This window comes from Xenopus tropicalis, chromosome 5, assembly GCF_000004195.4.
Source record: "Xenopus tropicalis strain Nigerian chromosome 5, UCB_Xtro_10.0, whole genome shotgun sequence".
NCBI lineage: Eukaryota > Metazoa > Chordata > Amphibia > Anura > Pipidae > Xenopus > Xenopus tropicalis.
Window position 1 is genome coordinate 119169275 of NC_030681.2, and position 144179 is coordinate 119313453.

Here is a 144179-nt window from a genome sequence, read left to right on the forward strand (position 1 = left end):
TGTGTCCTTTTGTTAATGTTACAAAACCAAGTAAATTTCCTAATTCTGAAGCCCCAGTAACATAGCAGCCAATCAGCAGTTTACTGGTACAGGTATGAGACCTGTTATCCAGAATACTCGGGACCTGGGGTTTTCTGGATAAGGGATCTTTCCGTAATTCGGATCTCCCTAACTTAAGTCTGCTAAAAATCATTTAAATATTGAATAAAACCCAATAGGATTGTTTTGCCCCCAATAAGGATTAATTATATTTTAGTTCGGATCAAGTACAAGGTTCTGGTTCTCTGTTAACCCTTATTACAGAGAATAAGGAAATCATTTTAAAAAATTAGAATTATTTGCTTATAATGGAATCTATGGGATGGCCTTTCCGTAATTTGGAACTTTCTGGATAATGGGTTTCCAGATAAGGGATCCCATACCTATACTGTCACAAAACAGAGAGAAAACATCAAATTAGTTACTTTGACTATGACTATTGGGCCTTTTGGGCAGAAAATAAGTAGGGCCATGGAGGATGCTACTTTTTAATTCAGCTTTAATGTAGAGGATTTTTACTTTAATTTTAGTGGCCTTGTACTTTTCCTGGAGCCCCATCCCCCTTTGTTTCTATTGCTAATAGTTAGTTCCAGCCAGGAGAATAAGAGCAATACCTGTTCTCACCAGGGGACACACACGGAGATTCCACAGAGGACTTTGTAATCCCTGGACTCAAACCTTGGTAGACAGGGACACCACATGTGACATCACGTTTTTCAAAAACATACGTTTATTTGGGGCACACTCCTCCCAACATAAACATAACCAGGAAAATTTTGTTTTGGATTTAGGTTTTCTTTAATGTCAGTAAATAAAGGTAATAGCATTCAATAAGAAATCATATCACATCTGTTTGTCATATCACAGCACATCTCACATGTTTCAGGAATTCAGTTCTGCAAAGTGCATCTGTAGTTTACCGTTTTTTTTGTTGCATTTTACATTGCAAGCCTACTTCCTGTGAATCAGCCTGAATTATTGAGACATTTTTATATGTAATTCTGTAACAGCAAAGTGTGGCTTATTTCAAAGATATCATCTTTCAGGGATATTAAGTCCTTTAATGACCAAAACATAGGAGAGCATAATAAAAATCTCATTGTGTTGCTTCGGTGTCTTGATGCCAAAAGTTGATGTCTGGTCTTTCAGTCTAGTTGGAAAGCTCCTTAACTACTAATGTCACTCTGACCTAAAAAGGGATCAAATCGACTTTGGAACATTTAGAGTTGAACTTAATTCCCAGCAATCCCCAAGCGCTGCACATTTATCAGCACACTGTACGGTATTTGAACTGTCTCTGCACACTACAAGTTCTTGCCTTATTTAGGACTATTGGTGTATTACATAATCCAACATGTTGCTCGGTGATGTACAATAGGCTGGGTGACCCAATTACAAACAGAGAAACAAACCAAGACCTTTTGCCAAAAACCTGGACAAAATGCAAAGTTCAAAGCAGCCTGTCCAGTTGGTGGGTTGCACCATGAGGGGCAACTATTTGTGCTCCATTTGTAGCAGTGCCGATATGCAGCAACACAGCATACAGGCGAGGTAGGAAGTGGCCCCTGGGATGCAGCATTGAATTGGAATCTGCTAATCGCAGTCAACTACAGGTGTCCCTTGTGCCTGTGTGAGCTGCACTTTGTTGTCAGTTCTTGGGGCTTTTCATATATATACCCTTCACAATAATGAAACTTTTAGGGACTCACAGGTCCTTGCCTGGTACAGTTACAATACTATATGGTACATTCACAATGCCCAACGCAGTGTGCAAAGCATACAGAAGAGCTACAATAGGTCATTTTTTGGGGGGGCATTGTGCTAATAACCGCAAACCTTTTGGAACTTTGTTTTAAGGAGCACAGGGACCTGGGGACTGCCTTAGGCCATGTTAGATTTAAAAGGGTTGGGCAAAGGGAGCCACATAGGAAGGAAGGCCGGTATGTTTTCTTCCAGAAAAGTTGGCAAACCTAATATCAGTATCAGAGGGGCATTTAGTTTGTATTACTAAAATATAAGATCTAAACAGTGCACAAACACTGCTGGAATTAGACATTGCATTGTTTGTTTTTTCTGGCAAGGCAAAGAGTTTGTCAGAGATGTATTTGGATTGAGAGCCTGCTTGTGATTCTGTCAAATACCTCCTTGATATAAATTCATAAGGATAGTCTCTTGTGCTGAAAATAAATTAGAATTACTGACAACACACAGCTATTTTGTTTTATGGAAGGGAAGCCCAGTCTATTGTTTCTCCTTTGAGTAGGACTGAAGCCAAAATGAAATCTGTTTGGCTCTTAATAGTCCCGTCAGCAGTTGTACTGCAGGAGCTTGAATATTAACTACTGTAATTGGAGTTTTCCAGTACTGATTGGTCTTAAGTTACAACTACTGTGTAACTACAGGGCTAGAACTAGGGGTAGGCAGAAGAAACATGTGTCTAGGGCATTTGGTTAGGGAGGAGGGGGTCTAGGCACGTACCTTTTCTGTTACCTACCCCTAGTCCAGGCACCTTGTCCGTCCACCACCTTTCCCCATTGAACGCACTTGCATGCGCTGGCTGATGTGAACTGAAAACAAAGGTGAACAACGGATGAGTAAAAGGCAGACTGAATAGGCCAGGGCCAGGGCCAGGGCAGGCAGCAGGCTGAAATGAACAGAAGAGGATGGGACTGGAATGTTGTTTTCCTTTGGGCCACAAGTTCAGTGGGCTGAGATGGAAGACCAGTCTGTTTAAACATAGGTGAGAAAAGGCATAACCCATCAAGGTGTAGGCATGCCCTATGGATGAGTAGGGGGTCTTCCTCACTAATAGAGGAATGTTACATGTTTCCCCTAAGCAATATATAAGTAAGGGGTGTAGTTATGTTAACTTTTTTGAAAAAGGATGGATAGTGCCAAGAGTGGAGAAATGTTATGTGAGCTTATGGGTAAGATTGAATTGAGACCCTATAAATAAGGAACAGGTAGAGGTAGGCTATGCATGTAGTTGCTCTAGGAGTAATTGATCATCAAGGCTATATAGAAGAGTAGCCTAAATCTTTACCTAGGAGTGAATAGGTTATAACTTCTGGTTTATGTCACTAGTGTGTGGGCTCTACAGTGTAGACTTAGGGTAATAGAGAATTCATTGCAGTTCAGATTGGAGGCCCATGGGATTCCAAGGTGAGCAATAATCCAGCCTGTAACTAAGTAGCTCTGTACTGCACATCTTTAGGAAAATTAATTGTGTGACAATGTGGTCCAGGGTCTTTGTAAAAAAATAGCATTAAGGTGGTCAAAATGGCATTGCATTTATTATAGTAGTCACATTTCTCTAAAAACAGCAGATTTTCAGAGTCATTTCCTGGACTTTCTGGCATTATCAATTAAGTGGTTTTTTTTATGGTGTACTTTTTATTTCTAAATGACACTGTTTACAAAGCAATTCACTCTGCCATTTAAAATTGTATTCTTCATCCAACAAATGTATTTCTTTAGCTGTAATATTGATGTGATCTTGCCATCTCTGTGCATTGTGCCTGAGTCTGAGCTTTCAGAAGGAGCCAGCGCTACACATTAGAACTGCTTTCAGGTAACCTATTGTTTCTCTTACTCCCATGTAACTGGAGGAGTCCCAAGCCAGACTTGGATTTCTTACTATTAAGGGCTATACTGATACCTACTGGGAGCTGCTATCTTGTTACCTTCCTATTGTTCTGCTGATCGGCTGCTGGGAGGGGGGTGATATCACTCCAACTTGCAGCGCAGCAGTAAATTGTGACTGAAGTTTATTAGAGCACAGGTTACATGACTGTGGCACTCTGGGAAATGAAGAATCTGGAAGTGTTTACCCTTTGAAGGATAACTCAACCTAACTGTTCTAAATTTGGGTGTTCAGTAAACATCCTGTCTATGTTTAAAAACTGCTGGCTCCCAATTGAGTTTATTCTATGATAGAATCATAGTTTAACTACAAAAACCCTACCCACCATTCTAGCGAGGGCCTATCAAAAGTCAGATGTAATGACCTGCTCTGCTGGGATTTGCCCCTCGATCATCTAGGTTGAAGGCAGGTAAAGATAAAAATATAGTGTTCTCAATACAAAGTGGGGCAGGGCCCAGCACCCCATTTACTAACAGCTTAACATATATATCTGTATCTGGCCCTCTTTAGTTATGCATCTCTCAGGGGACTTTTTTAAAATAGCGTCTTGAGCCAGAGATTTCAGTGAGTTTCCCATTCGCTTAACTACACCAGGTCTAATGGCAGCTTTCACTTCCACTTCAACATGCATTTGTCTTGCAGAGCTGCACGTGGTGTGTTTGTGTGTATTTGCAGGCCAGTGGGTACGGCAGTCTGTCACTACACATCTATCCTGCATCACACAGCCAATTAGAGAAAAGGCTATTCTACAGGGACATATATTCCTTATACATTACCCAGCCTTCAGGCTGAAACTCCTGTACCAAGCTGTCAAAATGGCTCATCTGATGCAGGATACCATAGGCATGATATAAGCTTGGACAGCAAAATCTAACATTCTACACTTAAATGTGGAATTCTTACAATCTGAACTTTTCTCCCTTTAACTGAGGATGTACATTTTATTAAAACAGCAGTTTCAGCCATGTCCAGTACTTATCCAGTTGGTACCACAACTCTTTCCAATTCCTGACCAAATGCTTCAAGTTTAACCCCTCCAAACAAACCTCAGTGCACATATATACACATACAGGCATACTTATACACTTATATGTATATACAGTATAAACCATATATACCAATATCAATACTAATTGTAGATTTTAATATCACAATAGCCTTGGATACTATGCTTGTTCAAGAAATTATCCAGCCCCTCCTGAAGCATTAATTGAATCTGCCATCACAACAATTTCCCTATTTACCTTTATTCCCTTTTTCCCACTTACACAGCGTTGTCTTTTATTCCACTTATTACCTTCTTCTCCTCTACATCCATCTGGCTTGTGTTTGCAAGTCTTCTCCAGGCCTTTCATTCCTTGCATAATGCATTTTTGTATAAAAATAAATACTGCCATGCATTCCAAGTGAAGGACTGCACAATCATTCCTTTAAAGAATATTGAAATAAATCTCTCTGTACAGGCATTTAGGATATATCTACTTGTAGAGTTTCCATATCATCAATAAAATATACATGTATAGGATCCATTACCAGGCATTGTAAAACAAACATGTAAAGCTACTATTGTATCACTTTAAGTTTTATCACACAGGTTTTCCCTGGGCTTTTGTGATACAATGATTGTAAGGTCATACTTAGAGTGTAAGCTCTACAGGGCAGGGACTCCTTCCTACTGTGTCTCATACCACATGGCACTTATTCCCTGTGCATTTATATATATTTATTGTATTTATTTACTATAACACTTGTCCTCCCTGTGTGTAATTTTGTATACTGTAAGACTGTACAGCACTGCGTACCCTTGTGGCACTTTATAAATAAAGTTATACATACATACATACATACAATGGCCCCAACATTTCATAAGACAATTGCCCTAGCAATATCTGACACAGGAGCTGCAGCATTTCATGACAGCAATGTTTTCTGCCTGTGGCTCTGGGAAACTGCTTTAACACTATACAAGTATGGGGTTCGTTAAAGAGAAATCCATTATCCAGAAGCCCATCACTTATGGACTCCATTTTAATAATATAATTCTTATTTATATAAATGATTTCCTATTACTCTGTAGTAATAAAACAGTACCTTGTACTTGATTGCAGCCAATATATTATTAATCCTTATTGGAGGCAAAACAATCCCATTGGGTTTAATTCCTTTTTAAATTATTTTTTAGTCATAAGGTACAGAGATCCAAATTACAGAAAGACCCCTTATCTGGAAAACCCCAGGTCCCAAGCATTCTATATAACAGGTCCCATACCTGTACAAATTAAAATCATGGTTTTGGCCTGTAGAACCCTTTAAAATAGCTAAGATTCTTATCAGTGCTTACTGAGAGAAGACACGCTATATTTAACAGCCTTACATATCTTGTAAAGCATAATAGCAGTAAAAGTGCACATCCGTATTTGTGTTATTAATATAAGCTTATTACATTTAGGGAAAAGTTGTGGTTTTTAAACAGGTTTTCATGGCCTGTCCCCGGATAACCTTCTTGGCTATATTTAAGTAAATGCATATCCAAGCTCAAGGTAAATGAAACTCTTGAATTCTCACTGCACTTAGCTGCACATTTCTTAGTTGATCTTTTAATCTTAAATGGCAAGTTAAACTCTTTGTTCTTTTATAACCTGTCTTTTATCTTCTCCTGGAAACTGTTAAATCTCACGAGTATTGCCTATTCTTTGTTAGGATTCCAACAACACTAAAGCTTTCAAGTCTAAGTATACTGTAAACTCATGTTTCCTATAAAAAAAAAAGAATTTTAATGTACATTTCTATATAAAATAGGAACTTGTTTGTTTATGCCATGGCTTTGCCCCAAAACATGTAACAGCATGGAGTCTGTCTGCTCTCCCATAACATGACATATATTAAGGCTTGTGTGCTATACTTCCTGAGATCTTCAATGTGTGGCATTAGATGAACTGCAAATTCCAGCATCTTGGCACAGATAAACGTTGATGGAGGCTTGACTGGTGGAATAACATTAAAAAGTTTACCAGTAGTCACAAGAGATGCAGTTAATTGAGGTTTTACACTTTATTTATTCTGCAATCTAGGCAGATGCCAGACAGTACCTGCGCAGATAAACTTACAGGTAGTGGTGTAACTATAGAGGAAGCAGACCCTGCAATCACAGGGGGCCCAAGGGAAGGGGGGGCCTGACCGCTGGGTCTGCTTCCTCTATAGGCCTCCCCAAGAGCGAGTGGCTGGGGAGCAGGGGACAAGGTAGGAGGAGGGGGGCCAGGTGACTAAGCACAAGCACGCATGATTTGGGTTTAAGCATCACTGCATCAAATTTAATGCATCAGCTGCAAGTACATCATGCACAATGCTCCCTGGTAACTACAATGATGCTGGGATTATGGGAATAAAATGCTGCATTGTTGGTAAAAAAAATTGCACTTTGCAGAGGTGCAGTACATAAATGACCCCTAATATGTTTAACATTAAATAGATTTCTAATTTATGTGACTAGGATTTTGATATTTTAAAACAATAGAGGGGAAGGCAGTGTGCAAAGTGCAATATATTCCTTTCTTTGTTGCTAAAGTTCATTTCAGAGCACAGAGACCTGTGGCTATCCCCATAAATACATTGATGCCTGTAGTCGGCAGTGCTGTATGCTTGAGTGGCAGGCAGGGGAGGCATGTAGGTCCTGTCCCTACCATACACTCTATGTAGGTGCAGCACTTGTTCCTGTATATTTTAACATGTGATTTTTACATGTGATGTAATTCAACTTTCTAAACTGAAAACCATTCCATTTTAGGAGTCTCATAATGCTGCCACTGGGTGGCACTGTTGTATAATGTTAACCTTTGCATTCAGTCCTGATTTTATATTTCTTCAGCCTGATATATTAGTTAAAATTGTGATTTCTAAAAGATTTTTGGTGGATAGCAAGGGTTACCCTGACAGTCACTTCTGTTTGGCATTGAAAGGGTTGCCTTTTGCGTTGGGCCTAAAAATTACAATGCAGCCAAATAGAGGGCAGCTATATATTAAAGAAGTGAGGCTGTATCTTAGGTTTTACTTCAAACTGAGCAATATTATGTTAACAGCCTGGCTTGGCCAAAAGGTAGATATTGGTAGATATTGTTACAGATCTGTAGAATCCACGTAGGCTACAATTTGTAGTTACTGAAATTGTTTATTTACTAGTATAAATAATACTGCCCATTATGCATATAACATGCACACACCATGAAGAGATCCTTATTCCATGCATCTCCATGTCTCTTGAAATTAGCCTCAAATGTTGCTGTTCAGTATATTTACTATATAGGTCAAAGAGAGCATCAAGGCCTAAGGCTACAAAAATGTATGTACTGTATATATATAGCTGTTTCTGTAACTGAAGGACTATGAATTAATGAGAGCAGGGGGCTGCACTGTGAGTAGGGTCTTAGGGAAGGACCTATTAGGGGACTGGTAAAGGAAAGAGAAATTGAGCAATAGGTATGGAGACTGGGAAAGGGTAATTTGGTGCTATGAAACAAAGATTAGAGGGCTCATTTATTAAGTGCAACTGTGATAGCAAAGCGCCATTCATCACCAGTATTTGCATCTAAATCCACTTATTGATTTGGTGTAAAGCTACTTAAAGGTAGCGGTAGCTAGGGTAGCCACCCTGATGTTATTTCACCGGCCCAGCCAGTAAATCACCAGCTAGGGTCAGAATGACAAATTTGTAATGCTCTATGTATCCCTCCCTTCCCTGACCCTTCCTCTGCTGGATTCCCCCTAATAGAGACCACCCCTCCCATTTCCCCTCCCACTTCCCTGCCCCCATGTGACATCACTTCTTATTCTCTTACCCTCAGGCAGGTATTTAATTACCAAAAACGTGGCAACTGTAGTAGTAGCTCCAGGGTTCCCACAGCAGCATTTGTCTATTCACTCTGCATACCATAAGGAATATGGTACATATATATGTATAACTTTATTTATAAAGCGCCACAAGGATATGCAGTGCTGTACAATCTTACAGAATACAAAATTACATACAGGGAGGACAAGTGTTATAATAAATACTATAAATAAGTATAAATACACAGGGAGTAAGTGCCATGTGGTATGAGACACAGTAGGAAGGAGGCCCCTGCCCCGTAGAGCTTACAATCTAAGTTGGGTAACATACAGGCACAAATTGGAAGGTAAGAGTGCACCAGGTATGGGCATCTGCCCTTAAGCGCAGGACTAGGAAAAATAATGTATTAGTGCTGCAGAAGGTAACATCTGAGTTTTATCTTAAAGAGAGTGGGTGAGTGTTCCCTATGAAGGGATTCAGGGATAGAGTTCCAGAGGTAAGGAGCCTATGTCATTTTGCTGATGGAAAAGGGAAAATGGCATCATACTTACCGTGAGTTTCCTTTCTTGGCCATCTTCCATGTCAGTGCCTCCCCCTTGACCCCAGGCAGAAGACGTTCCCCCCTAATAATAGCCACCATGATAATATACCTTTAGTATACAGAAATTGTATGAACTAACACCTTCAAAAGAGATATGCAGATAAAAGCTCTCAGAATCAAACACTCCAGGCTTGTTGTGAATTACTCAAGCCAAGTTTAGGAAAACACCTGATATCTCAGCAAATACCTACAGGTATCAGATAGTATAACAGAATCTGTGCAAATTACTGGAAGTGGGTGGTTAATTAGCGTGATTCCTTTAAATTGTCTGCTGACATTATGGGCTACATGCACACAGGACCACATTTGGCCTCAAGCACCATCTTTTAAAGGCTAAAAAATAGCAATAGACATGAATTTAATTTGCCTGACACTGGTGATTGGAACGCTAGTTGGGTTATTTATATTCACGTGTATGGAGCCTGATTGGGTGCTTTGGTACATCATTTTTAAGGTACTAAAACCATGGTGCCTAAAATGTCTGAAAGTGATCATGCATACTTGACCCTCCTTTATCTCGTGTTTTTATAATAGAACTCTATTTGCTGCCTCCATTACCAGCCATTGTAGGCACTCGCTGAACCCTGCACTATAACACTGCGAGGGAGTCAGATGCCTTCAAGTCACATATTTTAGAAAGAGATGGCACTAAGGACAGTCATCTGCACCCAAACTTCAAATTGGAGTCAAATTCTTCCTGTTGTGTGATAATTCCATTCAGATACTGTATCTATGCACCAAATGCTGTCCCTGCTACAAAAAGGGGGATAGGGAATCCTCTTGAAATAGGCAGTATTGATAGTTTCCCTGAAATAAAGACTTTGTAAAGGCAATATGAATATTATCTGAGTATCTGAGACCTTTAGTAGTACTGACTGCAGTGGGAAAAAATAGGGTTGATGCGTTTGAGTATTTTTCATCTTAAATGACTATTTCACTCTAGTGTTATGGATTCTGAAATTGACTTGGTGTGTTGGTAAGCATCAGAAATACACCGGCTGAGATGAGTATAAACTAAAAGAAGGAAATGCAATATATCCACAAGAGTAGTTGTTCTATTTAAGTAAAAAAACAGGGGCATTTTCAGGTACAAACATTTCTTACAGTGTGTCAACAACAGTATATCTCAGTCAACAAAATGTACAATCAGTTATCTCAGGAAACAAATGTGATTTCATTGTGATGACCATGAGTGAAGCTACACCTCATCCAATTGTTTCCTAAGATTCCTAGGTTGGATCTTTGAGAATTGTAGTTGGCTCGTGTGGTTAAAATGGGAACTGGTAAAAGATGAGAGATACGTATCCATATAGAGTGCCTATTCCAAACTGTATGACTCTAATGGTGAAGACACACAAAGCTACTAGTAGCAGCTACTTTTTCATGGCTTCTAAATACCAGAAAATACCCTGCCATAGACAATACTGGGAATTGCCTCTGCTGCTAAAACACACATAGAGACAATTATCAGTAAATGATCATTATTGTCTGTTTTAGTAACCACAAGAAGTAGCTGCAACTAGGAGCTCTGTGTCTTCAGCCTAATAGGCCCATTTATCAATATTCTCATTTTCATGGTTTTAGTGTTTTTTAAAAACCAAGATTAACCTCACATTCTTTAAACCCATGAATGCCAAGTGATTTATTAACACAGCCTTTAAATAAAGGAATGAACAAAAAAGAAAACAAAAACTGCAACTTTTTCGTTTTGTCAAAAAAAAAAATGAAAACATCTAAAACCATTTACTTTTGGATTTGTCGCAGTTCTGATGCATAATAAATGGTGAAAAAAATGTTTCTTATCACAAAAAATCTTACTTTTGCACAAAAAAATACATATTGTGGAGAAAAAAAGAAAACCTTTAGCAAATGTGCCCCATGAGGCAGAATTATTAACTCTCAATGTTAGGATTGTGCCGCCATGCAATTGTGCCCAAAAATCATGATTTCTTCTTCGTCCCTTCCATGTCAGTACGCATGGGCAGTATTGCCCCCACAGCTAGGAGGTAGGACCTATATACCAAAGCCAATCAAAATTAGCCCTTACCTATAAGACCATGTGACTTCCTCCTCACCACTGTTCTTGGTCCCTGTTAGCCAGTTTCTTGCTATGTCTCTGGCTTGCATGACTGATGTTCCTTGTTTTGGGCTTTGCCTTGTGTGCCTGTTGACCCTGGCCGTGATTATTGTTTTTGGTTTGCTTGGCCGTTGGTTCTGTCTATGGCCTTTGCCTCACTTGGCTGCAGTTCCTGCTTATGGCCTCCGGCTCATCTGTCTACTGCCTCTGACCCCTGGCATCAGACTTTCTGCTATAGCCTTGGCTTGCTTGGCTGCTGGTCCTTTCATGGACTTTGCCTTGTGTGTCTGTTGGCCCTGATTATGGTCTTTGGCTTGCTTGGCTGCAGTTTCTGCTTATGACCTCGAGCTCATCTGTCTACTGCCTCTGACCCCTGGCATCAGACTTTCTGCTATAGCCTTGGCTTGCTTGGCTGCCGGTCCTTGTCATGGACTTTGCCTTGTGTGCCTGTTGGCCCAGATTACGGTCTTTGGCTTGCTTGGCTGTTGGGTCTGTTTATGGCTTTTGTTGCCCTTGGCTGTGGTTCCGGGTTATGGCCTTTGGCTTGCTTTGCTACTGCCTCTCACCCCTGGCAGCAGAATTTTTGCTATAGGCTTGCCTGCTGGTCCTTGTTTTGGACTCTGGCTTGCTTGCCTGCTGGTCCTTGTTGGCTTGAGTGGCCACTGGTCCTTGGTTTGGCAGTTTTCTTTGCTTGGTCGCTGGCCCTGGTTCTGGCCTTGACTCACTTGGCTGCTTCTTCCATTCTGGCTTTTAGCTCACTTGGCCGCTGGTTCTGTCTTCTGGTTTGCTTGGCCGTTTTTCCCAGTTCTGTCCTTTGGCTTGCTCGGCAGTGGGATCTGATTTTGGCCTTTTGCTTGCTTGCCCATTGGTTCCAGTTTTGACCTTTGGCTCGCTTGGACATTAGTTTAGTCTTTGACTTGCTTGTCCATTGGTTCAGACCTTTGGCTCTGGTTTCAGCCTTTTGGCTCTGTTTTGGGCCTTAGTTTGCTTGGCCATTGACTCTGGTTTTGGCCATTGGCTCCAGTTTTGACCTTTTGGCTCACTTACCCATTGGTTTTGGCCTTTGGCTGGTGTGACCGTTGGCCCGGTTCTGGTCTTTGGCTTGCTTGGCCATTGGCTCTGATTCTGGCCTTTGGCTTGCTTGGCTCTGGTTCTGGCCTTTGGCTTGCTTGGCCACTTGGCTCTGGTTCTGGCCTTTGGCTTGCTTGGCCGCTTGGCTCTGGTTCTGGCCTTTGGCTTGCTTGGCCACTTGGCTCTGGTTCTGGCCTTTGGCTTGCTTGGCCGCTTGGCTCTGGTTCTGGCCTTTGGCTTGCTTGGCTCTGGCCTTTGGCTTGCTTGGCCTTTGGCTCTGGTTCTGGCCTTTTGGCTCAGGTTTTGACCTTTGGCTTGATTGGCCTTTTGGCTCTGTTTTTGGCCTTCAGCTTGCTTGACCATTGGCTCAGGTTTTGGCCATTGGCTCCAGTTTTGACTTTTTGGCTTGCTTGCCCATTGGTTTTGGCCTTTGGCTTGCTTGGCTGCTGGCTCTGTTTCTGACCTTTGGCTTGCTTGGCCGTTGGCTCTAGTTTCTGGCCTTTGGCTTGACCAGTTTTGGCCTTTGGTCCTGGTTTGTGGCTCATTTGACCCCGGTTTTAGCCTTGGTTTGCTTGCCAACTTGCCCTGTTTTCTGTCCTTTGGCTCCCAGGGAGACTGGCCCTGGTTAGGAGCTTAGGCTCATAGGATGCTGGCAATTGTTTATGAGGCTGCCAGTTTTGGTGTGCTCCTTGGCGCAGGTGGCTGCTGGCCTTGGCTTAGTCCTTGGCGTATATGGTTGCCAGTCATGCTGTGGTCCTTGGTGCAGGCATGTGGTTGGCTGCCTTTGATATGGTCTTTGGTTCATGTCATGGTGTGCCTTGGCGCTTGTGGCTGTCTACCTTAGCTGCTTTCTTGGCATTTGTGGGTGCTTGTTTTTCACCTTGTATTCCACTCCTTACTAGCAGTGGCTAGTTTGGGGAGCGGTTTATTTGCAGTTACAGTATCTGAACGGTCCATCAGTGGTTGCAGAATCATGTATTGCAAGCACAGCGCTAGTTTTTTGCTATTGCTTGTGTGTTAGCTGTCTTTCACTCTGGGCTCTTGCATGCAGGGATGGCAGCTGGCGTGTTCTCCAGTGCTTTGCTTGACATGTCCACCGCTGCTTTCTGGCAGGGTGTTGGTTTGTCCGCTGGTTGTTTAGCATGCATAGTATATGGCGCTTCTGACTTTCATGCAGGGTGGCTAGATGGTACATTGAGTATGGGCTGGCTGTGCACCAGTCGTTCCATGCATGTTTTCCAGTTGATTCCAGTCATGTTTTACTGGTTAGCTGATCTTCCATCTGCAGGTCGTGTACAGTTCCTAAACCTGGCTCTAATATTGCTGGTTAGGTAGCCTCTCAAGGTTGGTAGCTACAGTGAGTGGTAGGAAGTTGGGTTTCAGCCTGTCATGCTCTGTTACAGGCTGGAGTCCCTAGCTTGTTTGTGCCATAGGGGGGCTTGATGCCTAGTGTGCCCTTTCACTGTTCGTTGCTTCAGATCTGTGCTTGGATTATCTTTGGCTGATCTCTGGAGGTTGTTGAGTTTGACGGCTGTCAATACCAATTTAAGCTGATACCGGTGTGCTTTGGAGCTAGAGGCTTGTGTGTCACAATTATTTTTCTAGGGCCCCAGGTTAGTGCTTAAGGATTGGGGGCATAGAGACAGCTCTAGTGGATAATGCATCAGAGTTGTGGTTAACTGGTCTGTTGCTGCGGGGCTGGTAACACCAGTGAACTGCCCAGTGTCAGAGTTATGATTGTGACCATTTTCTTCTTGTTGGCAGAGGATCCTCCCGAGCCGGGCTTGGATGTTTATGGCAACTGTAGTGTGGAAATCCCTCTGGTCCCTGAGAGGATTCTTGTAGCCGGGAATGGTCCGTTTTTTCTTGTGATGCTTGATTTGTTTTTAGCATCTGTTGATATTATTGTTCCCACCCCTTATATTTTAGGGGCATGGCTTGGTAGATCCCATGTGTACTGACATGGAAGGGACGAAGAAGAAAATGAGAATTTCACTTACCTCTTATCGTAAATTCCATTTCTTCTAGTCTCGACATGTCAGTACGGGGTTTCCCATCCCAATTATTTGCTTCTTGTATTGCTTGGCAAATGTATAACAGTGGTGAGGAGGAAGTCACATGGTCTTATAGGTAAGGGCTAATTTTGATTGGCTTTGGTATATAGGTCCTACCTCCTAGCTGTGGGGGCAATACTGCCCATGCGTACTGACATGTCGGGACTAGAAGAAATGGAATTTACGATAAGAGGTAAGTGAAATTCTCATTTTCTTCTATGATGACATTTTTCCCAATGGTTTTTGAAAAAATGAAAATCTCATCAGGTTTTTGGGGTAAAAAAAAACTTCAGTACAGGTATGGGACCCATTATCCAGAATGCTGGGGACCTGGGGTTTTCCAGATAAGGGATCTTCCTGTAATTTAGATTTCCATAACTTAAGTCTACTAAAAATCATTTAAATATTGAATAAACCCAATAGGCTTGCTTTGCCTCCAATAAGGATTAACTATATTTTAGTTGGGATCAAGTACAGGTACAGGATCCCTTATACGGAAACCCGTTATCCAGAAAGTTCCAAATTACGGAAAGGCCATCTCCCATAGATTCTATTATAAGCAAATAATTCTAATTTTTAAAAATGATTTCCTTTTTCTCTGTAATAATAAAACAGTACCTGTACTTGATCCCAACTAAAATATAATTAATTCTTATTGTAGGAAAAACAACCTATTGGGTTTAAATGATGTTTAAAATTTTTTTAGTAGACTTAAGGTATGGAAATCCAAATTACGGAAAGATCCCTTATCCAGAAATCCCCAGGCCCCGTGCATTCTGGATAACAGATCCATATACATGTACAAGATACTGTTTTATTATTACAGAGAAAAAGGAAATCATTTTTAAAAAAATTGGTTATTTGCTTATAATGGAGTCTATTGGAGATGGCCTTTCTGTAATTCAGAACCTTCTAGATAACAGGGTTCTGGATAAGGGATCCCATACCTGTACCAGAAAAAAATAGCACAATTGCAAATGTTGACAACCCAGCCCCCTAATAATCACCTGAAGATCAATGTGAATTGAAACAAGACTTTGCTCCAAAAAACTACTTTAAACTATTGCTTTTATTTTTCACCGAAACACAAATAAATAAGCACATTATTTATTATAAAATCTTTGAAATGCACAAAAGAAACCAAATTAGATTTTAAAACAACTTTGTAATGTTACTACCATAGTATCAAAGTACATTAAATACATGGTACTTAAAAAATTCAAGTACGCAGAGTTTTTTTTATGTTTGTGTATTTCTGCAAAAACTGATATAATTTTTTTTTTGAATACACAATTCTTTAATTTGCACATGGAATTGTGAAACTCAGGAGAACCAGAAAGCTGATGGGAATGTGGAAAGAAGAAAAATAAAATCAATGACATTCATTTTTATTGTAAGTAAACAAGTTACATTGAACAGAAATTTCTTTCTTTAAAACCCTGTTATTGAAAACCGCTGTGTAATATCACACTAGAAACATATTCATCTTGTAGTAAACATACATTGCTAGTATACACATGTATAAATATAGCTACTGGCATGTATAGACATATCTATACAAAAAGACATTGTAGTGCAGGGGCATCCAACCTGTGGCCCAGCAACTGTTGAGTGAAGTCTCCCAACATCCCGTGGCAGATGGAGAGCTGCAGGTTGTCCATCCCTGTTTTAGTGCAAGAATAACTAGACCAAGGCGGTGACTTTGCTGTGCTTTCTAAACATCACAGTGCACTTCACACCAATTCCTATTCTACCAACCTGACAAACATTTTAGTCATTAATTACATTGATTGCGCCAATAAACTCCTTGGATCCAGATGTTTAAAGAGTAGCTACCATCCATTTTTAAACAACATTTTATCTATAAATATATATTTATATTTGGTCATAAGTATGCCTGAAGTCATGTAATGTATATTTCAGTTTTAAAGGGAAACTAAACTCATACAAATTATTATACTTCTTGTTCTTATTTAGAAGACTGGGAGCTCCCCCCCTATAATCAACCCATGATCCTGGGCCAGTGCCAAATCTCTTGTCACCAATCACCACCATCCAACCTGGGAATGGAAGCGACATGTCCAATCATGGCAGATGCCAACAATGATAAGCAGCTTATTATTTTGGGAGTTGGTACTGGGGAATAGTTACTTGGGGGGATATGTGGAATAGGAAGTGCGGGTCAGTGGGGGAGGGAGAACAGTACCTCTCAACATTACAGGTTTCATTTTATGGCCTAGACCATACCCATAGACAGTTAGAAGGGGAGATGTACCACTCTATTATGTATTCCACACAGAATTCTGTAGATAAGAAATGAAAATTCCAAGAAACTGCATGACCACATTGTTACCAAGTGAAAAACAAGCTTAAAAAACATATGATTCAAAATGAGCCCCCACCAAAAGCAAACTGAAAAGAAATGTTTGCCGATAATAATAAATTTGAGTTACTCCAATATTCTTTAACATTTGTTACTTTAAGATAAAATATAAAAGGTCTAGGCACAAAATGACAAGCATTATAGTTTCCCTTTCAGATAAAGATGCCATTTACTTATCGATGTAAACAGAAAAGGAAATGTGGAAACTTTGCTAGAGAATTTATTTACCATGTTCATTATGTTAGCTGAAATCATTTTTGCTAAGGGTTCACCAACATTTCATGTTATAGGCTAATTAAATTTTATTGGGTGTACATCACATGACCACCTAACTTAAAGGAGAACATACCTATATGTGTGTAGAATCTCACATGAACTAGTTTTTTTTTCAATTCAGAAAATTCCATGTAAATATTAATCTTAATAAGTACAGGTATGGGGCCAGTTATCCAGAATGCTTGGTGTCGGAAGTGTTATGCTACTGCTTACAGATTTACTGGGGTTTTCCAGATAAGGGGTTCATAATTTGGATCTCCATACTTTAGGTCTACTAATTTAATCTTTAATAAACCCAATAGGATTGTTTTGTCTCAATAAGAATAAATTACAACTTAGTTGGGATTGAGTGCAAGCTACTGTTTAATTATTATAGAGAAAAAGGAAATCATTTTTAAAAATTTGAATCACTTGATTACAGGAGACGGCCTTTCTGTATAAAGGGAATAAAGGGCATCCAGATAATAGATTCCATACCTGTATATTCAGTTAACTTTTTTTTTTACTTTTTTTTGCTGTCAGCCCTAAATCATGTATTTACTTTTCTGTTTTCTCATATTCATGTACCATGTGCCTTGTCAGCTGCTTGCAGGTGCAGTGGAACAAGGGGGCTGGCTATAACTAATGACGTCCCAGAAAGGCTTTATATAATTGGTTGCTCCTTGAGCAGCTGGTCACTTTGTGTAATAAAGTTGTACTGGCTAAATCTTTTATTTAAAATATGACAATCTATACAAAGGTATACAAAGGAGTAAGTGTTATTGTTGACACTTACTGGAAAGCAGTTATATTGGTCTTAGACCCAAACTACTGCACAGAAACTGAAAGGTTGTCCCATTTTATAACTAGACTCACTGCAACATTCCAATGTTTATGTGCAAATCACATATTATAATATATTGCTCACATCTCATGGAACCTTTTTTAAAGGGCTTAAAACCAATTTACAAGAGTTCATTAATGAATGGGCACAATATGGAAAAATGGAAAAGTAAAAAGTGCCATTGATTTGCCTGAAATGCATTCTGTCCTCACTCAAGTTTGACTTGATCCTAAATGTGAATAGCATGCTTGCAAGCTCAATAGCTACTCACTGTGTGAGGCTCAGCATGTGGATGTATCAAGGGTATCGACTTGTAGACACCATACTCATTGGGAGCCCTGTACTTAATGTCTACACTTTCTACTTCTTATACATATTCTTCTTGTGCATGAATGCCCATCTAAATGCTGGAGTTGAATTCAGGCTGTACCTTACCTCTAACCAGTCCTTCCTGTAGCACCATATCACTTAACTGATATTACCAGGATAATACCTTTTTTAGACCCATAAAGAGTCAAATCAAGGGAACTAGGTATTGCCCTCCTTATTTACAGTATATATGCCTTGTGGGAGAGCACAGAATTTCACCAACATGATGTATCTTATGGAGGATTCCCTACAGTAAGTAGATTTCCAAACACGTCAGTGTGTCTGATTAAACAGACAAGAAAGTGAGCAGGCGTAATGGCATCATTGTTCACACATCTGCAATGAGAAGGAAAGTCATGATGACTTTGAATAGGAAAGATTTTGACATGTGAAATCAATTATTTACAACTCTGCCAGGGCAATTTCACTCTCCTGTAGTCACTATCCTTGTACACGTCAGTAATGTAAATTGATTTTCATATTTTTTCTGGTTAAGGCCCTTTCTTCAGTCCAATGGATTATTTACAATTTACTGCATTATGTATTCAAGGTTGCATTTAAATACTTTACTACAGTGTTCAGTTTAGCAGAGAACCATGAGACAATTTATTTCCAATCTCTAGGAACCCACAGAAGGCAACAGAAAAATAATTATTAGTGTAGCCTGCAAAGAAACATCTGCTTTATGGTATTATTGGTAACAATTTCTGTGTAAACCCTAAACAATTAGTGAAGTGGGGCTTTGGGTAACCTTCCTTGTATTGTATGCTTTGTCTTAAATGTCTGGTTAATTAATGTTCTCTGGGCAGCTGGATAGAAAACCTAATTTCTGATGAAGAATGATTCAAGTAAACAAATCAAACAGCACCCATATTCTTGCATAGTCTGAATTCAGGCACCATCAGAATGTAGATTGTTCCTTTTTAAAATTCCCCTTGACATACGATAATACTGTACTTTTTTCCTGGCTAAACACACGGACCAATGTGTCCTTATCGATTTTATTAACCAAAAATGGTGTTAGTGTGGGTAAAACTTGTTGTTTTTGGTGTTATTTTAGGTGACTGCATGCTGAATGTAGTTAGTACTGCAAAAAACGTCTCCCCCATTTTCTAAATATCCCTTTCTATGTACTAGTGCAAAGCTTTATGTTGGTGGGCCCCTAAATGTGTGTGATTTTTTTTGTACCTGACCATTCTTCCTAATTAGGGTTAGGATAGATGGGTAAGTATACAAAGTTTGTCCAAGGTATGGAGTAGGACAGTTGGGTGGCAAAACAGCTTACCAGAGGGGACCATTGTTAACATCATGCTCGGTGAATTAATAGACCACTGCTTGGCCACGATACAACATGGTAAGCCAGTAGCTTCTCAAAATCGATTTACATGCATTTTCTGTCACTCAGACATCAGACTGCTGAGGATGCTGGGAGTTGTCTGAAAAGGTGCTGGAGAGTTGAGGGACCAACTAACAGAATGGGATGTTCATTATTTCTTACAACCGTATTTACAATTTGAAAATTTTAGGCCACGATTTGGGCATAGTAGCTACAGCATTTTGACATATTTTGTCCATAGTGTCTTGAGACAGCCTAAAACATTTCAAACACCTTTTCAGGTCTGAAGGCAGCAGAAATCATAGAGGGTGTGTTAGCTTTAAATGTAATAGATGTGCCACACCTTTGAATCAAATGATATGTAACATCAAATAAAACATTTAAACCTACATGTTTATAATAAGATATTTCACTGAACTGTTTTGTACTGTTAATTGTCCCTGGTGATGTAAATTGGACCCTTCATCATCATCATCACCATCATGAACAAATACCTTGCCTCTGCGGATTCCTGCTGACTATAAAGCAAAACAAATCATGGGACTCTATGGAGGGACATTTGGCATGAGAAATTTTAACAAACAAAATGCTTTATTATATACAGGGGTAGATTCATTGTGGATCGAACTGGGCCCCTAGATTCATGCGCCATAAATAATCTGCAAAATAAGTCCTTACAAGTGGTTTTAGTGATGCCTTCAGTTATAATTAATGTTTAGTGAGGTTACTGGTGCCACATGACTCAGGTTAATTTTAATATTACCATAAATAATATACCCCTGGTTATAAAAAGTCACATTTAAGGTACATTTTACCAGGAGAATCAGCACCTATATTGCACTTGCCATGTCTATGTGTCAGTCAATATGTATTTAAAAAGCCCCAAATTCTGCCATTTTGGAAAAAAAATCATTATGTTGGAAAGAATCTGCATTTAAAACATGGTTCATACCTTACACTTAGCTCTAAACCCAATTTATGTACAGAAAAATAGATACAATGTAAAAAAATGCCAATTTCTCTAGTATAATAAGAAAATTCACTGTAAAACTTATGGTCACTAACTATAAAAATGCATACAAAAGATAAAAGTTTTCCTTATGAACTCTACTTAATGGTTTACATTTCTTTAATATGTACATACCTATTATCCATATAATTGTTGCCTCTGTCTTTCAACGCTGGCTTCTTTCTAACTTTTTTATGCAGTGAATGGAATGCTAGCTTTGTCTTTAGTACTAGAAGCTTCAACAAAGCCATAGTACATATATAAGATAAATGATAAGTTATTATTTTATGTTATTAAGTGGAATGGGGATTTTTTGGGTAATATTTTCAGATTTTGGCATTTAAAGGTTGCATTTTAAAAATATACCATGGTTTGCCTGGGCCCCCTGCTTATCAGTAAGCCTGTTATGTAGGATCAGGCCAATTCCAATGTCCTTTCTCCTTGTCCTTGGCTTATATTAATACTGTAACATTTTTGATTCAAACTTAAAATACTTACATAGGAACCTATCTGGGCAATAAAATAAAAACTGCAATGTTTTCATTAGGTCTAGTAACCTATAGAAACAATCTCATGTTTGCTTTCAAACAGCACTGCAAACTTTGGGACTTTTATAACCCCATAACAAGAGTATATGATAATTAAGCATGTAAGACATATATATGCCATAAAGTGTGGTAAATATGCAGATTAAATGTCTTGATGGTCCTTTAATTTTCCCTTTTAAACATACACAGTGTCAACCACTCTATTATGAAGGAAATGTAATGAATAACAACCTCTTGGTCAACTATGACAAGTATTGCTTCCTTATAGAACTGCATCAAGGTCAACATCATGTGACCATCAATTTGTAGACATTAAGGAACAGGTGATAGTTTCCAAATGTAAATAAAAGACCCAAGCTACTGTATAAATATGTCAAACCATTGACTTTACAGAATCCACCAAGAATCCCATTATAACAGAGCAATGACTATACCCTATTTTTATTGTACTTTCTATTTGCATTGTCTCTTTTAAAAGTTCACAATAATTTTTGGTGCAACTGTACGTTCATCTACCTGTGTCCAGAGTATCTTTAAAATTGGGCCTCTGAAAGGCTGTCCTTACTCATCTTTTGGTCATAATAAATATTTTACAGGGTATAATTTTCCCCAAACAATGAACCCAGATAACTTCAAGCAATAGTAGATCTTCAGCTAAGCATAAATATTAAATGTGTACTATCCAATACTGTTCATAAAAGAAAGGGACTATTTTATCTTTGCATAAGATTCCTTCCAACAGCAGAATAATAATCTTTATACTACATGCCACCAGTCAGTCGCTGGAGGGTTGCTTGTATCTGTTGCTCTGGAAAAGGTGGGGAGACACATATTACTGAATTGGATTGTTGTGGTCTTGCTTGTTTTATCCAATCAGGTTCCCTGCTTGCCAAATGCCTTGGACAATAACATCTTGATCAAATTTTAGAGAAATTATAAAAGCAGATATTAGGGAACTCCATAGACCGGGATATAAGTCTATTTGTGCCTAAATAAAGGAGAACTAAAGGGGATATAAGTCTATTTGTGCTTAAATAAATGTGAAATAAAGCTAAATATGATGACTGGGAATTCAATGTAAAGAAATAGTAACACCAAAAAAATAAAAGTATTTTAAAGTAATTATTTTTTTTGCCCTGAACTGGTAAAAGTAGTGTGCTTGGTATAGAAAGACTGCTATAGTTTATATAAATAAGCTGCTGTGTAGCTATGGCAGCAGCCATTCAAGGTGGGAAAAAGGAGGAAAGGTACTGGTTATATAGCAGATCTCTGTAGAATACAATAGTGTTTTACAGAGCTTGTGTTATCTGCTATGTAGCCTGTGCTATTTAGCCATATTTCAATTTGAATAGTTACCTCCATGGCTATACAGCAGCTTTGTTTATATGAGCTATAAGAGTCTCAGACACACAACTTTTACCAGTGTAGGGCACCAGTACATTATATATTAATGACTTACATTTTATTTTGTTGATGTTACTGTACATTAAGCTTTCTCCCCTGTGCTATGCAACTTAAAAACAAGGATAAAATTCATGCTGGGACTACTAACCTCATTTAAAATAGATCTGAATGCAGCCTGGGAATTAAACTAAATATGCAATGGGCTAAATGTACTAAAATTATACATAGTGCAGGGGGAAATACATGTGAGTGATCTCATGAAAATATACATGGCACACATGTTGATGTTAAGTATGTGATGTTTGTTTCTTAAGGTACTGGAAATGCTCAGGCATGGCAATTAAAACAGGGCTATGGTGGAAATGCTACTGTTGCATATGGGACTTGTCACATGTTCAACAACAAAGTCTAGTTATTTATAGCTATTTTATCCAGTTTTATACTTGCTTTGCTTTGCCTTGATCTCATGTTGATGAAATGCAGGAAGGTTGAAAAAGAACCTAAGCAACAAGTGGTACCCAGGCAAAATTGGGAAGAAAAGCTTTTCCTATTAATACATTTGCTATCAACTTTAAGGGGGTTATGTAATAAAAGGCACTACACTTGCCCATGTGCAGGAACCCATAGCTGGTAGCATTAACTGGTTACCTGTTTAAAAGCAAATATCTTATTAGTGGCTATGGGTTATGTCTACTGGGCAAATGTAGTGCCTTTAATTACAGGACCCCTAACATTTGTCATAGTTTCTGTGGCACAACAGATACGGTTAATTCCTATTATAATGGAGGTGTGAGACTAAACATGCTGCAGATCATTACTTCTAATTCTGCAATATAAAGGCTGGGTGTTGAATTGTGGGTATGGTAGAGTTTTTGTGCTTTTTTTAATGCACTGACCAGAATGTGCAATTTATGTTATTAATTTGCTCTCGGTATGCAGAGAAAAGGCTTATAAAAAGAGGTCAATACAGAAGTCCTAAGGCATGTATGCCTGTCCTAATATAGCCAAATTCAAAATTACAGAAGTCCTTATATTAAAATTAAAAACACTTTTAATCCTGCCCTGTTGCAATTTCGGCAAAGCTTAGGCATGGATTCCCCAGGCAGGTGACCCAAAAATAGGTTTTACCATCCAGCCCCCAGCTGTGAATTAGTTTTCCATTTAGCATTACTGCCATCCAATGAAGCAACTTCTTCTGCATCTTTTCATATGAACCTAATGTGCCTTGCCACCCTTGTGCACTCATTAGATAACGTTATTTCCGCATGTCAGTGTGTACAATGTTAATTTTCATCACAGTGAACTATGGTCTCCTGATAGCATAAATAATAACGGGTTCATTGTCTGCTTTATACTTCTAACCCACGGTATACAAGCAAATAACAGACACGAGGAGCTATTTTAAAGATACATAGATGACACCAGGTAGGTAGCATACTCTTTTGTACTGTTTCCCAAAAATGAAAATCTAGAACACAATACAGTAAAAGACGTTCCAGTTTCTTTTGTCGTACATAAATATTTCCTCTCATTTTTGCTGTTTCAGTAGCTAATACGTTGTATAAATATAAGGAGAACTCATGCTTCAGTAGAAAAATTTCCAAAGCATTGTCCAAGGAAACAATAAAGAATGACTTGGGTATTAAAGCATAATTACATTACACAAAATATCAAAATTGTTATTTATAGCATTTATAACAATGTGTTTACTTTTTAAAGTCATAAATTAATTATTTACATTAAATATTCTCTTTTATATATGTACTCAAAAAAAATGATAAATATTTGTGACTTGAAGCAGGTAGATCTTCTTTGATTAGCAGGAGGCAAGCAACATCTCAGAGCACAAGGAAATCTAGTACCCTAAACAGTCACCAATTACTAGATCAGCATTGCTACCTGTGCAATTCAAACCTTGGTACCGCGGGTAGTTCTCTAGGCTTGCATCATATGGCAGTGTCCCAAAACACAGTTTGCTGTTGGGAATAAGGAGGAGGGCTGTATTTCTTGGCTCCATTGCTCTTTTTCCAGCTTGGTAGGATAGGCATGCTTTCTTGTTTACACAGACCCTTCTCAGTTTTTTGTCTCGATTTAATCTCTTTGCACAGAGTACGTTTTTTCTCAATCATTTCCATCATGGTGTTGTCACCACAAAGCCACTGCATAGGTGCCATCTGTCAAACAGAGTTACACGGAAACATCATTTCATTATCTGTCATCTTGTAGACACTTCTGTTTTCATAATACAGAGGTTCCTTATTGTGCTCTATAGGTGAATGACAAATGTGAGGTTTATAGAACAGATGCACTGGCATTAACCCATGTTGCTGAAACCTTCTTGTGTTTTTGTATGGATAAATGAATATATTTTGAAAACTACAAAAATTCTAATAATTGGTATGCTTTGTTTATTGTGCCTTAAACAATTAGATTACAGCTTCAAATCAATCAAATCAGGAGGCTTGGAACAAATCACCTATAATGCAGTGTCCCAGCAGACTTCATTTTATTATACACTATGGACTGAAATGGACCACAGTGAGGAGTATTTAAGTTTTTATTTAGGTATTACATATGTATACTTAATACTCTATATGTATATTTATCTAATAACATACTAGCTTCCTGCCCAGATAGCATTCTGATCTTTTTTTTCCCTCTTAACAAGCTAGAATAATGGTGACATTACTTTGCCCTGGTGAAATTCAGTAACATATGCAATGATTTAGAATTTGCGGAGCAAATTAATTCTTCAGTATTCATTATAATTCTATTAAAATAATGGATTTTCAGTGACATGATTCATCCATAATTTGATGGGGTCCAGTGCAAAATAAAATTCCAAGCCACCTCCGCTCTTCCCCCCTCATGTATACACTGGGAGGTGGAAAGGCAAGCAGGAGGGAAACATGGGTCTTCCCTGAGCCCCTGTCTTTCATAGTGCCCCAAAATAGCTCTGCTGCACCTATAGTTATGCCACTGCTACCATTACTTAGATTTACTTCTCCTCCGCTAACTCACTTGGCCTTCTTCATCAGGAATTTAGTTTGGCTGTTGGCTACTGGGCATGCCCAGTTCTTCTCAACTCAGGTTACTAAACATGCCCTTCAATCTGTCAGGCAATAAAGAGATGGCATTGTTGGTTCCCATAGAAACTCTGCTTTAGCTGTCTACTCCTATTTTTTTACTCCCAACCTCCTCTCCTGAGTTCATCTTAACCATTATAGTGCTCAATCAAAGGAGAATTTTTTTATTAACATAAGTTCTGCCTGTGTAAGCCTGCATTATTGATTGCATGAACTTTACAGTGCACATGTGTTGTTTGCTGATATTAATGTCATTGATAATGTGTCAGAGGGAAAATGGCCACCAGGTGAAAGCTGCTATTTGTTTTAGGAAAATGTGATGGTGCTGGCAATGGATGGTATATATGCAATACAAATAATGCCTTTGTGTGGGGGAGACATGCCCTACTTATATACAATGTAGGAAATGTAGGCTTTACAGGTTCTGTAACAGTTACTTTGACATCTCGCAAACTGCTTCTGAAACTCGGAGGTTTAATAAGTAGAAAATACAAACACTGACAGAGGTGTGTGTTCAAGTAGTAAATGTTACCACTTCTCTGCTTTATAAATAGAGTCATTTGTGCATTTCTCAGATTTTCAATTCTCTTGCTGCAGTAACTGACAACATTTCAATGGAAATCATTGTGTTTGTGATAAGTGTGACAGGCTGAGAGAAATCTTATTTTGACTATCAGTGTTAATAGCTGTTTGAAATTCAGTTTATTTAGGACACTCTTCTGATAAATTTGTTTCTCAGAACAATTATTTTGTATTGTATAGTTTGCCTACATATTCCGCTGACATGTCAAACACATACGCCACTTAGTTTACAGAAGGAGGCAATAGCAGCCACCCTGTACTCTGCATTTAAGCCATTTACAGTTGCTTCAGTTTATGGCATTCCATCCAGGTAAGTGTAATAATAAATAAAGTTGTGTATATTGAGAATTTTTGGTATTTGAATGTGTAGGTAGTGTCACATCAAAATGTCTTCTTTTTATACAGTAATAACAGGCTTAAAGGGGCAGGATACCCCCTTCCTCAGCCTTAGTTCAATGAGTAGGGCTTACTTTTTACCTAATCTTCTAACCACAAACAATTGTTTTTTGTTATTTTAGGGCAAACATGAAAACTGAAGCTACTGCTATGTGGTTCTTGTGAGGCAGATAATAAGATTGACAAAGTTTAAATAATCCCAACCTGCATAATGTACTTCTGTTTATGTGTGCATGGGTGCATTGGTAATCTAATTATCTAGCTCACAGGGACCAAACATGTAGTAGCTCCAGTTTGCCCGTTTAGCTCAAGAAGTAAGAAAAACCATAGATTTTTTTGTAATTAAAACAATAGGCAAAAAGCATGTTTAGGACAAGTCCTATTCATTGTACTCATGCTACAAAAAGAGGTATGTTGCCTTTTTATTTGGAGCATCTGCCCCACACAGACACACCCTTTTCCACAAGAACAGTTAAATATATGGCCCACCGGTACCTGTAATATTGGCTCCCCCTGTGATTATGTGAATATAAACCCCTAAGTAAAAATATAACTGGAAACTAGCGATGAGCGAATTTTTTCACCAGGCATGGATTCGCAGCGAATTTCCGCATTTTGCCATTGGCGAATTGTTTCGTGAAACTTTTGGGCGATCGCGGCAAATTGGACACGGCCGTGGCAAAAAGCCTGTGGTCACGTCAGATTGGGCGCGGGTGAGTCAAAAAGGGTGCGGTCGCATCAAATTGGGTGCGGTCTCGTAAAAAAGAACACGGTTGCGTCAAAAAAGGAACTGTCACGTAAAAAACAGCGCGGTCATGTCAAACATTTCTGACTCTCGCATCAGAAAAGTGCGGGCGAAAAAAAAATCACGCGCCAAATGCATTTCGCTAATTTTCGCCGTTTCGCTAATTTTATGGTGAAGCAAAACAGGACAGATTCGCTCATCACTACTGGGAACTATAAGCATCCAATGAGGGCATGTTAAGAAAATCAGTCTATAGGAGAACTTTTTCCCACTCCATCCCTTAGGCACACAGTGCAGGGCAAACCCTGCTTCAAGTTCCAGAATCCATCACTTCACAATGGAACAAGGTGAGAGAGGGGTTGCATTACATTGTGTGCCCTAGGGTGGTTGGGAAATGCTTCTAATGAGTAACATGGATCATTTCAAGCTGAGGAATCAGGCATGTCTGTCTTAAAAAATACATTTCTATTTTTTTTTTTTATTTTAGAAGCAGTGAGTGAATTTTTTCGCCAAGCCTGGATTTGCAGGAAAATTCAGCGTTTGCGATTTTTTTGTGAAACTGTAGAAAAAAATTGGCAAAAATACGCAGAGTGAAGAAAAAAATCACGGTTGCGTCAAAAAAGTGGCAGTTGAATGAGAAACATTCACGCACGTCAAAAAAATCATGCAGTAGTCGAATTTAGTACATTTTTCACTGTTTCACAAATTTTTCAGCAGTTTTGCAATTTTTTTGGCGAAGGGAAATGGGACAGAATCGCTCATCAGTCTTTGAAAGTTCAGACTTTATTTTATGCACCCCAACTAAATACGATTATGTCCAAAGGAGGGTGGTTTCTCTTTCCTTTAACTAAGTTTTGGATTTGGAGCGCTGTGGTTGGTAAAAAAGTCAAATGTCTCAAAAGTTGTTTAAAGCCTTTTTAAGCCCTGAAACCTATTTCTCCTTCCTCTCCGTGGGGGGGGGGGGTATAAAGTAGATCCTAGATTTCCTAAATCTGAGGTTTTCATTTATATGACATATTTCCTTTGTCATCCCATAATAACAGGGATTTGAACTCCACTCAATGTGCTATTCCCATACCTGAAATCTTCAGTCTGATAAATGGCTGTGTCACTCAGCCTAAAGTCTAACACTGTATCATTTGTTCTCTTGGATTTATACTCCACCAGGCAATAAAGAAGCTGTCACAGAGTAGACAGAATATTTTGAGAAGACATTTACTTTTTGACATTAACTTTCAGATGAATAGAAGATTCTTATTCTTTAAGTAAACCTTCGCTTCCAAATTCAAAGTCACATTTAGACTTTGAAAAAATATATTTATGTATATTAACAGGCATATAGATATTCTTAAAAAATGTGAATTCATGGAGAGATGTGTTAAGGTTCTGTTCTAATGGTAATTATGGATGAACCCAATCCATAGTTTTTGGATTTGAAATACCAAGGAATCAATATCCTCCACTCCACGACAGACTTGGCCATATACATTAATAATTACAAACCTAAATTTGCAAACTCAGATTTGAGATAAATCTAACATTGCATGACTTAAAATCTATAAAGTCCTCAAATAAGTACATAAAACATACATTTTTATTGCGTAAAATCTTACTAGAGACAAAATAAATTTCCAAGGGCTGCTATTTAGCAAGGAGTTTGTATGTTACCCCAGGTCTGGACTGGATATCTCTGGGTTCTCTGGTTTGTTCCCACACTCCAAAAACATAGACAGGTTAATTGGATTCAAGTAAAACTGAGACTTGAATGTGAATGGGATATGAACTTTAGACTGCAAGCTCCACTGGGGCAGGGATCATGTGATTCATAAACAATCTCTGCAAAGTGCTCAGTAAATATGGTGCTAAATATGGTGTAAATATGGTGCTATATACAGTTAGTAACAGGTAATCATATAGATATAGCTCACTGGAATAAAAAAACATTCTGGGAAAAATTTGGCTATTGTCTCAAGATTAATTGGACATTATCATCAGTTTATTTCAAGGGGAATGTCAGAAAATTGCTTTGGTCTTTCCAATCATCTCAGGGAAACATTATTATTTTGATTATGTTAAAGAAAGCTCACTGCCTTTGATACACAGAAGAACGTATTTTGCAAACACAGATGGCTCTTTAAAGATACTAGGGCTCATTTACGTCAGCAGGTTGTAGCGAACACAAACTGCATTTTTTCATACAGTTGCGCCTCATGCAATTGCAGCCGATGGATCAAAATTTTTGCAATTTGTTTCAAAATCAAATGCAATTTCAAAGTCAGGTTGCCGGTTGTTTGGTGTGTGAGCTAAGGGCACTGAGTGAACCCTGGAGCTACTGCCTGGTCTGGGACATCAACAGGCACAAAAGTGATAAAATTGGAACATTAAGCAGCGGCTGCGAGTGCAAATTTATGGAAGCACAAGGAGCACATTTTGACACAAGTGCCTTCAATGAAAGGTATTTTACACACAACTACATGTGCAACTGAACACAACTGTTCTAGTAGTTGTAAATGAACCCTACTCTTTTCTGTGTGTCATAGGCAGCCCACTAACAAAATATGGTACTTTAACTGGAACAATTTGCATTGTCTGTTATGGTGTTGCCTTAGTTTTAATGGTAAACTAAAGCTTAACAATGAAGTAGGGTAGGAATGCTGCACATTAGGGTTTGGGCTTCTGTACCAGCCCAAGGCAACTACAGCCCGTGAACATATGTGTCTCCAGAAATACCCCCAGTAGTTCCGCATCTTCTTTTCTGTGGATTTACTGCACATGTTCTGTGCTAGTTAGCTTAGGGACCCACTCACAATATACTGTATATATCGCATGTAAACATGACAATGCAAGGTTGATTAGTAATTAGTTTAGATTATCATTACATGGCAGCTCCGAAACCAATGTAAATAGAATCTGAATTTAATCTCGGTTTCTTCTTGATAATTGGTGACAACCCCTAAGCTTTGATTCAGATGCCCAGAGTCCATTGAGCATTGAGTGGCATTATCACTTTTAACAAAATCCAAGATGGGGAGCTCCTGTGACAACTACAAAGGCCTGGATCATTACTGTTATGAGATGTTAAACCTTTAGGGCTCATACACATGGTATTTTGCCCTGCCTTCCCCTGCCTTTAGAGTTCTCCATTCTTTTTCACAGGCCCATACTGGCACAGATGCATGCAAGCACCAAATGCAGGTGAATGCATTATGTTCAACAAACCTCTTTCAATTGCAATTACAGTTGCACACTTTAAAATCACTGAAAATGTACAATGTACAATTGTGCTCAACATATATTTTGCCTATTGCTTTAATCATGAAAAATCTATGGTTTTTGTTATTTCTTGAGCTAAACAGGGCAAATTGGGAAACTGAAGCTACTCCATGTTTGGTCCTTGTAAATTCCCTGCATAATAGGCTTCTGCTTACAAAACAAAGTCACATCAAAGGGTGAAGCGATTGGGTTGTATACTGGTAATCTTATTGTCTAACTCACAAATGCCATACATGGAGAAGCTTCAATTGTCCTGTTAAGCTAAAAAAAAAAAAACAACATAATTTTTAATGATTAAAACAATAGGTAAAAGAGAATCATGGTACCATTGTGATTGTATCATACCTTCTTACACCTGTCAGTTTCAGCTAACACCTAACTGAACAAGTTCAATGGAACCATTGTGATTGGATGTCTGTGACTGTACTACCATCAAGAGTTTAAATACCGGGGAATTCCCTACCAGTCATTTGAACTGAAGAAGCCACTCAGATGAGTGGTGAAATGTTTTCAAGAAAAACTCAAAAAAGTCCAGTTGTTTTAGACTTAATTCTACTAGATACTGTATATCATGACCTGGATGAATGAGAATCTTCATAGACATAGATAAAAGAATGTTCATCATATGCCTTGTTCATTGAACCAATTTTGAACTCAGGGATATACTACCCCTTTAATGTATATTGCCAAAACATCCCCAATTATAAAATGGATTTTGCCTTTAGCAATTATCCATTACAGTATGCAAGAGTAATTTTGTAGCTGTAAATTGGCATATATATAAGAAGAGCAGAACTGCACTCATAGGGTTTTCACAACAACAAAGGCAAAAATGAAAAGAACTTCTCAGATGCAAATGGTGAGATTTATTGATTCCAATGTTTCAGTCCTGTACTGGGACTTTGGTCAGGGAATACAAGACAGCGTACATACCAGCGTTTTAAATACACTTTTTGGCTCCAAAACACGCCATTAAAACGCTGTTATGTACGCTGTCTTGTATTCACTGACCAAAGTCCCAGTACAGGACTGAAACATTGGAATCAATAAATCTCACCATTTGCATCTGAGAAGTTCTTTTCATTTCTGCCTTTGTAGTGCAAACCCTATGAGTGGCATCATTTTCTGCTCTTGTTAATATTTTACCACAAGCTCTGGCACCTAGGTATTGCTATATGTTTATCGTGTGCTCCCCAATCTGGACTTTATATATATACCGGTATATATAATCTTCCAAATGTCGGCACTCACCACTCATATAGATAATGGCCGGGTGCTGACCCAAAAACATACATCGAATCCAAAGAGAGCACAAACGGCACAGGAATCAGTGGAAAAAAGTCCTTTATTCGGACATCATCTCTACGTGTTTCGATCCCCAAGGGATCGTCATCAGGATATATATATATTAAAAGGCTGAGGCACACACTTATAGGGATTACAACCTGGGTGCAAATCAGAAAAACAATTTAAATATGTAAAAAATGCTGATGCACACCAGGAAAATTTAATCAAAAACAAATACTTATTTTATTTAGATCAACGTTTTGGTCCTCACCCGGGACCTTTATATATATATATGTGTGTTCTATGACACAAAAATGTTGTGTGACTGTGTATGGCTATCCTTGAGGAAGTAATATTGAGAGATTTAAACAAATTTAAATTTGAATCTCTACTTTGGTTTGAAACGAATTGCTGACTCTCAAGATATGAGTCCAGACATTATCTTTGCTTATAGATATTAATGTCAAATTGTAAACTATTGGTTTCTTTGCTTGGGAGGGCACACAATCTCACTAGCCTAGAAAGGATATAATATTCCTTTTGATAGAAACACCTCATTGTATTTAGAACTGTATCTATATTGCATCATTATGCAAATATTAAATCCCTGCATATCATTCATAAGACCTAATGATTAAAAATACAATCTGACCAGTGGGGAACCCATGGGCTGCTGTGTAGCTTAATTTCACTGATTTAATGTCTAAGCTTATCTGGCATTTTAGAAAGTCAGTGTGATGCTTTAATATGAATGGACTGGCGTTAATTGGTGCTGCCAACCCAGTCTGAGTAAAACAAATGGGGGGGGGGGGTGAACTCTTCTTAAGTGCAAGGTTGGAAGTTCAAATACATTAAAACTGTGGTATTGTGGTATTGTCAAGAGAAGCTGCTGTTGATTCAATATTTACTGTATATCTACTAAAGTGATAAAATGTTTTATCGGGTGAAAAAGAAACAAAGATCGACACAGTCTTCATATGACACAAAATGGAAAGAGGGAGAAGATTTTACAGAAGGTTTACTAGGAGTTTGGGATGGAAGACAGACATTTCTCACAGATGATGGGTAGGTTCTGAAGGAATACCCAGGATGTCCAGGTCCAGACTTGTATTCAAAATAGGCCTTGGTATTACAAATATACAGTGTCCCAAATGGCCTACATCAGTCCAATAAATAGTGTCTCTGGCATCTTACAGCAGCCCCTCTGGCATTTGCCAGAAGCCACAGATGCCAGTCTGGACCATCCTAAAACCCCCAAAGATGTCTCCTGAAAGACAACCCAAGGCAGGTGAGATTGGGGGCATATTAAATAATATAGAAATGTCACATAAAAAAGTACAGAACTGTAACATCAACTATTCTGTGTAAAAACATAAGGTATACAGAGCAAAAGATGACCCTGCAGTTCAAGTTACTATGCCATGATGTTAATGCTGTCCCCACAGAACATCTTTGGCTAGCTTTAACCAATTGGATTCTTTTGGTGGGTTACTTTTTAACCTATACGATTCTTACTAGGAACTCAGAATCAGAATATCCAAGGCTATTGTGATACTAATATCTACAGTTAGTACTAGTGGTTGTATTTATAGTTTATGTATGTGAGTGTATAGATTGGTTAGTGTGGGTTAGGTGTGCTGGGTTTACTTGGATGGGTTGAACTTGATGGACACTGGTCTTTTTTCAACCCTATGTAACTATGTAACTATGTAACTTTTTGCACCTCATGCCTTTTGCAAAGGTTACCTAAGTTGTAAAGAAGTGACCTATAAAAAGTTGTGACTTGCAAAGCAACATTTGAAGCCATTATTCTCTCTGGCTTACCACTTTCAACAACTCTATTTTTTTTACCTAACATAAAGCCGCCGTTTCTGCTTACCACCTTTTCTTGTTATATAAGGTTCTGGTAGGTAAAACTACCAACAGACTGGGATTTGATGTAGGCCCTGGCATTTCAAGTACCCTGGGCCAAACAGTCCCCCACCAGCCAATTAAACAGTGACTGTCTATGGTATCTCACAACAACCCTTCTGGCATTTGACACAAGCTATAGATGGGCCCAAAGACAGAATAATAACTAGTCACTGAGATTTTCTGTGGCCTTCTTATTGATGCTGTGTGTGAGGTTGGGGGGCCAGTGAAATCCAAAGGACCCCACCTTTACATAATCAGGCCTTATGTGTTTTGGATTAATATTATTTTCTTTAATCATGTCCACCATGATGTGCATTCAGGTACTAAAATCCCATATGAAAATGTAGATTAGTACCGTACACAGTCAATTTTTTTGCAGTTTGCTCTTACAGTATAGTACTTCCTTGGATTATCAGCCTTGTCATCCTATGGTATCAATATTACTGTCCCTGCTCCCTGTTTAAAATAAATAAATAATAAGCAGAAGATCAGAAGCTGAGCCAGGCTGGGAACATGATTTATTCCTGCTGTCTACAACCTGCACCTTTTCTAAATCTGGAAGAGCGTCTCCTGTGACATTGAGTAGTGATGAGCGAATCTGTCCTGTTTCGCTTCACTGGAAAAGCTACATTTCTTGTTGAATGCCTATTTTTCTCCAGCCAGTCACTATAAATGTTTTCTTGACTAGTAGTCATGAGCAAATTTTGTCTTCAGACATGGATTTACTGCAAAATTCCACATTTCACCATTGCCTAAAAATTCATTGTGACAAAAATTTGCCAAATGTAGAAAAAGTTGCAGTCACAGCAAATAAGTTGCATTCGCGTAAAAAAAAAGTCACAAAAAAAAGTTGCTGTCACGTCAAAAAAGTTGTGGTTGTGTAAACCAACAAAAAAGTCAAGTGGTAGCCACGTTTCGCAAATTTTTCAGCAGTTTCACAAATTTTTGGTTGAAGTGAAACAGTACACATTGGCTCATCACAATTCTGTCATATTTAGGAACAGTATTTATACCTCTGTATATGCATTATAAACTATAGATTTAAAGGTAATGTATATTTAGGAAGCTGTCTACAAATGTGTACAATGTGAATTATGTAGCCTTGTGTGTTATCTGAATGGTTGCTTGGTTTATATTTGCCATTTCACACAGGAAAATAAACTAGCGTTGGATCAAAAGATTTTATGGCTGTTATGAAATGAAACGAATGAAATGAAATGAAACGATTTGGTGCTATTGTATTGCTAGAACAGCTTAGCGAACTTTCAGTTGCTTTATACCTGTCAAAACACTTACATGGTGAGAGCAACTGTGTTATTATTTTATTCCTAAAGTTTATGTTTTGTGAACAGCTCAAAAGATCTTTGTAAATGAAAACAATAATAAGGCTGTGAACACAGTGTGCACTGAAGAATCTTTTTCTGATTGGTTGAATTTCTTTACAGGCTGTATGAGACAGATTCCTTATTGTTTGTCCCAGGAGACTTCTGGCTAAAAAGTCTTCACATACAACGTCAGTGGACCTCCACCATATAGCTACATTGTATGAACACAGTATAAGCATAACTTCAGAGAAAAGAATGCATTGTACGTATTGGAAAGTATGCTCTGATATTTGTATGTTTGTTTTAAGATTAAATTAAAGAAAGATATGTTTCTTACAGTATATGATTATGTCTTATGTAAGACATCTAAGGCTAAGAATCATTAAACAAAAAAGAAATTAAAGTGGTGCTCAGGTGTGTGTGCAAATAGGATAATTATAGTATTAATTCAATAGTTCAGTTCCATAATATAGTCCGCAGTTAAGTCCGCAGTTAACAAGGATAATGGCCTATTCTTATCAACTTTTCAATTGGTCTTCATTTTTTATAGTTTTTGAATTATTTGCCTTCCTCTTTTGACTCTTTGCAGCTTTCAGTTGGGGGTCACTGACCCCAGCAGCCAAAAATACTATTTCTCTGTGAGGCTACAATTGTATAGTTTTTGTTGCTTTTTATTACCTATCTATCCATTCAGGCCTTTTCCTATATATATTTATGTGTCTCTTTCAACCCACTGCCTGGTTGCTAGGTTAAATTGGACCCTAGCAACTAGATAGCTGCTGAAATTCTAAACTGATGAGCTGCTGAACAAAAAAGTAAATCATTCAAAAACAGCAAATAATAAAAAATGAAGACCAATTGCGGAGTGACTTGTACGGGTACAGGTACAGGCATGGAACCTGTTATCCAGAATGCTCAAGACCTGGGGTTTTTTGGATAAGGGATCTTTCCGTAATTTGGATCTCCTACCTTAAGTCTGCTAAAAAAAATATTTAAACAGTAATTAAACCTGATAGGATTGTTTTGTCTCAAATGAGGATTAATTATATCTTAGTTGGGATCAAGTACAAGGTACTGTTTTATTATTACAGAGAAAGAGGAAATCATTTTCAAAAATTGTAATTATTTGATTAAAATGGAGTCTATGGGAGATGGCCTTTCCGTAATTTGGAACTTTCTGGATAATGAGTTTCCGGATAAGGGGTCCGATACCTGTACTGAAAACTGTCAACTTCTAACTTTAAGCATCTATGCTACAACATAATGTAGATCAACAATGTTGTTGACTACTTATATGCTAAACAATAAAGAACTGGGAGAAGTAACATATCTGCAATTGTGTTACAAATGTATAAAAGTGGAACTTTTTTGCAGAATTTTTAAAAACCCCATAGAGAGTGAAGAACAACAAAGACACTTAATGATCATGTATTAACATCTTCTAGATTTTCAAATTAGCTTGGAAAATGAACTTGAGAGCCACACACACTTATGCACTGAAAGGAACCAGATATCAGCACAACACAACTGGGATCCAGTATTTTGATGATGTCTTTATTTTAATGTTTGTCTCAGAATGATAATATCGATATGGATTTCCATGCACAAACATGTCATTTAAGAAATTTGGCATTAATATGAGGTCTGTCTAACCCCTTCCCTGCTAGTGGGATGTTCAAGTGAAACAAATGTCCAGTAGGTGTGTCTGGCAATGTGAAGGTATGTGTATTCCTAGTATATAACATACTCCAGAAATAATTGTGTTTATTTGCTATGCCCATGGGCAGGAAAGTGTTTAGCTGCCATAATAAGATGGAAATGATGGCTGTGCAAATATTTTGTACAGACAGTGATAATTCACAGTGTATTACAATCATGCACCAAGACAGAAACAAATGCAAACTATCTTATTACAGTACAGTTGGGAGAGTCGTAAAAGGTATGTACAAATCATTAACAATACTTCAAGTGCTGTAGACAAGACATGAGATCCTAAACAGAAGGTCACAAAATTTATCAAATATTGATAAATTTGTAAGGCGGTAAAAAAGTGCACAAAATGTGAAAAAATTAAAAAAGTACAATCATAAAATGTTACAAATACAATTACAGAATGAGTCAACTTTGAGTCAACACATGACTTCTAGAAAACAAATCTCCACTAATAAACAAGTGGATGACTTTGTTTGCTAATGACAGACACAGAAACGGAATCGAAACGCAGACAGACACACGGATCTGAAACATATATGGTAGACAGAGACGTGGAACGTATTTGGCATGTTGCATCACATGACGTCATTCACTACTGGGAAACGGCGGTACCTGGCTCTGTTGTGGCTCGCTCGCTTGCCTGAGGGGGGTGACTGATGGAGGAGGCACGCCTGAAGTGGAAGCAGATCGACCTAATTTGCAGCTGATTCTCATTTCTGTACAACAAAGGGAAAGCACAGATGTTAATATGATAGTATACATGCATTGGTCAGCCATAAGAGGGGATTATAGGCAGTTGGGGGATGTTCTTTTTTCCCATAAAAACAATCAACGCACCAGAGGTCACCCCTTTAGATTAGAGGAACGGAGCTTCCATTTGAAGCAGCGTAGGTGGTTTTTCACGGTGAGGGCAGTGAGGTTATGGAATGCCCTTCCTAGGGATGTGGTAATGGCAGATTCTGTTAATGCCTTTAAGAGGGGCCTGGATGAGTTCTTGATCAATCAGAATATCCAAGGCTATTGTGATACTAATATCTACAGTTAGTACTAGTGGTTGTATTTATAGTTTATGTATGTGAGTGTATAGATTGGTAGGTGTGGGTTAGGTGTGCTGGGTTTACTTGGATGGGTTGAACTTGATGGACACTGGTCTTTTTTCAACCCTATGTAACTATGTAACTAAGTAACTATATTTTCCAACAAAGTGTTCAACCTTTACTATTCCATTATTACTACAAAATTCAGTCATGAAGTCATTCATTCTCTACCAAAGTGATCCTCAACCAGTGGCTCAGGGGCAACATGTTGCTCACCATCCCCTTTGATGTCGTTCCCAGTGGCCTCAAAGTAGGTGCCCATTTTTTAAATCTATTGCTTGGCAAGTTTTGGAAGCAGAGAGACACAGTTTTACTCCAAGCAGAGCCTCCTGCAGGGAAGCAGTCCACACAGGGCTACCAAATAGCCAATCACAGCCCTTATTTAGACTGTAATGCTTGTGTGGCTCACCAACACTTACATCTGGGTGTTGCTCACAAGTAAAAAAAGGTTGGGGATCCCTGCTCTACCAGTGATTGTATAAAACAGTGCATTAGTTTATTGGATATGCTATTTTTTGGGGAAAAATTATTACAAATATTTTTTTTAAATATATTGAAATGTCATTTACCATTTTACAGCTGAGAAAATGGCCTTGCCACCTTGAGACAGACATCATAGCTATTGTTGAGTCATGTAGCATGTAGCCTTGTAGCAGAATCCTGAGAAAGCACTTCCCAGTAGGGTTCTGTGCTGTTTGAGGGTGCTGCTTGTAATGATTGGCATCAAGAGTTTTATTGGTCTTTTTGAGTTTTTGTGAAAGTTACAGAATGCGATTTTGGGTTAGACCATGAATCCCCTTGCTGCTCTTGTATGTATTAAATAGATGATATATGATTTACCAATATCTTCTGTTCTCTGGTATTTGCTTAAAGGAAATTTCTGTGCATATTCTACAGCTCCTAAGGAATGACAAACAACACCACTATATATTCCTAAACAGCACAGGCAACAGAAGGGTTAATACAGAAGGCATCATGGGCTTTCCTATCAAGCTCCCCCTCTTTTTGTTGCTTTTTGTTCTACTATTTACCAGGGCTGCAGACAGGCTTCTTTGCTGGTTCTATAGACACCAAGCAGCCACCAGGCAAGGCATGCTGCCACACTCTCTCTGGGGATTGTAAGCTAACTGTAGCACATCTACATCATTACATGTTCCAACCCCATTGAAATCCACTGCCCTTAGTTGTTTAGCAATGGGGATTTGGAATGCCCTGCAAAATGTACTTCTGTGCTGTTAACGGCCACCATACCATGAAACGAAATATGTGTTTGTGCTAATTTCCCCAATGCTACCCCTTTTCTATAAGGAGTTTTTCTCTATTTTTGGCCTTTTGTAATTACTCTGTGTATCACATTCTGCATTTATATTTGACACCATAATCTGGGGTTCTTTAGATCAGTTGGCCATACTGTTAGGGGAATTCCTGCAGAAGACATGACATGTGAAACATCACCTCCCCAAATGTCACTAATGGCTTCTTCCATCCCATGGAAATTGCCTGCCACACTAGCCCATCCATGCTGTGCATGCCCTTGCCATGGCCTACATTCCTATCAAGCAGTCTCCTGCAAACAGAGCACCTCCTTGAGACAACCTGATATATCTGCAGTCTGCAGGCATTTTTTCTCCTCATTGTAGTGAAGAGACCAAGGAACTGTCAGGACTGTCAGGAACTGTCCTTATTCTCCTCTCTCAGTAAACTGCTAGTATACATATTTAGCTAATGCTAGCCAGCATGGCATCTCACCTGGTGCAGCTACTGCCACCCTCTGTTGACAAGGTCACTGAGACCAACCCATCCTATATCAAGTATCCTGTAAACTGGCAAAGAATCTGCTTGTGATTTCATCCCCCCCCCCCCCAAATGAATCAAAGGCAAAAAAAAAGGCTTTCACAGCAAGACAGCAAAGCCCTACATCTACAGATATTACTGACTTGTTCCAACATTTCCCTTCCACCATTCTAGGAATTTCTGCTTCAACTGAAAAGTTAGCATCAATACAATTAGCACAGCAGGACACGGCCTTTGCTAAACTTGCTGCCAATGCAGATCCTCCAAACACCACGCCATTAGAATAATTAGAGGCATAGCCTAATCTATAACCTCAAAAATGTGCCACAATCTAACACCATAACTTTATAAATTGCATACAGCGTATGTGTAGAATTTCTCATTTTTGCCTGACTACTAGATATCTCTGTTGTGGGTAGAACAGAATGTAGTTGGGAAGAATATACAAAATAATTATGTGTAATGTTGTGCACCCAAGCAGTGGATTATTGTGCTTATGGGATCCTTTGGCACACTGGGGACTGTTAGAAATTTCTGCATTTGCTAAGAAATTAGTCATGTAGAAAATGTACTGATAGGTTAAATGAGTAAACAGTCTGTTATAGTGTTTTTTTAATTCCACACTGACACACAAAATATGTAATAAAACCAGCTCCATTCAAATCACCCTTTTGTTTAATGAAGTTTTTATCATTAATCAAGACGCCACTTTTATTAGGTATTCTTCCACCTTAAAACATTATTAGCCTATAGCTATACTTAATAGACAATACATAGGGCACTACATTTCATGGCAAATCCACTCCATGGTTTAAAGGTTAAAATCATAAATTTACTTTATCTTTTGTCCAGGAATCAAGGCTTTAAGCCTTCATAGCAGACATTAGGCACATGTACAGTATGTGTGCAAGTGCAATTTCAAACCCAATCACCATGTTTGTCCTACAATGCAGCATTCTATTCCCCAAAATTCCAGTGTAACTGCAGCCACAAGAGCACAATACTCTTGGGGGCACATTTACTAACCCACGAACGGGCCGAATGCGTCCGATTAAGTTTTTTTCGTAATGATCAGTAATTTTGCAATTTTTTCGGCGTCTTTACGATTTTTGCGTAAAAACGCGAGTTTTTCGGCGTCTTTACCAAAGTTGCGCAAAGTCACGATTTTTTCGTAGCGTTAAAACTTGCGCGAAACGTCGCGCCTTTTAAGTTTTAACGCTACGAAAAAGGCGCGACTTTGCGCGCAAGTGTTAACACTACGAAAAAATCGCGACTTTGCGCAACTTTCGTAAAGACGCCAAAAAACTTGCGGTTTTTCGCAAAAATCGTAAAGACGCTGAAAAACTCGCGTTTTTACGCAAAACTCGTAAAGACACCGAAAAAAATCGCAAAAAATACCCCGTTCGTGGGTTAGTAAATGTTCGTTTCCAATCGGAATTTTTCCAATTCGGATTCGAAATCGTGTCTTAGTAAATCAGCCCCTTGGTGCAACTGGGCAGATTCGGACACAATTGTGTGGAACTGATGTCATTTCCGGTATTCAGAGTGCAATGACATCTATGTCCAATTCTTCAGGTGCAAGTGTGCTGCGCCTATTGACAATAGCATGAACGGAACCCTGGAACTAGCGCCTGGTCAGAATGTGGCAGAAGCTCCAGGGTTGCCCTGCATCAATAAACACAGCAGCGCTTAATTTGAAACAGAAGGCAGGAAGGACTGAGCGGCACTGAACACAACTATACAGAAGTGCAAGGTACGCATTCTGACACAAGTACCTTTAGTGAAAGTGGTTTTGTGTGCAATCACTGTGGGAAAATTGCAGGGGCCATAGAGTAAACCATAGAGTAGATGGTTTGGAAATCTTGCACCAAACATATCATAAAAGAGCACAATGCTGTTACCTGAGCTGTTATTTCCTGCTAGCATTGTTGGGCTAACAGATGATCTCCCAAGCCTACTTGAGACATGTGTTGAACATGGAGTTCCATCCCATTCCTGAGATTTTACAGAATCTCTTGACGGAGGTGATGAATGATGAACAACTCGCTCTTTATTTTCCAACTTTGGTAAGGGTTCCGTGCTGTGGCTTCTGACTTTTATTTCATCTGGTGGTTCTAACAATGTAATGGACAAATAAATCAACACCATTCAATATTTCTGAAAGAGCACAAAGCAAACATTTTGATCCATTCCATTGTTAAACAAAAAAGTTATTAATTTGTAGGCCTCATATAGATAAATATATATATACACATACAGGTACAGGTATTGAATCTATTATCTGGAATGTTTGTGACCTGGGGGTTTCCGGATAAGAGATCTTTTTGTCATTTTAATCACCACACACAAAGTCTGCTTAAAAACCCAATAGGATAGTTTTGCCAAAATGGATTCATGCAGCTTAGTTGGGATCAAGTGCAAGGTATTGTTTTATTACAGAAAAAAAGACAATCATTTTAAACATGTGCATTATTTGGTTAAAATGCACTGTATGGGAGATGGATTTCCCAGAATTCAGAGCTTTATGGATCATCACTTTCTTTATAAGGGATCCATACCTGTACGAACATGAGCAATTTAATATGTGTGATTGCGAACCAACCACAGAAGGAGAAGTTAAGGCATGCAAAGGAATTTGGTATTGGAGTCTCCCTATTTAAAGAGACAATAAAATAAAGCTTTTATTGTGCGCATGTCCTTACTCAAGTGCAGTAAGCAAAGTGTAACACTTTAGGTAAAGGGCAGATATTACATATTAGAATATGATAAATAAAATGCATATTTCCTTTGAAATGTGTAATAATTGGGGAATTTAAAAAATGAAATTGTTTGACAAAATTAGAAAAACTGAAGACAATATAACATATAGATTCAAATGAATAAGACACAGAACTGCTATATAATGTTATTGCCATTATGAAATGGAATAGTATCTGTTGCCTACTGGTAACACATTAAAGTCTAAAAACAATCCATAAACAAAAAATACAAATGTTATTTCATTTGAGGAAAACTTGGGGAAATGTATATTTAAAGTTCAGGATCTTCTTGGGACATTAGACATGAATAAGCACATTTTATGTTATTACATTGCTTAAGCACAGCACAAAAATTAGCAATTTTGATTTTGTTGTTTCTTTAATTGAACTCTTAGCTTCCCTTCACTAACTGCACTGCTTTGCAGCTTATAATAATGCAATGCAATGCTTTGTTTTAATTGAACTCTGAGGGTGATTGTGGAACAATTAGTGACAAGTGTATGCTCTGGTTCTCATAGCTACTCTTCGAACAGTTACCATTTCCAAACACATCCAGTACTAACAATTCAGATACCAGGAAAAGTGCTGGTTTTCTTACTTTCACCAGTAGGAGAGCTTAGCCACAGGGAGCATGGAATGACCATTACTTGTTCCTTACATTGTTTGCAACAACACAAGATATATAACCTTATTAGGGTAAATGAGATGAGTTCTCGTGTGATTCAATTAAACTTACGCCCACCCACACCAGGCGTTCCCTCTTAGGTGGCTTAATGATGCAGGGTGGGGATTTTTTAAAGAAAAAATATTGTTTCCCCTTCCAGAGTGTGGGTTTTAATAGCCTGCACCTCCTGGGGGAAGCAATTTTTTTTAATAGTAGTTAGACTTATATCTTACTGTTTATACTGGCCAAGCCACTGTTAGCTACTATCAGTCTTAACAGTAGTGTTGCAAAGGAGGTAATAATTCCTTAGGACTTTTTATCCAGTTTCCAGTGTGAAAGTAGCATAAGGCAATGTAACAGTAACATGGAGCAGGTACCGTTTCTGCCACTTAGAAAGTTAGAGTATAGTCCTGTGTTTTTTGTCTGCCACCAAGAGAAAGATACAAGTAGAATTGTACATATTAGTAAGCCTCCTTGGGCTAGTATTTTTTTCAGTACTACTTTAGTAGCATTGTTCCCCTTTTATAGCTGCCTGCGTGGCCATCACCCTATTCTGCAGAAAACAGAAACATTTAAAGGCATAAATAAAGTGTGGTGCAAGGCATGAGGTATGTGTACCAATCATACAAAGATTACAAACAAACAGATTATACAAATTGGCACACATGCAGCAACACTGTGCAGAATTATAGCAGGAGCCATTCTTTGGGCTTAAAGGAACAGTAACACTAAAAATGAAAGTGTATCAAAGTAATTAATATATAATGTATGTTGCCCTGCACTTGTAAAAGTTGTGTGTTTGCTTCAGAAACCCTATAACTATAGTTTATTACAAAGTTGTTGTGTAGCTACAGGGGCCGCCATTCAAACTGGAAAAATTGAGAAAAGGCACAGGTTACATAGCCAATAAACTGTAATTCCCATTGTAATCTACACATTTTATCTGTATTCTGCTATGTAACCTGTGCCTTTTATCCTTTTTTCCAGCTTGAATGGCTGCCCCCATGGCTACACAGTAGCTTATTTATATAAACTATAGTAGTATTTCTGTAGCAAACACACAGCTTTTACCAGTGCAGGGCAACAGTACATTATATTTTAATTACTTTAAAACACTTTCATTTTTTTTGTGTTACTGTTCCTTTAACTCCCTTTAACTTATTTATTCAGCTAATTTTGCTTTTTTAATTATCTAAATTACATGTTTATATATTTTTATGTTATTGATTGTTTAACTATTTGATCTCACAGACAGACAGACATTTTTATGTTGTTCTTATGCAATTATTTTTAAAGCACTTGGGAATTAGTAGTGATTTGTAAATAACTGTCATATTTTTTAAATTCAATGTACACCTAAAAATGTTGTATATTTCTAACAGATAATGCTATAATATTAACATCAGAATAAATATGTGTTATCTAGTAGGGCGCTTTTTGTATTATATGGGATATTACTGATTTATCCCCCAATATGGTTATACTCCTTTGACTGTAATATTTAATTCTGTTTTGAGATAAAATTGGGGCTCATATATTGCAGTGTTCAAAAAGTAAGAATTAAATAGTAGTAATTTTAAAATTATGCAAAATTCCTTATATGGTATAAAAACAAAATATAAACCACAAAAATGTGAACTTCTTAGTAATAGTCCAGGACCTTCTCTTGTCATCAGATTTTCATTATATTCAACAGTTTCACAGATGTATTTCATTTTATGCTCTGCGCCCTATCATCAGAAAACCAATAAGAGCAAAAATGAACAGCTGATTGGATCAGACAGTAATATCCTGCACTACAATGCTCATTCCAGATTATGGTTAGGAGATGATATTGATCATCAAAGGCTAAGGATGAAGGAAGAACAAATGTACTGTACATTTGTGAATTGTCTAAAATGTTTAAAGTTTTTAGTTAACCCTAAAATCTTAATAAAGAATGAAACATGTTGAAGTACATGCTAAATGTTTCGGTCCCTATGGTTTGGTCACTCCCCTAATTAATATTTCCCTCTATTTCTAAGTTTCTGTATCTGTAGCCATGGTTGCCTGGGAGAGTACCTATGACCATTTCCTGTTTAGCATTGCTATGACCATATCCTGTTACACATAAATATAGTGATTGGTAAGCCCTGACTTTTCCTCTTTGACCTCCATCTTCTAACCCAAGTGGTTGTCTTCTGCGAAGCCTAGTGTCAACAGGACCCTGTAAAGAATATGTACTCTAAAGTAACGAGCACTTGAGAGAAGACGGGAACAGGGGTCCCATTAACAAGGATTAAACATATATAGGATTACTTTTGTTACATCACATGTTTGTCCCTGGCCTAAAGTTAAGGGACAGAAAGGGATTCAAGATTTGTATTTGCTCCCTAAATTTTAATGGATGGAATCCAGACCACTAGCTGGTATGGATTCTATCTACATTACTGTTTCTGCCAAACTAAGCTAGAAATACATTCTGGGCCAAGATAGGGCTACATATACATGCATCTCTTTTAGAAAGGTCCCCAGGGGGACTGAAATGTCAGAATATATACTGTATGTTGTTAATAAATAAAGATACACATAATATCGAAACATATGCAATAAGTATGTGCAAAGACTTTCAAAATTTAAAACTAATTCCTAATTGTTTAAAATAGAATAAATTAGGCAACAACTCAAAATTACCTAGAAATGTGAACATAACACAATAGCAATATATTATTGATATAATTTAACCAAATTATAAGGTTTGTTTTTTTTCTTAAACCACATGTGTGGGAAGAGTCTGTGCTATGCCATGGAGGAGAACCTATTTTTCTGCTTAAAGGACATGTAAACCCCACACACAAAAATTTAATCAGTGAAAAGCCTCTTTGAAATCTTTCAGAACCCGCCACACTGGTTGTCCAGAGGTTAATAGTAAGGCTGCAACATCCCCTTAATCACTTAGATTTGCTTCTCCTCCTGTAACCCACTCGCCCCCCTCCCTCAGGAATTGGCTTTGGCTGTTGGCTTGTGGGCATGCTCAGTTGCACTAAGCTCAGATTACTAAACACACCCCCCCAGTCTAGCAGCCAGTAAAGAGATGGCATGGTTCCCATAGAAACTCAGCTCTAGCTGTCTTCTTCAATTTTTTTCTCCTAACTTTCTCTCTTTCTTTTATCAGACAGTTCTGCCTTTGTGAGCCTGTATTCTTTATGAAATGTATGCTGAATAAGGATCTGTGTGTGTATGCTGTTTGCAGATTTAAATATATCTGATTATGTATCAGAGGAAAAATGGCCACCAGGTGAAAGCTGCTATTTGCTTTAGGAAAATGTGAGGGTGCTGGCAAGCGGAGGGGATATATGCAGTACAAATGATGCCACTTGGGTGGGGGAGATGTGCCAAAATTATATACATTGTAGGCAAATGTAGGCTTTACATGTCCTTTAAAGTAAAGCCATTTCTGCTAAAGGGGTTTCTTATTTAAAAAATGAATTCAGGTAGCAGCCCACCAGGTCAGCTACCGAATGTAATAACAGATTAATAAAGATTTACTATTATCACAATATCTTGACAAAGGAGGGATGAAATGTATTAAATCTGCTTTATTTTAGCAGTCCCCTGTAATATGCCCCTATGCAAAAACAAATGCACCTTAATTAATACAAATGCAACTGGAAATCATTAGGACCTAAGGAGAGTGTGTAATTTCATCATTATATTTTAGAATGAAATTCACAATGGCAAATATCAGATTGTGTGACTTTTACGGTTATAATAATTACAAAATCAAAATGGTGTGCTGCAATTAGGTAAAACAGAGTAGGCATAAATGAAAACTATATATATTTTACGAAAATGCTGTGTGCAATTATTATTTCAGTATAAATTATGACTGTAGGAAAACAGAAACTCCTACAGGAATGAAGTATGTTTGAAACAAAATTGTACATTTCTCTTCCACTTTTCCCACAAAATGTTATGTGCAAGAAATATTGCAGAACTTTTCTCAATTTTTTAGTTTTCAGGTTATATATCATTTGTTGTTTTCCATCAACTTTGATAGTAAAGCAACCTAAAAACTTTTCAACAACTCAAGTTAACTTTGATTAACTGACCATTGAATGTACAATCCATGTTGTACTTTTATGAAAAGAGTAATACATTTTGCAAATTAAACTGGAAGAATCATTTATGTCGGTGTACATTATTGGACTCTTTTTTAAATTTTGAAAAAAAAGATGGCGGTAATATATTTCCATTTTTTCCATACCCTGTGGGGTATGAACATAAGGAGCCCTCATTTATATTGTGCCTTATGTAAATTACTACATACATCACATTGTAATACAGTAAAAAAAACTGAATACATAGTTTATTATCAGAAGTAGTTAATAATTCAAACTGTTAACAAATATAATGGTTAGATGTATAAAAACTTACTTTCTGAAGGTTCTTTAGAACGTCTTCCACTGGAGGGTCTCCTCAGCAAGCTTCTTCCTGAGGTAAAGAGGTTGGATAATTCTTCAAGGGGACTTGTAGGTGTCCTGGAACGTAAGCTGCTTTGAGATGAATTGTAAGTACTGGTAGATGAATTAACTGACTTCCCTTCTTGAGGGCTGTTTCTGACCGTAGAATGAGGCACTGATGGAGAACTTCTTGAGAGACTTCCTGTATGCACAGATTCATAAGGTGGTGGTCTTTTGAGGCTTAAAGGAGTTAATGACCTACCCATGCTCACAGGAGAAGGTGAAGCAGAATGACATTTAGGATATCCATGTGGAGACTGAGTTCTGTACATTGTAGAAGGATGTGGAGGAGAAGATTGAGAGTGCCCAGATGAGCTAGTTCCATGTGATACAGTAGCAGGATCCTTCTCTACTTTTTGATGTCCTGGAATGTGTGATGGGATTGATGAAGGTGAAGCACTACCTTGTTGTTTGATGTAAGACACATTTTCTAATACAGGTAGTTTTGCAACCTCAAGTGGAGTTAAAGGTGACTCATCAGAATTTGGGGAACACTGAGCTGGTGCTGGTGGAAACACCAATAATGGTGGCCTTTGAGAAAGTAAGTTAGGGAAGGGAGGTGGAATATCACAAACCTGGCCCTTTGGGGTCGATGGCACTGAGGACTTGGTGAATTCTAAGTCAGGCACTGTGGGAGTAGCACATTGAGAAGAGCAACTAATATGATCTACTTCATAAAGACATCTAGAATCTTGAACTATATCATCAAAGATGGGGTATTTCATTTCTTCATATACAGCTTCACTTTGGTCTTCATCGTCTCTTTTAAAGTCTCTTAATATGTTTCCAACCATTTCAATATAAACAGGTTCTTCATCTTCTCTATCAAGTGCAGTAGTGCTAATATGAGATGAAGAAGCTTCTCTGAATAATTTACTCTTCATTGAGCCATGTTTTCTTATGTATGTTTCATCAAATGATGTACTAAGGTGAGTGTTTGGGTTTCTCTTCGGCTTGGGTGGTGGAATCTTCTTAGTATATTCATCACTATGTGGTCTTTGTTTTGCTGAAACTAACAGAAAAGCAAAGAATACTGTAACTGCATCAAACTGAGTTCTCAAAAAATATCTTCTGTAAAACATATCTATAATGGTTTTCTTTAGTTCTATGAGTTTTTTGTGCATTTACAAGTTATTATCACACCTATTATTTGTTTTATAAGTTCTCAACAAGTTTATAAGTTCTCAGAATATCTGAAAATGATGTTTTAAATAGAGATGTAGCGAACTGTTCGCCGGAGAACTAATTCGCACGAAAATCGGGTGTTCGCAAGTTCGCAAGTTCGCGAACTTTTAGCGAAGTTCGCAATTTTGGGTTCGCCTTAGGTGGAGCCAAATTTTGACCTCTCACCCCAGAGCCAGCAGATACATGGCAGCCAATCAGGCACCACCCCCGGACCACTCCCTTCCATATATAAACCGAAGCCCAGCAGCCATTTTACATTCTGCCTGTGTGTGCTTGATGAGTTAGCATAGGGAGAGAGCTGTGCAGGGATTTGAGGGACAGTTTAGGTAGCTTTGCTGACTAGTAATCTACTTTCTACTGCTCTGTATGTAGCTGCTGTGGGCAGCTGTCCTGCTGATCTCATCTGCTGTAACCCAATAGTCCTTGTAAGGACTGCTTTTATTTTCTGATTACTGTTACTCTTCTTTTCATTGTGTACTGCAGCTCTGTCTGTGTGTGTTGGAGACAGGTGTGCTGCTCATAGTAATACACTAAGCACCAACCACACATTCACATCATTTTTTTTATTTGTGTTTTTTTACTTTGCTACTGTAATTTATAGAGCCAAGTGCTATTAGTGTAGCTGTGTTGGGGACTGGTGTGCTGCTCCTAGTAGTTCACCCCCAGCACCAACCAGAGATCACTTTTTTTTATTATTAATTTTAAAATTTTTAATTTAAGTTACTGTTCTTTAACGTGTCCAGTGCTGTTTGCTGTTATTCATAGTAGTGCACCAAACACGTTACACATAGTAGTGACATTGCATTGCAATAAAATCACCTGAGCGACGTTTTTCCACCAGCAATAATATATTCCGAATGCACTACTGCGGCGTTTTGTCTTTGCGTGTGAACCGGCTGTAACCTTTACACGACTTGATTGGCATGTAGACGCCGGACGTTTTAAAGCAGTTTATTACACAAGTTTAGAAATGTAGTGTGATTTCTGCCCTTTACAGCACAAAATGCAACGCTGTGTCAACAACGTATTTTTCAGAGAAATTTTTGCCCTTGATCCCCCTCCTGCATGCCCCTGTCCAGGTCGTGGCACCCTTTAAACAACTTTAAAATCAGTTTTCTGGCCAGAAATGGCTTTTCTAGGTTTTAAAGTTCGCCTTCCCATTGAAGTCTATGGGGTTCGCAAAGTTCGCAAAAGTTCGCACTTTTTGGCGGAAGTTCGCAAACGGGTTCGCGAACTTTTTTTTTGAGGTTCGCTACATCTCTAGTTTTAAAACATTATTTTTATTTTCTCCCTGAGCTATTTAAGTAACATATACAGGTATGGGATGTATGATCAGGAATGCCCAGGGCCTGGGGTTTTCCATATAAGGTGCCTTTTATTTCCACTAAAAACTTTTATTCACTAAATAAAAAAACAATATGATTGTTTTGCCACCAACATGAATTTATGATGTTTAGTTGCCATCAAGTATAAAAACAATAAAACAATTGGCATGTACGTTAAGAAATGCTCAAATGCAAGCAAAATTGTGCAGGGGGGCCAAGGTTTTTTTTTTTCACTGTGGGACCTGAGTCCCCGAATTATGCCCCTAATGAAGACTACAAATACAGTTAAGTACATGGCTGCAGGAAGTATTTTTTCCTAAGAATGTTAACCATATAGAATCTACTGACAAGTCTTGCACAATGTTACTGTCTATAAACAGTCTCTACCCAATTTATTCTTGCATTGTTTTCTTTAACTAGTGGCTTTAAAGTTTTTCAAGTACAGGTATGGGACCCATTATCCAGAATCTTTGAGACCTTGGGTTTTTCCGGATAATGGGTCTTTCCGTAATTCAGATCTCCTACCTAAAGTCTGCTAAAAATATTATTTAAACAGTAATTAAGCCCAATAGGATTGTTTTGCCCCCAATAAGGACTACTAATATCTTAATTGGAATTGAGTACAAGGTTCTGTTTTATTATTACAGAGAAAAAGGAAAATCATTTTTAAAAATCTGAATTATTTGATTAAAATGGAGTCTATGGGAGATGGCCTTTCCGTAATTCTGAAATTTCTGGATAATGGGTTTCCGGATAAGGGGTCCGATACCTGTACAGTTTTTGCTGGAGTATTTCAGCCCTGCTTTTACACATATAAATATGGCAAACACTGTAGATGGAAGCTAAACCTTAACTGCAAAACAAAATGCACTCTTGGCATATTTATAAAACTGTGTAAAAAAGGACAAAAAAATAAATTTTCCTGTGTCTATTATTTTATATATTTATATATATCACACCTTGTGTCTCAACCCTTTCTCCCTGCAGATTGTAAGCTCTTTTGGGCAGGGCCCTCTTCACCTCTTGTATCGGTTATTGGTTGCCTTATATGTTACTCTGTATGCCCAATGTATGAAACCCACTTATTGTACAGCGCTGCAGAATATGTTGGCGCTTTATAAATAAATGTTAATAACAATATATATTATATTATTATATATTATTTTTTATGTATTATGTAATTATACGCTTTTGAAAAGCTTGCAATTTTACTATGTACTAGCTTTTTTATACAAGTTTACTACACTTGTGCAGCTTTTATGGAAATATTTACTCTATGGCCTTTTACTGTCAATACAAATGGTCACTCTAATAGGACGTCTTTGCCAGCAGGCGCAGAAACTTCAGAATTTTTTTTTGTCACTGGGTTACTTAACTGGTTCCTGAGCTTACATCTGATTGAAGTGCTGCTCCTTGATTTCATGAAATGCTTAAACTCCTCAAAATCATCTGTGAAGTGTTTTTGTTATTGTTTGTTTCAGTTGCCTGCTGGCATAACAGTTTGTTCTGCATAATTATAAAGGTCTTGAGAGTTTAATATACAAAAAAACTAATCTGCAAAACAATGTTAAATAGCATGTGGTAGACTCGCTGGCACAGTACTGTATTTTCCCCGGGTAAGCACGGCATTTACTCACTAATTACTACTGAAAATCTGCTGCCTTAAATTCATTTCAAAAGTAGCTCATATATAGAGTAGTTCTCACATAATTTAACCCATGGGCCAAGTTTTAAACTGACTGAAGACTCTATCAAGCTGAAAGATAATATAAGCATGATTTAGTTGGCTTGTCAACTATTTCAAGATATTGACTCTGGTGTCATCTTTGAAGGCCGACTAACTGTTTTTGAAGTAATCTTTGTTCGGTATTTCCTATATCCTTTCTTTGACTGTGGATATTAGTGATACTTGTATGAATTATGCATATTCTCACACCACTGCACCTGTTTCACAAGTTGAATGCTTTCTTTTCACAAGTTTTTTCCTCTGTTGTTTAATTTTTAATTTTTTTCTAAATTGTTTAATTTATTTGGTACAGGTATGGTACCCGTTATCCAGAATGCTCGGTACCTGGGGTTTTCCGGATAAGGGGTCTTTCTGTAATTTGGATCTCCTACCATAAGTCTGCTAAATAGGTTATTTAAACATTAAATAAACCCAATAAGATTGTTTTGCCCCCAATAAGGATTAATTATATCTTAGTTGGGATAAAGTACAAGGTACTGTTTTATTATTACAGAGAAAAAGGAAACCATTTTTAAAAATGTGAATTATTTGATTAAAATGGAATCTATGGGAGACGACCTTTACGTAATTTGGAACTTTCTGTATAATAGTTTTCTGGATAAGGGGTTCCAATACCTGTATATAGATAAGTCTATAGTTAAAAGCTTTAACTGACACTAAAAACAATATGTACAGAATAATAAACTAATCCAGATTAAGTATAAAACAACTATTAATGTAACAAATGCAATTGTTTCAGAATGTGTTAATTTACTATGGAGTTTAGTAATATAAATGGAATGACTGCTAAACACATGCAATATAGAGAATTGAATACAAGAAGAAGAAAAAAGTGCAATTTATGGCCTTATACAGGTATCGGGTATGATTCCTGGAAACCAGACAGCTCCGAATTATGCAAAGGGAATCTCCTTGGAATCTCACTTGATCCCAACTAAGATATAATTACTCCTTATTGGTGGCAAAAATTTTTTATTGGGTTTATTTAATGTTTAAATTATTTTTTAGTAGGCTTAGGGGCAGATTTACTAATCCACGAACGGACCGAAAGCGTCCGAACGCGTTTTTTCATAATGATCAGTATTTTTGCGACTTTTTCGTCGCCGTTGCGACTTTTTCGTATGTCCCGCGATTTTTTAGTCGCCGTCGTGACTTTTTCATATATTTTCCTCAACATTTTCGCCACCGTTGCGAAAAAATTGGATTGGTTTTTATCGCTCTATACGAAAAAATCGCGACGGTGACGAAAAAGTCGCGCAAAATACGATAAAGTCATGACGGTGACGAAAAAGTCGCGACATATACGAAAAATCACTACAGCGACGAAAAGTTTGCAAAATTTTCGTTTACAATATGATTTTTTCCCTTTCGGGATTTGGATTCGTGTATTAGTAAATCTGCCCCTTAGTATGGAGTATGGAGATCTAAATCACCTTAAGACTCCTTATCCAGAAAACCCCAGGTCCCAGACTTTCTGTATGACAGGTTCCATACCTGAATAATGTATTTAAATGTTAAAATGTATTTAATGTAGTACTTTATGCAATATATTACAAATTTCAATATTTTCTAATGAAATTGTATTTAATTTCTGCATGTTTATTGTTGACAGTGTGATGGTGTGATAACCTTTTGGGTTTTTTTCAGTTGATAACAGACAGGGTGAAAATAAATGTATATATATATATATATATATAGCTTTAAGTGTTTTCCAGATTGTCAGATTGCTGGTCAATGACTATGACTTATAAATGTTACAAAGGGTAGCACAGTATTGAAAACATTTTCCTATGTACTCTTGGGTCTGAATATTAAATTGATATCTTGTTTTTGCCAAGGCAAGGGAATGTGCGTAGTAGAGAAGTAGTAGAGAATAAAGCAGTTTGGAATTTGTGAAATCTATTGTGGTTACCAAATCAGAACTGACTGGAAAATATAATTTGTTAACTGTGTTTCAAGTTATTTGTTATTAAAGAAAACAATATCGTGTTTGTTGCCAATACATGTTGAACCTTTTTGTCATCACAATATTCATTCACTTCTCATTAATCAAGCACACTGAGATTCCACCCTTTAATTTGTGTCTTCACTTATGAATATCAACATGGACATAGCCTCAACACACTGTACTTACAATTCAAATCAATCAGTTTTCTATATGACCATATGGACTACTTACAATCTGTTCTGTCTGTGAATTTTGGGCTCTTGCCTAGTGTTCCAAAGTTTACAGTTTCAGATGAAATGCTCAGCTTTGTGTTTGGATCTCGTTTTGGCTTTGGTGGTGGTTGTTTACGAGAACAACCACTGCTGTCATCGTCTGTTCCACCCACAGAATGAAGTGACTGAGAACGCACCGAGAATCCACTGGAACATGGGTGTGGTAACCTGTCCTGAGGAGCAGGCATTGTCATAAATCCCATACGAAAGTGTTTATTCACATAGCTCCCTTCGGTTCCTCTTACGACGTCTCCACCAATGCTGTAGGGTTTTAAAGCAAAGAAATTCATAAGCAAAGGGAAGTGGCATGCCACATAATACCCAACAAAATAAAGTTAAGGTGATTCATGTTGCTAGACAGAACATAAATCATTTGTGTGTAAAAAATGTTTTTCTGGCTGACAAGTTTATAGGGAATTCGAAAATGTTCTGTTTACTTTGCTCATAAGATAGTGTTTTCCTTTTGCAGATATGAGATCTATTATTCAGAGAGCTCAGGACCAGGGGTTTTCTGGATAAGGGATCTTTCTGTAATTTAGATCTCCGTACCTTAAGGGGCTGATTTACTAAGACACGAATTCCGACCGAATTGGAAAAATTCTTTTTCGTATTTTTTGCGATTTTTTCGGCGCCTTTACGGAAATTATCGCGACTTTTTCGTTACCAATACGATTTGCGCGAAAAAATGCGAGTTTTTCGTAGCCATTCCGAAAGTTGCGATTTTTTTGTAGCGTTAAAACTTGCGCGAAAAGTTGCGCTTTTTTTGTAGCGTTAAAACTTAAAAGGCGCGACGTTTTGCGCAAGTTTTAACACTACGAAAAAAATCGCAACTTTTTGCACAAGTTTTAACGCTACGAAAAAATCGCAACTTTCGGAATGGCTACGAAAAACTCGCGTTTTTCCGCAAAAATCGTATTGGTAACGAAAAAGTCGCGATCATTTTCCGAAAAAATCGCAAAATACCGATCATTACGAAAAAGACGCAATCGGACGCATTCGGCCCGTTCGTGAGTAAGTAAATGGGCCCCTAAGTCTACAAAAAAATAATTTAAACATTAATTAAGGATTAATTATATCATGGTTGGGATTAAGTACATATTACTGTTTTATTAATACAGAGAAAAAGACTTTTAAAAATTTGATTTTTTTTGCTTATAATGTAGTCTATGGGAGATGGTCTCTGGAACTTTCTGGATAACAGGTTTCCGGATAAAGGATCCCATACATATATTGCCATTTTTTAAAAAAGGTCTAGCTAAAATCCCATTTTGATAGAGCTAAGCAGAATAGCAAATAGCACATAGGAAAATCTCTTGCTGGTAGATAAACACCTGAATTTGCAGTAAGAGCTGAAAGACTCAGATATGACATTTTACAATTTCCAATTCATCTTTTCCAAGGCAAAAATTGTCCGGCCCTATTTATAAAGCATCTAAGCAGTAACATTTACAGTTTCTGTTGATGATGAAATTGCCTGTATATATATTTATAATGCTCAGTAGTTTATATCAAAGACATATGTCAAAACTGTTGTTAAGAATGTAATTTGTAATTAGTTAAGAATGTAATTTGTTATTAGTTAAGAATGTAATTTGTTATTGAAATACCATTTCTCAACAGAATTTCAATAACTTTAATAACATTCATTTTCAGGTAGTAAAAGATAGATGACTTTTTTCTCATTTCCCAAAGACATTATTCATCCTGACACAGGTAAAAATAGAAAGTCACCAGGTCTGGGCTGTCAAACAAATGCAACAATATTTTGGTGAAATGTAACTACAAAATGATATATAATGTTAATAGTGTGAAGTGATGCCTTATTTATTATATTGCTTGTTTTTATTATATTATGCTTGCTTTTTTAAAGTGTAAATTTACATATGACCAATGCACAACTAAAACTGAATTTCTGGCTTCTCTGTGCCTGTACTAACGGTTGCCTTGCAATGTTCTATGTTAAAAGTTTAATAATACAATATAAATATTATACTTTTTTAAATTGGGGTGGTTCTTTTGACTAGAATTTTAGCAGATATCATTGGGCTTAAATCAGTGTTATATAAGCTACCTCAGTTTCAATTTCATTGCCATAATGGGCAATTTCTTTTTTTTATGATAATGTTGTCATAGTTGCATAGTTACATAGTTACATAGTTAAGTTGGCCTGAAAAAGACCAAAGTCCATCAAGTACAACACTTCCAAGCAAAGCCCAGTGCAACCCATATCAATCTGTACAATCACATACATAAACTATATTCTATATTCAAGTTTGTTTTTATAATCCAAAAAACTCACATTTAAAAAAAACTTGAATGCGTGCTTATTTATTAACGTGGTAAACTTGTTCAGTAAAAAAAACTTGTATTCCTCGAACTTTTGAGTTTGACTCCTATATAAACAGGCAAGCTTTTAGATGGCAAAGTTTTACATTCGGGTTTTTTACACTTAATAAATACCCGATATATACCAGGCTTGAATCGTAAACAAAAATCCAACTCAGACACCCTGAAAAACCAGAGGGGAGGCCTCTGGTGCGCTGGTCGTTTTTATGGGGAAAAAGAACACCCGTATCTGCCTATAATCCCCTCTAATGTAGTTGTACAGAGTAATCATGTCCCCTCGCAAGCACCTTTTTTCCAGAGAAAACAACCCCAATCTAGAGGACAGTGTAACCTCATAGTTTAATCTTCCATCCCCTTTACCAGTTTAGTTGCACGTCTCTGCACTCTCTCCAGCTCATTAATATCCTTCTTAAGGACTGGAGCCCAAAACTGCACTGCATACTCAAGGTGAGGCCTTACCAGGGACCTATAAAGAGGCACAATTATGTTTTCATCCCTTGAGTCAATGCTCTTTTTTTTTTATATAAGACAGCACTTTATTTGCTTTAGTAGCCACAGAATGACACTGCCTGGAATTAGACAACGTGTTATCTACAAAAATCCCTAAATCCTTGTCAATAAGGATTCCCGCAACACACTACCATTTAGTGTGTAACTAACATTTATATTATTTCTACCAAAGTGAATAACTGCACTTTTCAACATTCAACCTCATTTTCAATTTTGCTGCTTTTTCCTCCATCCCGTAAAAGCTTTTTCTGGTGTATAATTTATATATTTCATTTATTTATATAAATATACACACACCAGAGGTGGTCAGAATGGGGCAGAGAGATATGGGATAGAAAGCTTTTCCTCACAGCATAAAACTCACTTGCCTGAAGGGTTTAATGTCAGATGACTTATCCATCTTAAATCATAATGCCGACTAGAAGGGGCATGTATCCAATGAGTATAAGGCCCTTTTGAGCAACCATTTGGAATTATTATAAGGTTATTTAGGACAGTGCTATCAGTGTATGCACAAGGACAAAGTAATTTAGGTTGAAAAGAGATGTCCATTGAGTCCAACCTTGTTGTTTAAAGGACACCTGTCTAACTGCTAAAATATCCAGAGAGAGAGAGGTAAAAATTTCGCTCAATCTGATTAGTATTTAGCAAATCTGTCCCGGTTCGCTTTAAAAAAATAATTTGCCAAAAGACAAGGAAATTCGCCAAACGGCAGAAAATCTGCCTGTGCAGTACTCTGCTTGTTGCGCAACTTTTTTGGTAGCCATGTCTTTTTTTGTAGGCCGTGTCTTTTCTTGCCGCGACTGCGCCCAATTTGATGCGACCGCAACTTTTTTTGGCACGCAAAGAATTTTTCCACAATTTTTTGCAGTTTTGTGAAACAATTTGCCAATGGCGATATGCGGAAATTCGCTGAGAATTCATGCCTGCCGAAAAATATTGCTCATCATTATATTTGATACCTCTTTCTGACTGTTAAAGGGAAATCAGACCAGTTCTTGGAGCAAATTTGTACTAAGGGGCTGATTTACTTACCCACGAACGGGTCGAATGGAGTCCGATTGCGTTTTTTTCGTAATGATCGGTATTTTGCGATTTTTTTCGTATGTTTTGCGATTTTTTCGGATTCTTTACGAATTTTTCATTACCAATACGATTTTTGCGTAAAAACGCGAGTTTTCGTATCCATTACCAAAGTTGCGTAAAAAGTTGCGCATTCTTCGTAGCGTTAAAACTTACGCGAAAAAATGCGCAACTTTTCGCGTAAGTTTTAACACTACGAAAAATGCGCAACTTTTTACGCAACTTTCGTAATGGATACGAAAAACTCGCGTTTTTACGCAAAAATCGTATTGGTAACGAAAAATTCGTAGAGAATCCGAAAAAATCGCAAAACATACGAAAAAGTCGCAAAATGTTCGTTTTCAAGTCGGAACTTTTCCAATTCGGGTCGGATTCGTGGGTTAGTAAATCAGCCCCTAAGAGTTACAGTAATTTCAGTAACCCTGCATACCCCCCTTGCAACTCCTTTTTTTGAAGCTAATATATCTGCTACTACTGCTGCCCAGCAAATTCTAGCCCCCCCGACCTCCAGACTTGGAGGAAATATGCAATATCACTAAAAAAAAAAAATCACTGACAGCCACAATCCAAGCTTGAAACAAAACCTTTTTGACAACAGTCATAGGGGCACATTTACTAACCCACGAACGGGCCGAATGCGTCCGATTGCGTTTTTTTCGTAATGATCGGTAATTTTGCGAGTTTTTCGGCGTCTTTACGATTTTTGCGTAAAAACGCGAGTTTTTCGGCGTCTTTCCGAAAGTTGCGCAAAGTCGCGATTTTTTCGTAGCGTTAAAACTTGCGTGAAACGTCGCGCCTTTTAAGTTGTAACGCTACGAAAAAGGCGCGACTTTGCGCGCAAGTGTTAACGCTACGAAAAAATCGCGACTTTGCGCAACTTTCGTAAAGACGCCGAAAAACTCGCATTTTTACGCAAAAATCGTAAAGACGCCGAAAAACTCACGTTTTTACGCAAAAATCGTAAAGACGCCGAAAAAATCGCAAAAAATACGAAAAAGTCGCAAAATGTTCGTTTCCAATCGGAATTTTTCCAATTCGGATTCGAAATCGTGTCTTAGTAAATCAGCCCCATAGCGTTAATTAATGGATTTTGCAATGTACAGTTAAAATGTAAGCTTGTACAAGGGAACGCCTCAATTGACCCTTTGCCTTGAGGCACCCCACTGAACCCCCTTGTTACATACCTTAATAAAACACCAGGAGACAGAGGTGGAGAAAATGGCCACAGCATTTATTCACATTTTATCAAATATATAGGACCTTGCCAGCCTAACCCAAGGCAATATTCTAAAGCCATAATTTCATAAGAGGTCGCTACTATGCTCTGCCGTTCCTCGCTGAAGCCTTGAATGAGTATTAGACTTCCTCTACCTACAGAGAGGATGGCCCCAAACTCTGCTACCAGCAGGAGCTGCATTACCAACCGTGAGAGAAGTTTAGCAGCCCTGCTGCCAGTCCTGGATCTGCAGTGTCTCGATGATAGGAAATCGAAAGCAGGCTGTCACCTAGCACAAGCAGTAGTAGCGTCAGTATCTATCAATCCACTGTGCACTCAAAGGAGAGAACCTCCTTTCTCCCTCTACTAAAATTACCTGTGCAGTACTCTGGCAAGGTCCTACCACTGCTGTGACAAATAAAACTTAAAATATATTATCATATATCCACTGTTTTGATACAGAGGAAGGCAAAAAAACAACCTGAAGCTAGTGCCAATTATGCCTCAAAAGGGAAAAAATTCCTTCCTGGCCCCCTTGGCGATCGGAAACATTCCCTGGATCAAGCAATCGTAGTTAACATGAATTAATAATAATTAATCTGAAAACAAAAAGAAGAGAAACTTCTGACATTTTGCAAAATATGCAAAAAGGGGGAGGGTGGGTGGGATGTTTCTACCTGCTCAGAAGATAAGGAAGTGAGTGCTTCTTTTTCTGACATCACATCCCTCTCTTTTTCTGCCCCCCAGGCCAGCCTTTCCTGCCTTAACTCTTTCCTTCTCACCCAATCACAGCTACATCTGATTCTGCCAATCTCTAAACAAAAACTAGTAAAATCTGGCTGCTGGTTATTCAGATCCCGTGTCATGCAGCCCCTGCACTTATACTGTAGTTCTAGGACTTTCCTTTCTATAGACACTAATGTTTTTTTTACCACAGTGATCACTTTTCCTTCACAACTGACAGTCAATCTGATTCATTTGGGAAGGGGGCAAATAACTCAAGCCCAAACCATCAACATCCCTTGGTCATAATTTGATTGAATTGTATGGAAACTATTCGTAGGTGTCTATTTTTATACACTGCAACTATAGATAACATTTAAGATATTATAGTAACCCAATTAAGATATAATAACTGTTTGGGTGCAAACATAATGGCAACAAAGCAGATAGTATTGTTGGATATTCCTGTGCCAAAATGGAATGATAGACTGTATGTAGGTTGTATGAAAAGTAAATAAATGACAAAATACAGAAAAATAAATAATGAAGAAAGAGTGGCAGTGAGAATAAAAATTACAAGCATGGACTAGATTCACATAGGAAAGGAATTTAGCAGGCACTACTCAAACAACAAAGCACTGCTGGGCTCCAATTCAAAATAAAAGATTGCAAAATAAAAAGTCATTAATCAGAATCTACAATTTGTGAGAATGTACAAATAAGAAACTGTTAACATCTAAACTTCCTACCGAGCATTAGGTTTCAATTCATTAAGGGCACTTCCCTTGGGGAGAGAATTCCCTGGTGTAATATACATGGCATAACATGCACATTTTTATAAACAAAATGTAGTATTTTATAAAGATGCTCCAGTAGAATATTTTCTTTCCATAAAATGCAGTTTACCAATTCCCATTGCCCCATATTTATAAAGCAGGGATTACACAGTGAGATTCTATGACTCAGAATGCAGTGACCTACATTTATTTGCCAGTGAAGAGAAGAAAAAATAATAAAGCCACATAAATGATGCAAACAGTGGGCTTCTAGCAGTTGTTGTTTAGCCCTAATTCATAAGCATGATGGGAACTCAATAAGATGTGTAGGGACCACGAGGCTCAGGGAAACATGAAATAATTACCATCAGAAAGGTATTTACTGCTTGGTCCTGAACAAGAGAACACTTGTTTTGAAATTATTTTCATATTATTGTTTTTCTTAATGCTGTAACTTCTTTCAAGTTTCCCTGCCATTTAAACTGCTGCTACTGGGCTGATAATTACAGTTTGGTACTAATTGCACTGGATTTACAGCTGCCATGTATTACTAATCAGTATTGTGTACTAGCCTTGTATTGTGGTATATATATATATTCTATAAATACAGTATATTGTGAGTGGGTCCCTAAGCTCAGTAAGTGACAGCAGCACAGAGCACGTGCAGGGAATCAGCAGAAAAGAAGATAGGGAGCTACTGGGGCATCTATAATGGCACACATCTTCCCTGCTAAAGGGCTGTGGAGGCAGGGGCAGGCAGTCAAGGAGGGGGCCATTCTCTGTACGCTGCATCTGCATGGGAAAAGGGGACTGGGTGAGTTAACCCCTTAAGGCACGGAGGTCATTTGCATATTGCTGGTGCCCCAGTCCCTCAGCGCTTTCTCTATGCTTTTCAGCACTCTCCAGAATGATCAAATATTGAGGTGGGGATTAAAATCAGGAAGGGGTTTTAACTTATTTATATATTTATTGAGATTTCAGATATTTGTCAGTTTGTCCTCTGAATAATTTATCTCCACTGTGCTAAGCATCCAGTACAACATATCAACTGTGCTCAAATGAATTATTCTAAAGTAAAAAGTAAATTATTAAACCAGAAATACTCAAATTTGGCAAAAATATAGAGGCACAGTAAATGTGCCTACCCTGCATTCCTTAAAATTCTGCATCAGGTGCAGAAAGAATCACATTTTGTGGGGTTTTGGGGGAGGGGAGAATATTTGCTATTTAAAAGCTTCATAATTTGAAGGCTTGTGTCACAAATGTTTAACAAACAGAAGGAAAAAAAAATAGCTCTCGGACTAAAGGGCAAGTTTGTGTCACTAGAACAACTGATCAGCATTAATTAAAAAAAATATATGAAAATAACGTCAGTATCAAGAAAGAAGGATCTTATTTATTCGTGGTGTTCATTTACTGTCAGACTTTGGTTACACAAGTCTGTTTACAATCTAGTTTCTCGCTGATAGCAAGTCACGGCCAATCTCTGTAGCAAGAGGTCATTAGAAGGAATTAAAGAAGGTAATGCCTCTTAACGTTTGTTCATCACTATTACAAAAGGTCACACAATCCAGATGACTGCCATTTTCCATAGCGCTATCCAATCAATAGCTGCTTAAGCCACCATTAAAAATGTTGGTGAGGAAAAAATACTAATTCTCATGTCAAAGCATTTTAAAATTATAATAAACCCATGATTATAGTCTATGACTTTCTGCTTGTAACAAAATCACTGTGATCCATTGTAAAAATAGCAACAGAATGTTACTTGGCTCCAATGAACTATTATTTCCTTCATTCTTTAAGTGAAAAGGGTTCAGCATCTTAATATGCAGCCATCTCTTACAAATTACTTACTGGATACTATTTTGTGAAATGGTACAATGTATTATTTCCAGATCAATAAGTGACATTTTGATTTTATAGTGGGTTAGGGAAAATACAATTACCTGAATTGGCTGCTTCCAAATGTTACAGTGAAATTATTAAAACACACAAATAATTATATATATGTAGCTCACTGCATGATCACTGCGCAAATAAACTGAGCAATAAACTGCTTTGGAATTTTTTATTTGCCTTCTTAATATTTTCATTTTCATCTCAGTGATTGTAATTAATTCTGTTAATGGCTCAATATCTTGCAGTAATGTAATGAGTTTCAGAAAGGATCTCAGACAACTGTGGCCTGAATGCTTTTGTATAAAGAAAGCTGGAACCCTGAAGCATAGCAGAATTGCTGCTTTAATAAATAAATGAAGAGTACTTTACCACAATTCCCTATGTAAATAAAAATAAACAATAACAGAAAATAGAATAGAAAAATTGATAGACAGGTGAAAGATAGATAGATGAATTGACATAGATAGATAGATAGATAGATCGTAACAAGCTGGTACAGGTAAAGGACCCATTATCCAGAATGCTCGGGACCAAGGGTATTCCGGATAAGGGGTCTTTCCGTAATTTGGATCTTAATACCTTAAATCTACTAAAAAATCAATAAAACATTAATTAAACCCAATAGGATTGTTTTGCATCCAATAAGGATTAATTATATCTTATTTGGAATCAATTACAAGGTTCTGTTTTATTTCTACATAGAAAAAGGAAATCAGTTTTAAAATTCTGAATTATTTGATTAAAATGGAGTCTATGGGAGACAGGCATTCCGTAATTCGGAGCTTTCTGGATAAGGGGTTTCCGGATAAGGGGTCCGATACCTGTACTAGTTATTCATTGGCCATAGGAAGACATATCTCATTTAGTGCAAATAATAAAACCTCTAATTACTTGACAAAACCTACAAAAAGTATAAAATGATATAGACATCAGACATAGACATATAAGTATTATTTTGCCATCTCTGCTGCAGACTGCAGTTCTGACCCCACTTAGCTACTTAGCTGATATCACTGCCTATAGTTCATATAAAAGGTGCGCAGACACTAAAATGTGTAAACAATATGTATTATGTCTGATGCTTTTTAGAGAATGTAAGGCTGCTTATGAAATAGTGAGAAATAGTGTGAATTTAGAAAAATGGTATAATGGTATAACTTGAATTGAATCATGATTGAAACCTAAATAATGCTGTAAATTCAGTACCATTTAACCTGGTAACTTTAATAGACACATTCTATTGCTCTTTTAGTGTAGAGGCGACAATAGCACTTTCTACACTAGTGAGCCCACCATCTAACTTGCCACAGTCCTAGCACAGGATGTAAGTAAGGGAGAATCAGGTACATCTACATCATGTGTTCTGCTTTTTGCAACATTAGGCCCAGAAACACCTCTTTGTAGGTGCACCTCATCAATGTCCATTTCTTCTTCCATTACTTTCTATACATTTTGCCATTTCTACCTTGCCTTCTTCATTTCATTGTCTCATACCACATTTTTCACTGCCACACATTTCATATTTATTTCATTATCACTCTCTCTGTTACTGAACTAGGCAGGTCTTCTAATTTCATCCTGTAAGAAACAGCATTTGGAAGAAATAAAAAGCTGTTCCCGGATTGTATCTCAAATACTTCTGAAGAAACCTGGCCAAACTCCAAATTCATTTGGCAAAATTAGTCTCTCTAGACTGCTTATAAATAAACTTCTGCTGTCAATTTGAAATTGCCTAGCAACATGAAATTCATTCTCTGTTTCTGAGCCTTATTTTGCTTACACCAATTTTCACAAGGGCACTTGTCCAATGTAGTATTATTAATAGTCCCTCTCTGGTAAGTGCACGGCTAAGACTGCACACTCTGCACAGAAAAGCTTATTCAATAAAAGGCAAAACATCAGTCTTGCTCAAGCTACTGCAAGAGAATTTATATTGGGCACATTAGTCAGTTTCCATGTGCATGTTATATAGTCATATCAACTTATGATAATTCACATAAATAGAAAAATATAGGTATTAAAGACATTTTCTAATTAACTGAAAAATATACTCCTTATCAAAATTTGTTCTTTTTCACAGGGTACTGTTTCATGTGCTATTTACAGATCTAACATTTGGTTTGTGTACTCACAACCCAGTTGTACTAAATGCTTAAAGAGGAAAGCAACAATGTGGAAATCATGAATAAGATGATGGTTAGGAAAAATAGGAAAATGTTAACCAAAACAGTTGAATTAATAGTAATACAAACCAGGCTAAAAATATAGTTATATGTTGCTTCTATTTTATTTCAAAATCAACACCAGATATTGTGGGAAGACACCTAGAAATGCCTAAAGCAATGTATAAGGCACCCTGAAGGATAACATTGATGAGATTTGCATTGAATGCTTATATGTTGTTGTTTTCATAGAAGCCCAGAATGAAGGAGAGCTGAATAACAACTTTGGGATGAACAATGATTTTCTGTACAATATTACTGTGTAGAATGACTACTGATATGAGAATGATTTAGTATGAAGGATAGGATGCTTCAACTAAAGTCCCAGTAAAGCCAAGCTACAAGGGCAGCATGGCCATTTCGTAGCTTGCTCTAGAAGTAAGACGTAACATGACTAGGAGATATTACACATGGGTGTTTGAATATGCATCTATTGAAATGCATGCTAAATGCTTCAGACTAATATATTGCATTTATCTGCATTATTAAATGCAATGAGCTTGTTTTTGTCTGTTCAGGATACATTTCCTGATGAAAAAACTTGTGTGTAAGGACCCTTTGTGGCTAAGGAGTATTACAGTCAAATTACATTTTAGTTTATAGCTTACATGTCTGAATGTTTAATAGACAAACCCAGTTGCTGCCTTAGAATGAGTGTTTCTTGCCTTGTGCGAAGTACCAGAGTTATTTGAGGTCAGAATCTATGATACTTGCTTGAATGTCTTCAGACCCAGTGACCAAAGAGTTATTGATGTATTGTATTGAGTGAATTGTGTTATGAGTCACTGTTCTCACTGTTTAAGAGGTTTTAAAAATACTGTACTGTTGCTAGGTGTTAAGTGGAAGGGCAAGTGACTACTGTAAATATGCAGCACTCATATGAAAGAATAAAATTCAGGACACTGATACAGGGACGTAAATACACCTATGTGCCCCCCCCCCACCTGCCCCTTTGGAATCTAGTACAGTCTAATGCATACTACACTACTAAATGAACCACAGATGCCTGCAGCTATTTCTGCAATGCCCCAACACAGTGGGCAAAGTGCAAAAGAAATGTCCCCTTTAGTAGAATTTGGTGATTAATAATTAATTTCTGTTAAACAGAAAGGGCCATATGTTGATATTGTACTGTTTACCAATCAGTAGAAGAGAAATATAGTACAGGTATAGGACCCGTTATCCAGAATGCTCGGGACCAAGGGTATTCCGGATAAGGGGTCTTTCCGTAATTTGGATCTTCATACCTTAAGTCTACTAAAAAATCATTAAAACATTAATTAAACCCAATAGGATTATTTTGCATCCAGTAAGGATTAATTATATCTTAGTTGGGATCAAATACAAAGCACTGCTTTATTTTTACAGAGAAAAAGGAAATCAATTTTAAAAATCTGAATTATTTGATTAAAATGGAGTCTATGGGAGACGACCTTTCCGTAATTCGGAGCTTTCTGGATATCGGGTTTCCGGATAAGGGATCCCATACCTGAAATAGCAGTATTGTCGTAAGTACAGCTAATAGAAATGTAAAATTAGTGTCACGTCACCTGCGAGTTTTATAAGGTCAGGAGGCAGCCTTAGAAGCACTCCTTTAGTAAATATTATGTTTAGTTGCATTTACTCAAATAGTGTAAACAAAAGTGCCACTGTCCAAAATGCAAGTAAAAGTGGTGTAAAACACAATTTCAAGATAACATACTGTATATATCACCTGAGGACTATAGGGGTCATTTACAATCACATGTGCAGTGACCAAAGTGCAATTTTGAGCACTAGAGTTTCTTCTGCATCGGTAGGTGCACATGTGCATGTTTCAGAACACGAGGCAAGAGGGACAAAGCAGCGTTGAGCGCAGCTATACACAGCTATATAGAAGAGCTAGGAGGACATTTCGAGTAAGAGTAAGATTTTACTTGAAATCTGACTATGGGACTGCAACTGTGCTTGTGGTCATAAATGACCTCTTACATTTGTATGTTTCCAGTATACACAAAGCCATGTGTATGTTCTTTAAATGTACAAAAAATGCTATTGTAGCTATGGTCTCTACTGCCATGGGATAGTTATTATACATTTTAGTAACACATTTTCCTCATGTTAACTGGGCATTTTTAGTTTCTACACTGCTGCCAAATGTTTTCCTTCAAAGGTACTGAATATTTTATATGAATTTTAAGATTCATCCTAAAAATTGACTTTATGCAGCCATAAAACTGGTCAACAGTTACACACTGTGATTCGTTAGGGCTGATATTATATTCTCCTTCATAATTAATTTAAATTAACAGGGGACATGGCCTGTTTCCAGTAAGCGTTAGGCCTAGCAGTGCCCTTGACATTCCTAGGATTACAGCAGGACCTGCCAGCATTGCAATAACTGGATTTAAAATAAAACTAAACCCATGAACATTGTAGGTCTCTAAAAAAGATATTAAAGAAAACTGTGTGCTTCATCTAAATAAGCCATTAAAAAAAATTATATACTTTTTTAGTGGTGCCATTTAAATATGAATGGACACATTTTTGTCTTTAACTCTCACACTTCTTCCTGTTACATTTAGAGCTGCATTATTTCCTGTCATGTGATCTCTGAGGGAGCACACAGCCCATCACTAAATGGTGGATCAAGGGAAAGGATGTAAAAGGGCAATATTTACTGATATATATATATATATTCCAGTTTGGAAAGATTCTTTAATAAGACACTTTATATGATATGTTACGTATTCATTTTGGGGTATAGTTTTCTTTTAATGGGAGAGGAAATATATAAACTGTAAATGTCCAGCCCTTTTAAGCTATAAAGTATTCTATTAATAAAAGGTGAACTGTATTTATTAATCAGATTTTAATGCCTGAATTACTTTTAAAGCAGGATTTGCTTAGCCTCGATCTGTACTAAAAGAACAACATACTAGATAAACTGAATATTGCTCCTCCCTGCAGGTTTGTCACCTCACCCTTTATAACTGGACATATAGCATTTCCAAGGATAAGTTGAAATAACTTACAATCTGCAGAGCATTACTGAGCAACCCTACCTTTCTGCCGCATGTGTTCCACCCACACTGCCAGGCTGTAAGTGACCCCTGAGCCTTGGCTGGGTGGGGGGGAAACACTGATGGTGAGTTAGCAGCTAGGGTGAAAATGGAGGAGTATTCCTGTGTCTCTTTGAACGTAGGGGTGGAAAACAGAATAACTAAATCATATCATATCTTCTTGTGGCCAAAGGGCTGGCTGTATGGGACAATTTTCTACTTGTGGTTTAATAAGTAGAATGAAATAGATGCCATTTAAATCCCTAATAGCTACACATATTGCGTGAATACCCTTAGATGAATTTTACAGGATATACTGTGGTTCTCCTTCCAGTTAGCTTTACTGCTTTAGCAGCCACCATAGCTGCCTTATGAATAACAATGTAGTGTTGGCTTTGGCATCCTAGCTCCAGTGCTTATGTACACTGACTTTGGGCAGTTTGTATGTCCGTGCAGGAGGACTGAAATGTCTTGATATCAGTGACAATATCTGCTGCCCTTTGTCTACCTGGGTAAAGCTGCTTCAGTTTAATAACAAGGGTCTTTCAGAAACAGAATTCTTCTCTAAACCTTTCTTCTTTTAAAGAGATATTTGCAGATTTTTCATGAATTAGTAGGACAAAATATATAACATAAAATGTCTCCTTTGCAACCTTACAGATCCTGATCTTTGTTGTGACCCATGTGTCTATCTCCTGAAGCAGTATGATGCTAATTTATATTTGTGAGGTTTCCCAAATGTCATGGAACTCTTAAGCTTAGAAATGATGGCAAAAAGCTATTTCAAAATCACATCAAACCGCAAAATGGATTCTCAATGCTGCAGCTGCATAACTCACCTGCTTCAGCAATGAGCTCTCCCAGTCGTATGAATCTTGTTTGAACTGAAAAACCACCTTACAGGAATACTTCAGTAATGCAATACACTTGATTATTTGCATGTCAGTTCTCTATTGAAACTAGGGCTGATTCATTAGGGAACATGACAGAACTAATGTAAATTGCACTTGCGTATTTCTTCTTCTTCCGAAATGTGGTGGTAGAAACCTTGGAATTCACCTACTTTCCCCTAACACAGCAACACAACAGATATCTGGGTGAAGGTGCAGTGAGAAATAAAAATATAAATTCATTTTAAATCATTAACAATATCCGCACACGGAACTGAGATGAGTGCATTACTATTTGCAAATATGTTGTTTCTTAACACACCAAGAATATCAGCCTTTTAACTCCATCCTTCTTCAACCCCTTTTGAAGTTTCTTAGCTCCTGTCTTCTTCACTTACAACTTTCAAGTGGTCACTTTATATTACCAATGCTCTTGAATAAATAATCAATTTAGGTGATATATTTTGTGACATGGAAATTTAATTATTGATAGACTGGAAAGATCCAGAATAGTCAAAATAAAACCACATAGGGAACTTTTAAGCAGAACAGATCCTTTTCAGCTGGTGAATAACAGCTACAGGGGTTTTTGTCACTCAGCCCAGATGTTATTATGAACTGAAGGTCTGACAGTTCTTCACAGAACAACATCAGAGTAGCAATAACAATAGTACAGCACTTCCTAATGTTGCAATGCAAATAGTTTCCTTCAGTCTGGTCTAAAACAACATATCCACCCTTTTTCTTAATGATCCCTTGAGATAAAGTAGCATCACTTCCCTAAAGTTTGTTTACGTAAGCTGCAAGATATCCATGTAGTGACAATAACTGTATTGCACATAGCTTTCCATACACAGCACCCACTGCAAACCATCTAGTCTAGTTGATGCAGTTTGGTTAAATGTTACTTTTATACATGGTTTATCATTCTTGGCTTCTGCTACACACATTATACTCTCTAACATTTATACTGGACAGTAGAGTCCTGCAGCGGGTCAGGTACCCGTGGGTTACCTGCAAGAAAAGGGAGTACCCTGTGGAAACAAGATGAATGAAAATCTTCATAAACATTAACCAGTTACATGTTTTAAAGGAATTAGTAATGATATAGTGCTGGCATGTTCTACAGTGTTTTACAGTGATACTACATCATTCATGCAGTGGAGCTTACAGTTAAGGGAACTATCACTGGGGTCAGTTTTATCAGGAGCCACTTAAAATACCTGCATGTTTTGTAGTGTGGGAGGAAACCCACACAATAATAGGGAAAACACACAAAAACACAAATGGCCTTTCCATAATTCTGAGCTTTCTGGATAATGGATTTCCAAATAACAGATTCCATACCTGTATATGCTGTACATTTTCACTGAAGGATTGCTAGATTGCTTCTACATCTGGGTCCCACTTGCCATTTAGTATTATGTTGTATTAAAATAATGTGTATTTTGCTCTCAGAATTCCCAAACACGCATATAAAAAGGTGGTATTGATCTATGCCCTTTGAGAAATGTTGCAATAACCTTTGAAAGTTTGCATCATTTTGTACCACTCAAACACAGCGAAAGGCTTGTAATGCATTAATTTAATACATTCAAATGGACAACAAGTAAAATGTAAACCAGAAAATAGTGCTCTTCTGTAAAGCTGAGGCATTGCCAGTTACCTAACCTCATCTAACCTACTAACAATTTGATACAAAGTGAGCATAAAGCTAATAGTGTTGGACAGAATTGCACAAATATAATTTTACCAGGCACTGCAGAATTTATAAACAAATGACATTTGGAATGAAGCAAGACACTGGTTTCCAGTTCACACTTTAAGGCAACACAATTAAACCAATGCATTGTTACTGTCAGCATTAAGAGCAAAGTCTATACGCTTCCTTTAGCTTAATGGCTATAAAACCGGCAGTTTAGGAAGAGCTGAAGGATTGATACTTGTAGTACAGAACATGTGTATATCTGCTGCCCAGATATTATATCTACAGTATTTGTGGCTACATTTGGCTACATTTGTATATTAGATAATGCTTTTTTTATGTTTATACATAAAGCTTTGAATGGGGGAGGGTGTATTGAGGTATCAAAACAATAAAAATAGAATTTCCTCATTAAAGTTCAATTATTATTAGTATTATTAGTAGTATTATTATTTAACACTAATAATAATAACAATAATTATAATAAATTGACATCCCTGACATGCTCAAGAGAGGCTATTCATAATTCACATAAGTCCCTGCTGCAGTCAAGATCACAGTCTAAGACCAATATTATGATCAGAGAACACAACTAGGGTTAATTTGATGAGGAGAAGTGTGGGAGAGAACTGGAGTACCTGGAGGGATTAGGTTTTCTGCTCTCAGTGCAGTATATATGTACCATATCAAATGAGTTCATTGTGTGTTTGTTGTGTGAGTAATATTGTTAATTGCAATGCTTTTTAATGGAGCAGTATATCACTCAGCATTAGCCAGTCTCTGGTTCTCCAGCTGTTTTGGAATAGCGCCTGCCTGATGAACCAGCAGCCAGATAGAAGCAACAGCTGGGAAGCTGAGATTAGCTATCTTTGTTTGAAGGGAAGCATGAGTTCAGACATACAGATAATTTTTATCATTCATCATCTGTGTTTTTATATTTGTGAAAAATTATATAGTGTGTGTGTGTGTGTGTATATGACTTGTAAAGCTGCAATAGATAAGACTTCTTGGCTCTGCTATATTCTTTTATTCTATTACTGGTAAATGGAAAAATCCCCTGAGTGCTGACTCCGTAAGGGATGCACACAGCATGTGCCTCTGGCACAACAGTCTGAGCCCAGAACAATAATTCAGCTGGTCTATAACCTGAGCATTATATCACATTGCATTATCTACACCCAAAATCATTCATGTTTTATTTAATTGTCTTAGCCTTACGGCTAGTTTGTGGTTTTCACCTTTTGTACAAAGCGAAGCCTACATGCTATTCTGCCATAATTTTAATGGTGTACTTTTTATTTCTATATTACACTATGTACATTGAAAATATTTCATTCTATCATTTAAAATGTTATTCTGGAACAAACAAATGTATTTTTCAGCTGTAATATTGGTGAGTAGGCGCCATCTCAGTGCATTGTGCCTGAGTCTGAGCTTTCAGAAGGAGCCAGTGCTACACATTAGAACTGCTTTCAGGTAACCTATTGTTTCTCCTACTCCCATGTAACTTGAGGAGTCATGACTTGGCTGAGTGGGACTTGGATTTTTACTATTGAGTGCTAGTCTCATATCTACCACTAAAATTTAACTTAAAAATGGTGTATTTTTATACTGTACATTATTTATAGCTGTGAATTTGCTTCTTTTTATCTGTTACTCTACCAGAAAATAATATCATGGCCTTTTTATTTGTCTGTGTCACTGTCTCTTTAATGAAAATTATTTAAAGGATCCAATAGAAATTAATTTGAAAAATTGAATTAACTGTGCAGAATATGTAATAATTGTGCAGTATTCTCTAAAGTAACCCACAGAGTGGCTTTATATAAAAAAAAAAAACATTCAGTTGGCTCCTTGAATATCATCTCAGATTAAATAATTAAGCTAAACCCACAAAAAAACTGCATGTGAGGGTATAGAAATGCCTGTTTTAGGAGACATTTGGAGGGTGGCTATGGATATTTTGTGTTGGTACAAACAACAGACATTACAGGTTTAGAGAAAAATCATGAAATGGCAAAAATGTGCAAACTGTAATAAAGTTAATATGGTTTTTCTGCTGTAGCTTTTCTTTCACTGCACCTGCTTCTGCACAAAATACATTGGAGTCTATGGACATTTTTTGCATCATTTTTTTCTGTGCTAGGTAAAGGTTAAGAAAAAGGTTTGCTCCAAGTTCAAGAAACTATAGGACAATGACATTACGTGTATCCTTCTGTCTTTGTCTGAACAAAGACAAGGTTTTAATCACTTTTTTTGTTCTACCTGAGCCTACACAATCTATACAACTCTATATTCTAAAGAACCTGGGCAGCAATAAGTATTACTTAAATCAGGAGAAAGTGGGTGAGCATAGGATTCTTTATTTCTGTTCAGTGAAGTATATAGTATATATAAATATAAAAGTGATTCTCAGATAAATATCTTAGGATATCACTGAAAAAACTGGAGCAAAATAGTTGTACCACTCTCACGATATGCAGACTTGGTTGCCTTGATTGCTTCACTTTGCCAAGTCTCAAATTGTGGAAATACTGTATGCACAATATGCATAATATATGTTCGCAATCAAGCATCTTATAAATTGCCATCCCTGTTCTGTAAATAGCACTTTATTTGGTAAGTTTACAGGACTGTTTTTAGTTGTAACTGCTTCCCGTGTTGAAGTGCCTCTCCAATTAAACTTTACATCCTACCCACAAACATTACATAGAAATGTAGACAGAACTGCCAACTTTACCTTTGCCTTTAACAATTGAGAAGGGAGTAAATTGCATCTTAATATTCATAATATCCATCTTTCTTATCAGGTATGGGGAGACAGATCTGTGAAGATAGATCCTTAGCTAACCAGGAACGGGCAAAAGGAATACCAGAAGGACCATGAGAATAGCACAGTCAGGGACTACATGGTACACCGACATTCAGACAAAGAAAAGTCTGGAATAAATTGATGATATTTAAATTCATATCTTCAAGCCAAAGCCCAACCCTCATAATGTGATGACATTAACTAGTGGCCTTATTATGCCTGGCATGCCCACAGTGGATGATGTCAAGGTGACGAGTGTTATATTCACATTCAACCCCGCTGCCCTAATAAAATAGATGTTTAGATATTGTAGTGCCTTTTAGGTGTTTGTTTGTTACTGTTTTAATCCAGAACTAACAAATACCTATGAACATTAGGCTCAGATTACATTTATTCCTTATCTTCATTGTTTGGTGTCTCTTTATTTATTTGCAATGGGCTTGTACATACACCTAAACTGACATTTATATGCTTAGACCCCAGTGGTGCAAAACAAAGGTCATTATGAAGCAAGAATAAAGCATAACATACCACTCTTCTTAAAGAGAAACCAAAGCTTTCCAAAAAAATCTGTGAGATAAGGATATCTATGTATTTTATGTTGCAGTTTTACCTACATAGTTTCAACTGTTAGTACTGCATTCTCACATTTAGAACAATGGAGTGCATGGGTACATGTTAGCATGTCATCCTATCTATAAAGTAATTACTTTTTTATAAGTAGGCATATTACATTATAAATAGGCATTAGTGGAAGAAATGCTGATGGCTCAGCATGAATATACATAATGATATGACATACACATAAGAAATAGAATTACAGAGGGGTAAGACAAGATGCTATCAGTTCTTCTGTACCAAGCCTCAGGCTTGTTTGATGGTACAGATTCACTTCTTTGGTTGCTAATGAAGAGCAGTATGGAGGGAGTATGCATGTGTTTACAAATGTTTGTATGTGTTTATAAGTTCATGCATGATAAAACATTTGGACTCTGTTATAAGTTCTGTATATGAAACCACAGTTTTATCAGAAGAGATGATACAGTTCTCTAGATGATGTTGTCGTTTGTGTCTTCTTTGTCTTTGATTTACTCATTTTGCTCCACATGAGCATGAACAATTATGTCACATTGATTTGGATTTGTCCTACAGAATCTAAGATTAACATTACCATACATTGGCTGAAACATGGACTGAATGGTGGGATATGGTGCAATGTGACTATACAGGGCTATGTTGTAGAGCTGTTGTTTAATCGACTGCATTTAACAGAAAAAAGAAGATTGTATGCCAATGCACTATGCACCACACGACAAGGTGCATCAGTCAACTTACTAGTTGACAAAGCAAAAAACAGCAGCATCACTAGATCTTCACAAAGAACAATACAGTGATTTAGAAGATTGCACACAGGCAGACAATCCTAGGGTGAAATGATGCAGAAAGCTTCTTAGATGTGTCATTTTGGTGTTTCAAAGTCATACAAACCTCTAAAATACTTCAATTAAATCTTTCGACAACAGCCAATGGTCACATGATATCAGATTCAAACAAATATTCATAACCCTCATATACGTTATTGGGTGCTGAAAAGCAAAGACAAAGCATTTGTGCAATGTTTCCAGTGGAAACCAAGTAATTATGGCAAACAAACAAGGGGGAACACAAAGAATAACATATGGATATAGTTACATTTCATTGTTTTCATGTGTTGCTCAATATTACATTTTTAATAGCGTTAATAGATAATAAGAGCCAATAAATAATAGTAATGGTAGTCAGCATTTGTGGCATTATTTTCAATTGTTCATTGTATTTTATGCCTTATATAAGCATAGCACAGACTGATTTCCTTCATAAGCCATCTACTTGCCTGACTAAAGCACTATTGTTATTATTATAAAATAGAAACAGACAATCAAGAAACAAAGGTACTATACACAATCAATGTTTGGTGAAAACACTTGCCCCCAGCTTTAACGTGTATGAGAGAAGAGGTGATTGCATTAGAAAGCACCAGTGGAATTCTCCAGGAATCCCAATCATTCAGCAATCTCTGGAACTAAAAGATTATCCTGCTTAAAGGGCAGTGAGGTTACAAAGAAGCTTTCAGTTTATTTGTTTGCTCTAAGAAATGTGCCTTCTTGTTGAATATTACTGACTGTTACAACTGCTGTTTAAAGCTATTGTTGTACATAGATGATTAAAAACATTAACAAATAACACTAATATAATATACCCATAAACTGGTTGCCCTACAATACCTGGTCAGGTACCTGCATTCCTACACTTGGATATAGCACAGACAACAGATGCGCAACAACTGAGACTAAAACAACAAACTCTTGATTAAAAGGCATATGTAGGTCAGGCTAAAATGGTGTGCCCTTTTACATTTAGGGCTTTAGCATGCAGGCATTATAACTGCTGTTGGAATCAGGAGGAGGATAGTGGAAATAGTCAGCATCTACCCATAGTTCTTTGCAAGTCAATGTAAGAATTTCTAAGTGGAGGTCCTCCTGTCATGCTGGAAAATATTCATAGCTTTCCACAATAAATTAAGCCATCTCGCTGTACACACTGTACAAACGTAACTGTAATTATTACAGTTGGCAAGAATAAAAGTAAAGTCGGTGACCTTTCAATGTTTTATGGAATAATGTCTCACAAGCAAAGGGTTAATAATTAAGGGGGGGGGACTCGACAAGACCACACAATCTGCTCATGTCCCGAGGGCAATGTTTAACCGCCATCACACAGAGAATCAAAAACAAACTCATTGAGAAGCAACAGGGTGTCTAACTTTAAAAGCTGTAGGGTTCTCACTAAACCTGCATAAGAAATGGTTTCAACTAATAATTGGTTTATTATAGTGATTGAGCTTCCTGCTAAGATTTGCAGTTGTGAGAATAAATTCATGGACATATGAGGTAAAAGGTACAAATCCACTAGCCATGGTATACATGTAATAACTGACTTCACTCCTGCAATATTTTGTAACAGTAGTATGATATACTCTTTTATGTTAGAGGTAGAGTTTTAAATATTTCTGTATTTTAGAAATTCAAAGACTGTTCTTGTCCATTTCAGATTTGAATTACTTGATATTTACAGATGGACATTGCGGGGGGTATGATGTATAAGAATGCTTTGGCTGTATCTTGTTACAGTTACTCTTTTAAATGTGCAGATCTTCGATATATAAATCATGTTTGCCATACTGATTCAAGTGAGAAGCTCAGTGTGAATGCTTAATGTGTAAACATTGCTGTTAGCACTTTGTGTTGTGTGAGCATAGCTGCTAGCAATTAGCAAAGGGTGGGTGGTTATTCGTGAGGATTCACAAGGGTGAGAAGGTGATGAGCACTTAGCATTGTGTGGGGGCTGTTACAAAGATACAAAAAAATGTCTGAGTGAAGAGCATGTGTATTTTCTGCATATTCTCTTTATACATAGAAGCAGAAAACTAGAAAACTACCATACTGCTTGCCCTAGCTGTGGCATGGTACATACATTCTAACAGATCATAGACGTGGTGATATTGCCTCTCTAACTCCTATCTCTCCCCACTACAGTCTGTATTAAATACTGCAACCAGAATTCTCCTTCTCTCATCCAAGAGAATACAGGCCCTTCCCTTGCTCAAGTCTTTATCATGGCTTCCCATAAAACAAAGAATAACTTACAATCTCCATCTCTTAACCTTCAAAACCCTTCATTCCTCTGCACCTTACTACATCTCTTCTCTTGTGTCTCCATACTTTCCTAGCAAACTCCTCTCAAAGCAACTGTTTGGTTTCACATCCCATTACTACTGCCATTTCCCATCTTAAATATTTCTGCCTTGTTGCTCCTTACATTTGGAATGATGTCCCTGGAGAAAATCTTTTCTCAATGAAAATTCAAAAATGAACTTAAAGATCTCTTGGGGCACACACATAACATTTGACCCTGTTCTGGCACTTACAATACAGTGACAACCACTGCAACCTTCAGCACTTAACACCCTCCAATTTGTGTCTGCAAGTTACCTACCCACTTAGATTGTAAACTTTACAGGGCAGGGACCTTATTCTCAATCTTGATTGTAATTATACTTTATATTTACTGATCTATTAATTTATTGTTCTGCTGTACAGTGCTGCGTATAGAAGCAGCAGTATTTAAATAAAAATATACATACATACATATTGACCCCATTTCACCTGAAAGTATGACTTCTTGGCTCACTATCATAGTATCTCATTATGGTGGCATTGTATACTCCCGAGTCTCACCTCAAGCATTCTGGGAGCACTCTTCTACTATATTTAATTTTGACTTGCCATGTTTACTGCTCACTACCGGCTGTGACTAACACTGAATTTCTGGACCTAAACTGTTGTCACTGCCCTCCCTGGCATTTAGCCTGTTCTAGTTTCCAAACACAGCTTACTAAGTTTCAAATCATCTCCAAATACCTTCTGATTAACAAAAGGTTTACTGGCGCTAATTAGTGGAAGGTAAGGGAAAAGGCTGTTTTTTATGGACAAAAAGATGATAGAGCTTGTATTTCAGGCAGCGAGGTCAAAGCCTGTACATTTAAGACATATTCAGAGATTGATGTCATTAAGGGTAAGAGATAAAGGAAGCTGAAAAATAGATTCAAAGAGAAGCCAAGAATTATTTCACTAGGTAAGTCAGGGTGCAAAGACAAATGAACTGGGGCAAAACAAGCAGAGACTGATGCCCTGTTGAAGATGGCAGTTGAGGATGTGTTTGTATGTAAATAGTTCTGCTTTTCTTCAATGTGCCCATTGTCTTCAAGTTAATACACTTTTTATTTAGGTTCTATAAACGTCAGAGATGTCTTGTGTATATATCATATTTGGAAGATAGTTAATATGATAAAACCTGTTTGGGTCATTGGGGTTTGATCACCACTTCATGTATTACCGATCAAAATGCATATTGTGTCATAACACTTACTGGCCTACATTGTCAGCATTACCTGTAGCTGTATCCTGCCTTGTCATCAAGAGATATTGTGAACAGGAAGTTTTGGCAAATCTCTTAGATTGTAAGCTCTACGGGGCAGGGACCTCCTTCCTACTGTGTCTCATACCACATGGCACTTATTCCCTGTGCATTTATATATATTTATTGTATTTATTTATTATAACACTTGTCCTCCCTGTGTGTAATTTTGTATTTTGTAAGATTGTACAGCGCTGTCTACCCTTGTGGCGCTTTATAAATAAAGTTATACATACATACATACATACATACATACAGCTCTTCTTTGGTCACTATGAATGAAAGGCATAACAAGTCCACAACCATTATCTTGTGTACAATGAGTTGTTGAGCATGTTGTTAGGATAGTATCTGGTCTGAATAAGATTTACAGTTGCCAGTGCATTATGTAATAATAATATTCAAGCATTTATACCATGTAAAAATGAAATCTATTTTGGGAAAGAGGGGCTGACAAAAGAATTTGCTTGCCTCTGCTGATCCATATACACACCTCAAGTCTGTACACTAAGCAATCTTCTACTGAGGGTACCAACATCTATCATAGGTAGCTAGTTTTGCATTCAAATGAATAGAAAATGGCTGCCACCAGACATGACCATTTATATCACTTTTATAATTTGTATCAGTTATACGTTATCAAATTTAAAAAACGTTTCCAACTGTGAATATATATATATATATATATATACATACACAGCTTTTACCAAAACGATTTATTCCAATCTTTCTTTGATTCCCCTTGACCATTCTCTCTTTTTATAAATAATTTAAGCATCCAATTTGCACCCCAATATTGACAGGAGTTGTTTTTTTTTTTTTTTTTAAATGAAAGGATAAATAATCAATATATTAATATGAGGAATTGAAATTAATTACTACATCAGAATAGGACACGACAGAAACATTTTGAAAAAGTATAAATAAGACATTCCAACATTGATGGGAATGTTATTGCACCAACTATAATATAGGACTCTGTAAATAGGGACCTACAGCATCTTTTCATGTCAGAATTAAAATTCAGACTTTACAAGAGATTGAGGGTATTTCAGTAAAGAAAGCATGTTTAATATAATTGTCTATCTATGTAAGCATTTGTTGTACTAATGCAATATTTTAAGATTCCAGAGCAGTGCAGAACACTCGGCTTGCCATGTCAGCTTTGCATTCTGTCTTCTCCCTAATGATTGATCCAGTCTGCATCTATACTAAATTCTCTTGGGATATAATGTATATATATATATATATATGTATATGTATAAAACAAAAAAAGTGTCAGCACTTACAGGATTTGAATTATTTGAATAAAAAGGTAAATTTTATTACAAAATGTGAAAAAGGAACATTACAGACCTCAACGTTTAAGTCCCCCACAGGGACTTTCATCAGGAGGCAGAGAAAAGACAGTACCTGTCTTTGTTTTATTGTACTACATTTGCTCTTGCACCCAGGTACAGGTATCGGACCCCTTATCCGGAAACCCGTTATCCAGAAAGTTCTGAATTACGGAAAGCCCGTCTCCCATAGACTCCATTATAAGCAAATAATTCAGAATTTTAAAACTGATTTCCTTTTTTTATGTAAAAATAAAACCTTAAAAATAGAACCTTGTAATTGATCCCAACTAAGATATAAATAATCCTTATTGGATGCAAAACAATCCTATTGGGTTTAATTAATGTTTTATTAATTTTTTAGTAGACTTAAGGTATGGAGATCCAAATTATGGAAAGACCCCTTATCCGGAATACCCTTGGTTCCGAGCATTCTGGATAATGGGTCCTATACCTGTATAACCACTGTTAGTGGTGTGCACCAACTTACTGTCTATATATATATATATATATATATATATATATATATATATATATATATATACTGTGCCAGTTGGTCATGGTAGTCTTTTTATGTTAAAGATATAAAGATATATTATGTTTAAGTTAAAGAACCCCTTATTGAGAAACCTATTATCCAGAAAGCTCAGAATTAGAGGAAGGTCAGGAAGGAAGTGATTTCCCTTTTCTCTGTAATAATAAAACAGTACATTGTACTTCATGACAATTAAGCTATATGAATCCATAACGGTAGCAAAACAATCCTATTTTTTTTAATATGTTTAAATATTTTTATTTTATAGTAGCCTTAAGGAATAGGGCTCTAAAATAGAAAAATATCCTTTATCTGGAAAACCTTAGGTCTCAGGCATTGCAGATAATAGATTCCACACCTGTATAGGTTTTCTGATTATTGTCCTAGAATAGTAAGTGCAGAGGTCAGCTTTTTAAATGGCCCCAGAATGCCCATCTTAGTCATTCTAATACTTAATATTAGTGATGGACCGTGTTTCTTGTTAGAAAAATAAAATGAACGATACATTGTCTTTAGCAGATGCATTAGAAGACTGATTTGTTTGCTCTGGGAATAATACAGCAGATTTGACAGCAGTGGCAAAGGGCTCAGAGCACAAGGCTCCCTGGGAGTTTACCTCAGCTGTCTGTCTGCCTTGTTTTTCTGGAAAGCACTCATGCAGCACAGTCAGACCTGACTCCGCCTCTTCTCAGCATCCGACTGTTGGCTACAAATAACCTGCAAGCACAGGGCTTTCAACTCGGCAAGAGTGGGGGGGGGCAGGTACTCTGACTACAGGCAGTGGAATATGAAAGCATAGAAAGGGCAATAAGTCCGACTGCTTCTACTGAGGTTTTATAAAAAATGTAGATCTCAAGGAATAAAAAGTGTTACTGCTTAGCATAACTTTAAAGATGATCATTGGCATTGTTAGTGTTGAGGTTGGTCAGAAAAAATGTGCTTCAAAAGCATTCAAGTTAGCTGGGACAGCAGAAAATCTCATCAGGTACAAAGAAGCAAATAAAGCATGCAAAAAAGCTATCAGGCAAGCTAAAATAGATATAGAAAGGGGTATTGCAGCTAGGAGTAAAAAGAATCCAATTTTTTTTTTTTAATTATGTGAAAAAATGAAGCAAGAAGGGGTGGGAACCTTATTATCACGGGGGGGTAAGTTGGTTGATGAGAACGGGGAAAAAGCAGAAATGATGAACTCTTATTTTTCATCTGTCTACACAACTGAGGAGCCAGATAATCAAGGCTTCCCTTTTAATAGACCCAATTCTAGTGATGTTTAATGGCAGATTCTGTTAATGCCTGTATAGATAGGCCAGTATAGGTTTGTGTGCTGGGTTTACTTGAAAGGGTTGAACTTGATGGACTTCAGTCTTTTTTTTAACCCATCTTAACTATGTAACTAGTAATGAGCAAATGTTTTCCCCAGGCATGGTTTGCAGCGATTTTCCACATTTCGCCATTGGAGAAATAGTGTTTCTGGCAACTGTGCTGGAGTAGTTTAGGACTCATATTGTGATATTATACAAAATATAGAAGAACATCAGTCTGGAGACTTATTGAGATACAAATCCTGTTTAGGTCGGGATCACTTTATAACAGATTCTTATCCTCTCCTATTGTTGCTTTATGAATATATGATATCAGTAACACTGAAAAAACAGTTGTACCTTGATGATGGTTTTCAATTATCTGATTTCTGCAGTGTTTTCAGAGACTACAGAATGCCCTGAACCACTGGTAGGTACTTCCTAGTATATTGTATGGGAAGTGCTGAAACTGTGGAACGAGGGAATGTAGGCATCATGGTTTTACAATGATTGATTATTTATCATATGAGCAACACGCATGCCATATAAAAATAGGATTAATCTTTTCAGCAATTCAGGGCACATTGATTGTCATTTTTCATGAAAAATCGCATGGATCAAAGCTTTAGTGAGAAGCCTTTAGTCCGATATCACAGCGTCAGAATGCCATGTCATTAAAACCTGCTACAAATAAGTATAAATCATCCCTGGAGATTTGCACCTCTGCTTGTGCTGGATTATGTGTGCTCTTAATTCAGGAGAAATAATCATTTTTGAGTAAGGCCAGCGATAGGTGTGATCAAATATCCAGAGATGTCCAGAGATGCCTAGTATTAAAGGAAAACTATACCTCTAAACAATGTAGGTCTTGATAACAATATATTGCATAAAACAACTAAAACAGCATATGTAATTCTAAATAAACCATTATCAAGAAAATATACTTTTTTAACAGTATGTGCCATTGGGTAATCCTAAATAGACAACTGCTATTTTAAGTGCTAAGGGCCACCTCCTGTATCATACAATTCACGGGGCACACAAACAAACCAGGGGCACACATACATATTTGGTCACATTAGCCAATTAATTGACAAAGTTCTGCCTTTTACTCCCACACTGCTTCCTGTTACTGTAAGAGATGCATTATTTCCTCACATGATTAATAAATGCAGTTTTTACAACCTTTCTTAGACATAGCTCACTATTAATACAGCACAGTTATGCATGGAGAGGGCAACAGTGGCTATAGACCTTCAGTGCACTATGCATTTTTAATAGGTGATCTTTAAAAGTGAGGTTTGGGCAAAAAATATCCCACCATTCCTTAATATATTCAGATAGATAGATAGATAGATAGATAGATAGATAGATAGATCGATAAAACCACCTAGACAGATGATTGAAAAGTATGTAGACACGTTAAGGTCAGCATTATTTTATCAACCCCCTGCCTCAGTAATGCCAGGGTTTCCAACATATTATATATATATGAGTATGTATTTGTTATACAGGGACATCAACTGAGATCTGATTTAATCTGATTAAATGTTTCATCTATTCATCAGCAGATTCCAAGCATTGAACATAAGCATACAATTAACTCTTTAACACTTTTTTTTACTCTTTAATATAACACATAACACAATATACTTTAATTTTTTCAGGGTTTAATGGGGCATTATGTGCAGTATAGTGCAACAGGGTACGTTTTTTTTAACACTCCATTAAAGTCTGCTCTGTCTAATGTTACTATAAAGGCACCATTGGCTGCATACTGCAGATATAGTAGACAACACAGCTTCTAAATTTCGCTCAGTGCTTTACTGCTTGACATGTTTTCTCTGCTTTGTAGCAGTCATGAAACCAGGCATTGTTCATAATTGCCAATGACAGCTTTTGTAACCTCTGATATCAAATAAATGTATGTAGGATTGAGAAAACAATCACAAAGAAAACTGAATACAATCACAAGTCAAGCTAAATACAAACAAATTTAGCTGAAACATGGTTTGGCAGCCAGAAACATACAGGGGTCATTTACCTTGAACCCAGACTCATGTACTAGAGCAGTAAGGGGCACAAAATCACTAATGTTGTTGTCTTGCTGTGATCTGCACAGACCAAGGTTTAGAGCGAAGGCATGGTAGCCTTGTCCTTACTACCTGGCAAATGGCAGGAATATACAATGGATATCAGTTAAATATAATACTCTAAATAATATTAATAAAATGTCACTTTTATATGTTTTTATATGTTTTTCAAAAACAAGACATTCAAAATTAAGGCTATTAATACAGTAATTAGTATGCACTTAATAGTAATTAAATTGTGAAACAGGGCAAAGCTACCCCAGTAAAGCGTGTATTCTGTAGATCACCTAAAAATGAAACAGTATAAAAGTAATGTAATATGTACTATTGCCCTGCACTGGTAAAATTTGTGTCTTCAAAATCTGCTTAAACTGTGCATGCGCAAGCAGGGTCCATGTCCTGAAGACTGTTTAGTTGTTAAGAAGATGTCGGCCAGATATGCAGCTGCTGTTTTAGGTTGGGGTTAGTGATATGGACAGTTGTTAAAATTAGAAACTATGCGATAAGGGAGAGGTTAGGGGGGTCAAGGCAGTGCTAGTTAAGGGGACTTTTATAGCCCAGGGGGTATAGTTCTCCTTTAAAACACTTTCATTTTTTGGTGTTACTCTTCTTACAACCTTGCTTAGCCATAGCTCACAATTATTACAGGACACTTGTATGGAGAGGGCAATACTATAGAACTTCAGTGCACTATTTTCCATAGGTGATCTTTAAAAGTGATTTTTAAAAGTGAGGTTTGGCAAAAAATAGATGATAGATAGATGATAGATAGATAGATAGATAGATGATAGATAGATAGATAGATAGATAGATAGATAGATAGATAGATGATAGATAGATGATAGATAGATAGATCTATAATCACTGATGATTGAAAAGTCCATTAGTATGTAGAGATAGTAAGGTCCGCATTAATATATTCACCCCCCTGCCAGAGTGATGCCAGAGTTTCCTACAAATTATATATAATGAGTATGTATCTGTTATACAGGGACATCAACTGAGATCTGATTTAATCTGATTAAATGTTTCATCTATTCAGCAGAAGATTCCAAGCATTGAAAATAAGCATACAATTACATGGTTCTTCGGTTCCATTATATTCTTCAATATAACACATAACAAAAATACTTTATTTTATCACTGTTTCAAATGTTTTGGTCAGAGGAGCAGGGTTTAATGGGGCATTAAGTGCAGTATAGTGCAACATGGTACACCTTTTTTAATGCTCCATTAAAGTTTGCTTAAAGTTACTGTTCCTTTAATAAGAGAGTTCTTGATTTCCATTAACATTGTCACCTTTAAATAACTGTGCGTGTCTATAGTCTGTAGAACTATTACAAGTATAGGGTTTTGGGTTTTTTTACATTCTTTTACAGTCTTGTTCTACAAATATACAGTACTTTTTTTTTATGTCAAAAGCCATTAGATCAGTAGAAAGACCATGGTATTTGTAAACCCTGCAGCCTAAACAAAGAGATGAAAGATTCCTAACCCTGTCCTCATCCCACGCAGCTAGTGATGAACCTTCCCTGCATATTTCCCATGGGAACACAGAAGGACCAAACCACAAGAGATGTAGATCTACTAGAACAACTCATATGCTTACTGATTCACCTGTACGCCTTTGAGGACATTCTGAAATAGCCACTGTCAGAGTATATCTGTCAAGAAACTGCAGAGAATGTTGCACATTCAGATAGAGTTTAGAAAACCACAGATCTTTGTTGATCATTGTCAAATTTACAGAACACTAGACAGCAAACATTATTAGATGTTTTTACATATTTTCACTCTAAATTAGTCAAGGATGCCAAACAAACTGCAGTTCTATGTTCTGTTTTATAAAGGAGTTTACATGCAAAGTGTGACACAAGTTCTCAAATAAGATACGCAACATTTACCAAAATAGGGACAGATAAAATCCTCATCCAAAAATCACTGGATAAATCAGCGCCTTTGTTCTTTGCACAGATTACAGCAGCACACAAATAAAATATGATTCCAGGGGCATTATGCCTGTGGCACAACATTTGGAACATTAACAGCATAGGGGAGATTGTTGTTATTCCAAAAAATAAGGAAATATATTTGTCATAATGGCTAAACTGTTCTTAAATTGATATACAAAAGAACAGGTTCAAAAATTCTTAGGAAGGCACTCAAGAAATCAAGAAGGGAATGCTGCACTGGTGGAATCCTGGACTGTTAAGGCCAGGCCATATTTTGGTTTAATGTATTAAACATGCATTGCCCCTCAGACCTGATGTGGTATATGGTATATCTGCTATAGAAATGCAAGCATGCCTTAACTATAAAGTGTGTAGTTTAAGTACAGATTGTTGCCACTAATTCTTCTTTCTTGTTTCACTGTTGCTGTTTTCTAGATATACTCCGTAAACACACAATTGACAGTATGTGATAAAACAGAATAAAAATTTGGAAAAAGCAAGAAACAAGTTGTGTTTGCAAAACAATTGTGTGCACAGTAAAAATTCTATAGAAAATGTGATAAATAGTGTTATCAACACAATGCAAACAAATATGGCGCATGGAATAGAATAGACAAAAACTGTTCACAGACCTGTGCCCTCTTTTTGTTTTCCGTTGGCTCATTTTTCCCTAATAATGTTTTTTTATGTTACTTTACTATTAAGCCAACAAAATTTACACCAAGATACAATTACGCCGAATTAACATTTCTGTTATTCATAGTTATTACTCATATGTTGCAAAATGTTTCAGAAGTTAAAAAGCAATATTCTTATTACCGTTTAATGACATCCTCTTGTTTTCGACGCTTTTCATGTTTTTCTTTCAAGTAAGCCATATTTGTTTCATTTCTCAGGCGATCATTCTCTCTGGCGATATCTGAAGCATTCTGAATCACCAAACCATCATAAGCCTTTAGCCCCATATCTTCAATATACTGGAGAAAGGCGCTCAAAGTATTTTCCTCTGCATTTGAATTCATCATCTTGTAGAAGATAATTTGTGGCCACGGTTCTTCTTTTGAAAAAACAAACAGATAATCATATTTATTACTCTGTTTTTATCTTTTGCCATACCTAAATATTATAAAATATTATACTTTGCTTAGAACAGTCTGATTTGGCAAAGGCCTATAGAGGGGCAAGAAATAAAGAAGCAATAATTTCATTTTCAAAAAATCAGAATCATATCAAACCTGTTTTTATGATTTCAGACAAGGAATGAAGGCTGAACATTACAATTATTAGTAAAATATTGTAAGGGAGGTAAGAATTAAGATCAAGGTTGCCAAATCCAAGGCTCTTGCATCCATCTGTAGAGAGAGCTTTAATGTACATTTATTCCCAAGACTATTTTGTCTTTCTGTATTTCCTCTGTCAATGCATACCATGGCATATACTGGAAAGAATGAAAAGATCAGCTATACAAATCCTCATTCCTATGATAAAGGTCCCCATACAGGGGCCGATTTTAGCTGCCGATATCGGTCCCTTGGACCGATTCGGCAGCTTATCGCCCCATGTAGGGGCAGAACCGAGGGGCCTGGCTGACCGATATCTGGCCTGAAATTGGCCAGATATCGATCGGCCAGGTTAGAAAATCCAGTCGGATCGGGGACCGCATTGGCTCGTTGATGTGGTTCCCGAACCAACTGGCCCATTGCCGCGTGTAGAATTCGATCATTTGGCCTGGGGCCCATGCCTCCCTGATATCGCCCACCCGTAGGTGGGGATATCGGGTGAAGATCCGCTCGCTTGGCGACATCGTGCCCGTGTATGGCCAGCTTAAATCCTACTGATATTTTATCTGTCAACATATTATACAGCATATAAAAAATATACAGAATGTAGTGCACATGTAATTTTGACGACAAGCACCGGAAATGAAAAGGTATGACAATTCCCCCAATATATTCAGTGCAATTGCATTAGATTCATGTTGAAGTGTAGGTGCAAGTGCATATTTTAATGCAGCAGTTATGTCAGAAGACTCAGTGCCGCCTCTAGGCTGCTATTGAGCTGCAATTATGGGGGAAAATATTGCTGCATTGTGGGTAAAATACATGGCAACTTGACTACACTTTGCATTGGTAAATGAGACCTATTGAATTTATTTCACCTGCAATTGTTATGGCACCATATGGCAAGCAGGTGTTTTTTTTTTAAAACATCCTATTCATTAAAAAACAGTTGTTTGAGAGCACATCTAAACAAATAGTCAAATTATAATAAAGCTGCACAGTGTGATATCATGTAAAAAAAACTGTATGCATATATGAGAAAGTGAACAAACGACACTAAGTTGTGCATGAAAAGTTTAATTAGTCATTTCTTACAGATAACTCACATACATACCCTTCTCTATTCTACAAGACAATGAAAATCCAGAGATGCAGCTCAGCTGTGGTCTCTGATTTTAAATCATGCTTCCTACATGAATACAGGTTTAATAAACAGTACTCTAACTACAGCGGCTAGTATGTCTAAAGTCTCATTCAGACAGAAGAAAGATTAAATACAAGGGCCAACTGAGTCAGTTCACTTACACCTTATTACCATAGGGCAATTTTTTTACTAAGGCCTAGGAATCAAGAACTACAATCATTATCCCTGGGACAAGGAGAAGACATCCCTCTACCAGGGCACACTTCCTCCCAGTGCAGATGGTTCACTCTGTACATCCCATACACATATATATGAACATATGTTCAGTGAGTCAAATACTTATCTTACTTGGTATGGTTAAAAATTAGGAGCTCTCCTGATACATGTGCCTTTTAAAGGGGCAGTGATTCCTACACTGTAGGGCTCACTCCCGCCAGAGCTCTTAGATCAGTGAAGGCTCAGCCTTAAGGCCAGTTAGGGTGATATTTGTGGAAAATGCCTGTGAGCTCTCCTAAAAACACCGGAAATCCCAGCTTAAAGGTCAATTAAGTTTATTTTTGGGAAAAACATTTATTTTGTACCATGTTCCATGTTTGGAATATGGCTGAATGATTGATACACCAATGTGTTCTTATCTTTGTGCCCTTGTTATAAGTTAAACTAGGCAACAACCAAAACATTTCCCCTGCAATTAAAGCAATGAAATATTCTGGCAAGCACTGGTTTTGATTGGTCTGATTGGACCATTCATGTTGCCCATGATGCATCTGGATATTTGACATGGATGAGGTATGAGTTCAGCATTAGGAAACAAAGAGCAATTAGTTAATGTAAGTATAAACAAATATAGGGTATATGTGTTTTGTGAGCCTGAGGTCAAATACAAAAAGCCATGTGAGTCATAATTTCTGTACTCTCTGAGCTAACTGTCATATGAGACTATTTTCACATTGCAAGTAATCAATTGTGTCTCCTAGTCTATATATAGAATGTTCTGTTCCACACATACAGTGGTCAATATCACTTTATAACTGAGGATATTAAGGATTAGCTGTATGAAGTAGTATTTTCCTTTTTACAATAGAAAGCATCGGGGGGAGCACTGAAGTACGTTTCCTTGTAATTATTTATCTGGGACATGACAACAACTACAGTTCCTTCACTTTATTCGCATTTCTGCAGAGCCTGTGTCAGTAATGAGAAGCGTTTACTTCAAGAACAGCCCTTACAGGGATTTAAGCCAGAGATGTGCAAATGAGGACACTGTCACTTTAAATTATTCACTTAAAGGCATGGCCATGATTTGTTGTCCTTATGAGCCACCGCTCGTGGTTAATAAAATGACTAACATGGACATTACTACTGAAGCCTAAATAAAAGTCTCATTTATAGCAACTTCAATATAACAAATGCATGTACGTATCAAGCACTTCAGCTAGTACGCATTCCCCTTGTCTGCTGTAAATAACACTTATCTTAATGAACATTTCCACACTATGGATTTATTGCTGTATTTTAATCACACGGAAATAGAGACATCTGCACTATCAAATTAACATATATTGGCCTAAACCTGCTGCTGCTGCTGCGTAGTGATGGAGTGTAAAAAAATAAATAAAAATCTGCACGTAATATTTCCTGTATGGGAACAATTTACCTTTGAGAATATTTAAAATATACCAGTAGTTTTTGCCAACTTGCAAAAATAATTTGTGAAAGGAACAAAAGGAAACAACACATTTTATGGTTTGCATGAATGCACAGTGTATGTAAAAATACTTCTAACCAGAAAAGTCACTATTTTTCCACCCAAACAAGTCTTAAAAAGGTGCTATTTAACTGTGTAATTAAAACTAATGTGACGTTTTGTTCTTATTTGACCAATTTTTTTTGGTTTTCAATCTGTAAATTTTCTCCAGAATGCTTGGGACCTGGGGGTTTTTGGATAAGGGACTTTTCAATAATTTGTATCTCCATACCTCAAGTCTACTAAAGAAAATCATTGAAACATTAAATAAACCAAATAAGATGGATTTTCCTCCATTAAGGATTCCAATATTTTAACATAGAAAAAAAATAATTTCATTTAAAAAAATGTTGATTATATGATTAAAATGTAATCTAAAGGGCCTTTCCATAGTTCAACGCTTTCTGTATAATGGGTTTCCAAATAACAAATCCCATACCTGTATTGCATTTCTCAGTTGGTGCCTTATAGCCTAAACCAGATTACATGAGCTGAGGAAAGACTACACTAAATTGGCATACATGGTACTGCCGGGCTACTGGCACCTACAGCTCAGTGTGGACCTTCTTTGGATTGCATTCAGTTCAGACAGAAAACCTGATGTGCTGATGCCACTTCTCAGCACAAGTTACTGTATATGATGCAACAGTAGGCCCACAAGTGAAAGGAAATATCTTCCTCCTGCTTCGCTTAAAATCAGCTTTTCAGTGGCTTTTTCCCACGAGGAACATCTTAATTGAGATTCAGTGACAACATATGAGGTCATCAGGCTGTTTATAGGCTAAACATTTCCCAATAATTTCGCTGCATAAAATACACATACTCCATAGAGTAGCGATAGACCCCTTTGGTCTATAATAACATCTTAGGGCTTATTTACAACCATAAGTGCAACTGCAAAGTGCCAATTGGATGCAAAAATGAGTATGCATTGATCCTTTTTATTAAGGAACTTATGTTCCTACATGATCTTGGCAACTTGTGGCAAGCACCATTGTGCCCATTTAACATATGGTGATGAATGTAAGCAAGAGAGCCCAAGAAGTACAGGGCGCCTAGACCTAGGTGTAGTTCTACCGTTGCTTTTGCATGTTGTGTCTGTGGACCAGTGACAAGCAAATCAGCCCTGTTTTGCTTTGCCAACAGCTTTGAGAAATGGTTATAATTTGCAAACACATTGAAGCCATGGGTGTTTTTTTCACATCAACTTTTATGTGCTTTTTTGTGGCCAATGGAGTCTATAGGCTTTTTTTTTTAATCAAAACCTGGCAAAACTTTTCGCTCATCACTACAATGGACAGCTAGGATGCTAATACAGTTATGAGATCTGTTCTCCAGAAACCAGTTATCCAGAAAGCTCTGAATTATTAAATAATTCGAAAAAATGTTTAAATGATTTTCTTTGTCTCTGTAATAACAGTACCTTGTACTTGATCCTATGTAAGATATAATGAATCCTTATTGGAGACAAAACAGTCCTATTGGTTTTAATTAACATTAAAATGATTTTCCACAAGTCCATAAACTACACCAAATGTGGCTTTTCCTTTTTATTGTAAAATCAAGGCAATCAAAATGCCCCAGTGTGATCTATTATGTAGTGCTTCTCAGCGAAAGGTAGTGTGACCTTTGCTACTCCTACTCTCGTATTTACCATGGAGACCAGGGGCTGTTTACTCTTTTAAATGTCAGGGCATTCTCCAATAGTAGATCCCCGTTTGTATGAAATAGGTGATATGTGTCAGTATTTGCTTTGTCCCTAGTTTACACTGTACTTTTGCTTTCATGAAATTCAATTTCGTGTAACCTTAACTGCCCTGCATCACTACAATGAAGCACCACCCCTAATTGTAAAGGTTACATGGACAGAAACAGATTATTTACGCTACCTTACTTTTTACAATATTTAACTATTTTCTCTTGCATAACTGTTTATGCTGACTGCACATGGGGAGATATTTGGAATATCTGACCAACTGTCAGACTAATGAGAAAGTTATTGCACAATATGTTTTTGCATATTGAGGCAAGTGAATGCATGACTATAATGCAATGTGTTTGCAACAATATGCGCTATAAAAGCATCAGGTGAATGCCAAACTGTATATATTGAGGTTTAGCTAATGTGCCATAAAATGTCCCACCTAAATCATTCCTGGGATACTACCAACTTTACTACAGTCTCATTTTCGGAAGGACAAAACACATATATTTTAGTGTTTTTTTTGGAGTGGAATGAAAAGGAAACATCAAACGAAATATGAGCTCAGAGCTGCTCAGGTGAATCTACAGCACCCACTTTGCTGCCAGTATTTGAAATGATATATTAAAAGAGATGCAATATTCCCAAAGAATACGTATCTGTTTATTGCAAGTTAAACTGATACCCAATAATCATCTTGTGCCCTGCTAAACAATATCAGAAGGTTATTTCCAAAAAACACATTTGCGGTAAGGATTTATAAAGGTGCTTTCCGAAGTAAAAAAAAAAAGTAATTTCAAAGTAAACACAAAGCCACATGCCGCAGACTGTGCTAATTATAATTATTGCATTAGATTTTTTTTAATGTACAATTACACAATTATGTACCCAGAACCCATTTCAGCTAGCTGTTAACATGCAATTTAGGAAATGCTGCCAGACTAATTATCTTTTACTTATGAAGCATTGCATTTAAAATGTCTTCCACCCCAATGTACAAATGGAGTCATAATAAACTTCATAGCATATAGATGCAGTAATATCTGAAATAGGAACAGTTTTATTCCTGAGTACTGGGTACTTGTCAATGGGTATCCCCTCATTATAACACTAACTAGTATAGCTAAACTAGCAAAGTTTACTACAGTTCTTATCATCTATAACAATTAGTTAGCAGATAGTATTTACTGGTCACCTGTTTAAAAGATAACATTTAATTGGTTACTACTCCTGGGCAAATGTATCTCCTTTTATTACATATAGTAGTCTATTTCCAAGGCTTAGGGAAAAACAACAAGTTCATTCTCATGTGCTATGAGGGTTTGCTATTTATGGGAAATGCTTTATTTAGAAGTTATTCAATATCAAACATCGTTTTTTTTCTATAGCACAAATCAGGCACCACTGTTCCATGCATATAGAACATTGTTTTGCAAAATGAGCAGAGCGGGAGGGATGCAGCGCTCGAACTTTGCCACTTGTCTGACACCTAGGTAAGGCAATGCAACACGTGACTACTATTTCAACTCTCAGCTCATAGTCCATATACTTCTGAATGGAGAAATGTGCGGATGTTATGCTACATCAGGCAACTATGTCTCCCTGTGTGTCATAAGCCTAAATATTAGCACGTGAAATGCTGCCAAGCTTATTTGTGCCATAGATAAGTCATAGATTTGCAGCAATATCATTCAATGCACAGGATGTTGTAAGCAATGAAATTGCATGCTGTTATGATGAATGTCGTAATGTTCTTACCAAGACACTCACTATGTTTCATTGAATATGCCTTTTTGATGTGTTTAGTGTAAATTAGAATGTGAGTACATGCAATATTATGCATGAAAAAATCCATGACTGAGCTACCACATTCCATAGGCCTCCTACCTCTAAAGCCTAACTAAAGAACTAGAGCAGAACATTATAAGACATAATGTACAAAAGTTCTGCTCTGTTCTGCCTTGGGCTTCTGTACTAGCCCAAGGTATCCCCAGCCCCCCACCACCTCACACCTGATATTACCTTTCCGAGCATCTCAGAGGTGTGAGGGCGGGCCGCATCATTAGGGCAGAGAACGCAAGTTACCAGGAGAGGCTTTTTGTCACCCCTGGTAACTTAAGGGCTGCTGCGGCCGCCTAAAGCAAGTTTCTCAACTAACCCCATGGCAGCGCCCCCACAGAGCCCTTTAACAGGTAAGATCTGTTCCCATGAAGATGCCACCAGTAGCCCCCCATATTCTTTTCTGCTGATTCCCTGTAATGCTCTGTGCTGCTGTTACTGAGCTTAAGGGCCAATTCACAATATACTGTATAAACAGAATACAAGTGTCACAATATAAGGCTTAATAGTCAATAATACAGATTATTAGTACGTGGCAGCTCTGAACCCGTGCAATTAACATCAGATTTAATAATTGGCCCTGTGGCATCAGCTTATATGACAGGCCAATCTAATTTTCTACTTAATAATTTGCTACTTGATGGCCCCTAAGCTTAGCTTCTCAGGAGCTGCAGTGTTATATTGTATATGTCTTAAAGCTTTTAATATTTACAAGTAATGTTGCTTCTATTGCAGATTAAAATTTGCTTTCCACTTTGAGCCTAATACCACTTCCCTACAGTAAAGGATTTTGTATTTTGATGCACTAAGGGAACCCTGCTAAGGGTGGACCTGTTTGTCTGGCAACATTTACCAATTCAAATATTGTCACTGCATGGAAAAAACCCAGTCTCATTAGTATTTGCTTATGCTACTCGGAGCAACTGGTTATAGGCTTCAAGTCCGAAGGCCCTACCTACTCAGCCACAGTATGGTGCCCTCACAAGAACAGGATCATTATGTATGTGGTGGGGGAAGTGTGAGGAAAGAAAAGAAGCAAAGGGCAGAATAGATGAGATTAGTACTGAGATTACAAGAAACAAAAGAATACAAGAAAAATTGTTTTAAGGAAGTCAAAAAGGAGTAAAAGGGCGATTAGAGCAGAACAAAGAGACAGAAGTAAAGAAAGATATGAGGATACACAAAGAGATCTTTGTGAGAGAAAGAGAAGGACAAAGGTAAAATAGACTGAAAAAGACAGTTGTGAGAGAACCCAGGCAGACACATATTGTACAGAGTGGTGATCCAGTTTGGATCCATCTTAGAAGTAAATACAGCATTTTGCCAATTTTAATTTCACACAATTATGCCTTTATATGCCCATTCATTTGTAGAATAAAATAAGTCTTTTTGCTTCCAGTGCCAATTCCAGTGCCAATTATTAAATCTGATGTTAATTGCACCGGCAATAAATAGGTAAATATATAGACCTTCATTAATCTGTATAGCCCTGCAGAATGTTTTTAATTAAACAGTATGATTTTTAGAGTATAATGGCCACATTGACATTTTAGCATTGGTAAATCTGCCACTAGGCATGCTAAGCACACTTCCCCTAATGAGTTGCATTATCATCAATCACATTTTATTCCACTTTTCAGCTTCAGAATTTCTTCACAGAGAGACCAAACTTTTTTTCAATCCAGTTGATCCATAATGACTTGGGGGTTTATGAAACCAAATGACAAACCCTTTCAAACTGGATTTCAGTTCAATTTGTTTTAATTAATATAATTAACTTGATAAGATAATTTAAGATATCTTTGAAAATTCCCTGGTCAGATCTAATGGTTTGTAATTTTACAGAATTCTAAAGCTGGCCATACACAGGCCGATTCTAGCTGCCAATATCAGTCCCTTAGACCGATTCGGCAGCTAATTGGCCGTGTATGGGCACTACCGCCTAACATTTAGGGGCATTTGCTGACTGGAGTAACCTTTGTCTATGTTACTCCTTAGCCCACAAGGGTGGTGCCTGCTGTGTCTACTGCATTTTCCTTGTATCAAGTGGCACAGAATGTACCAACTGCATCTCATCCCCAGCCATACAGGAGCAGCAACACCTATAATATGATGGACACAGTTACTGGCTACACAAATTGCATAGTGCTCCTGACTTTTCCATAATACGATTATCCCACTGTTTGTTTTTCCACTGATATACAGGCTCTAGTTCCACATAGAGCCCCTTATACAACCTTATATTCCAAATAAATGATGTCAACTGCACAGTGACTTATCCATTAGCCCACAGGGATCAATATTCAAACAGTCTGTGGAAGTGAAGACTAAAAGTGGTTCATGGCCCTGGGATCCAAATAGGCTCTGGCATTTCAAGTACACAGGGATCCCCCCCATATACCCAATAAACTTTGACTGTCTATGGAATCTTACAGCATTTGCCAGAATTCACAGTCAGTCCGGTTTCACGGTAGTGACTGACTGTCTCATTTCCATTCCAGTGTTTCATCTATTTTCCAGCAAGGTTTCCCTAATCACGTGGTTTGCTAAGTGGTCCCTGCAGAGTGGGTTGAGAAAAACAACAGATTTAACTTAACTGACAGCAGTGTCCTGTATGGTAAATATGGCAATCATTAATAAAACCTGTTTATAAATTGTCCTATACAAGTCACGCATGTTAAACTAGATTAACTGAATGAACAGAAATATAATATTTTCATATATATGAGCCCATGTACTCACTACCAATGTTCTTAACTTGCAATATGTGTTTTACATTTGTCTGCAGTGGTATTAATCTTTTAGAAAAGAATACTGAGGTTTATCCTTACCCTTTTTTTTATAAAGGAAAATCTATTGGAACTATGGGAAGAATCTTGTGGGTTAAATGTTCACACAAGCAATTCTGTCATTGGTATCCCAGTAACTAATCATGTAACACGTTACCGACCCTTTTTCATCATTTACAGTGCAAACTGCAGCTCCCTACAGCCATTTGTCTAGGGCTTAAAGAGTTAAACCAGCTGACAAACACATTTTGAGAAATAGTAGTGATTTTGTTTTATCGTTAATAACCTCATTTATTCTCTTGGCTGGTAATGTTTCAAGCCCTATTGCGTCTAAAAGCACTATGTATCACTTCTATGTTTTTTAGTGCCTTCCCAGAGCTCTCTGCCTCTCTTGTGGGCAGTGCCAGGGGAATAGTAAATATTACTCACCAGAGTTATGGTGAAATGCATTTGATTACAGTCTAATAAATAAATGGAGGTAGTCCTCTTAGCTTGAATTCAACCACATTCCTTACCACACTTTAGGAAACAATTCCAATAATCAAATTATAGACCTTAAGGTTTCAAAGTCTTTTGGAAAGTGCTCAAGAAGTAGCATAATCAATATGTAATTATGGTGAGTGCTGGCTTTCCCGTTTGCTGCTAACAAAATACCTGCAAGTCTTTCTTTAAAACTCCTCTATTTGATTTCAGAGCTTTTTCCGAATGAATGCTTGTTGGAAACTTTAGAGAATGTATGGGTATGGCACTCCAAAATCTTCAAAGCTACTACATGGTCATTGCACCTACAGGCAGGCATGTGGTGTACCTGCAACAGCCTTGTTCATATGCCCTATGCTAGTCAAACACAGGAGATATAGTTTGTAGACTATGTCTTAATGGGAACACCAAATACAGAAACTGGTGCATTTAATGTCCCAATCCATAATTTTACTCTGCATTTTACTCTGCCATAAATAATAATATCATCTCTGGTCTTATAATACTGTAGGTAGGTATGTTGCATGCAGATACAGGGCAACACAGAATGAACTTTACACTTATTTACATTCAATAGAAGCATAGCAGGATCTAATAAAAGTTATATACTTGATTATATCCTAACCATGTCCTGGCTTTTATCTGCTTTTAAGCCTAAGATAAAAGGATAACATATATGATATTCAGAAATGTGCTGCCAGGTGTGTAAAGTTTAGCTTAGGCGCTTGCTGGGGAACATTGCGGCATCATTTCCTGAGCAGCAATTTGTTAAGCCAGTGTACATTGATTGCCAATGGGCAGCACTGCCCATCAAACACATAACTGGTGGCAATAACCCCTTGGGAAGCACTTACTTATGCTCGAATTTTTTTTTCATGGTCCGTATTTTTTTGCACCAAAATACGATTTTGTAGCAGAAAAAAACATGTTTTTGCGATTTATTATGTGACAAAACATGACAAATTCGAAAGCAAAAATACGCCATCTAAAACCTGTCGAGATCATGTAAAAGTCAATGGCAGATGTCCCATTTACAACTGGAAAATCTGTCTTTGCTTCATGATTTTAAAGGTTTTCAGGTTTTTTTGACATTGTCATTTGTGTAACAATATGACAAAGTTGCATTTTTTGTGGGGGTTTTTTTCCACATCTTTTTTCATTTGTGCTTTTTCTCTTCAGATCTTTAAATAAATGACTGAAATTCGTGAACATGAAGTTAGTCTTGGTTTCAAAAAGCCTCTAAAACCACAAAAATGAAAATGTTAATACATGGGCCTCTATATTTTTGTGCAATAAAATCTGCCTCCTTACACTATTGCTAGTTCATACCAGAACTTGTTATAATGAGATGCTAACAGAGAGCTATGGTCATGTTCTTAGGCTAATGGCACATGGGGAGATTTGGCACCTACAGTTAATTCTGGGCTACCATGGGCAACAAATTTCTCCAAAATGCTTTTGTTTTCTAGAGCTTTGTTTTGAAGTTTCTGTGCGAGATGCAAGATGGAGACAGATGGAGAAGCATTTAGAATATCCTCACAGGAGTAAGGATAAAGTATGTTCTATGGCATTGATATTGTTTTACAGTTTAAAGGAGAACGGAACCCTGAGGACAACCCTAGGCCCCCAAACCCAAATGGTATTATTAAACAGCAGCTCTCATTTTTCCTGGCAAAAAGTTGCAAAGTAGCTTACTGGGGTTGGCGGACAACATCTTGCACTGATTCAGGTCCTCCTCACTGTCTTCAACAACATGGAGCACAAGCAACTGCAGCAAAGTAAGGACATGCTATTACTGTTCATGCTTCTGTGCAGAGACTGCAGTGTGGTACCAATCCCGCTGCACTACTCTGTACTTTTTAGCTGCCGTTTTGTGAGTCTCTCGTGGTGAGGTTAAGGAAAGGGGAGGGAGGACTTTGGGGTTTGGGGCAGTTCTCATGGTCCTTCTTCCCCTTATTTTATGTTGGCAGTAAAGACACTTTGGATTCACAAAACTTACATTAACTATGCACAGAGGAAACATTTTTTGCATTGTTCATTTCATTCCATTAGTGATTTTTATGACATTCACACATATGTTGCTAGAAGCACATATTGCAATTACCTACAGGACTTGACCTCCACTTTAAGAAGGCACTTTGTGATTGTTGCACCCTGTATCCAATCAGACTGTAGTCCCGTGGGTGCAATCATTTCCCCTTTATGTTTATTTATCTTAATACATACATTTATTCCCTTTTGTTATAGTAAATAGTACTAGATAGTCTGTATTGCTTACAGGATCTGTATGCAGCACCAGTACAGTAAGAATGTATCACTTATGGTCAATTGTTTTCAGGCTGTTAGATGCATCTCTTTTAGTGACAAGGACAAACTTTCAGTATCATTTTCACAGCAAGGACTGAATTTAAACAAGAATAACTGTGGACAAGGACTATATAACCTAGTAAACTAGAGGAACAGCATATAAAATGCAGCAGTTTGGAAGGACACTTTATATATATATAGTACATTTGGACAGTTACTGCTTTAAACAAATGCAAATGTGTTTTTTTTAAATAATATTTAGGGACCTGTCAGTAAAAAAGGTAAAAGAGTAAATCTGCACTAGCTAAGTATATACAGAACCTTGAAATAGAATTTAGTCTTATAGCCCTACAGTTTGTAGTAAATGCCTTTTTACCATAAAACATTTTTACTATTTTAAAGGTTTTGAACTCTGGAGATTTGCATTCTTCTGTTAAGTCGTCCATTATTACAGTATCTGGAAGGCTTCTTTGACTGCACTCCAGACTCCCCCTTCACTCTCATTGCTAGAGTGCTGACATTCAGATTGAAAGGGAGAGCACAGATGCTGTTCATTAGAGAAATTGCATAGAGACCCACTTTTGCTTAACATGTGAGCACATGCAAAGGATCCCTGGTGGCCTTCACTTTAACTACCACTGTCACAAGCAAAGAAGATATGTAAATCACAGAAAAACCAAGATAATGCAACTGTATGCTATAATTATAAGCTTTATACGTGTTTATTGAACAATAACAGCCTAATAGTAAATTGTGTTTGCATAAACCTGGGGATTTCTTGGATGATCATTGTTTATGCACAAGGTAATTAATAATTAACTTTATAAAAGGCCTCAATCTCTAGATGTCAGTTGGTTTATAAAGGATTCTGAATCCTTATGTATTCTCATGCACTCTATTGGCTCATCCAGTTGGTTATACCCATTTGTGCATGCTACTAACTTCTTGTCAGTTATATCTAATATATATATATATTATATATAGTTACGTTTTCCATACTCCCTTAGCAAGTTTAAATGGCTCAGAGGATACAGATTAATACTGTGGTTCAGCAACAGCTGTCAGGCAGGAATTAGGGCTTTTATATACAATAGTTTGAATGCATGAGGCTGGAAACTCTAATCATCTTGAACACCTTTAACTGTTACAAATATTAATCCAATATATGTCATAAATATCTTAGGACAACAAATTACTGTTTTGTTCCAATTTAAATGGGCTAACTAGTTTGTGAATTTGCAACTTTTCTGTCTACTAGAAATGCAATGCATTACAAAGAACTCTGGGAAGTGTAGGGAAGAGCTTCACCAATCAGTACATACCATATTGGGTCTGATGCAATGAGCCAGAGCCACATTCATCATGGACATTGGATACATAATGATTATTTACATGACATAAATATAATATGTTTTTATGTCTTTTGGTTTTGAAAGTTGGGTTATCTAAATCCACAGGAAGCAACTTGATCTTATTTTTGATTCAACAAAGTAAATGGATATGGATGTGATTGCAGTGGGCAAGTGTCTGTAAGTACTGTTAACATTTACTGTAACGAAACCAATTGTGACTGGAACACATGCCACAATGAGTTTCAGCCAACATAACATATGCCAAAAGCAGGCCCAGTAATGCCATTATTCATTGTTACATAGCAGGATTTGAGGGTTGTATCTATATATATTTTTAAAGATGCATGGAAAAATGACAACATGAATGAGTGACACATTTCCAAGTAACTGCTAGTACATTATATAATGGCATTTTCTTAGCAAATGTTTAATTGGTCTTTATTTTGCCTTCCTCTTCTGGTTCTTTCAAATGTCACTTACCCCAACAGCCAAAAAATGATTGCACTGTGAAGCTACAATTTTATTGTCAAATACATTTTATCACTTATCTTCCTATTTAGGCCCTCCTCTATTCATATTCCTGTCTCTCTTTCAAACCACTGCCTAGCTGCTAGGTTAAATTCGACCATAGCAACCAGATAGCTGCTGAAGAAAAAGCTAAAAAATTTAAAAAAATGATTGTCTCAGAATAGCACTCTACATTATACTTAAAGTTAAAGTAAAGGTGTGACATTGAAAAGTGTGACCGTTTTAAGCAATTTGGTTATTTTACATAGTGGATATTGTGTGTGCAATAAAATGCCAGATATCGACATTATTATAACTGTTTTCTTCTAGAGTGAAAACTAGAGCAAGAGCTTCTACTCTAGGGTCCAAAATTGAGGTTACTTTAGCTGGTTGCCTGCTTATCTTCTATGCCTACAAATCAGTACATGCTGCTTGTTTGTAAATGGGCCAATTCTGTGTTCTACTGTAGGTCTCTGAGCCTATGGCATTAGTGGCTATTTTGGATACTTGGATATAACTCAAGAACACTTGAAGGACTTAAGTGTTTTAATGAATCAAAGGGTAGCCTAAGGCAAAGTGGGAGTTGACATCTCTAGGGGTTTTTGCAGGGCTGCCATCCTAACATTTCTGTCACATTTAGGACATGAAAAAAGTTGGTCAGCAGAGCAACCATTATCTTGGGCATTTCAGCAGTGAGGTGAGAACCTTGCTTAAAGGCTGCTCCTTTCACACACTGAAGTTACATCTCAGAGAATACAACCGTAAGGGCTACATTTCATTTTTTTTAATTTGAGCAAAAATGACTCTTAATAAACTGCCCAATCCCTGACTGTCTATCCCAAAGATAAGCAGGGTCCATGGGGGGACAGACTATGGACTGACTGTGCTCACCCCCATTCAGAGTTGCATACAATAAAGAGGCAATGTTGTCTGACTATAGTTTGAAATATTTGGGTTATTTACTATTATTGCCTAGGTCTTTCACACTGTCATCTACTAAATAGCTGCCACTGACGATTGCACTTAGAGCTATAAGAGACTTTAAAAGCTGCAGTGCATTCATACTTATTTAGTAACTATGGTATCTATCAATCTCCATCTGTTGGTCTGTCTGTTTATTTAGCTAACTCAATCTGATCACCTCTGCAGCCTGTGAGGCCCACTCCTTCTCGTTGGCCATGACAGCAACACATGCGCATTAGCATAGGGGTGTGTGACTTTATGCAGGGAGGTTCCCATGCAGCACAGATGAAAATGAGCATGCGGTGGGCACTGCTGTACTCGTTGGCTGATGTGATAGCTCTGATGTGGGAACAACAAGGTTAAAATCTAATTTATTGCAGTTCATTAAATACACAGTATGCATGTATGCTGTTTCATGTGCACTTTATCCTACAGGTTATAGGCAAGTCATCAGTAGGATATACTGTACTGCAATTGGCCTTTTCTGCTGACTTGTAGTTCAACTAACAACTGTATGACTGCAGCTGGAAGTACCAAATATCTGTGTTTTGTTCCCAGACATTTCTATGCACGATACCAAGTCGTTCTTTGCTACTCTATACTGTATGCCTCTTATGTCACTTTTTTCTATGAGCTTTTTTGTAATATTCTTTATTAAGGCTCACACGGAACACATAAGGCAGATAAGTGGGATGTGCAATGCATTTGCTCCTTTCCTAAAAGTAAAAGTGTTCCCCTATGACAACAAATTACAGCAGGAAAACTTATTTTATATCTTTAATATCTCAAGTAAGTATATTCCATTTAGTTGTGCTGTGCAATGCAACCAGTCAGGAAGGCATGTATGCAGCTGAAAAGTCATGACACTGTACCATGGAACCGATCTACACCCTGGCCCATCAAATAAGTTGAATTAACATGCTGTACAATTTCCAGGTAATAGAAATATATAATTATCTGCATTTATTCTTGGCAAGCTGCTGTTATTTATATAAAGCCTGTAGCATATTCTTTGGAAACTGCTTTGCATTGTATTTTATTTTCACAAGAAAGTATTAACTGTTTCCTTACCAGGTAGCTTGCAAGATTAAATAAGTTATTATTTAGCTTACATGCCTATAGTGCATTAAGACCCAGCAAAGTGATTATATGCGCTCCATATACACGTATTATAAAGAGCTTAGGGTAAGCTTATTCTTTAAGAGCTTCCACATTTCATTAATGTAAAAGAGCCAGAAAGAATTAGTATTTTTTAATGCAGTGTTTTAGTATTTCTTTGTAAATTTAAAAAAGGGTCTGGATAAATTAAAGACATATTTAGATGTCTTTGCAAACACCTGAGATATGGGAATTCATTTAGATCCCAAGATAAACATTTTTCACTATTACTTAGCAAATTAACTACAGCAGCTTCCAAGCAAGGAACTCTCTTAAATACATACTGATAAGAATAGGAATACACAGTATTAATTTACAGAGAAAGCAAAAAGAGATTGTATTACTGTATGTGTGTGTGCACGTGTGAGTAGGTATGTGGGTGTTTGTTGGCTGTGTAAATGTTTATGTGTGTGACACTGTGCATGTATATGTGTGTGTTTGTATGTGTGCTTGTCAGCAAAAGTGGCTGCAAGGCATGGGCAGATATACTGTAATTGCATAAACCAATAGACACAGCACTGAAATGCAAATTGGCATTCAATATAGATGCTTAAATGATACATTGATTTAAAACTCTCAAGTACACGTTAAGATTATTACTAGGAATAAGAGCATCATATAATAGGAAATGAATATGACTCTACATACCAAGAATAATGTCTGGTTGGTTGCCAAGGGTATATAGCAAATGGTTTTTTTTTAACTATTTTGTTACATCAGTAGAAGCCCTTCCCCAGGGTTGGACTCAGTGCAATCCGAAAGAATATTTCAGCACCATAAGACAGACTTCCAGGAAGCCTGAATTTCTTCAGTTAAAGTGCATTTTGTGATCAAGTAGTCAATGGAAATGAATCCTGCACCTCGGCCATAAATATCCAATAAATCCTTACACTGATACTGTAAGTCTGTGGCCTTTTAAGCACAAAGTACAAAACGTTGGCGAAAAATAAAAAGCGTCGATTTCCCTCTTAAAATCCAAATTCAGCAATAAGGTTGCTTAGGTACTGGGTGTGTACGAATAACACCCTTCGCTGTGGTCCAAGAGAGAAGATGCTGGATGGTGTTTCTCCACTTTACTACACAGAGGATTACAGCACCATCAAATGCAATGCCACTCAGCCGTATGTGGTACCTCATTTGAACGTATACTTGCAAGGTAAAAACATGTAGGAAATGAGAAATGAAAATCAATCTGGTAAAATGGCTTATTCCTGATGAAAATGACGTGTCTGCGTCTTGCTACTTAGCTGCAGACGGTTTCAAGCAGTCTGGCTCATGGTATGTGCCCTCCTCCCCTGTGATTGCCGGCAGTCTTGCTTTCTCTCTCCCTCTGCCTGGCTGCTTCAGTCTGTTGATGCTGCTGTACTGCCGATTAATCAGGGATAAAGAAACAAAGACGCAGCCTATCTGCTTCTGAAATAAAACAGGATCCGTCTCCTTAGATTTTGCAATCCCTTCACTTCCATCATAGAGGGCTGAGAGCATGCCAGCACCTTGGAGAGCACCTAATAGTCAGGCTATAGGAAATGTGCCGAAGGGGAGCAAATGAAGAAATGACTGAGACCAGAAAGCACCATCATCCTGCCATAGACTGGGCCCTTCTCCCAAGGAAACAGGTTCTCTTCCTATATGTGACCCCTGCTGAGGTCAGGCTCCAATATAATGCAGAAGGGAAATTTTTAAATCCACATTTTCCTTAAAAATAGAAAGAGGTTTCCAGATAATAAGTGCATGAAGGAAAAAAAGACCTGTGCAAAATGACCTCTAGCCCATGTTGTGGCTAAAGAAAGCAAGCAACAATTGAAGGAGAATGTGCAGCTCTGGGTGTCAGTTTGGTACTCCTTCTTGGCATATCTTGTGCACTCTCTTCCTCATTGTACAGCAGTGCAATGCATACAATTCATGCTGACGTACACCAGACTGGTGCTGCTGGGGTAATGTGGGGAGGAGCATTGCAACGTCGTCAAAACAACCCCCCACCACCACCTGCTCCCACTGCATAAATACAGAAGCATCCTGGAATAAGGCTGCAAGGATCATTTCATGTACAGCTTGAGTACAGCTGTTTTGCATAGGAGCAAACTGTCTCACATTACACACTGATAACACAACCTCTCTAGCTCAGGATACAGTTTCCGTTTGTTTTACCTTTCCAGGTTAGAAACCTTTTGTGATTTAAAGTGTAATCAATAATTACAGAGAGAATGAGAGACAGAGAGAAAGTGAGCAAAGGGGGCAAGAAATGTGTTGTGAAGACAACTTGGCAGAATCTTTCTAATTTGTTCTGTTAATTGCAATGAATTTACCCCAAATCATTAAATTTGTACTGAATTCTACAGATAGAAAACTATAAATAAAAGGATTGTAAACCAATAAATCTTCCCCTTTTTAGTTGCTCATTTCCTAACAGACACAGAAAGGGGCCATTAATTTGAGAAACTCTTCAATATATTTCTGAAATGTGTGAAACTGTGACATAACATATGGGTAGATACACAAAAATGCAGTATTAAGAGAACATATATATATGGAATGTAACACTGTACGAACTGTAAATATATTGTATGGCTACACAAATCCCATTTATTCTTTATTCAGATTATTTTTGACCATACTCTAATCTGTAATTTCAGATACCTATTCAAAAAAAAGGGCTCTTTTAAGATCAGAGACTTAACTGTGGTTGCGCTCAAATGGATACAGTTCTCATAATTATTGGTGCTATTAATTAACTGTTATTAAATCCAAATATGCTCCCTGCACTTACCTGTACATGCATTTAGCGTATTTGCACTTACAAGAATCACTTATAAATATCTTATAAATACAGGTGAAATAACAAAATCCACACAATTTTGACCACAACTTGCGTGTGATTCACCAAAGCATATAATTTGCTCCCCTTTTAAATGCATTGGATGCAAATGTGCAGCTGCAACTATGCTGGCAATATGGTAAGAAAAACTGCATTTGCCAATTGCGTCTGAAATTGCACTTTGCACATACGTGCAGTTGTATATGACCCCTAAAATCTTCCCAAAAAGTTCCCTTTTTTTTGGATTTATGTGTGCAGATAAGATTATTATTATTATTGTACAATAAATGGGCATATACATTAAACATACAAGAAAACTTACAAAACAACAATTAAACAATACAAGAGGTAAAAATGGCCCTAACCAATAAAACTTGCAATCTATAATCTATAAAGAAAGCAACTAAGTAAAAAGCCTAATAGATAAGTGTACATTGTAGTACAGGTATAGGACCTTTTATCCAGAATGCTTGGGACCTCTGGTTTTCCAGATAAGGGGTCTTTCCGTAATTTGGATCTTCATACCTTAAGTCTACTGAAAAACCAATAAAACATTAATTAAAGCAACTGGATTGTTTTGCATCCAATAAGGATTAATTATATCTTAGTTGTGATCAAATACAAAGTACTGTTTTATTATTACAGCGAAAAAGGAAATCAATTTTAAAAATCTGAATTACTTGATTAAAATGGAGTCTATGGGAGACAGGCTTTCCGTAATTCGGAGCTTTCTGGATAATGGGTTTCCAGATAAGGGGTCCGATACCTGTAATATGCTAATTCTGGTTATAAAAGGAAGGATTTCAGTCTCCTCTGTTCTCAGTTAGGCAGTGGCTATAGAGTCATAAGTGGGAAAGCTTTAGCATGAGGCCCACAGCAAACCTGAACGCTTATGTCTGTTAATTCCAGTGAGACTGCCCAATGGTGACAAATGTGCAACTCCTCGTCTAACATGTAACAAATAATAGAGGTGGGAGCATTGGCTGAGGTTTGACTTGTGTTAGTAACCCAATAGAAATCAATCAGCTGGCAACACTAGTTCTCTGTTTGAAGGCAAGGGTCCAACGGGTTCTATGGATTCCTATATGTAGATCACAATTACGCCTGTTGCTAAGCTGCTTCTCTAATCTCTAACTGTAATGGAGCAAGCCAAAAGAAAATAATCTTGTAGCACAAGTGAATTATTTGGATAGGAATTCACTTTTTCATGCCCATTAGCACATAAACTCAAATATTTGTATGAAGATCTTTCTGCCGATGATATTTTCTGCTCCCTGTACCACATAATAACGTGTCTCATAGCTGGCTTGTGTATGATTAGGCTAGCAGGGCCATCTGTTATAATGAGCTGTTTAATCAAACACATAGAATTGATGGCATTGCACTCCAGCAATGTTTTTTAGCTTCTTTTTCCCTTTTTTCATGTTTTAGAACATTTTTTATTTTCTTCTTATATGTAGTAATATTAGATCAGTAACATTTATATCGTTTCTGATAGTGTAGATACAATTCTTAGCTTTAAGTCATACGTTGGCACATAAATGTATGTGTGGAATATTGTGTTACTGCAAGAATTGTTGATCATAAATAAACCCAGTACAACATATAACCAATTCATTTGTGTAGGGTTTTAAAATTTATTTAAGCAAATTAGGCCTTATTTATAAGCCTTAAGCAAGCACCCTGTTTTCTGCACTTTGCACCCTACATCATATTTTGCACCCTGAGGCACTGCTATTTGTGCTCTTAGAAAAGACCCCTATAACAAGGGGTCTCCAAACTTTGGAGTTGGAGAGCATGAAGCATGAAAAAGGTTCCTAGGGTGCCAAATAAGGGCTGTGATTGGCTATTTGGTAGCCCCTATGTGTACTGGCAACCTACAGGAGGCTCTGTTTGTCAGTACACCTTATTTTTATGCAACCAAAACCTGCCTCCAAACCAGAAATTCAAAATAAGCAACTGATTTAAGGGCACTGGGAACAACATTCAAGGAGGCTGGTGAGCGATATGTTGCTCATGAGTCAATGGCTGTGGATCACTGCCCTAGAATGTCCCTTAGCTTGTATACCTTTAACAAGTGGTTACATATATTAGCCAGTTATGCAAGTCTGTTGCTGTTTGAAAAAAATAATATTTTATCTATGACATCTTGTGTGCACCACAATGGATGGTGGGAACAGGCAGTGGACTGTTTGCTGCAGGACTGATACATTTCTTTCCTACAAAAAAACAGGGAGGTAATAAAATCAAGCAGGAGACATGGACGGCTAAGTTGTAACAGGCCTTCATTACCCATAAACCATAACACAGTATATTTATCAGGCAAGCGAACATAGAGGCCAGGGATAGAATTCTCTAGTAATTGTAATCAGCAATTAGCATAAAATGTGGGTGCCATTTTGAGACAAAAGCCAGCAACTGTCAGGATTTACCCAGAGTGACCCACAGATAGTCCATATGTAGCCAAGGCTGGTATACTGCAGTCCTTGATGTTATTGTTCCTCCAGGTTCCACAGATTCAGCAGGTTTGATGGTTCCATAGGATTCCAAAGGGCCTTAGTGGAAGGGATTTTGGTTTTAGAGTCTCCTTTCATTTGGAAACAATAGTTCCTCTCCATTAAAGGGGTTTAAAATCTCCATGGGCTTCACTGGTCATTCTGCCAGTTGCTTCTGTTTCCTAAGTCTCCCAAAGACTACTGAGTTACTCACAATCCTATTGTCCCTTTGTCTGATATCATTTCTGGGATATTGTAAAAGATTCAGAACTTATTGTTTTTGAATTATTATTATATATATTATTATTCTCCTTCTTTTTCTTTCCAGCTTTAAAATGGATGTGTTCACATCTAGAAATTCTGCTAGTGACATTTAAAGTAACAGAACATTGCTAGAAATATTGAGCTTTGCCATAAATGCATTTTTACGCTACGGTGCAAATTGTTGCATGTGTGCAGTAATACACATTGACATTGACAATTGGGAACCCCGGATTTACCCCCACCCTGAATGTGGCAGAAATAGCAAGCACTAAAGAAATACATTCTGATACCCTTCTTAGGTTTTACGTTTTTAACAGGTGATGTGTGACGTGTATTTCAACTGCTGATATGTGCTACCAAATTTTTATTTTGTTCACCCATTGCACTGAAATTAGTTGTGCATAAGCATCTCTTGAAGTGGAATGAAATAGATATTGCTGTACAAATCCTGTTAAGTCCTTTCATAATTTAACAGTTACACCCCCCCCACACACACACTCACACATACTCACACATACTCACACATACTCACACATACTCACACATACTCACACATACTCACACATACTCCATCATATCAGTACAATTTATGTAAATACACATGCATAAAGTGAGATTTAATGCAGAACTGAGGTCAGATATTTGATCTACAGCTTATCTACATGGATATATGAATAAGGAACTTTGCAGTATGGTTGTTATTAAATTATATGTAGTCTGATTTCACAGATTTGTACAGATATACAGCATACATGAAATTACATTCTACTCAAGAGCGTGACCTTTTATAATTAAAAAGGGAAAGTTGTGCTCAACACAAAATTTTAAACCATTAGGGGGGGGTGCAATAAGGGTGTGACAACAAAATTCATACAGACAGCAGCAAGAGGTCCTCTGCACTTACCCATTATCAATATATAGAGGACATTCTGTGCATTAAGCTACCAAGATATGCCCTTCTCCTTTATACAAAACGGGTTGATTGTCCATATTACAATATACTGTACTTCAAGCTGGCCAACTACAAGTCCTTAATATTTAGAAAGGGTTTTTTACTGTGAGAGCTGTGAAGTTGTGGAATTCTCTCCCTGAATCAGTCGTACTGACAGATACATTATATAGCCTCAAGAAGGGGTGGGATGGCTTTCTAGCAAGTGAGGAAATACAGGGTTATTGGAAATAGCTCTTAGTATAAAGTAGATCCAGGGACTGGTCTGATTGCCATCTTGGAGTCAGAAACACATTTTTCCCCCTCTGAGGAGGCAAATTGGAGAGACCTCAGAATGGGTTTTTGCCTTTTTTTTTAGATATAAAAGGTTAAACTTAATGAATGTGTCTTTTTATAATCTAGGTTACTACCATTACTAAGGACAATGTGACATCTTTATGCAATAAACTACTAAAAAGTGCCCCAAAAAGTGGCAACATAGGGATTATTTGTCCATACTGTAAACTGCAATGTTTTTAAGCTGGCCAACTTCATCATAGTCACCCCTGGTCTGGCCAGTCCTACACTCACTTCCATCTGATTAATTAGAAATGCTTAAATTCTTGTTAGTTTTATGGTAATGAGATCAGGTAATAAAAAACAGGCAGCAGTTTTTGTCCTATAAAAAACATTACATACACCACGAAACTGCCACAAGCAGATAGTCAACTCTAAAAACATGTAGAATCCAACACTATGGAACCAGCCGATAAGAGGATTGTATGTCAGAGAACACACACAATACCACACCAGCTGCCATTCAACCATTAGAGACACTGGTACATATAGACGTGCGTGTGGAACAACACAATGGCCTGCAAGAGCCTGGAAATAATGAAATACCACAGACCAGTAGAGAAACACAGAGGGGTCAATAAAATTCATGGATGCATTTAAAAAAGTGCTGCTGCCTTTTCATAGCCTTAAATGTTGCGGATCCTACTCATTGCAGCCTGGACTGTTCAATTTGGGCATTTCTGACTAGTGCCTATCAGCACTAAAAATCAGCAGTGTTTTTGGTATTATCACAGCTGCCCAGGTATGGAGGCAACAACAGCTTCATAAGGAGAAGGAATAGTAGGACTATTTTCTGCTATTCCTTTTCATCCTAGCCTACATGGGTTGCTTGGAGTTTAGGGGCAGCATTAAAAAAAAGGTTTCTTTGCATCCACTAATATTTGCCCATATTGGGAATATTTTCCTGTTTGATCAAATATACAGTTATAGAGTGTATGTGAAGTACAGTAAACACAAAATACATGTTATACAGTAAAATGATAAGGGAAAAAGTTTCTACCTACTCAAAATTGTCGATTTAAATTCTAAGAACCAGATTAGCTTGTGAACTGCAATGAATTAAGAGGAAAGACAACCTTTCCAAGGTCTATTCAATTTACTTTTCATAAAGGAAAAAATTAACCCTCCAGATCACTTAAAGTTACTTTTCCAAACAAAATACTAGTGCTTTTTATTAATGCAGCCCACCAATTTTTTAAGTGACAAGTGCTGTAATTAAAATTGTCTATATGTCAATAGCACAACAGGATAACAGCTAAATTATTTCCAGGGCCCAAATACCTAACAAGGATGTAGTTGAACTACAACAAGAAACAAGAACAAACACCCTAAAAAGATCAATTTACTTTACTTAGGAAAATGAAAAAAACCTTCTAATCTCTTTTTAATATTTGAGTTTTAGGGCAGTGACATACAGGGAGATTATTAGCCGCGCTACAAATCTTCGTTGTCGTGGGCAGTTGTTGAGGTAGCAATTTGAGGTAATAGTAGGCGTCTGTTTGTGTTATGGCCTTTTAACTGGCTAATTTGCCTTTCTCATCTAGACTTTCTTATGTCTAAGGTACCCAGGGTTTCTGTGTTTTATAGGTTACTTAACCTCTGCAATTGAGATATAGGGAAGGTACATTTGAGGCCCTGAGCGTCCTGACTTCTCCAGCTTGGTGGTATCCCTAGGGATTAGTTAACAAAAATTGAGATAGCAGTTTTCTCTGGGATATCTCCACTCATCTATTAATTTCCTTTCCCAAGAGCTTAATAAGTTTCCAATTGAATTTGAATGATTATTTCTTCTATGGGTGTGTGTGTTATCAATTAATTTGGTTACTAAACCACTACTGATTCTATAGCTACAATCACCACGTGTCATTTAAACAATATTGGGAGTGTGCAATTAGTACATTTTGGTGACATTTGTACAAGTACATTATTTTTAGATAAGTGAATCATGTAGACTTTTAAAGGGAGTTTGTTCTTGTGTCATGTTGTAGTTCGAATAAATCCTTGTTAGGAATTTGGGACTTGGAAATATGAATAATGTAAGTGTTGGTAGTGTTGCTATCAATATGAATTCCTGCAACTTAAGATAGGATCAAGTACAATCTACTGTTTTATTATTACAGAGAAATCAGAAATTATTAGAAAATGAATCCCATGATCTACAAGATACTTGGAAAATCAGTTATTTCTTTTTAATTTAACCTAATCTTATCTTATGTATAACATACTTCAATGTATTGCCTATATTATTCTCAGGGGTGACAAGGGATTGCTCGTATGGTTTTGTCTTTACTGTAAATGGTTCAATATTATTGGCAGCTGGGAATAAACCTGGGCTTTGTGGTTTAAAAATAATTATAGCATTCCCTCTGAAAACCTATATTGCATCCTTTCTTATAAACATATGGCTAAGTGCCTTTTCATTTCCCACATTCAGCATGGGAGTGTTGGTACACAAGCCAAGGCACAAGTATTGCACTTCTGTGTTTGTGCATCACCGCTGACTGTACTAGGGCAAACTCTGCACATTCTAGATGGGTTCCATAGATGCAGTATCATATTCATCTAGTCTGTATGTAATGCTTACATTTATAGTCAGCTCAGGGAATATTGCTACAAAGAATGTATCTGTAACCCCTATTTTGCTGTAAAAACAGGCAGTGCCAGCTAGAATTAGGGATGTAGCGAACATCGCCAAAAATGTTCGCGAACTCGTTCGCGGACTTTCGCCAAAACTCGCGAATATTCGCGAACTTTGCGAACCCCATAGACTTCAATGGGAAGGCAAACTTTAAAACCTAGAAAAGCCATTTCTGGCCAGAAAACTGATTTTAAAGTTGTTTAAAGGGTGCCACGACCTGGACAGTGACATGCAGGAGGGGGATCAAGCAAAAATTTCTCTGAAAAATACTTTGTAAAAAAAACGCCAAAAAAACGCAAAAAAAACCGCCAAAAAATAACGCCCAAAAAAAACGCCAAAAAAAACCCGCCAAAAAAAAACGCCAAAAAAAACCCGCAAGCTATTCCTATGTATATGCATAGGCGATAAAACGCGGCGGAAAAACACGACGGAAAAACCAAGGCGAAAAAACGCGGCGCCAAAAAAAAACGAAGTGGCGAACATCGGCAAAAGTCCGCTAATTTGCGCGAACGCGAACACCCGATGTTCGCGCAAATTAGTTCGCCGGCGAACAGTTCGCTACATCTCTAGCTAGAATAGGTTTAGGGCATGGGGCACATATAGGAGTCTACACATCAGATGGGCTTTCCCTAAGTGGAAATATCCCAGGGTGTAGTGCAACTACAACTCACTGATGTTGTGTGCAAAGTAAAATGAAAAATAATGGATGCCAGAAGGTTCTTGCTGATGAAACAACAGTAACTGGGTTTATTATCCAAGACAAATGAGTGCACAGGGTTAAATCATACTCACATCGAGGAATTAGGAGTAACGCACTCTGAGGACAGCAAAAGAAAATGCCCACCATTTTATCCCACCAATTTCGAGACTGGGCTGGGTAAAGGCACCTGCTGACACCACTTGTTTTTTGTATGTGCTTGGGCAAATAAAACACTTTTTTACACGGCTTGCAACTTCAGTGTGCTACTGGATTTTTTTGCTGTTGGAAAGATACCTCAGTCCTCAGGATGAATACCTTAGCTGTATTAGGATCCCAACAGCCGACTATGGATCAGGGGTTAGGTACTAGCCCAATTCCTATGTCTTAACTGTGGCCCTGTACTAAGGCAACGGTGCCTGTAAGGAAAGGTACTTCCAGCTCCTTCTCCTGGTTGGAGCCAGAAACTGCTCTTGCTTCCTTCTCCTATCTGCCTCACTTTGCTAGAAAGTACTCTACGGAGTGCTTCTATCATTTCCTCATTCACAGGGTCCCTGTCCCCCGACTTTGTAGAGTTTAGATTGGTACTCTAGGATTGGGGTAGGATTGACTTTACTGAGGCCCTGTTGGTTCCAGGTTCAATGGACCATCCACCTGAGACACCAAAGGTAGCCAAAGGTGCTAATTGGAGTGCAAAGGGTGTGGTCAACCTGTAAACCAATAAGGCATATATGCAAAACTGTAAACTAGATACATGGGTCTTTGCCCAGTAACAGCAAAAAGAAGGAAGTGGTAGGGTTTAAAGTCATAGGGGCATATTAACCCTGTGGGTCCCTACACATCTATTATTAGTATCATGATAAATTAAGGTTAATAGATCATGTAAGAAATTGCCTTTTAGCTAGATTTACCATTTTCTAGTGTTCAATTTGTGTCCGCAAAATGGGTTGATACAGATTTATTGTTAGTGTACTCGATCTCATGGTTGTTGGTCCAGGGCAACACTCCTGGACTCCATATCTGCTTTAGTGAGTACAGGTAATTCTTATATTGCCTGCTTTATTATAATGACGTTTGCCTGCTTCAGGTTAGTACTGACACAAATTGTTGGGGTTGCTACAGTAGCCCACCAATGAGATTTCTGCCCCTGGCATTGGTACCTTAAAATAGACCTGTCATTGACAATCATAACATTTTTTTAACCAGAGGCACAGGGAGAGTGGACTGTCTTTCTGCACACAGTTCTCTATAAAATATCATTATCCTGACGATTTACTAATCTATACTGGGTTAAAGGGTCACTATATTATCACAATATTTCAGCACAACAGTCTTTAGTACAGGTGTGGGATCCATCCTTATTCAATCTCTACTGACAACTTTCCCCTTGCCTGGTCACTTCACTTCCCTGTTAAGGCACCAGAGGCTTTTGGAACAGACTGCAGCTAATAGTCCACTTAACCATTAACCCTTCATTGTTTTCACCAGAAAAAAGTCAAGGGTAGGGAAAGTATTTACAATGTTATATAAATGAATGTACAAATGAAAAACAAGTGTCGGCAACAAGTTACTTATGTTACAGTACAGCCATATAATTACATTGCAGTCCTAAGCACAATTACATTTTCCAGATTAAAATGTTATACCAGATGATTATGTCAATGGGGGTGGGGAATGTTCACTATTGATAAAGGTGAGCTGTCGCCATTTTTTACACAGCATAATAAATCTGCCCCTTAGTCTTGTATTGCTTGCTGCCTGTTTATCCGGACTTGCTTCAGCTTGCTGCCTGCCTCCAACCTTTGGCTTGTTATTCGCATTTGTCTACAATTTGTATCCTCTGTTCCATCACTTGGATATGATTTTCATTTGGTCTTCTTCTTCATCATTGTCATTTGTTCAAGTTTCTCATTAAACCAAGTTCTTAGCACAGTTACGTATTCCTGGTTCTTCTAAACACCAAACATGGAAATATCACATTACCAAGCACTTACGCTCCTACCCACAATTCCCCGCCATAACACCTCTATTCACTGCTGCTGTATTGAAAGTCAAACTGCAAGTTCCCCATGTCATTTGGCTTGGAGCTTCCTTATGTTGAAAACCACTTGGCCAGGCAAATAACACTTCTTCCTCTTTCTTGACTTTCTTAATGAGTTAAAAACAATCTCATCGCATGTGCAGTGTCAATAAAAATAGGAAGCAAGGACAGCAAAAGAAAATTACTACATGAGTAACTGCTGAATTTTGATTAAGGGTTCATACATTCATTTGAACATTAGTTTGCTTTCAGTTACATAGTTGATTTGCATAATGAAACCACTGACAAGGTTTAACCATTGTGTGGCCAGAAACCTATTGTTTTGTACTGTATCAAGTTCTTTACCAAAATCAAATTAGATCACAAGTACTGCTACGCCAAGGTCTAGCAATGTGCTCACCACCTTGTAGGGCAACCTCCTCTGTCTGGAGGGATCTATTGTGCATAAAGCTATGTTGGTTTATATTATATTACAGGTATTGGATCCGATATCTGGAAACCAGTTATCCAGAAAGTTCTGAATTACAGAAAGGCCGTCTCACATAGACTCCATTTTAAACAAATGATTCTAATTTTTAGAAATTATTTTCTTTTTCTTTGTAATATTAGTTTCAATCATTTTTATTGGGATTTTTTAAACATTATAGCCAAATAAAGGCATTAAAATATTTTCAAACATTAATATTTACATTATGCAGAAAAATAATCTGCAGTGCAAATAATAACAACCGTTGAAAACGTATACATTCAGTATTGGTCAACATATGATAAAATATGATATAATATAATTTAATATTGTTGGTTAAGAAATTTGTTATGTACACGTATATTTATACACGTATACTAAACACGCGTTGAAAACGCGTAAGTTCAAACGTGCAAAACGCGTATAAACTGACACTATTGAGATCCTAGGGGTCGCATCCATCTAAGGATTGATTGAACATAGTCAAGCTGTATCATTAAGAAATTTTGCTTCACCAAAAATAAAGAGCAATATTTTTACTATAATAAATTGATATATCCCAATAAGGAAGTATACATATAGTAAAAACTATAACTACAACTACACCTAATACTACAACTAATGAAGTTGTATTCAGTTGCTAAGAGTTAAGAACAGTACGCTTCCCTCATAAATTATTGTGTTCTGCAGAGTACACAACTTGAAAAGTCTGCATCTCTGTGAGAGGGTTTATAGGATGTATTGGATTTTTTACATTTATTTTCTTTGTAATATTCAAACTGTACCTTGTACTTGATCCCAACTTAGATATACTTAATCCTTATTTAATGCAAAACAATCCTATTGGGTTTATTTAATGTTAAAATGCTTTTTTTTTAGCAAATTTAAATTATGGAGACCTAAACTATGGAAAGATTCGTTATCCGGAAGACCCCAGGTCCCGAGTATTCTGGATAACAGATCCCATACCTGTACTGATTTGCAGCGTGTTGATATGCATTCTAAACACGTTGGTAGGAAACCAGGGTACCATAAAAAAAAACCCATACAAACATCTCATATAGTGTTCAGGTTGGAATGGAAATGGAAATTTATATGATTTGAGTTCTGAAATGTCTCACACCATTCTACTTGGTAATTTAGAAATATTTTTATATTTTATATTATATTGGGATCTTGAAATTTATTATTCTTCTGAACAAATACCCTTCATTTTTTGCAAGCTTCCCTTTTCTTCCCAATGACTTACATTTAAGTTAAGTTGCAATGTTGTATTATGGCTTTTCGTGCAGCTTTATTGTGCTTTAACTTGTTGTATAAGAGTGCAATAAAGCCTATATTGATGTGCTGCCACACATTAATGGAGAACTAAACCCTAAATATAAATATGGCTTACAATGCCATATTTTATATACTGAACTTATTAAACCAGCCTAAAGATTCAGCATCTTTATAGTAGTAATGATTCAGTAATCCAAAGTTGTCCTATGGGGTCACCATCTTGGATTCTGTAAGGGGTGTCAGTGACAATCACATGTTCAGTATGCTTTGGGCAGCTCAGCTAAGGGGTCGAGGCAAATTATCACACAGAAAATTAAGTTTGTCTGTCATAGAGTGTGTTGCTACAGGGCTGATTATTAATGATTATTCATTACAACATTCTAGCTTACAGGTACGTCTTTAGTTAAGCTTTACTTCTCCTTTAACTTCCCTGTTATATAAGTCTCATTTAATTTATGAACTACATTTTCTGCATTTGAAAAAACACAATATTTAAATTTGTTCTGTTTTATTAAAAAAGCAATTTTAATAACATAAACAAATGGTATTTATTGCATTGCATTGTATTGTATTTACTTATATAGCAAATATACGCAGTTCTTAACAAAGCAAAAGCCCCCCCCCCCCTCCACCAAGTGGAAATAATGGTTGCCACTGGAAAAAAAAAACAATATCTTCAGATTTTGGTTTTATTAAAAGATTTCAATGATTTGACATATTCATAAAGCTGCCCCATAGACTTGCTTTGCATTTAAATGTATGTGATGCTTGTTCTGTTCTTTTTGGCGACTTGTATCAGCCTTGAAGGGTATGGCCAGAGATGGCAATGGAATTGCATACATTTCAGCACAGCATTGCCTGGCTCCTCTTAAATAAGTGTTGCTATTAGGACTGCAGCAGATGGGGAGATATTAGTTTCACTGTTTGTGGCTATTAGTAACTCAGAAGGTGGGGACCAAATTCTAAGAAATCACCCTTTCCCTAACCCTGTCTGTGCAGCAATTGGATTTTACAGGAAAGATCTAGAAAATCCAACTTTAGAAAAAATGCACAAGTCTCTGCCTATAATTAACCAACTGTAACCTTCCTGATATTTAGGGGGTGTATTTATTAACATTAGAGACAAACATCACTGGTGATGTTGCCAATTTCAACCAATCATCAATTAGATTTGAACGGTCACCTAAAGGTTGGAAAACAAAAGCAAAGATCTGATTGGTTGCTATGGGCAACATCAACGGTGATGTTTGTCTCCAATCTTAATAAATACACCCCACTTTATAATGCAGTCCTTTTGGGCTAGCCCACATGTAGGAAGGGATAAGGGTGAAGACACATGGAGCTACTAGTAGCAGCTACTTGTCATGGCTACTAAAATAGACAATGCTGATCATTTATTGATAACTGTCTCTAAGGGGCACATTTACTAATCTACGAATTCGAATCCCGAACAGCAAAAATTTGGATTGGAAACGAAAATTTCTGAACTTTTTCGTCGCCGTCGCGACTTTTTCGTATTTTTCACGACTTTTCGTCGCAAATTTTTAGTATTGAACGATCATAAACGCTGGGAAAACCTTTCTGACTTTGATCCTTCAGTGCATGTCTGCATGGGCTCGATCAGTGCACTTACGCACAAAAGAGCGTTTGTTGTGCAACAAACGTTCTTGCGTTCAATCCGAAAATTTCGGTAAGGTGACGAAAAGTCGGGGAAAATACGACAAAGTCGTGACGGCGACGAAAAAGTCGCAAAAATACCAATCATTACGAAAAAATGCATTCGGACGCATTCGAAACATTCGTGGATTAGTAAATGTGCCCCCAAGTGTGTTTTAGCAGAAGCAATTCTTAGTATTATCTATGGCAGGGTATTTTCTGTCATTTTGTGAAAAATAGCTGCTACTAAACAGTTCCATATGATTTCACCCTTGTCTACAGGAGGAAACCGTGCAACTTCGGAAAACTGAAGCGATGCGAAGCCCTTTCCACCGGTGACTCCTATTGTTGCCAAAAATGCTTGGGGCCTGGGATTTTCTGGATAAAGGATCTCTATTTAATTTGACGCCTTTGTAATTTTAAGACTACAAAAGAAAATAGACATAAAAAAAACAATAGGAGTGTTTTTCCACCAACAGGGATTACTGTTATTGATTTGAAAAGAAGCAATGATTAATGATATGTGTGAAATCTTCCCAGACGTCAGGGTCTCTTCATTATAAGATCCTTGCAAACAAGTATATTTGCCTGGACATTTATGGAGAAACAGACCTTGGAACATCTCAGAAAGCCATATTTCCTAACAGTTTCCCAGTATGTTCTTTATAGAGAGTGTTTGATGAATGTCACATGTGCTCAGATATGAGCCCCACCCAGTGCTATTGATTTTCTCCTGTCCTGAATCAACCTGTGTGATATCTCCGGACAGCTTATGGGAAACATTCATGCCTGATTTGCCATTTGAGAGAAATGCTTCACAATCTACAGACCATCTATGGCTATTCAATATATGAGTGCCATATATTTACTGAATATGAATGTTTTAAGAATGTAAATGGATTTCTTTCTGCGCCCAGACTAAAATGAGCTATGCTGGCAGCTTCCCAGGCCTTTAATCATATTTCTAATGGATATGTCGTACCGGAGCTGGGCGAGCGTTGCGCGCGGCATGACCTCATACTCCGAGCTCTCAAGGGTTTTTATTAACTATGTAATTGCAGGATTTCTGTTCAAAGCAAAAAGAGAAACAAATAAATACATTATCATATCTCAGATAAAATACAGGGTAGGAAATCGTGTTATGAGTATATATGGATATCTGTCAGCAATTCTTGAAAAAATACAGTCATTTTTAGTGCATTTACCTAGCACCTAGATATTTTATGGTTTCTATGACAACTAAGTTTATTATGTAATGAAACTAAATAACATTAGAAACTTTCATTTTTAGAAGGCATTGCATTAGAGGCTTACAATGGCATCCAAACAAAGAATAATTATAGCCCAAGTGACCTAAACAGAGATTTTTGACCCATTCTGGATAATGACCCCAAATGTGGGAGATTATTGCTTGCATTCATACTGGGCAGAACTATTAGTAATGTCCTTTGTAAGACTGTTTTAAAAAAAAGGCAAGGAGGGAAGATTTCTGGGTAAGAGGAAGTATGGGACATACCATGTTTAACCTCACTGTTAAGCAGCTTTGTGCAGCTGATGAAAGGGTTAATGTCAGTTCTTATTTCTGAGATTGTTTAGCAGTGCACTATATTCAGGTATCGAACCCCTTATCCGGAAACCCGTTATCCAGAAAGCTCCGAATTACGGAAAGCCCATCTCCCATAGACTCCATTATAAGCAAATAATTCAGAATTTTAAAACTGATTTCCTTTTTTTATGTAGAAATAAAACAGAACCTTGTAATTGATCCCAATTAAGATATAAATAATCCTTATTGGATGCAAAACAATCCTATTGGGTTTAATTAATGTTTTATTCATTTTTTAGTAAACTTAAGGTATGGAGATCCAAATTATGGAAAGACCCCTTATCCGGAATACCCTTGGTCCCGAGCATTCTGGATAATGGGTCCTATACCTGTATTTATATATATATATATATATATATATATATATTTACTTATAACAGAAACAAAGTTATATCACTGGTATCTATAAGTACAGTATACCGATAAGAAACATATATATAAGTGAATGATTGCAGATTCTGATGCAATAGATGCACTCAGTCTGTCCTGGTTATGATGTGCCATTTGTTATGCAAAAAAACACCTTGAAGAACTGCAGCACTGATGTAGAGGAGCCCATCTAATCCCCCAGAACTAGCCTCACTAATGAGCTGATCCATAGGTTTCTCCTCCAGCCGATCTCCAGGCCACAGGGATTCATCCTTCTCTTTCCTATAGACAGCTTGGCTATCCTCAGGCCTGGACTGGGATTTACACAGAGGCCCAAACAGCTAGTCACAGCCCCACTAAGTAGTGACTGTGTATGGTATCTTACAGCAGCCCCTCTGGCATTTGCCAGAATCTACAGATTGCCAGTCCAGTCCTGGCTGTCCTCCTCCACCAGTGGCTCTCCCAGCTACAGCTCTCCACTCTCACCTGCATCAGTCTCTTTTTATTGGTCCTGGGCCCTTGCCCTGCCCTTTTCCTTCTGATCCGGCTCTTTAAGGGCAATGGCACATCAAGATATTTGGCGCCCACGTGAAATCGATGCCACCCACAAATCTTCTAAAAATATCTTTTTTAGGAGATTTTAGATAAGGATTTCTGCATGTAAAACACTTTTTGGATCTGTTGATCTGCCAAAGTGAGTACTTCCACATTTTGCCACTATTATACATGATCGCTGTATGTAAAGTGTTTTAAATGTTCATGTAAGATAAGGAAAAGTATTTCCAAGGGGATTGGTTGCCCCTGAGTAGCACAAATTTCCTGTGCCAAACCCACAAATAGTCGCCGCGTGCGAAAAAACGCACGCTATATTAGCCATACACGCCATTACTTTCGTAAAACTACTTTTATGAAAATGCCCATTTCCCTGCAAACTGGAGGCTGCATCACTCTAGCGCCAACACAGACTTGAATAAATCCCACTGCAAAGTCCATATTTTATTGCCAAAAGCTCATAAACTGTACTTTTCTATAATTACCGCCTGCCTCAAGTAGGTGTTAATTTTTACACAGACAAATGCGATATTTAGCGCGTCTAAGTGTTTGTGAATCATGCGTTAGTATTATTTCTGCGTGCTATTTAATGCAGGCTTTAAAATTAACGCACGCGATATGCGACTTAATGCATGCGTTAATACTTTCGCAAATCGCACTTTTTAAAAAAATTTTAACGCAAAAAAACATGCGATAGAAATTAACGCACTTTAGTGAATCAGCCCTACTGAATTTAAAGAAGACCGGAAACAATGCAATAAAATATCTGGGCTTCTCCTTTGCTCTGCACACATAGCCTGTATCCAAGGGACTTACTATCTTCCCACATTTATTGCATATCATTTTTGTGGTTAGGGACCTCATTTTGTAAATATCCCAGCCCCTGTTGCATGGCTCATATATATATATATATACAGAAAAGAACAGAGCACACCCTAATAGTAATCAAATGCCCCAGGTGCTTGCAAAAACCATGTATATAGCAAGACAATGAAACAAAAATTTTTTTTAATGAAAACGATCCAACGTTTCGAGCACCAACTGTGCTCTTCCTCAGGGACATATATATATATATATATACACTGGCTGCAAGTGTTGCAGATACAGTCATTGAAATACTCCACTCCAAATGACACTGAGCCTATCTGGCGCCTGCATGAGAAGCGTAGGGACTTCCTCTCAATCTCTAAAGAAATGTACATTGTATCTGTTTAGCCCCTGAAAGGGTTTACTTGGACTTCCTAATAATGACTTCCTCTTGTTGATTCAGAAATGGGCTCAGAATAATTGAATGTTTTGAAAGAGAATACAGTATGTTAGGCCTGTGCAGTGCTCAATGGGCTTCTGTGATGCTGCACAATAACAAACTAGAGTTGGTTAAAAAACCCCTAAAGATAATAATCCTTACGCCAGCTGCCAGCTGCCGCTGCCCTCTGATCTCTGCCTTACAGAACATGACATGATTTGATTTTAAGCCTGCTGCTGCACTTTTTGGGGGGGTAAGTCTTAGAATACATTAAATCATTTTTGGGATGTTATTGCCTTGGTGTAAGCAGAATCAGACAACTGATAGTCCTTGTGCTTCTCGTCATTTCATGCTCACTCCTAGCATATGCTTAGCCCCTGCATTTACTGTGCAAGTTGTTGAAGTCAGTGCTTTTTTTTAATCTTTGCTGTAGAAAGATAATACTGAGTGACATTTAAAGGGGAACCTGCCATGCACAGCTAAAGCTAGCTCATTCATCTAATGCTTTCATGTTAGCATGAGATATGCCTTTAATTGTGAATGTAAGTATTTGCTCCTTGGATTATTATTTGTATATCCCAGCATGCCTCGGGATGCACATATATCTGCTGCCTGGCGTAAGTCCTTGGCAATGACACCCTTTTGTAGCAAAGATTTTATTGCACAAAAAGGATTTTCCATTCCACTACAGAGATGCCACATGTATTTAATTCCAAGTGCATGGGGCAGAATGGAGCAGTGTTTTATGAGGATTCTAGGGTTGCTTTAAGTATTTTAGGTCTTTATGTAGTCATAATGACTAGTAACCAATGTATAAAAACAAAAAGGGCTCATTAAGTAACAAAGATTATAAATTGCACAATTGCTTATATTAATTAATTAGCAATTTAATGTGATGGTCTACTACCAATTAAAAATGAATGCAAAGTTCTATGGGACTCATACTATGGACAGCTACATAATCATGTAGATATGACCTGAGCTGCAGCACGAGCACAGGGTAGCTACCAATAAAACCATAGAACTTGAGGTTAACTATAATTACCTATCAGATCTACAATAGAAAGACCCATGGCAAAAACAAATCCAAAATTAAAAATGTATATTTTATTTTCCTGTACTATTTAACATATACATCTATCACGACCACTATGAACATATGTACTAACTCAATTTTAAAAATGGATACTGTACCATTACCTTGATTCTATAATGTCTTTCCTTGTTTTTCTTTGAAAATAAGTAAAAACATAGTTCAAAAAATAAAAATGAATGCAAAGATGTGATTTATTTCCGTGCACAACTGCACTGTTTAGCACCTATCTTTGTAAATCACTATGTTTGCCGCACCTTCATTTTTTCTGCCATTGTTTTCTGTGGTGCTCCATGTTAGTTAATACGCCTACTGCAAACTGCTGTATATGTGAATATTGCATTGCTCACGTGCTGATGCCTAATGCTGATAAAGGGATTTGTATCCTTCTTTCCAATAGCAAATTGATTTATTTGCCTTGTACAGTCATTCATTATTCTATGGGTTAAATGTACTGCTGTAAGTTTAAACTGAGATATTACACAATGTGTGAATATATTGGCACTGTGTTTTTCAAAATGCCATTAGACTGTTTAGGTATTTCTGACACTAGTTGATTTCTGTTTAGCAGTTGTTTCATGTATTTTAGCTCCTAATTTTTCCCTCTTCGTGTAACTGTTTTTGACTGCATGGAAATAAACATACTGCACTACGAGCTACCACTATAAGCACTGCAAAAATTGGAAAATGTGGAAAACCAGAAGGGAAGAGAAGAACCCCCAAAAGCAAAATCAGAGAAAGTAATGGATAATGTGGAAATTACTAGATTTTTTACTGAATTGTAATGTATATATGTATAATATGGCTTGAAGTTTTACCCTTCCAAGAAACTAGATCAATTATCTTAAGGATTTAAGGACATGCATAAGAGCCTTACATCAAGTTAGGTTACATGCAGAAATGTGGGTAATCTGCTCGTATGGCTGTCGGTTGGTGTGCCAAGTTGCAAGTCTCAATATAAGCAAGTTTACACCTTTTTTCCCAGTTTTTTTTCCCACCCCCTGCCCATGGTGTCACTTTTAGTTTGAGGCAACCATACTTCGGCTTTAAAGGAGGTCAGTGGGCAGCAGGTGGAGTTGCAGGTAAGATAGTTGCAGGTAAAGTAGTTGCAGGTCAGGACTGGAAAAATTGTAAAATTTGTAAAGCTAATTAGATTGTATGGAGAGTTCTTCTAGACCAATGTCGGCTTCCAAACATAAATGAGTACTTATACAGTATCCTTATGCCTCTAGAGCAGGGATCCCCAACCTTTCTTACTCGTGAGCCACAGTGAAATTTAAAAAGACTTGGAGAGCAACAGTAGCATCATAAAAGTTCATGGAGGTGTCAAATAAGAGCTAAGATTGGCTATTAGGCAGCCTCTATGCACACTATCAGCTTACAGGGGGCTTTATTGGTAGTAAATCTTGTTTTTATTCAACCAAAACTTGCCCCCAAGTCAGGAATTCAAAAATAACTCCCTGGTTTGGGGGCACTGAGAGCAACATCCAAGGGGTTGGGGAGCAACATGTTGCCCCTGAGCCACTGGTTGGGGATCACTGCTCTCGAAGGCCTTATCTGCAAACCTTTCTTCAGTTAGTGAAGGCCACCTAAAATATAGTCAACCAACAAAGGTCTTTAGTATGTGACTCTTGATCTAGACCCTTGGTTAAGTATACTTGCTAAATAAACTGCCATACAGATGGGTAGAGTTAGCTCCTTACAGCTTCTCAGTCTCTATATGCCTTACAACAGTGCTGTCCAACTTCTGCGGTGCCGAGGGCCGGAATTTCTCTAGCATACATGGTTGAGGGCCGCTAATGGAAGCCAGTTTTGACCACTCCCCTTTTTGAAACCACACCCACTTCAAACCACACCTATTTTATCACAATGGTGGTAGCACAGCAAAATCCCAAATGCTTGGTGCTTACTGTGGGGATATCAACTATCATTCATATGTGAAAGAATTATGTCATATTAAGATATACCCTTAAATTTCATATGCCTTCTCCTCCCCTGTGGATAGCAGAGCAACCCCCAGTACATAATTACACACCTTAGGGACCATTTAATGGCTATTTCCAACTGCTAACAAACTACCACAAACCCCTGCCAGGTTCACCTCCCACAAGCAGCATAGGGCAAGCAGAGTATGGCACACACAGGCAGCACTCTGCCTTTCCTACCCTGCCTGTGTGTGCCATACTCTGCCTGCCCTACCCTGCCTGTGTGTGCCATACTCTGCCTGCCCTATCCTGCCTGTGTGTGCCATACTCTGCCTGCCCTACCCTGACTGTGTGTGCCATACTCTACCTGCCCTATGCTGCCTGTGTGTGCCATACTCTGTCAGCCCTACCCTGACTGTGTGTGCCATACTCTACCTGCCCTATGCTGCCTGTGTGTGCCATACTCTGCCTGCCCTACCCTTCCTGTGTGTGCCATACCCTCCCTGCCCTATGCTGCCTGTGTGTGCCATACTCTACCTGCCCTATGCTGCCTGTGTGTGCCATACTCTGCCTACCCTATGCTCCCTGTGTTAGCCATACTCTGCCTGCCCTACCCTGCCTGTGTGTACCATACCCTCCCTGCCCTATTCTGCCTGTGTGTGCCATACTCTGCCTGCCCTATGCTCCCTGTGTGTGCCATACTCTGCCTGCCCTACCCTGCCTGTGTGTACCATACCCTCCCTGCCCTATGCTCCCTGCGTGTGCCAAACACACAGGCAGCATAGTCCAGGCAGTACCTACTGCAGTTCACCTACTGTGAAGAAGTGAACAATGGGGGTGATTACAGCCTGAGCCTGAGGTGTGAACACTTCAGGGGGTGAACAATGCAGGTATTAAAAGGTGTGAAAATCACAGGGGATTACATATTTAAACAATACAGAGGGATTACAGCCTGAATCTGAGGTGAGAACCATGCAGGGGGCCAGTTAATCTCAGTACTGATACCATTTAAAGCTTACACAAAGGCCATCAAAGCAGCCAGACAGGTGGGGGGCCACACAGAGGGGGGTCGCGGGCCGCCAGTTGGACAGCACTGCCTTACAACGTTAAGCAACATTCAGATAAAAGTACAGTCATAAATGACATATTCTCAGTCAAAAACATTCACTTTTCTATTCTACTTTATCTTCTTTTTTCTGAGGTGCTCCCCATCCTATTAAAATAATGCACTCCCTTGCATTCAGAGAGGCTTTTCTATCATGTTTACTCTCTCTCTATAAAATCAAGCACTCACATTCTATAACCTTTAATATCCATACAAATTAAATCATTATGGGTATGCAATATAACAGCTGCTCGCTTTAGATTCTAACAGCACTGACTGCCTTAATCCAATATGTAGGCCCTGTTACAATGCCATTCGCCTCTAAGTCTACCTGATATCAAGGACGCACTGATACTCTTAAAATGCTGAGCTACTGTAGAATGCCGTCACTGTGTCACAACTCTCCTGTCAATCAGCTTTCTGGCCTAAGCCACTTTAACACTGATCTGATTGCTGGGGATTGGATAGAATTGTGATCTGCTGATATTTTCCTCTTGAGATTTTTTCTTGCCTAAGCATTTCATAATTATGCCTTTGATAAAATCGTTCTTGGTTATAACCTTAGCATATCTCATAACAAGTATGAAGAACATGTATATGTACAACGTATACACAATCCCTATATAAATGGCCAATACAGAATTAAAGGGTAATAGAGTATTAAACCCAGCTCAGGGATAGTGATAAAGAACATATGGCAGGGGTGAGCTGTCAGCAACAGCAAGAGGACCACAGGTTGTACAATATATACAAATATAAGCAATAATATTAAAAAAAACATTATTGGCTTAAGTGTCAGAACCATTGGACATAGGATGTATTAACTGGGGAAAAGGCTGGCCAGGTATTGGCAAGATAGGCAAGTACAAGGTGGGTACAGTGAACAGGCAAGGCTGGCAAAACTGGTTTGATAGCAAAGAAGTGACTGGTTAACAAAGTCTAGGCACAGGCCAGGGCAAACACAGGAGTTCAGTAACAGCAGTGTTTACATACAGGGACAGGTTAAACAGACCTGCTACCAGGCAGCCAGCATTGGTGTCAATGGGCTTTACATTTCCCGTCTATGGGCACTTTCAATTGTGCCCAAGCCTACTATTCGATCCCTAATGCATTGATCCCTAACAAATATAATAACAGTTAATGATCCTCCCTTTAGACTATAGTTTTATAATGCATATGTGTAGGAACAGGCATGCCAGTCACCAGCATCAACACACAGAAAAACAACTAAAATAATCATGTATTAATAAGAATGAAATGTGACCAATGTCTGTCTCTGATGTAAGATGTATTTGCTGCTGTTCATTTAGCCCGCAATCGTTTGACATCAGGATTAAATAAACTCACCATTTCATGCAATTATGTTAACTGTTCTGTCAGTGACTGTCTGCACACAGACACTAAGTTATCTGAAGGTTAAATGGCAGCAATGAGGTAATCAGAATAAAGGACAAGCCTCTGAGAAGGCTACAGTAGGATTTATTGTCCCTAGTTTCCATATATCACCTATCTTACAGGACATAATCATTTGCCTTATCTTGTGCAGGAGAGTATATTTAGAGGTTATTTGTTTTCCTGTCTGTTATGTTATTGATATTGCTATAGCTACTATCATACAGTTAGGTACAAATGCAGCCATTAGCAGGTACATTCTAGCTTTATCACACAATTACTAAATTGATAAAACTGCACTCAGTGTCAGATTGCAAACCCAAATGACTGTCAGCATCATATTGACTTGACAGAGCTGACATTGTCATGGACTAGATTATTATGTACTCTTACTGTGCCAGTGTGTGTGTGCAGTTGGGTGCAAGTGGCACCGCACTAATCAATTCTCTGGAGGGGCTAAACTGACACAGAATATACAAGGGGCTACATATAGTATTGCCACCTTTCTTTCCATTGTTACAATGATCTAAACAGCAGGAAGTAAAGAGCTGCTAGGGGTGGGCAGTAGAAGGGGCAACAGGGTAGGGATGCAACCTGGAGAGGAGCAATGATGTACTGGCTGGCAAGGGAATGAGTGAGCAACAAGTGGGGAAGGAGGTATGTGGCGGTAGGCAGGGTTGTACTGGCCCAACAGTATACTGGAAAAAATCTTGGTGGGCCCTGTCACCTGTCTGCAAGCCAGTCATCCCCAGGCACCACCACTACACCATGCTACTTACTTTATTGTTAAAAATGAAGGATGGCAAAGTAATTAGCCTAGCGGAGTAGAAAGGGCAGTGGCTGGGGGCAGAGCGGGACCAGGGAGTGGCCATGGGTGGGAGTGGCAGGCCTTTAGGTGGTGGGCTCTTGAGTCAGGTACATGGTGGGACCAGATTAACCCAGTCTAACTCTCACAAGAGGTGGGGATTTGCTAGCATTCAGCAGCTTGAGGGGGGGGGTTGCAAGTGGGGAGGGGGGGTTGCAAGTGGGGGGGGCAGATAGCTGGCCACCAGGGTTTGGGTAAAGAAAGAGCTTGGAATGGTACTGGAAACTGTGACTCCACATCTCCACATTCTATTCTCATCTGCTGATACATAGATAAAATGTATAAACCTGCCCTTGACCCAGAAAGAAAATTTTTCTAGAAGCCCATCTGCATAGCTCTACTAGTGTAATACAACAAAATAGGCAGATTTAGCCTGGCTGTCATAACTTCTTGGGATAAGATGAGTACTGGCAAAATGGCAACAATAATTCTGCTTTAAATTGTAAATTCTTTAATGCAGTGATCCCCAACCAGTGGTTCGTGAGCAACATTTTGCTCCCCAACCCCTTGGATGTTGCTCCCAGTGGCCTCAAAGCAGGTGATTATTTTTGAATTCCTGGATTTGAGGCAAGTTTTGGTTTAATAAAAACCAGTTGTACTGCCAAACCGAGCCTCATTTAGGCTGCCAGTGCACATAGGAGCTACCAAATAGTCAATCACAGCCCTTGTTTTGCACCCTCATGAGCAATTGTTAAGCTTGTGTTGCTCCCCAACTCTTTTTACATTTGAGTGTGACTCACAGGTAAAAAAGGATGGGGATCCCTACTTTAATATGTTCCTATTGTTTGGCCACTGGCTTATGTATCCCACTGAGTGCAGTTTGGTTACACATGTACATGTAAAATAACACTGATAGAACAGACTACGGACTGATACATCAGATTACATAGAATGATGGCAGGAAAGTAAGTGTCTTCTCATTCCTGTACATGGAACAGTTACCTTATTGGCCAACAATCTAACTGTGCCACTACTTGTATGTATGTACAACTGTGCCACTACTTGTATGTATGTACAAAAAAATATAAAGCGCCACAAGGGTACACAGCGCTGTACAATCTTACAAAATTACACACATGGAGGACAATTGTTATAATAAATAAATAAATACAATAAATATATATAAATACACCGGGAATAAGTGCCATGTGGTATGAGACACAGTAGGAAGGAGGTCCCTGCCCCGTAGAGCTTGCAGTCTAAATGGGTAGGTAACATACAGGCACAAACTGGTAAGAGTGCACCAGGTATGGGCATTTGCCCTTAAGCACAGGACTGGGCAAAATAATGTTTTAGTGCTCCAGAAGGTAACAACTGATATACTGTATATATATTAATATAAATAAAAATATCTTCAAGGGCCCAATGCAGCCCAAATGCCATCCTTCGTGAAGTGCCCTGCATTGTAAGCGTGGCGACGCTGAGCTCTCAGTGCCTCGGTGCATATGTTAAGACTATTTAGAGAGAGTGAATTACATGAGGTCAGGTTTGAGTGACACTTGAGAAATTACACCTGGTGCTTTCCATGTTCTTTTTGCATACAGATTGTTGATGTGGCACTTATGCAAAGAGCAGAAGCTGTTCCTTCTCCAATAATCTGACATGCAAATATGTTTCAGATCACAAATACCAAGCAGTCTTATTGCAGCTTAATCCATTTTAAGTATGCATTTCTAAATTAGTATAAAAATAGTGGTAATGCTTTTAAGATCAAGAGCAGTTTTTTTGCAGCATCATGAGATGTGATGACTGTCTTTTATTTGTACTAAGCTGCTTGCTCTAAAGAAATGAAGGATTTGTATTCTTTTTATGCAATTAAATTTGACATATAATCAAAAAGAAAGAGCACAGAGCAGAAGGTATCTGCATAAATGAATAGCGCTTGCTTATAAGTATTTCATTAATGTAGGTAAGAGACCCAAGTAAAGGCAAATTGTCACAGCTATATTTCCATTAAACTGAGTTACAGAGAAATGAACCCCTTAAAAAGGTTTTTAACCATGAGCCCTCTGCATTTGCCCCCTCTTCAATTGCCCAAGTTCCCTCCTGCCCAAATGCAGAGCCGTGCAGTGAGGTTGGTGGCTGCTAAGTTTGCCCATGGCCGAGGCTCCACAGAATGCACACTGAAAGCCTAGACCTCAGGGGTATGCACATATACAACTGCTCGTGCAGTAGGCAATTTTGAATATGTGACATGATTTTTTCTCAAAATACAGCATTTTCCCCAAAATTCCAGTATCATTGTAGCCATGTGGCAAAGCATTTTGTGCTGCCCTGTGTTTCCTTCTGCACCCTTGCCCACCCTGCGGCAGGCCTTCCCATGCTGCCCCCCTCACCCTCTGCTCCTGACATTTGGAGCTTCAGCGCGGGTCGAGGGGGGGGGGGTCGCAATGCTAGTACACTCTACACTGCAAGAGGTGAAATTCTGATTAAAAAAAATGGAATATTGGCTCTTAAAGATACCAGTGTGGCTTTTCTCCTCATAGCAGCAGTGTCCCTGTTAACACAACTATGTGAACATTTCATTGCAAACCGGGCACAATCTTACCAAAGTCTGGCATCATTGTTTACATGCAAGTGATTGACACTGGGCACAAAGGGAAACCTGGAGTTACAGCTTGGTTAGGAGGTAGCTCCTAGGTTGGGATGGAAGGCAGGATGGACTGAGTGGTGCCTAGAACAACTATATGGAAGTGCATGGAGTGCATTCTAACACAGTTACCTTTAATGAAAGTGGGTTTATGTGCAACCAACTGTGGGAATTGCGGGAACTACAAATTACAGACATGTTACAGCACAGTGAAACCTCACGGAGCATATGACATGCATAAACATGGCCATTGCTAACCCTTCTACACAGCTCTGCATTTGCTGCACAGGTAGGAGGAAATGGGGGGACCTTTTGGAAGGCTGGATGATGTAATTGGAGAGGGGGTTTAAAAGGGGGTTAACTTGTGTTTTGCTCCCTTTTATAGAATAAGTCATCAGAACATTTTGAGATTTAACCCACAATGTCTGTGTTCTAATTCTGCATAATATAGTAACTACTGTATGTCAATCCTCTGTGTGTAAGAAATGTAACCCCGCCAATGCGGTTCTGCCTAAAAACACCAATAACTGTTCTTTCTTCTTCCCAACCCAAAGTAAATACATATTAAATGGAGATACAGGAGTCTTATTGAAATTATTGTTAGCACATATACACACAACTCAGTAAAGAACAATCCCAATATAAAAAGCCCTGAAATCAAAATGGAAATCATATGAGTTAGTATCTCACAGAGTAATGTAAAATGCAGATCCTGCTTTAATAATGTCTGATATATGAAATTTGGATTAGAATCTGTATCACTGTATGTGATTTGTTCCTTTAATGAATGCAGCAGAGAATCTACATCTGTGTTCTGAAATTCTTTTAGCCCATTTTGCTCTCATTGTATAATGGTAAAAGACTACACAGCAGATTTATCAACCCTCTGTAGTTTTTACCAAATAATAAGGAAAAATAATTTAAGGAGGTTTTAGACTTTTTAAAAAAAAATTCTGTACTGAAACAATGCACTTCTGAAACTGCTGTATATTGAGGCTAATGCCACAGCAGGCTGATTCTTGGCCTGTGGATAAACACTCCAGTCAGCCTACCCCTGTGCCTGCACTCGCAACCACTGCGTTGGGCAATGTGCACTCAGAGTAAATGTAGTTGCTGAAATGCATACTCACACGTTCCATAATTGAAATCGACACATAGGGGTGTGGCATTAGCCTTAGAAATATAAAATTATGATATATTTACAAAGGGATTTGTGTTATAGTAACACTAACATTTCTTTTTTATCTCTCAGAAACTATACATCATTCATGTCAGCCACTGCCCCGGTGGAGCTTACAGTCAAAGGTCCCTATCACATTCACACACACTATTGTATCAAGATCCAATTAACCTGGCAGAGTGTTAGCTTTGCAGGAAACCTTAATATGTGGATGAATCCCACACAGAAACAATGAGAAAACACAAACTTCTTGCAGAATGTGCCTTGGCTAGAATCAATCTTAGGACTCAAGTGCTGCAAGGCAGTGTAACACTTGTTTGGCTGTAATAAGGGGTAAATACCAGGCTAGTTGGACTTAGAGCATGTGTTACATGCAACCCCCTTTCCCAGGATGGGCCTCCGCTATATGGGAGCTGTGTCTGGGGCTATATAGTGTAGTAGAACTACAACTCACACTGGTGTTGTGCAGTAGATTAAAGGAATAGGACGCCAGGAACTCTGCAGATGAACTAAATAAAGCTTTATTGTCCAAGACAATGTATCTTCAGGGTATTTCACAATATACTCACTCAGATGTTAAGTAGACCAGCATGCAGAAGTACAATAGGTATTGCAAATGATCAACAGGTGGAATATGATACTTCCCTAGTAGTCCCTTCTCATCAAGAGGTTGGGTAGGTAAAGCACCAACAGAAGGATAGGTATAGGCAGCTCACCGGCGTAGTCCCTTCTCTTCAAGAGGTTGGGCAAGGCATATTTGCTAACCTAATTCCCTAGCACTTCTGTGTCCCTACAATAAGGCAATAAAGGCCTAGTAGGAAGACTACTCCTTTCCTATTATCCTAGATGGGGCTAAAGACTGCCCTTGCTATATAAGTCTAACTGATCTCACACCTCCTAGAGGGTGCTATTACAAATATTGCTATGCTGTCTTTCCCTCATTCACCGTACCCTGTCCCCAACTTTAATTTGGATGGATATGGCTACTGGGCCAGATCTGTACCCAGGCTCAATGGGGTGGTGCTTCAGGTAGCAGACCGGCAGCCAAAGAGGAAGCCACTCCCTCCTGCTAGACACTTTATTAGCCTGTAGGGGGAGTGGTCAACTTGTATAGACCTATGGGGAATTGTGTTAGAACTGTAACTTAAGTACAGGGGCTATTACCCAATAACAATAAAGGTGTAAAGAGGTAGGGGATAACACCATAGGGAGCTTAACCCTATGGGTCCCTACAGCAGCATTATATTTTACTAGCACATTATTTGGTAAAAATTACAAGGACTGCGCCTTAACACTGCTAACATGTTTGCTTTTGCAATAGCTTTATTAATGGGGCAGTAACACACAGTGTTTGTATGCATTTAAATATAATCTACAGTTATCATTGCACTGATAAAAGCTCTGTGTTTGCTGGTCATGTTCCCACATTTCCATAGCAGACAACAGATAAAACTGTTTAGAATCCAATGGTTTTAGGCTGCAGGCACAGGTGGCATATTCTTCTCTAGTGTATTTCTGCCTCCAGAAAATAGCAGAAACTTGTGCTTGTAAGCCTGAACAGAAATAAGTTGGAGGAGAATGCTATCTGTGTGCCAAAAATAGTCATCAGAATTTCATACATGGCCCTCTATACACCTATAGAGTGAGATTTTATAGAGTAAAGATTTTGCTGAACAAACAGTAAATGTTCATAAAATAGTTTCATTTTGTGGTGTTACTTGGCCTTTAGGGGCAGATTTATCAAAATGTGAGTTTAGAGTTTAATACATAAAAACTCACCTCTATTCTATTTATTCCTATACACTTCTATAAATCCCATAGGAATAATTAAAACGTGGGTGCGTTTCTATGTATTAAGCTCTAAACTCACATTTTGATAAATCTGCCCTCTACTGTTTCATGGGGGCCCCTGCTGCATCTGCACTGGGGTCTGGGCCGTCAGGAGATTTCAGCTATTATAATCTCCCAGTCCCCATTATGGCTAATCATTATTGTTGCACTGCACTCCAGAGCGGGTAGGGCAGTTTGAAAGCTGCATACTGTATAGAGGAGACGGAGGCGGCAGAGGATGGGCAAGCAGGCACTCCTTGGTGTGCATGTACTTCAATTCCAGCCCTGAGTTCAGACACAACATACTTAGGTTAAAGTATGGTAAAGTAGGTTAAGTTGGCCATACATGTAGCAATAACGATCTTTGCTGCGACCTTGGTCATAGGAAATATTGTTTATTTCCCCACAATATGGACAATAGGGATTCTACCTCCAACTCCCGATTCAGCCCTAAACGTAGATTTTGGTTGGGCGTCTTCAACAGCGCCCAAACAAAATCTTTTAACCTGTCCTATCAACGAGACAAGGTCGCCTTGTTGATCCGCCATACATGCACCAAATATCATATGAAACGAGGCTTCATACGATAATATTGGTCTGTGCTAAAGTCCGGGCTTCAATTTGCAGGCCAGTTATACTCCCCAGTGTTATTCTGGGTCCATGTAGGTGGCCAAAGTATTACTGTGAAAAAAGCAACAGTAAGGGGCATATTAGTGTGAAAAGCCAACTTCATCAGTGATGTTGCCCCTAGCAATCAATAAGCAATTATATTTTAACAGTCACCTACAAGTTAGAAAAGCAAAGATTTGATTGGTTGCTCACCACTGACATCTGTGGTGGCACAGGAAACACCAAGCCCCTGCTTTGCTACCTGTGTTTGCTCTACTGTTCTTGAAATCTAGAGAAAACCCACTACAGTTTTTTTCTGTCCAGAATTGTTTTCTTCAGAACGAGGTCATATTAATGAATGTCTTGAAAACAGTGAATCATAAAGGAAAGCCATCAGACACATCTGACAGGACAGATAATTGAGTGAAAAATACAATTTCACTAAGAGCACCTTGTGTGTCCTCATAGTTGTGGCAGTTTTAGAGAAGAGATGGATAAAAGATACATAACTTGACAGCAAAAATGATCAGTCATAACGGATTGATGTTTGTGCTACCATAGAAGTGTGTTTTCATTAGTGCCAACAGATCCTGCATTTCCACAGTACTAGGCGCAATTTAATGAAAGATATGGATAGGAACTGCCAGATGAGCCAAAGGCATTCTTGCTGCTCATAAATATACATTTGGAAATTGACCTGACTCCATAATATATTCCAATAGTGAGGTTCTTTATAAATATGCAAGAAACAAACAGGTGAATACCAGAGAATATAAAGGCTCTTACAATGGCGAAGAAAGGGTAAATATAAGAAAAAGAGTCATAGACATAGTAATTAGTAAACAGGTACACTGAGCAACACAGATTCCGATTTATACATTTGAAGCTATATCACCTAGCAGCTTAATGGTAGCACCCACATATACAGTAGCTATAGATCCTAATGCAGAGGTGTTTTTAAGCTCTGTCCACCCCTCTTGTGGTCATAAATGTATCGGGGTACCATTAGCTAACAAGATAAAACATATAATTACGTTACCTCAGATTGATAATCACAAAACATTTCAGATTTAGCTTTGCCGTCTAACAGTTATTGTGTCCCTCGGGTTCTTTAAAAGACTAATTGAGTTTCATATTGCTGATGAATATTTCTATGTTTAGATAAAATGGTCAATATTTAGTTCCATTCATTTACTTAATTGCTCTTCTTATCATTACTAATACCTTAGATTTTTTAATGGAAATGGTTTCTACAATAAAAGTAGAACTGGTTACTTGTTTTTTTTAGTGAGACAGGCAATAAGTAGGGTCTGATAAAGTTGGACTAAAGAATAGAATGGGGCATTGGATACATTATTTCAGTAAGTATTGGATGAAGTATGGTGAGATATTGTTTAATTATTAAAGGAAATTGTTGCTAAAGCCATCTTGGCAATAGTAGTGGGAAGCAGGCTGGAGAGACCAAAGATACTTTATTTTATCAACTCGGTCAACAACTGTTGTAGTGGTTGGGGTATTTGTTGGCTTTTTGGGCAGCATCATTATAAACTCTCACTGTTTTGGTAACTGGAAGAGTGGGAACCCCTACCAAAAGAAGACACAGTTTCCATTTGTATCATACAAGGAAAAGAATAATTATCACATATACATCATGTTCTATCTATGAATCAACCAAGTGGTAACACATAAAAGGAAAAATGTTTTCCAAACATCAGGGAAATCTAGCATTGTTGGGGTACCATGTTTTCTACTGTTACTGGAGAGGTTTTGTGCATGTTTACCATGGATGTTGCTGTCCCATCTTGATAAAGGTTCCCTCCAAGACTATTACACTTATATATATTCCTGCTGAATAGAGGTGTTAACATAATATGATGCCTCTCAGTACAAGTTATGAGAAAAATTGTTGGGACTGCTACAACAGCTTTGCCTTAGGTTTCTCTTTACTGCATGTTGTTGGCTGTTCTTATCTCCAGTGTACTAATACCATGTCACTATTGTTATAACAGGATTATTTAGGATTCCATTAAGGCAGTACTGACCAACCGGCAGCCCCTGGCCCCCATTTGTTTGGCTGCTGTGACTGCATACCTGTGTAAGCTTTAAATGGTATCAGTACTGAGATTAACTGTCCCCCCTGCATTGTTCACACCTCAGATTTATTCATTAAGCCCTTGTATAGTTAACACCTGAAATTCCCAGTATTGTTCAAACCTCTAATCTATGATGCCTGTGTGTGCCATACTCTGCCTGACCTATGCTGCCTGTGTGTGCCATACTCTGCCTGCCCTATGCTGTGCTTGTGTGTCATACTCTGCCTGCCCTACCCTGCCTGTGTGAGCCATACTCTGCCTGCCCTATGCTGCCTGTGTGTGCCATACTCTGCCTCCCTTATGCTGCCTGTGTGTGCCATACTCTGCTTGCCCTACCCTGGCTGTGTGTGCCATACTCTGCCTGCCCTATGCTGCCCATGTGTGCCATACTCTGCCTACCCTACCCTGCCTGTGTGAGCCATACTCTGCCTGCCCTATGCTGTCTGTGTTTGCCATACTCTGCCTCCCTTATGCTGCCTGTGTGGGCCATACTCTGCTTGCCCTACCCTGGCTGTGTGTGCCATACTCTGCTTGCCCTACCCTGCCTGTGTGTGCCATACTCTGCTTGCCCTACCCTGCCTGTGTGTGCCATACTCTGCTTGCCCTACCCTGTCTGTGTGTGCCATACTCTGCCAGCCCTACCCTGCTGTGTGTGGCATACTCTGCTTGCCCTACCCTGCCTGTGTGTGCCATACTCTGCCAGCCCTACCCTGCCTGTGTGTGCCATACCCTGCCTACTCTACCCTGCCTGTGTGAACCATACTCTGCCTGCCCTACACTGCCTGTGTGTGCCATACTCTGCTTGCCCTACCCTGCCTGTGTGTGCCATACTCTGTCAGCCCTACCCTGCCTGTGTGTGCCATACTCTGCCTACCCTACCCTGTCTGTGTGTGCCATACTCTGTCAGCCCTACCCTGCCTGTGTGTGCCATACTCTGCCTACCCTACCCCGCCTGTGTGAGCCATACTCTGCCTGCCCTATGCTGCTTGTGTGTGCCATACTCTGCCTCCCTTATGCTTCCTGTGTGTGCCATACTCTGCTTGCCCTACCCTGCCTGTGTGTGCCATACTCTGCTTGCCCTACCCTGCCTGTGTGTGCCATACTCTGCCAGCCCTACCCTGCCTGTGTGTGGCATACTCTGCTTGCCCTACCCTGCCTGTGTGTGCCATACTCTGCCAGCCCTACCCTGCCTGTGTGTGCCATACCCTGCCTACTCTACCCTGCCTGTGTGAGCCATACTCTGCCTGCCCTACACTGCCTGTGTGTGCCATACTCTACTTGCCCTACCCTGCCCGTGTGTCCCATACTCTGCCAGCCCTACCCTGCCTGTGTGTTCCATACTCTGCCTACCCTACCCTGTCTGTGTGTGCCATACTCTGTCAGCCCTACCCTGCCTGTGTGTGCCATACTCTGCCTACCCTACCCTGCCTGTGTGAGCCATACTCTGCCTGCCCTATGCTGCCTGTGTGTGCCATACTCTGCCTCCTTATGCTGCCTGTGTGTGCCATACTCTGCTTGCCCTACCCTGCCTGTGTGTGTGGCATACTCTGCTTGCCCTACCCTGCCTGTGTGTGCCATACTCTGCTTGCCCTACCCTGTCTGTGTGTGCCATACTCTGCTTGCCCTTCTCTGCCTGTGTGTGCTATACTCTGCCAGCCCTACCCTGCCTGTGTGAGCCATACTCTGCCTGCCCTATGCTGCCTGTGTGTGCCATACTCTGCTTGCCCTACCCTGCTTGTGTGTGCCATACTCTGCCTGCCCTACCCTGCCTGTGTGTGCCATACTCTGCCAGCCCTACCCTGCCTGTGTGAGCCATACTCTGCCTGCCCTATGCTGCCTGTGTGTGCCATACTCTGCTTGCCCTACCCTGCTTGTGTGTGCCATACTCAGTGTGTTCTATACTGCCTGTGGGAGGTGAACCTAGTGGTGGTCTATTTTGGGAGTTGTTAGCATTTGGAAATACAGTAGAACCCCCATTTTACGTTTTTCAGGGGACCGTGGAAAAAAGATGTAAAATCAGGAAAATGTGTTAAGGACACATAAATGTCAATGATTTAAAGGAAATAAGTACAGGAATAATTTTTTATTTGCAACACAGTTCCTTTACTGAGTTATTAAAAAAAGGTTTTAGCAAAAGTACTGAAACAACTTTGTACAGTACTGTAAAACATTTTGCATTTAATGCATGTTTTGAATATCACTATAAATTAATAAGATGTGGAAAAGAATACTGTACAGCACTGTAGTGTTCCATCTAAAACAAAAATCTGCCTACCCTACCCTGTCTGTGTGTGCCATACTCTGTCAGCCCTACCCTGCCTGTGTGTGCCATACTCTGCCTACCCTACCCCGCCTGTGTGAGCCATACTCTGCCTGCCCTATGCTGCTTGTGTGTGCCATACTCTGCCTCCCTTATGCTTCCTGTGTGTGCCATACTCTGCTTGCCCTACCCTGCCTGTGTGTGCCATACTCTGCTTGCCCTACCCTGCCTGTGTGTGCCATACTCTGCCAGCCCTACCCTGCCTGTGTGTGGCATACTCTGCTTGCCCTACCCTGCCTGTGTGTGCCATACTCTGCCAGCCCTACCCTGCCTGTGTGTGCCATACCCTGCCTACTCTACCCTGCCTGTGTGAGCCATACTCTGCCTGCCCTACACTGCCTGTGTGTGCCATACTCTGCTTGCCCTTCCCTGCCCGTGTGTCCCATACTCTGCCAGCCCTACCCTGCCTGTGTGTTCCATACTCTGCCTACCCTACCCTGTCTGTGTGTGCCATACTCTGTCAGCCCTACCCTGCCTGTGTGTGCCATACTCTGCCTACCCTACCCTGCCTGTGTGAGCCATACTCTGCCTGCCCTATGCTGCCTGTGTGTGCCATACTCTGCCTCCTTATGCTGCCTGTGTGTGCCATACTCTGCTTGCCCTACCCTGCCTGTGTGTGCCATACTCTGCTTGCCCTACCCTGCCTGTGTGTGCCATACTCTGCTTGCCCTACCCTGCCTGTGTGTGCCATACTCTGCTTGCCCTACCCTGTCTGTGTGTGCCATACTCTGCTTGCCCTTCTCTGCCTGTGTGTGCTATACTCTGCCAGCCCTACCCTGCCTGTGTAAGCCATACTCTGCCTGCCCTATGCTGCCTGTGTGTGCCATACTCTGCTTGCCCTACCCTGCTTGTGTGTGCCATACTCTGCCTGCCCTACCCTGCCTGTGTGTGCCATACTCTGCCAGCCCTACCCTGCCTGTGTGAGCCATACTCTGCCTGCCCTATGCTGCCTGTGTGTGCCATACTCTGCTTGCCCTACCCTGCTTGTGTGTGCCATACTCAGTGTGTTCTATACTGCCTGTGGGAGGTGAACCTAGTGGTGGTCTATTTTGGGAGTTGTTAGCATTTGGAAATACAGTAGAACCCCCATTTTACGTTTTTCAGGGGACCGTGGAAAAAAGATGTAAAATCAGGAAAATGTGTTAAGGACACATACTGTAAATGTCAATGATTTAAAGGAAATAAGTACAGGAATAATTTTTTATTTGCAACACAGTTCCTTTACTGAGTTATTAAAAAAAGGTTTTAGCAAAAGTACTGAAACAACTTTGTACAGTACTGTAAAACATTTTGCATTTAATGCATGTTTTGAATATCACTATAAATTAATAAGATGTGGAAAAGAATACTGTACAGCACTGTAGTGTTCCATCTAAAACAAAAATCTTTACTCTTTTAACAAAAATCCGCACCTTGTACAGCCGTTCCCCATACTTGTGCAACTCTCGCTGTATTTTGTACGCTCCCGGATAGGCATGTATGCGCAGTATGAAATATGAGGCGATAGTGGGGACGCTGACCTTCCTAAGATTGCGCCTGTGATCGCAAGACATGGGGGAAAGTTTAATTCCAAAAGAAAACTGTATTTTCACCTTAAAACTAAGCTAGGGAGAGGCATGATAAAAACAATGGAAAATGCGGGAAATTCATATGTAAAATCCGGGAATAGAGCCCATAGGAATGCATTAAAATTGGTGGGACCACAAAAAAAAACGGTGTAAAAAGCGGGAAAATGTAAAATCCGGGGACGTAAATTCGGAGTTCTACTGTAGTTGTTAGGGGTCCCAAAGGTATATATTTAAGGGTGTGTCTTACTATGACTTCATTTTTTTCACATATGAGTGATAGGTGATATCCCTACAGTGAGCACCAACCATTTGTCTTTTTGGTGTGGTACCACGATTAGTGTGGGTATGATCTTAAAAATGTTTGTGTTACTATGGGTGTGGTTTAAAGTGGGTGTGTTTTAAAAAAGGGAATGAGCAAAACTTAAGGTAAGGTAAAGTACTTTCATCAATGCCCACAATGGCTCTAAGGAGCCAAGAGAGCAGACTGGAATGTACAATAAAAGTACATTCAGTTTCACTATTCTGTAATTTTTAGTTCAAGAACTAAAACAACTCTAGCTATTGTAACACTATTTTGGCTTAGATTAGGCAAACTCAGGCTAGTAGCGTAGTGTAAAGCATGTGTTACATGCGACCCTTAATTCTTAGGCATGGGCCTCCGCTAAGTGGGAGATTTACTATGGAGCTGAGGGTGTAGTTGAACTACAACTTTCTGGGGTTGTGTGGTGCGGATGGTATAAATGGACGCCAGAGAGGTTCTTATGGTGAAACTATGATACAGATTTATTGTCCAAGACAAGAAATGGTGAAATCAGGGTATTCATATACTCACAGGCACAAGCAGTAGAATGGTACAATGGAAATACACTCTGATGCAGAAGAGAGGGTAAGCACCTTTGTATCCCACCTCTTGGTAGAGTCTGGGCCGGGATACACACCTTTCAACCAGTACCCTTTGGGAGGTAGTTCAGGTAATAGGGACTCCTTCGGGTTGATAACTTCTAGTGGATGAGCCCTCCAGGTGAGTAGGGATCAAGGGTTATCCTGCCTGTCACTATCTCTACTCCGTGGCCCTGCACTGAGGCAACACTGCCAGATAGGAGACTACTCCTGGATCTAATCACTCCTTTGGTGGGGCTAATGGCTGCCCTTTCTAGCTAAAACTGACTATGCTCACTTCTCCTAGAGAGTGCTTTTAAATACTCAGCTGTGCTTGCTTATCCTCATTCACAGGGCCCTGTCCCCGACTTTCACTAGAGGTATAATGTCCTCTAGGGTACAATGGCTTCTGGGGCCTACAGTCTGCTCCCAGGCTCAGATGGAGCTCTGCTTGGGACACAGCATGCAGCCAAAAGTGTTAGACACTATATCAGTCTGCAAAGGGAGTGATCAATCTGACTAAACCTATAGGGAATAGTGTTAGAACTGTAACTCAAGTACAGGGGCTCTTACCCAATAACAATAGAGGTGTGAAGAGGTAGGGGAGCTTAACCCTATGAGTCCCTACACTATATTTTTTATTAAATCAATAGGTAGAAGGCACAAACCATTTATATTGGAATCATGATAAACATGGGTATAACTGCCCCTTTAAAGAATTTGCCATCATGTTTGTTTAGCAAGCACAAACAGGAGATGTGTTTGCCATTCAGGAAACTATCAAGAGACACTTTTTAGAGGCATTTCTCTAAATAACTGTTGTAACACTCCAGTAAATTCTTTAAAGCTAGCAATTAGAAAGGCCGAGGAAGAAACTTATTTAGTACATTGGCTACTTTTCAAAAATCAAGTCAACCGTGCAAGGATTCATTATTTGCTTCTGATAAAATGATTCTATCTGCAGTTCCACTTCATTCTTAGTAATGAGTGCTATTATTATAATTAAGCATAAACAAAAAGCTGGCAAATTGCATTTTCTTCATTTCAGTCCTCTTGATTGTATAATGAGCTTGTAAGGAAACTAATATAAAATAGGTCAGTCATTTTAGTAAGGCATCACGTGTCTGTTTCATCCTGATGACTGTAATTAGGCAAAAATATAATCACCTACTGGGGCTGATTTATGAATATAGGTGCTAAACTGCACCAGTGCAGTTACCCATAGCAATCAATCAGACATTTGCTTCATTTTCAAGTATGTAGTAGACTGTAATAAGGTAATTGTGATTGGCTGCAATTCTGGTTGCAATTTAACACCTATGTTAGTAAATGAGCCCTACTTTGTGTCTTCAAGCTAGATAATTTGCACGTCTAAATGGTCAATTTGCTGCATATGCCCAAAGAAATTGGATGGGTGCATTATTTATTAATGTAAAATTTCAAGTTTAGCAGTGTATTGCCTCAAGTACTAGATGCATTAATGTGTAGCTTTATTTGATTATATGCAATCGGGTAGTTGCTGGAGAGCACTAATCTGCTGACCTTTCTGTTTTTTTATCAGTTCATTGGAATGGAAATGTATTAAAAAAGTTGAGAGAAGCCAATTCAGCCAATATAAATACTGGTATAAATACAATGTCTCATGCAGTGCGCACAATTAAAAAAAAGGCGGCACTTTGCCAACTACCTGTGTCATTGTAAATGAGCCCTATAATATCAAACTATTTTCTATATTAAGAGTATTAGTCTTGGAAATGTACATATGAATATCTTGCAGGCCTCAGCGCTCCCTAAGGCAGGGCTAGCCGTGCATCCTGTCACTGCCCTCTTCACTGAGCACCAGATCTCTTTAGTTTAGTATAGAGGGAGGCATGTACATACATAACCCCTTATGTATTTTGTAGTAACAGCAGAAATAAGGAGTAGTGCCCCAGTATTCAACCCTGGAGGATGGAATAGAACAGTTGTTGGTGTCACATGGCTTGGTATCTATTATTTTTGTATCACACCCACCCCTTGATACAACAAGATGTTGAAACTAAAGATCAGGTAGATGGTGACATGGACCAAGTGGCTAGTTTAGAACCATTTCATGGGAAGTATGTGGTGCATTCTACTTATTATATATTTGTATGCATAAAACCCTCTGTAATATTCCATTTAAGATTAGGTGATCTAATGTGGGAAAGAAAAAGTACAAAACAGAACAAAAGCATCTGGCAATTAAGACATTTTTTGTCCAGATGTGTTGAGAAGCAAGACAGGAGTAGTACAAATGTAGTATCATGTGTTACTGTGTTTGAAGACCACTAGCCCATGAAAGGAGCTCTGCAAGGACATAGTGTGGGCGTCACTTATCAACAGTGGACAAATTTGCCTATGGGCAGTAACCCATGGCAACCAATCAAATTGTTGCATTTATTATTCTACCTGCAGCTGGCTAAAAGGCTAAAAAAATAACTTTATTTATAAAGCGCCACAAGGATTCACAGTGCTGTACAGTTTTACAATATACAAAA

At 38.2% G+C, this 144179-nt stretch overlaps 1 protein-coding gene across 1 annotated transcript; it reads right to left on the minus strand.

Moving 5' to 3' along the window:
• Window positions 1-22451: 22451 nt before the first annotated feature.
• Window positions 22452-104706, minus strand: nyap2 (neuronal tyrosine-phosphorylated phosphoinositide-3-kinase adaptor 2). The gene is made up of 7 exons (XM_002937095.5): window positions 103449-104706; window positions 86352-86589; window positions 54032-54333; window positions 47510-48607; window positions 41572-41784; window positions 37392-37495; window positions 22452-24632 (listed from the first exon to the last, which is right to left on the minus strand). Exons 2-7 carry the CDS (start codon window positions 86555-86557, stop codon window positions 24405-24407), a joined length of 2151 nt encoding a protein of 716 aa, XP_002937141.3. The 5' UTR covers window positions 86558-86589; window positions 103449-104706; the 3' UTR covers window positions 22452-24404.
• Window positions 104707-144179: the final 39473 nt, after the last annotated feature.

Coding starts and splice junctions, on each gene's coding strand:
- nyap2 (XM_002937095.5), bottom strand. CDS start 86,557: ATGATGAATTCAAATGCAGAGGAAAATACTTTGAGCGCCTTTCTCCAG. Junction 37,496..41,571: donor AGCAGGAAATAACAGCTCAG/GTAACAGCATTG, acceptor TTTGTTGTACAG/AAATGAGAATCAGCTGCAAA. Junction 24,633..37,391: donor GCGAGCCACAACAGAGCCAG/GTACCGCCGTTT, acceptor TCTGTTTGACAG/ATGGCACCTATGCAGTGGCT.